The sequence below is a fragment of the Neomonachus schauinslandi genome, chromosome 9, assembly GCF_002201575.2.
Source record: "Neomonachus schauinslandi chromosome 9, ASM220157v2, whole genome shotgun sequence".
NCBI lineage: Eukaryota > Metazoa > Chordata > Mammalia > Carnivora > Phocidae > Neomonachus > Neomonachus schauinslandi.
Window position 1 is genome coordinate 9,664,051 of NC_058411.1, and position 114,925 is coordinate 9,778,975.

The 114,925-nt window shown below is 49.1% G+C and overlaps 5 protein-coding genes and 1 pseudogene across 8 annotated transcripts in view; 5 read left to right on the top strand and 1 right to left on the bottom strand.

Annotated features, from left to right (window-relative positions):
- The first annotated feature begins 7,395 nt into the window (after nt 1-7,395).
- SERPINA12 (serpin family A member 12) lies at nt 7,396-20,611 on the top strand. Of its 2 annotated transcripts, none has more exons than XM_021679669.1 (5): nt 7,396-7,603; nt 12,728-13,384; nt 15,042-15,312; nt 18,381-18,528; nt 20,094-20,611. In XM_021679669.1, exons 2-5 carry the CDS (start codon nt 12,745-12,747, stop codon nt 20,283-20,285), a joined length of 1,251 nt encoding a protein of 416 aa, XP_021535344.1. In that variant the 5' UTR covers nt 7,396-7,603; nt 12,728-12,744; the 3' UTR covers nt 20,286-20,611. The 2 variants fall into 2 exon arrangements, with proteins under 2 accessions (XP_021535344.1, XP_021535345.1); XM_021679670.1 differs by having other exon boundaries at nt 18,381-18,523; nt 20,094-20,218.
- Nucleotides 20,612-26,929: 6,318 nt separating this feature from the next.
- Nucleotides 26,930-43,765, top strand: SERPINA9 (serpin family A member 9). 3 transcript variants are annotated; one of them, XM_021679667.1, is made up of 5 exons: nt 26,930-27,003; nt 33,262-33,909; nt 39,422-39,695; nt 41,970-42,117; nt 43,487-43,765. In XM_021679667.1, exons 2-5 carry the CDS (start codon nt 33,279-33,281, stop codon nt 43,688-43,690), a joined length of 1,257 nt encoding a protein of 418 aa, XP_021535342.1. In that variant the 5' UTR covers nt 26,930-27,003; nt 33,262-33,278; the 3' UTR covers nt 43,691-43,765. The 3 variants fall into 3 exon arrangements, with proteins under 3 accessions (XP_021535342.1, XP_021535343.1, XP_021535341.1); XM_021679668.1 differs by lacking the exon at nt 26,930-27,003 and having other exon boundaries at nt 33,179-33,909; nt 39,422-39,519; nt 39,622-39,695; XM_021679666.1 differs by lacking the exon at nt 26,930-27,003 and having other exon boundaries at nt 33,179-33,909.
- A 6,934-nt stretch (nt 43,766-50,699) lies between these two features.
- Nucleotides 50,700-58,712, top strand: LOC110571537 (uteroferrin-associated basic protein 2-like). Its single transcript, XM_021679665.1, has 5 exons — nt 50,700-50,714; nt 52,896-53,563; nt 54,613-54,880; nt 56,458-56,605; nt 58,422-58,712. The coding sequence occupies exons 2-5, from the start codon at nt 52,918-52,920 to the stop codon at nt 58,629-58,631; spliced, it is 1,272 nt and encodes a 423-aa protein (XP_021535340.1). The 5' UTR covers nt 50,700-50,714; nt 52,896-52,917; the 3' UTR covers nt 58,632-58,712.
- A 1,608-nt stretch (nt 58,713-60,320) lies between these two features.
- LOC110571536 (serpin A11-like) lies at nt 60,321-74,120 on the top strand. Its single transcript, XM_021679664.1, has 5 exons — nt 60,321-60,505; nt 63,772-64,417; nt 68,259-68,532; nt 71,360-71,507; nt 73,751-74,120. Exons 2-5 carry the CDS (start codon nt 63,775-63,777, stop codon nt 73,952-73,954), a joined length of 1,269 nt encoding a protein of 422 aa, XP_021535339.1. The 5' UTR covers nt 60,321-60,505; nt 63,772-63,774; the 3' UTR covers nt 73,955-74,120.
- On the bottom strand, nt 67,502-67,975 carry LOC110571708 (annotated as a pseudogene).
- A 33,407-nt stretch (nt 74,121-107,527) lies between the features above and the next one.
- Nucleotides 107,528-114,925, top strand: part of LOC123325704 (alpha-1-antitrypsin-like) — a gene marked incomplete at its 3' end in the record, with an annotated part of 19,932 nt that continues 12,534 nt past the window's right edge. Inside the window, exons 1-3 of the mRNA XM_044918165.1 lie at nt 107,528-107,636; nt 108,054-108,245; nt 113,561-114,219. Coding sequence (XP_044774100.1) covers nt 108,241-108,245; nt 113,561-114,219 — 664 coding nt within the window. The remainder of the gene's footprint in view (nt 107,637-108,053; nt 108,246-113,560; nt 114,220-114,925) is intronic.

The following is a 114,925-nucleotide window of genomic DNA, read 5'->3' on the forward strand; positions in this document are numbered from 1 at the left end:
GTGTGTGCATGCAGGTGGGTGTGCATGCATGTGTGTGCATGTGTGTATGTGCTCGTGCATGCATGTGTGTGTGCATGCAGGTGGGTGTATGTGTGTGTGTGTGTGCGTGCTTATGTGTGTGTGTAAATGTGCATGCATGCTTGTATGTATGTGGGATAACTGAGGTGCCACCTATAGCTTCACCCTCCCTGTCCTTCTTATGGACACTACCCCTCCCCGGGTGGCGGCAGAAGCTGTCATTTTATCACCTGTCCCACCTCGACCCCTCACCCAGGCAGGGAGGAACTGGGCCCTGGGATTGGCGAGTGGGACCCAGGAGCGCTAAGGCAGCGTGTTTTGGTGGCAGAAGATAAGATGTGAAGTTTGGAAGATGTTGGGCATGAAAGTCCCAGCAGGTGTGTCCACTTAGCTAAGAGGGCACCCCGAGGTGACGAAGGAGCAGAGAACCACAGGACAGAGAGCACAGCAAGGACAGAAGCCCCTGGGCCAGAGTGAGAATGGAAGAAACAACTGTCTTTGTGGCGGGAGCAAGGCTACGGGGCGGCGTGCTGGTGGCCACAGCGGTCCTCAAGGTCCTGACTCACTGCTTCTTCTCTCTCACCTGACACCCAGCTTTACTCTTGTCTACCTGCTCAGCCCTTAAGCCCAGGGGCCCCCGAGGCCCTGACTCAAATGACCATGGCCTCAAAGCTCCACCACCTGCCTGTCTCCAGCCACCAGCTGCCATCACCTCAGAAGCCGCTCGGCCCTGCACTTCCCGAAGGCCCCCTAGATGCCTACGCTGGCCCAGATCGAGTCCCTGCAACCAGATCCACCGGCCCAGAGGACATCCGGACCCACCGGCACTCCCCCTGCCAGGTCACTCCCATGGACCCCATTAACCGACTGAGCCCCCCAGGTGCCCCGACACCTGTTTTTTTACCAGCCTGCTTTCTCTTATTCTGGGAGGGGTGCTAGAAACGTGAATGAATGAGGGGAACCTCCCCTTCCCTATTTCTGAGCTGCCTCGCACCTCCGTCCACCTGCAGGCTGAGCCCCGTGCGGACGGCTTCCAGAGATGCATCACTCCTCATTCCTGTACCAGTGCTTGCAGCTGGTCCTGGACGGGGATTTGGGGAATGGGATGGACCATTCCTGGAGAATGGGTGCATAGTCTTGAGTGTTTCTTCACCACTTCCCCACCCACATGGCTCAGCTCCCCCAGGCCTGTGGCTTGGGGTCCTAGGTAGACAGCCTTTCTATTTTCCCAAATCTCTAAACACCCAGAAATGAGTGCTTCTCATACTTACCTGCACTGTAGCACATAAAACATCTAGTAGTTACCCAAATAGAGACATCTTTCCCTGTCTTTACACTGGCAAATAGCTAATTTATTTACAGACCTCAGCCTTCCTTAAAATTCTACTCTCGCTTCTGATCTGTTATTTACAGCACATATTCCCTTGGGATGGGAAGAATTACCCGCCACTGGGCCTTAAGCACCCAGTAAGCACCCAACACTCTCTCTCTAGATGCCAGAGGATGGAAGCGAGGAGCACTGCGTGTCGTGGCTAAGCCGAATCAGGTGCTCTCCCACTCATTATTACTATTATTATTAATTATGTTGTTATTATTATTTATTATTCATTTACCGCCTTCACATTGACTATTGCATTTGAGAGCATTGCCAACAACTTGGTGAAGTGGGCAAAGCAGGTGGTTCTGTAAGCCCACCAAACAGGTGGAAACAGTGAGGCCCAGAAAGGTGAAGTGGGCTGGGTGAGGTGGCCCAGTTCCTGCGTGATTGATGCAGGACTAGAACCCAGGCCTCTCTGACTCCCAGCTACCTGTGCTTGATTCAGGAGGCCTTGACTCGCTTCAGTGTGCATCTCTAACGCAGTGAACCCACCCCACCCCAGCGTCCCAGGCTGTCCCGTCTGCCCTCCTCCCCTTCTCCTAGCCTGCTCACCCCGCCCTCTCTCCTCCTGCCGTCCCCAAGCCCAGCGTGACAAGAATGCAGGAGAGGGGTATAGCCAGGTCAGGTGAGATCACTCTGCTTCTCCCTCTTGCATACCAGCCCGGCCCCGCCGCCGGTAAACGAGTAAGCGTCTGGCACTTGGAAGACTCCGCCTTGCTCCTGGGCCCGGTTTCTAGGCAGGTGGGAAATGAACAAAGCATTTTGCAGACGAGCCCACTGAGGCTCGCTGAGGAGAAGTAGATAGAATTCAGCCACGTGCCTGGTGCGCATATGCTGAAATTCTACCTGGGCTTGCTCTGGGGGACCTGGGGGAGGGAGGACTTTCCGAGGCCAGCCTTCACCCGGGCGCGTTCCTCACTTCCCTGTGCCTTTGTTATGGCCACACTTCCTCCATTTGCCACCGTGCTGGGATTGCTGGAGCAAAGCCTCAGACCCGCCTTTAGAAAGACAGGCGTCACCGACTCCAGGAAGCCTTCCTTGCTCTCCCGGCTGACTAAGATGTATCTCTCCACTGGGAATGTGCAAGGGTTTGCTCAGGCCTCGGTCACAGCTCACAGAGCTCGCTCTGGTGGCCGTCCCCTTTCTGGTCTGTGAGCTCCCGAGAGAGCACGTGGGTTCCTTGACCCTGCACGGCGCCCAGCACCTTATAGACACTCGATCCGTGTTTCGACCGAAGCTCTGCCAGTCAGCCACGGGGAGGGGACAGGAAAGGCGGTAAGAGGCGAAGCCGAATGACTGGCTCAAAAGTGGAGAACGGATGGGCGCCTGGGTGGCTCAGATGGTTAAGCGTCTGCCTTCGGCTCAGGTCATGATCCCAGGGTCCTGGGATCGAGTCCCACATCGGGCTCCCGGCTCGGCGGGGAGCCTGCTTCTCCCTCTGACCCTTGCCCCTCTCATGCTGTTTCTCTCTCGCTTGCTCTCTAAAAAATAAAATCTTTTAAAAAAAAAAAGTGGAGAACGGGGGGCAGCAAGGTCTCCTGTGGCCGCCGGGCCACGTGGAAGCAGATGAGCCATCGGGGCAAATTCTGCAAACACTTAAGCAATGGCTTTACACGCAGCTACAGACCGTCCCCGTTTTTTGTCAGTCTCTCCCAAACTTGCTCCACTATGGTATCCACAGTAACTTTTTTTCTTCTATATTAAGATATTCTGATGACGTCGTCCATCTACTTAATAACCGTGTGATAGTCAACACATGCACTAGTCTAACCTCAGTTTTTAAATCTACATAGTGGGCATTCCAACAGTCTTTCCCTCATAGACTAGTAAGAATTAAGCGCGCGCGTGTGTGCGTGTGTGTGTGTGTGTGTATACATATGTGTGTGTACATGTGCTCACACTGCTGACATCTAATTGGTGGACTTACCCCAAAGTGTAGTGAAACATTGAAATAGGGACTTTTTTTTTTCTTTGTGATTTGCAATTGTCCTTCCATAAAGGTTTTTCTGAAACATTCTGCTTTTTTTTTAAAAAAAAGATTTTATTTATCCAACAGAGAGAGACACAGCAAGAGAGGGAACACAAACAGGGGGAGTGGGAGAGGGAGAAGCAGGCTTCCCGCCAAGCAGGGAGCCCGATGCGGGGCTCGATCCCAGGACCCTGGGATCATGACCTGAGCTGAAGGCAGACACCCAGCGACTGAGCCTCCCAGGCACCCCTGAAACATTCTGCTTCTATACCTTCTGTTGTTCTGCTGTTATACCAGACTCTAGTCCTGGCTAGAACATCATTTTTTTAAAGATTTTATTTATATATTTATTTATTTATATATTCATTTATTTATAGTGCATGTGAGTGGGGGAAGGGACAGAGGGAGAGGGAGGGAGAGAATCTCAAGCAGACTCCCCAGCTGAGCACAGAGCCCGATGCAGGGCTCGATCCTATGACCCTGACATCATGACCTGAGCTGAAACCAAGAGTTGGATGCCTAACCAACTGAGCCACTCAGGCGCCCCTAGAACATCATTAAACACAGACTTAAGGTCTGTTTAAATGCAACTGATTCATAGGATAACTGCCAAGAGATTGGCCTCCTCAGGCAACCAGAGATCCAGGTACCCCCTGCTCCCCCACTGAACAGGTGGGTAAACTGAGACCCAGGGCCTGGTATGGCTTCCTCAGTCACCTGGGCATTACAGATCAGCTATGTCCGGAGCCCAGAGCACAGGCCGAGGCCTGTGGGTTCTAGACTTCCCAGAGCTTCGGGGAGGGCAGGGGGGTGCAGTGCCCGTGCCCAGCCTCCATCTGGGAAGTGGGGCAGGGGTCATGTCCACGTGTGTGCTGGGCGCCTGGTGATCTACAGTTCTGCCTGGGCACCCTGGCCACTCCCCTCCCGCCCCAGGGAAGGAATCTGGGCTGGATGATTCTGTTCAGAGACGTTACAGACATCAGGGCCATGGAACCAGGGACTGGAATGGAGTGTGTCATCCTGATATCTGGGCAGCGTGCCCTCACCTTTCTCTGTGAGCTCACCCGCATGCCAAACACGCAGGTCCTAGCTAGCTAGGCCTCCATCGGTGGACCTACAGAGTTCCCACAATAGGCCTCGCAGAGTGCCGGGTGCTGTTTGGGATGGAGGCAGAAAAGCAGGCCTTGGCTTTTCTAGGCAGGGAGAAAGGGGACTCCCAGGCAGTTTGATCTCTTGATGTGGACCCGAGCAGGGCCTACTGGCCAAGCTGGGCCAGTGGGGGAAGGGAGGAGGTGACAGATGCAGGTATGGCAGGTCCTGAGCAGAAGCCCACCCAGGTTGCAGATGAGGCTGTGGGGCTGGGGCGTCTAGAGGATCCTACTTGAAAAATTGGGGGCTGTGGGACGAGGATATGAAGAGGGTCAGCAGTCTGGGAGAAGCAAGAAATGTGTGTGTATGTGTGTGCATGGGTGTGTGTACATTTGTGTGCGTGTGTGTGTGTGCGTGCGTGTGTGTGTGTGTGTGTGTGTGTGTCTTAGGGGAGAGAACCAAGGGCCGAGGTAACCGTTCAAATAGACAGACATTTTGTCCCCTTTCCTGTGCCTGGCTGCAGGGGCTGGAGCACCAGTCTGGACGGGGACCCCAGGGGTCAGGGCTGGTTGTACAAACACTGTGGCCACCGATCCCATTTATGTTCTTCCAGAGCTGTGGCTAGAACAAGGGATTAGGAAACAGAAGGTCCAAGTTTTTAGTCTTGAGTCTGCTCATAATCTGGCTAAATGAACCTCAGCTTTCTCACATGTGGAATGGGTCTAACATCACCTAACTTACAAAGTTCACATGAAAAATACATAATATCTATCAGTAAGTGTCTCTTGTAATAATGCATAATAATAAGGCTTCACCGAGCTTGGCTCTATCTCTGTGCCCTCCTGTGTTCCCAGCAGACCTGTGCTGTGGGACCTGGGGCCTGGCATGGTCACTGCTGTGTTCCTAGGTCTCTCACAGGCCTGGCATCTGGGACAGCCACAGAGCGAGGGGGCATCTGGACGCTCCCTGCTCTCCCCTCCCCCGGACACAAGGCCATGCCATAAAAACACACTGGGGCCATGCCCCAGCTGTGGGCCACTGCCCTCATCCATCAGCTCGTTGCAGGGTCCCCAGACTGGACAATCATCTTCACCCTCCTAGCCCTCGATGGATGCCAGGCCCAAATCCATGGGCCTCGAGTGTTCCCATCTACGTACGGGTGGTCAGACAGCCCCGAGTCTAGGCGGCGGCCCCTTGATGGGTGCTGGGAGGGGGCTGTGCTCTCCACCAGCACCCACCTCTGCAAGCCTATACTTTGGCTGATCAGGACCCCTGGCCGGCGTGGGCAGCTGGGCACTGAGATTCAGGGCCTGGCCTCCCTCAGTGGCTCCCCTCCACTGTGGCCGACTGGTCTGAACTCAGGCATCCCCGGTGCAGCCCCATATTGCTCAACAAGCATCCCCGCCTGCCCCCACCTGCTGTGCCTCCCTGGCCTTACCCGTGCGTCTCCTGTGGGAGTTCACCCCAGGGCAGAGTGTGTCTGTGGCAGCCAGTGGGTGTGGGCCGAAGACTCACACAGGTCTCACCCTGTCATTAACAAGCAGGGTTCTTCCCTCCCAAACCAGGGCAGAGATCTGGGTCAGCATCTGCCCAGCTGGTCTCAGCCCTCCCCACGATGGGACCACGGCCCTCGCCTCAGCCCCTCCTGCTGCCATGGCCGCATTCCCATCTGCACCCCTCAGTGAACAGAGCCTGACAGTGAGGCCTCTCGCCTCATCCAGTCACTCGGTGGATCTGGCCCAGATGCATTGCGACAGACAGGCCTGCCTCCCTGGCAGAGGGAAGGTGGTGGTTCATGGCCTCCCGCAGGGGCTCTTCCTGATTCTAGCAGCTCTGGAGCCCCACATCTCCACGGCCTGGTGGATCTGGTCTGTGAGTGGATCAGGATGTGGCTGACCCAGGCCTGTCAAAGAGCCAGTGGCCCCTCTTTTCTATAAGGTTTCGCTGGGCCATCTGCTCTGTACAGCTTTGAGGATGCGAGTCATGTCTTTGCTAAAAGTAGCATCCTGAAGGAAGAGAAACACTGTCCATTACTGTTGGTACTGTGGTCACATGGGACCTATTATGGAACGTCACTAAGTGGGGAAGGAATATTTGCATGATTTTTCTGCTCATTAGAATTAGAGAAAGCCAAATTGAAAACAGGTGTAGGGGCACCTCGGTGGCTCAGTCGGTTGAGCATCTGACTCTTGATTTTGGCTCAAGTCATGATCTCAGGGTTGTGGGATCGAGCCCCACGTTGGGCTCCCTGCTCAGCATGGAGTCTGCTTGAGATTCTCCCTCTCCCTCTGTCCTTGCTTGCACAGTCTCTCCCTCTTTCTCTCTCTCAAAAAAAATAAAATAAAATCTTAAAAAAAAATAAACAGGTGCATTGGGCTCATCGCTCTTGCATCCTGGGATCAGTGGGTTTGAGGGTAAGAATTTCATTTTATTTTAAATCTTTTAAAAATGAATTCTTAGGGAATACCCATCCCTTAAAGACAACTCGGAAAATGCAGAAACGTCAGGAGGGGGAAACCACCCATCATTTCATTGCCCTAGCGCAACAGGCAGGCGGAAAGCAATTTGTCATTTTCTTGAATGATCAAACACTTTGATGTGAGTCTTTGATTCCTACTAATCCCAACAGAAACTATGTATTTCATTGTTTCTCTTCCCCCAAAAGAACTCCATGCCAGCTAAGGTAATGGAACTGATCATTGTAGAGTGCTGGAGAAATAGCAAAAGAAAGAAATGGGGGATAACAGGAATGACCCTAAGAAACCCAGCTATCAACCTCTTCCCATCAATGACAGCAGTGATGTTTGGGTTGACTATTTAATAGTAATCTACCTGTAGAACACTCCAGGTTCCAGATCCACAGTGATTGGGAAATGCGCTAGTTGCAAAAGATATAAATGGACTTCGTTAGAAAAGCCACAGCCCAGCAGGTGTGGTCTAAATATTGCGAGGCTGCCTCCGGGGATGAGGAGAAACCCCTGAGGAAGTGGTGTGGTCATTGCTCCCAGAGTCTCCATCACCTGCCCACTCTGGCCGGCTATTTCTATTGGCCTTTGGTCTACTTTACCAAGAGGCTATGGAAGTAAAAATAATAAAGCAAGAAAAGTAGATCCCTTTGGCTGGCTCAGTGGATTTCTCCTGAATGTACTGTGAGTATCCAGTGTTGTTGGTTGGTTGCTTTTTGTCTACTCCGTGCAAAGTTGTGGGAGGATTCAGTGCAGTCCCAGGGTGGGTGTCTTGAAGGAAATTCTGGAGGATTTCCAAATTGGGAAACCCTTCTCTTGAGGAGTGTGTTGGGCATTTTGGCGAGCCCTGATTCGTTTTCATGGATGTCGATCCCCAGTGCTTTTCTAGAGGAAAATCCTTGGTGAGAATGGAATGGGGGTTGTCCCGGGAGATAAGGGGGTCCTTCCTCTTCAGGTCTGCCCCTGCGCTGTGGCTTAGGCTATGCCCAGCCTTGTCTGTGAGCTGTTTGTCTATCTTTATCTCTCCCTGAGGACAGAAGCTATATCTAACAACTCAAGATTTTGGGGAAGAAAGGGAGGCCAAGCAGCCAGGCCCACGTACTGTTGCAGAATTGCCTTAATGAGTTGGATTTCCACTCTGATCCATCAAAATGCATGGCGTGACCTCAGATAGCTCCCTTGTCTTCTGGGCCTCCCTTTCCCCTTTATGGCACGAGTGGCCCTGAACTTGATGGTGGCTCAGCCTTTCCAACCCATGCAATCCCTCATCCTGGAATGAAGTCACTGAAGGCAGGAGGAATGGGCCAGATAAAGAGCTGGAAAGTGCATGAGGATTTGGAGAAGTCTGTGGGGCTGGCGGGGGACATTGCCCCTCAGGAAAGAGAGCTCCACGTGTGGGCTCCAGGGAAGGCTGAGGGTGGGCACATAGTGAAGGCTCCAAATATTTCTTAAAAGGATGAAGACAGAAATCTCCATGGCAAATGTAGAGGTGAGACTGTTGACTCGTGTCCCACCCTCCTTGTTTCCCAGGAAGGAGGACAAAGTCTACTGCAATACTCATTGGATTTTGTTCCTGGGTCTTCTCTCACGTCCAGCAGGAGAGGGAGGATATGTCTTCCCACCACTTAGTTCTAAACCTGCTTCAAAAAATAATCCTAATATGTCTAGTGCAATCTCCCCTTAAAACATTATCAATCCTTTAAAATAGGTGGACCCCAGCCCATAGCTGGGACGTCCTCAAGCCCAGGGCTTTGGTGCTGGTCTTTTGGGGTGCCAAGGCATATCTTTAGGAAGGGGCCTCAAACCCTGTAGTCCAAGGGAGGGCATTGAGTTTATGCAAGGGCTGTGCCCTCCATGGAGAGCTCTGGAAAGGACTGGAGGGAAACTGGGGTCTCAGGAGTTCTGGGGTTCCTCAAGGCAGGACAGGACACCACTGTCCAGCCTTGCAGGAAGAGGCCCCTCCCTGAGCAGGGGGCACTGTGGCTGGCTGGCAGTCACTCATTAGGGCTCAAGCCGCTGAGGAGGGGAACCTGTCCAGAGCACCCTAAGCTTTTTAGTCTCACTGGTTTGAGGACCGAGACTGCATGAGCTTTTCCTCGCCCCAAACCACCATGTGCGGAGTGGTTCTGATTCCTTCCGGGGCTCTGTTTGCTGCTGTCTTGTTTTCCCAAACTACCAGTGAGAGTCAGAATGAATGGACTTCCAGGATTCTTGTTGAAAGTGCTAGCCTATCCCTCTCTCCCCTGCCTCAGTCTCTTCGATTGGCTGATTCCCATTACGAAGCTCATCAGGACAGTGTGGGAGGTGAAAGCAGAGCCCCTCCCCGGGGACTCCCTCCGCGTGCAGACCCAGGGTGCCCACGCCGCTCGTTCAGAGGGCTCCTCGCCCGGCTTGGATCTGTCTTCAGGAGGAATGACTCCTGAGTCAGGTCCATATTATTTCATCTATTCATAAGAGAAAGGGATCAATTCCCCAAATGAAAAGGGAATGTGGGAGCAGGAGAGTCAGAGACGAGTTGCAAGGCGGATGGTAGCTTTATCCACCCCATGTGGCCCCCACCAGGCTCAGGTCCTATCTTGCTCTTTTTCTTCCTGATTGTGTTTATTTATTTTATTAGGGTGACAACAACACACACACACACACATGCACACACTCCAAACTAAAAACCGACAAAGAATTGCTCAACGTGGGCAGTCTATCAATTTAGTGGGAAATAACCAGTTGCTCAGCTATTTTAATGAATGGAATAAAAGTTAGCCTCCTCAGGCATTTGGGACTGGTACGCATCTAACAAGTTTGAATCGAGTTCGGAGCCTGTGATGACGAATGGAGAGGCCCAGAAATGGGGCTAGTGTGGGCTCTTTGGGGGAAGAAAGGCCAGGCTATTGGGACTCTGTGGGACAGGGCAGGGGGCTGGTGGGGAACCCCGTGACACAAGCCCAAGGAGGCGGGCTGAGACCCGGCCAGGATGTGGTCCTTGTCTCCACCGCCAAGGCCAGCGAGGTGATTAGCAGCATCTAGTGGGGAGGAGGCCAAAGTATCACTCCCCTTGCCCATTTAGTAGATGAAGACACTGGGGCTCGAAAGGGTTGACAGACTTCTTCTGGGCCACCTCACAGACACACAAGCAGGAGAGGACCAATATCCAGACTTTTAATTCCATAATCAGTTCTTGTTCCAAAAACTTGGAGAAGTAGAAAACACTTTTAGGGGCCACTGACCGAGCAGTGTGTGTGTGTGTGTGTGTGTGTGTGTGTGTGTGTGTGGGTGGGTGGGTGGGTGTGCTGTCCATGCCAGAAGCTTCCAGCAGCTTCCCTCCTCTGCTGCAGGTTATGCGGGTTCTGGCCCTGTGCCTGGACCCACACTCTGCTCCCAGCAGGTTACCCAAAGGCTTTGCATCTCCGCTGGCTGGTGGTGAACCTACTGTTGAGATTGTTCTCTCCGTACCTTGACGGAGGCGGCTAGCTTCCCTACTCCCGGGTGTTGGGAATTAGCTCCCAGGCAGACACCGTCTACTCTGAATACAAGAAGCTTCTATTTTTATTTCTTTTATTTTTTCCCCCCCAAATTTTATTTAAATTCTAGCTAGTAATCATATAGCGTGAAATTGGTTTCAGGAGTAGGATTTCGTGATTCATCACTTCCGTACAACACCCAGGGCTCATCCCAACAAGTGAAGCTCCTATTTTCAAACCAGGCCGACTCTGTAAAGAGTCCAGCCCACTAAACTGAGAGATCGAATCCTTTCCATTTTTAATTTTCTTTCCTTTATCTGAAACATCCTCAGGGGCTTTACAAATCTTGCCTTCTAAAACTTATCTTCAGACAGTCCCTAGAGCCCTTGTCCATCACCAGCTACGTTTAATTTTTACTAAAATCTATGTCACTAGGAGTGGAAGGTGCTGAGAGATCACCTAAGCTCAGAGAGGGGGCGTCCTTTTTGAGTGTCACACAGCAGAGAGGCGTGTGAGAGCAGAGCCCAGAGTCCTCACTGCTTGGTAGTCCTGGGATTTTTTGAATACACACTTGTATTTGTTAGGATGCTTTTGGCCTCGTGTAGCTGACTATGTAACTCACACTAGCACTGCTGGAAGTCTAGAAGTAGGGTGGGTGGGCTCCGGGTTCACCTAATCTGTGGCCCCAGCTCCAGTTTCTCTGCAAAGCCCTGCATGCATTCACACCTTCCTGCCCCAGACATCCAGAGAAAGAGAGAGGGCAGCACCCCACTACACCAACAAAGAGCCCCGAAATTCACCTTCCTTGGATCCCTGAAGTCCTGTGCCCCTCCCTGAACAGCTCTCAGGGCTGAACCTCACTGTGACCTGGTTGGATTGGGTCCAGCTCCTGAACCACCCCCTTGGACCTGGGGAGGAGGCCCTGCCCCTGAGGCACGTGGGCAGTCTAAGGAGGGGGAAACACCTAGAAAAATAAAGTTTCATGAGGAAGATGGAAGCAACGGGTAAGATCCACTAGAATTTTCAAACCCTGGGTCAGAGCCTCTTTGAAGAACCTGACCTCTGTGCTGAGGGCTGTGTCCACAGGACCTGGCATAGAGGGTTTGAGGGCACAAAGAACTTGCGGATTTGGGGCACTCCCAGGCACAGGTCCCATGCAGGTGTTCATTCATCCTCTCATTCAGTCAACTGGAAAGAGCCTACTCCGTGCCGGGCACCAGGGATTTAGCTGCGTGGACCCTATTGGTGCCGGGCCCAGTTCCCCCAGGCTGGTGGTGATGTGTGGGTTAGTTGCTAACAGCTCACAGCTTCCCTCCCCAATCCAGAAAACTGCCTTCGGTGAGTAGGAGCTAACTGAACCCAGGAAGTTCTACCCCAGGCCCCAGGTCTCCTGGGGGCAGACCATAGCTACTGACCACTGTCCAAAAGGCCTGTATCCTCATCCCACAGGGTCGATGCTGCCCTGTGGTTGATGCTCCAGAGCCCTCTCCCGTGGATCAGGCCAAGTCTCCATATTACAAGGGGTCAGATCCTTGCTCAGTTCCTTCCCTTTCTGTCCTGCTTCCCTCACTTCCTGAGAAGTTTCTCCTATACGGGCAATGCCTGAATCCCCATTTCAAGCTCTGCTTCTCGGGAATCCAATCTAAGACAACCATGAACAGCTTTTACCATTGAGGATTACACTATTTCCCGTGGATGTAAACAGAGATGTAAATTACAGGAGAACCCATAGTAATAACAAAGGATCAAGTGAAAAAATCTGCTTTCATTTGACACATAAATTGGTGTAAAAATCATTGACAGTACCATGTCCAACTAGAGAAATCAACAGGCTTTTTAGAATATCATACTTTTGGCAGATCTCTATAGCCTTAGGACTAGAAATGAAGGGAAAACCGAAAATGAAAGTTATGTGCCCCCAAAACCCAGTCTTGTTGGGAGATTCTGAGCTGAGAAGTGGCGACAGGAGCAGAAGTCCTGGAACCAGCAGATTTGGCTTTTCGTCTCTATCACACTGCCTCTCTTCCTGGAAAAAGCATAGGGAAAGAGGTTTATGAGAGACCTGGGTTCTCCTGGGATGTGATTTGGACAAAGGGCTTTATTTCTGCAAATTAGTCAGGATTCTTTTGGTTGTAAGGGAAAAAAATCCAACTCAAGCCAGCCAACCCTAAAAGGGAAATGTATTGGCTCTTATAACTTGGAGAAACAGAAGTGTGTGAGCTTCAGGTAAAGCTTGATCCAGGGACTCCAAAGATGTTGCCACGTATATTTCCCCATTTTTCTCTTTCCATCATAGGGGCAGTGGGTTGTTTTGTTCCTTTTTTCTGCTAACCTCAAGTCTACTACTCAACAGGACAATCTCCAAGGAAAATGAACCCCTTGCTGGGCCTGGGCCTACTTTTGGCTGGCCTTCTCACTGTGGAAGGTCTTCTGAAGTCCGACTTCCCTCTGGGACCACAGTTTCGTGGACCTGTGAGCCAGATCCAGTCATGGAAGGGAAGGAGGGCAGCCCAGGAGCTCACAAAGCGAAACACAGACTTCAGCTGCAAACTTTATAGGAAGCTGGCCTCCAATAGTCCCAACAGGAACATCTTCTTCTCCCCCTTGAGCATCTCCACAGCCTTCTCCATGCTGTCTCTGGGTGCCCAGGACTCCACCCTGGATGAGATCAAGAGGGGCTTCAACTTCAAGAATATGCCAGAGAGAGACCTTCATGAGGGCTTTCATTACCTCATCTACAGGATGAACCAGGGGAGCCAGCACCTCGAGCTGGACCTTAAAAATGCCTTGTTCATCGACGAGAAGCTGCAGCCACAGAAGAAGTTTCTGACAGATGCCAAGAACCTGTACAATGCAGACACTGTCCCCACCAACTTCCAGAACTTGGAAGATACTCGGAAGCAGATCAATGACTATGTCAGTCAGAAAACCCAGGGGAAAATCAACAACCTGATCAAGAATATAACCCCTGGCACTTTGATGCTTCTTACAAATTGCATTTTCTTTCGAGGTAAGGCTTGGGGCATGTTGGTATGGAAAGGATAGGATTTCCAGTAGACTTGGATTAAAGACCTGGTTGGCCACGTGCTTGCTCTGCGACCTTGAATTCATATATAATTAATCTTTCAGAACCTCACTTGTCCTATGTAAAATGAGTGCCTTTATATGTAACTCATAGGGCAGTTGTTGGGACTCAAAGTAAAAATGCATGAGAAATGAATTTGAGGAAGTCTACATTATTCTCCATATGTGCATTTTCATTAGTACTGATTATCCTAACACAACTTTGGTTGTAGAGGTTGGAGTGACTTTCTTTTCCTCATTTCTTAAGATGAGGAAAGTGTAACATGGAGAGAGATTAATGGACTTAGAGTTACAAAGCCGGGACTAGAACTCACTTCTATTGACCCATTGGCTGTGCACTTTATGTTAGTCCAAGTAGACACCCAGGACGGTGATTGTGTTGGTGGTGATGATGATGATGTTCATTTTGGTGGATGCATTGGCCTCCTTGTCACATTCTATAGATTGCCCAAGTCTGAGGGTGAGAGACTAAAAAAAAGATGAAAAAATATTCCCAAATCCAAGCTTCAACCCTCCCCGCCTACCACACTCCCCCACTCACCTGCCCCATGCACACACAAAGGTTGGCCAGGGTGGGGGAGAATCAGAGGCCAACAGCCCTCAGGTCAGGCCAGATCTCTGCTGGGCTGTCAGGGACATGGTCCTGAATACGGAAGTTCAGTTCTCCCAAAATCCACAGTGAGACTGATGGCATAGAGGAAAAGAGCAGAGGGAGAGAAGAGAATCTGGAGTTTTCCAAAGTCCCCACATCACTTAGATTGCAAAAGCAATGGCAACAGTGAGGCTGATGATGACTAGCATCCACTCAACACTCACTGTACAAGGTCACTGAGCTGTCCTGCCTTTCCCACTCAGCCACACAGCAGCCTTATGAGGTACCCATCAAAATCTTCATTCTTCAGACAAGGACACTGAAGTCCAGAGAGGTTAAGACACTTGTCTAAGGTCATCCTTTCACAACAGTGAAGCCAGAGTTGAATTCAGGGACTTGGCCCTCAGGCCCCCTACTGGGGGCTCTGAGGTTGGCAGGTGCGAAAAGACCCAGGTCCAAGTTTATGCCCAATGGCATCAAAGAGTTCCTAGGGTGAAAAAGGAGGGGTCCAAACACCCAGCTTTGAGTGTTTGCTGCTCTTCAGCAGGTTCCCAAGAGCAGCCTGTTCCATTGGTTTTCTCATTCCTACATGAGAGCAGCTACTCCAGGCCTGACTTAGAATCGAGTATTTTTCACTCACACCAGACCCAAATAACTCCCACTAAGTATAACCCAGACCTCTCTGCTGGAACACAATCTGCGGGTTCTCTCAGCCTCAGGAGCACCTGGGCTTCAGGCAGTCCACGGTACCCTCTCAGCTCAGCAGCCCTGGTCGTGGCTACTTTGGGAACAATCAGACCCATGCCCATCTTACCAGGAGTTTCCAGGGCCTGGCACAAAGAGCAAGGATTCCTGGAGACCTGCCCTGGCAACCCAGAGCATCCAAATGCCCTCCTTGAATCCATGTGGACAGAGACCAGTGCTTACCTGGGTCCAGTCAACCCTTCCCTTTCGGGACACTCATGCCACTTTGTCTTTCTTCACTCCTAAGCCAGGTGGCAACATGAATTTGATCCAAAAGCAACTAAAGAGGAAGACTTCATTGTGGATGGAAACAAGCGAGTGAAGGTGCCCATGATGTTCCATGGGGGCATGTATGAAGCCGGCTATGATAAACAGCTCTCCTGCACTGTTCTGGAAATGCCCTACCAGGGCACCATCACTGCCACCTTCATCCTTCCTGACGAGGGCAAAATGAAGAATGTGGAGGTGGCCTTGAAGAGGGACACTCTTGACAGATGGAAGAAATTAGTCACACGAAGGTACGAGGGGGCCTGGCATATGCAGCTGCTTCCTTCTTCCTGCCTTCCCTTCCACTCTTTGCTTCTTCTAGCCCAGATTTATTGACCTCTGACCCCATGGCCAAGTCCTATTCTGCGCTCCATGATGAACTTGTGTTTTGGTAGGAAGTAGACCAGAAGACAAGTCACAGGAATATAGTGAAGCTCTTGCTTGTAGAGGGAGATGCTTATATCATGAGAGTAGAGTGGACAGAGCAAAACCATGGTCCCTGGTGGTGGTGGTGGCGGAGGGGGGCACCACGGAGCAGGGAGCATCGGAGCTAAGTCTTCAAGGCCCAACAGTGGCACGTGGGGACAGAAGAGGAGTCATGGAATCCCAGGCAGAAAGGAACCACGAGGACAACCACGGCTGTCAGAGGGAGCTGTTTATTGTACACGGAATCATGTTTTCAACTGTAATATCACAACAAAACCAGCGAAGTGTGCTCCAAATAAGTTATAATAGTTGAAGGACCAAAGTCCTTATTGACCAAATTGACCAAATTGACCAAAGTCAGTATTTTAAAAAAGAAACCATAAAATTAGAACAGATTTAAGATGAGCCAACAGAATTCTTCTCAGGCACTTGCTTACCAGTCGATTTTCTTGAGAAGGGTCAGGGCTGGGGCTTGCAGGGTTGACTTGGGTAGGAGTGGTGTCGGGATGGCCTCCTCCCTGCTCTGCATACTCTCTCTTCCGCCTTGCCCTCACCCCTGTTCTCCACCCAACAGGTCTTCACCAAGAGCTTCTGCCATGGCTGACACGCTGTTGGGAGCCAGGGAGGGTTCTAGGGGAGGTAGATAGGATGCTAGGACAGAGCTGGGCTGCCGTGGGTGCTCTACCACACAAAACACATCCTTGGGGGAACGGCAGAACACATCTTGGATATCTCAATTGAGCCGAAAACTCCATAAAAGAGAAATTCCGGTTCTGAATGCTTCAGATAAAGTCGCTGTACTTGGGGGGATGGGGAGAAGCAGCAGGCTACATGGCAGGTCATCCCAAGAGGGCTGCTAGGCTTGGGGTCTGCACAGCATCCCCCGATCCTCCCTGCTACAAACCCAGTCTGGCGGTAGTCTTGGCCCCGAGGGCTGCAGAGGGGCTTGGCACAGCAACATGGAGTACCACTTGCCGGCCCCAGAGCTGCACCCCATGGGAAATTGGCAGGAATAACTTGGAGATGAGGATGCTGAGTCCCCCTAATCCAACTGGAGGGTCTCAAGTCATCATAATTTGAATCCTAAAGGAAATGTGACCTTACAGAGCCCACATTGCATGAAGCCAGGACTTGTGGATAAAGTGGGGGTAGAGGGAGTGGACCCCCCTTTCCCTTCACCTCGCATAATACCCCTCATTCCCCAAGACACCTCTGTGAACTCGGAAACTGTAGGGCACAGGCGGGAAACCACCAGTCTCCTTGGCAGCTCATTTCACTCAGAAGAAATGACCCAGCTTGCCTGACGCCTTTGCCTCCTTCAGAGTTTCTCAAATCTTCCCTAACCTCAGCATTGCTGATACCCCCAAGCTGATCTGTATTTTTCTCCACTGCACGCACTGTCTTCTTATACACGGACTCCCAGTCTATGTATCGATGATTACGGGATGCTTTTCATCGTATGGATTTTCTTGTCTGTCTTCCCTGCTAGAGCATGCACCCAAGGGCACGGGTTATGCTTCTTCTGTTCACACATGCATCTAAGCATCCGATTTGTAGAGAGGAGGCACTTAATTTGTTGAGCAAATGAATGAGTGGAAAGGTAAGTCTGGGAATCATTGGGCCAATGGCCAGTATTTAAAGCCATGACACTGAATGAGGTTCCTCTGGAGGGAGGAAAGACAGAAGAGAAGACGACCGAGGGGGTGAGGCTTGGAGGATCACAGACAGTCCAGGTGGGCGATGAGATGGTTCTGGCAGAGGGTGAGCGAAGGAGTGGCCGGTGAAGGAGGGGAAGATGGACTTGGGTTGGAATGCTTCAAGGTGGAAAAAGGGGATCCACTCTGAGAGCTGTCTCTTGGGTCAAGCAAGCTGAGCTCAGCCGTGGCCCTGGAAAGTGGAAGGTGGAGGGCAAAGAACCAAGTGGAGTGGGCTGCGGCAGTTGTGGGAGGAAGTGGAGATCTCTGGCAGAGACAACTCCTTTCTGCTATGAAAGAAAGAAAAGGAATGGGCTGGAAGCTGGAGAAGTGACTTGGGGCCAGTGGAGATGTGTTTGATCTTGTTTTGTAGGATATCAATTATCGGAGAACATGGTCTCCTCCTGAGGGTGATCAGGCAGACACCATTCATGATGGATGGCGCAGAACAGAGAGGAATGCAGGCAGGGGCGAGGTCCTGGATAGGCAAGAAGAAACAGGGCTCAGGGCCAGGGAGACAGGAACCCAGGGTCCACAGGTTTCCCGGGACCACTGATCCCAGCCCCCACGGCGGGGAGGCCCATCGGGTCCCACCCACGGAGGATGTGAAGCTGCTAACTCAAGGGCAGAAGGAGGAACACCTGCTGGTCAGGGACTCCTGAGCGCCCACATGCATTTGCTTTACACTTTTACTGCCCCGTCTGCTGTGATTATCACCATCGTTTCGCCCAAGTGGCTTAGGGAGGGGAGATCATTTGCTCCACGTCACGGAGCTCATGAGAGTCAGAATGCGTTTGAGCTCAGTTCTACCTGGTTTCAGATCCCAGGCCCTTGCGGCCTCTGGCATCCAGCCTGCTGGGTCAGGACTGGCTCAGGGCTTGGCCGAGGCCAGGACTGTGAAGGGGACGACACCTCTGTGTCTGCAACCAAAGGGGCCCTGAAACAGTGGGGACTTGAGACCATTTCTATGGGTGAGGGCTCTGGGGAGGGTATGCTAGGAAGAACGGACACAGTTCAGAGATCATAGGTGTTTTGAAGCCAGGGTCCCGGGGTCAGAGTCCCTCCTCATTGTGGGGTCAAAGAGAGGGTCTGAGACCTCTGGGGCTGGGAAGACCAAGGTCCCATTCATCACCTCTCCTGCGGCCTGCCCAGGAAAGCAAGGAGACCCTGCCACTCACCTGTCACCCCCATCTCCCCAGGGTCGTAGACGTGTCCCTGCCCAGGTTCTCCATCACTGGTAACTATGACCTGAAGAAGATGCTCTCCTACCTGGGTATCACCAAAATCTTTGAGGAGCATGGTCATCTCACTCGGATCACCCCTCATCAAAGCCTGAAAGTGGGTAAGGTAAGCCTGCCCGGCCCGGATGCCACCCCACCCGCAGGGAGCCTTCTTGCAGCCCTGGGCCAGAGCCACTGTCCCAGCAGCTGAATGAGCCGGGTCTGGTCCTGCCAGTCAGGCTGGGCACCGGTCCAGCACTGTCCCTCACCAGCCTTGTCACTCTGGGACAATCACATCACTTCCCCAAGCCTCATGTTTCCAGTCTTTAAGCTCCTGGTCCCATTTTGGAGGTCGATTCTGTGCAACAAACAAGTGATCAAGGCCTGGCACATTTATTGGTCCTAGAACCAGTCTAGGTCTGACCCAGAGCCTCTCCCAAAGACCTCACGGGCTTGTTGGGAGTAAGTTGCAAACATGTGCATGACCAAGAGATGAACCAGCCATGGGCCCCAGGGTTTTCAGCAAGGCTGAGCACCTGCCGGCTGGGGGCAGAGAGGACCATATGGGGTAGGGTCCCCAGGTTGAGCAGATATAATACAGGACACCCAGTTAAATTCGCATTTCAGGCAAGTGACCAATAATTTCTTTAGTCCAAAATATTGCATGGAATAGACTTACACTAAAGATATTCATCGTTTATCTGAAATTCAAATTTAATGGTCCATCTCCTATTTCACCTGGCAACCCTACTTTTAGGTTAAAAGGGCACTGGGGGTGGGGAGACTGCAAGGAGCAGAGGTAGGTGTGGGGAGGATCTCCCAGTAGGGGGAGCAGCATGGCCAGAGGCTGGGATGGGGGAGAGCTTGGCATCATGGGCAGTGGGGATCGGCGCCTTCTAAGTGGGAAGTTCGAGCCAGTCTGGGAGAGATCCCAGTAGGCACTGATTCAGATTTATTTTCCAATTTGCAAGAGGAAGAAAAACAGTAGAATTTTCTCCCTTTTAACATAGACTTCCCATAAATAGTCAGTGCCAGCTACCCCTTTCCGGGGGCCTTTACTCAGTTCCACGGCTCATTTCTTTTCTGCAGTTAGGTGTGCCCATGGCTGTGATTGCCAATGGCTCCTGGCTGGCCTGCTAGTAAAATTGTTAGGATTTTGTAGAATGGAATGAAATGCATCAGTATGTGCAGAAACTTCCATGTCCTAGGGTGAATCACTGCGTCACAGATGTGGGTGCCCCGGGGTAGATCTGACATCTCAGTCATCTCTGATGCCCCCCCTCCCATTTGGTTCCTTTCTCACCATCCCCCAGGAAGCTAAGAGGAATGTGAGCAGGACTGGAGGCTTCCTGGTGGGGACGTCACCACGTCCCTTCCATCTAGCTAAGGCTCCGCAGACTCTTTCTGCCATTATGCTGCTCGGCACTTCCCTGTAATTCATGGAAGGATAGCGCACCCCACTCCATCCTCCCTGCTGCAGCTGAGGCTCCCCCAGCCGCATCGGTCCCTTCACGCTGAGTCTGCTTGTCCCGCATCCTTCCAGCAATGACAGCAGAAGGAGCCTGGGGCGCCTGGCACCAGCCGGGTTACTGCTGTGCTGGGCCACCCTGGCTGAGGCTTTTCCCTCTCTGGGCCTCTCACTGTCCTTGGCCCAGAGTGGCTTGGCGACACCCTCGATCCTGATTCCCGCAGGCGGTGCACGAGGCGGTGCTGAAGATGGATGAGAAGGGTACAGAAGGTGCGGCCGGCTCCGGAGCCCAGACGCTGCCCATGGAGATGCCGCTCTCCATCAAGCTGAACAAACCCTTTCTGGTGTTTATTAGGGATAGCGTCCTGCCCACCATCATCTTCTTGGGAAAGATTGCTAATCCTACTGGGGAATAAGGGGGCGTTCCAGCTCCTTGCGGGCCCCAGCGGCAGCCTGGGACTGAAAATGTTTCATCTGCCTCAAATTGGGATCCCAGGACCTTTTAATCTAATCCCACATCTTCATGAGCTCCCAAGACCACCATCCAAACAGGCAGCGCCGCTGGCTCTGGGAGCTCCTGTGCACCCCCACCCCGTCCCCATCCTCCCTCAGCCCCCTCCCTGCCCGGTCCAGCGTCACTGGGCTTAGATGCCCCACCCCCACCCACTTGGATGGCTGTGATCTTCTCTCCCCGGAGAGGCAGAGGGGCTTTGTGATTTAATAAACACCCCCAGTTCTGCTGGCTGTTGGTGGATAATTTGGGGAAGCTATGAGACAAGGCAAGTACCTGGGCTTTGGAGTGAGAGAGACCTGGGTTCAAATCTTAGGAACAAAGCGTCTTTGGGAGAGCCACATATCTCCTCGGAGCCTCTATTTCTGTATTCCTGAAACGAGGACAGGGATACTCCCCTCTGGGGCTCTGAAGAAACTAGCACGCTGCTTTAGAAAAGCTAGTTCCGCTTGGTGAGACCCTAGCCTTGGGTCTTTGGTATGTGAGCTACAAAGTCATGTCCCCCCAGGGTCCACATGGGAGTTCGCTGGGCTCAGCCAGGCATCCAATCAGATGGCAAAGCGGAGGTGGGGCTGGCCCGGCATTAGAGGGATGGAGCCTGGAGTAGAAGCGGCTAGGATCCATTGCCAGGTTTGCCTGATTCCAGAGCCCGCCAAGAAGAGTCTGGGGTTTGGACCTGTTAGCAAGCTCAGCTGAAGAGTGAATGGGGTCCCTGCGCCTGCCCTGGAAAACGTGGCCCTGCAGGGTCTGCCCATGACCACTAGGGGACGCCTGATCATGCCACAGGGAGCCCTCATTGCCTGCAGCTGATTCCTTTGCCTCCTGCCATGAATCCCCGCTGCCCGAAGTGTTTGAGAGGAGGGGCCCCCGACTGGCCTGGCACTACTAAGCCTGAGCCGGCATCAACTGTCACCTCCTGGGTGTGCCTAGCAATTCACAGCTCACTGTGCCTTTTGTGTTCTGGTCACAGCTCCCCTGTGGGCAGCCAGAACGGACATCCATGTGACAGATCCATATGCAGAGCAATGAAGTGACTTTCCTATGGCCACGTGGTTAGCCACGGCCAAAAACACTGGTCTTCTGGGTTAGGGCAGGAACGGGTTCCATGTGGACTTGGGGACCCCACTGGTCCTTCCTGAGCTCCTCTCCCAGGTACGAGAGCCCCCCCAGACCCCTTTGGCTTGTGAGTATTCAATAAGCAGCCCCTCCTCCATCCTGGGCACCCCCAGGGCCCTGGAGACCCAGCCCCCACACAGACTGGCAGAGAAGGCTGGTTTACAGTGTGGTAAGGGCTCAGATGGGAGAGCACCAGAGTAAGCACCCCTCTTTGAGAGGGAGGGAGACAGAGAAGGCTGAGACCCTGCACCAGCCTGAGGGGGCGGGGTGGGGGTGGGCAGACACCGGACACACACGGAAATGCTCAGTGGTCAGCTCAGGTCTGCAACATTAGCCACCGGGGACATGCGATAGTCAGGTCAGCCATTGAGTAGCTGGGTGGCTTGGACATGTCACTTAACTCCTCGGAGCCCCATTTATTAAAAGGGGGTAATAATACCTACCCCAGGGCGGTGAGGAGCTCTGAGGGTTACACGGCACTGCGTAGACGTCGAGCCTGGCACGTAGCAGGTGTTCGGCAGAGAGCCAGAGCTACGGTCTTCTGCTGCCCTCACTCATGTCCCGGAGGTGACCAGCTCTTTTCTAAAAAACGGTGCTCCAGGCACTTGCCTGTGCTGTCCCCTCTACTGGGAATGCTCTCATCCTGCCTGACGAGCTCCTGCTCATCCTTTAACGCCCAGTCCATTAGGACATCGTTATGAGATCTTCTCTACCTTTCTGGCAACTTCCAAGCAGCCCTTCAATAAAGCACTCACCTCCATGGCTCCTGGGTCTGAATTTCCCCTCCACCCCGATGTGGGCTGCAATCAATCCCACATTAAACAATGATTTATGGGGTGGCAATCCGTGCACTAGCTACTGATCCAAACAGACCTGGTTCCTGCCTTCATGTCATTAATATCCAGTGGGAGAAATAGTTGCAAGTCGCATCAGCACCCCTGTGCGTTTCTGATCACGAGCTCCAGTGAGCATGATGAGAGAAAGCCATGAGGGCCTTCAAGGGTATGGAACAGGGGTCTGACCCAGGCTGGGGGCTCCAACAAGGCTGAGAGAGCTCCGAATCCTGGGAGCTTATCTGTTCTTGAACTGCCACTATTAATTAAGCCCACATACAGGTATGTTTGTCCCGGTGTAGTTCACAATCTAGAAAATGCTGGCTGGTCTTCCATAAGCTCTAGTGCTTGACTGATCTTCCCTTTAACCGACTTTGTTCTAAGAACGACCACTGCACATCTTAAATATTTTTTATATGATTTCCTACCTTCACAGCCATATATTCATTGTGCACTACAGAAATAAACTCTATCATGGGGGAGAAAAAGAAGAGGGGAGGAACTTGGAGTGGTAGCAGAGGAAGACTACCAAGCACGGGGGGAGCAACATGTACAAAGGCCCTGGGGTGGGAAGTTGGCAGGGCCGAGAAACTGAAATGAGATTAATGTGGCCAGCACAACAAAATAAATCAGGAGGAGGTGCGCGGTGAGGCTGGAGATGTAGGCTGGGGCGTCGGGGGCCCCAGGGGGAATGCTGGGCTTTAACCGAAGAACTATGGTGAGCTGTCACTGGTGTTTCACTGGAGGATGACTCAGGCACACTCGGGTGTTGTAAGTGTCCCTCTGGCTGCAGACTGGGCATCCCCCGGCCCCAGTTCCCAGGCCAGGCCACAGAGAACACACTCAGTGTGTGTTTGCTGAGAAGACAGACTACCCTTGCTGTCACCCTTGCTCCAGACATGGCCAGCGCCCTCCCGAGCATGCGCTCTGCCTCACCACCTCCCTGCGCCTCCCTGCGCCTCCCTGCGCCTCCCTGCCCCTCCCCGCACTGACTGGCTCACGCGGCTCCAGCCTGCCCTGCCCGGCGCTCTCCTTGTTCCCCATTCTCTGCCATGCTCGCCAGCTCCTTTCAGAGTGGTACTCTTGCTTCCAGAAAAGACTGACTCCTACCTCTTCTAAGAAGCCCTCACGGGCCACCTGTTGTGGACTGACCGACCTCACGAATGAATAAATGAGTACATGGAGTTTGCCTTTGAAGTAAGCAACCCTTCCTACCTGCTTCCCATGGGACTGGCGCTGTGTAGGCTTTTCCACTGCCCGCCGACCCACCGACCCACCAACCCTTCAAGCTGGTGGGACCATTTCACTCTACTGATGAGAAAACCGAGGCTCAGGAGAGGCCACATAACTTGCCCACGTTCCCAGGGCTGGAGAGCCACAGATATGAGACTAAATGCAAGTCCTCTGAGTATTTCAGTTTTCATTTGTCCATCCACCCATCTAGCAAATATTTGCAGAGTATCCACTCTGTGCCACTGTGGGGTTGAAACACATCGGTGAACAAAACATACAAAGCTCCTTGCCCTTGCGGAGGTTCCCAGCTAGTAGATGGAGGCATGCAATACACCATAGGGTTAACAAATGCGTAAGAACATTACGTAAAGCAGGGAACGGTGGTTGGAGGTGCTGGTGTGCTGGCGGTGGTCAGATCGGCCTCACTGCGAAGGTGACACTCACTGCTGAGATAGGAGATTTGGCGATTCTGCTCTCCATGGCTTCTGTTGCACGATCAGCTTCTGGAGACTTCTGGAGCCGCAGAGATGCCCACCAGGAGCATACTTGATGATACGAGAAGGATTAGCTCCGGCCAAGAAGGGAAGTGTCCAGCGTCAGAACCCCACTGCAGAACCCCTTTGATGTGATCCAGCTTGACCTTCCACATAATGCAGAAAGCCTTTGTGTGGCTTCCGAGCAGGTGGCTTTCCAAATGCATGTGGGATGTCGGGAGGCTGGTTTCCTGTCTGCCCAGGCTGAGGTCATTCATGTGGGCACACACCAGAGGTGACAAGCTGGTGCACTGAAGAGGATAATGACAGGCAGGAAGCCCTAGTTCCCGGCCCTGCTTTGCCCAGACGCTGACTCTGTGACTTGGGCAAATACCTTCTCCTTCCAGGGCCTTTGTTTCTCACCTGCGCAGTGAAGGGATTGCCCTGGGTGATCTCCAAAAGCACTTCAATCTCGGACAACACTTTGACATTCGTCTTGGAAATGATAGAGTCTGCTCCAAATTTCATCTACCTATTCTTTTTCCATGCATTCATTTGGCCAACAGATCCTTATTAAGGATCTCCTGTGTGCCCGGGAGGGTGCCAGGTGTGGAGAAGCCAGGTGAGAGCTTAGAGACCCATGGCCGGCTTCCTCCCGTTCAGGCCCAGGTGGGTCAGGGCCGTGCATAGTCATGACAGTGGGAGTATGAGGCCGGGGCCCCCTTCTCGTTGGGACACATGCTCTCTATTTCCACTCAATTCCCCCAATTTCTTTCATTCCCAAAACACTGTTGATATTGTGGCTGAATCCCCAACTCTTTTGTGCTCTTACGCACTCAAGAGGGATCTTTAAATGAATCTATGTTTAAAAAAAAAAAAAGAAATTTGTTCAAACAGAAAAATTAACATCACAGCCATCTATAGAAAACCAGAAAACAGGCCACAGGTAGAAAATAACTAAAAATACATACAACACAAACAACTTGGCAATTCAACTCCACCCAGACCTGAGCCCAAAGCCTGTTCCGTTTGGTTAAAGAGGAAAGAAAACAGGGGCGCCTGGGTGGCTCAGTCGGTTAAGCGACTGCCTTCGGCTCAGGTCATGATCCTGGAGTCCCGGGATCGAGTCCCGCATCGGGCTCCCTGCTCGACGGGGAGCCTGCTTCTCCCTCTGACCCTCCCCCCTCTCATGCTCTCTGTCTCCCATTCTCTCTCTCAGATAAATAAATTAAAAAAAAAAAAAAAGAAAGAAAACAGACAAGACAGCGGCCACCAAGACACTCATCTGCTTGAGCTCAAGGCTCAAACTCAGGACGCCATGTTGTCTGGTGTGGTGGTCTTTCATTTCAGGGACTTGGTCGGGAGCCTCAAGTGTTGGGAGGCTGGCAGGAGGCCCTGGAGTCCCGACAGGCTGAAGTTCAAATCTGAGCTCTGCCATGTGTTTGGTTGTGACATGAGGCAAGGCACTTCGTTGTGCCCAATCCTGAGTTTTTCCTCTCTGTGAAGTGGGGACCATTCTGTTCATCTCATCGGCTACTCAGGGGGATTACACGACGTGATGCGTGTGAACCTACTTTGCACCTGCTAGGCACCCATCCACATCAGTGATGCCTGGTGTAAAGGCATCCAGAGTGGGGAGGAAGGCACCTGAGGGGGCTTATCTGAAGACTGCGTGTCCTCCTGGCACAGGCAGCCTTTTGTCTGTTGTTTCTCTTGGTGTGACGTGAACGAAGGAATCTCAGATTCCAAGACTGGGCTGGGAAAGAGTCCCTCCAGGTGAAGATCCATTCTGGAGCAGTAAGCCCACGTGTCCCGTAATGTTGAAATAGTGACCTCTTTGCCAAAACCACAGAAAACAAAGGAACGACTAGACAAAACACCTCAGGGCCGGAGGGTCTGTCTGGATCTACGCCCTTCCCCACCTCCACCCTCAGCTTGGCTCAGATCCTGAAAGTCACGTGGCCCCTGTGAGCGGGCTCAGGAATGAGCAATGTTGCAGCCAAACAGTGCAGGGAGCCCTGGGGAGCACTCCCCCATGAGACAGGTGCTCACGTCCACACTGGGTATTGTTGGGTCCCTCTTGGGGGGCTTCTGGCTAAGATGACGTGGAAAAATCCAACCATGAGGCATCCAGCGTCCTCTGCAGGTAGAGCAAGAATAGGTGAAATTGAAAAACATATATATATATATATATATATATATATAAACATAAAGAGAAAAGTATAAGGATGTAGCCAGATTTAAAGAGTGATGTGAAGATCTGTATAAACCAGAAATGGGGCAGAAGCATAAAGATGTGTGAGGTAGGCAGGAGAACTTCTAGCCAGGAAGAGAAGGGTCTAGAGCAGCCCAGCCATGGCAAGAGAAGCTCCGTGGAGGAGGATGGACTTGGGATAAGGCTCCATCTTGATGGGACCTTGGATGGACCCGTGGGATCTGCTCCTGATCTGTCGCTGCGGCGGCAGGATTGGTCTTAGGAATCTGGGGAGAAACAGGGCTTTGCTTTCCCCACGCCCTGAGGCGCTCAGAGCTGGGGATCATCTCGGATTGCTGGGCAGAAGCTGTGCAAGGAGGAAGCAGCCAGCTCCCCTCACTCCTTAGATGGCTCATCTTTCCCTGGGAAGTCTGACTCAGTGGCTCTAGGTGGGGCCTGGGAATGTGCATTTTAATGAGAACACAGGTTCTCCTGACAATTAACCACGCTTGGGAAACTCCACACTTCGGTAGGCCAACCTGTTTCACGAACTGGAGGCCTTTTTACAAAAGTCCCTGGGTGTGGGCCAGTGAGCAGAGCCTGGCCCTTGGGGTTCCTGACCTGCCTCCCACTGCCCTCCCACCCCCTCCCCCACCTTCATCTTCCCTTTATTGTTCTCCCTCTGTCCCCATCACTCACTGGGGATAGTCCCTGTCCCGGAGGAAACCACACAAGGTGCAGGCTGTGCATTCGGGGAGACGGACACATGAGGAGGTAGATTGCTGTGGTTTGCTCCAGGTGTTTGCGAAGGGAGGGCCCGACTTTCTGTGGGATCTGGAAGACTCCATGGCATGGGAGGTCTGGAGCTGGAGCTGGAGGATGGAAAGCAGTTGGTCAAGAGGGGAGGGAGGGGAGAGCCGTCTAGACAGACCGAGAATCAAGGGCTCAGGGTGTAGCTTGGGGGAAGAAATGGCAGGGCTGAATTCATTTTATTGTCTTGTAGTTCACATAGAGTGAGTTACGCAAATATTTCTGGCTATGATTTCTTCCAGACTTGGTCTCTCCCACCCACTCTGTGCCTAGGACTCCAGCTGCCCGTCTGTGAGACCACGTGCTTTCCATTCGCAGATCACTGGGGCTGTTTTTTCTCCCCTGTCTGTTCTCTTAAGTTTGGGCAGTTCCTACTGCTGTGTTTTCAAGCTTCCTGATCTAGCTTCTACCATTTAGATTTTCTCTTACAATAGTTCTGGCCTGGATTTTATTGTCCTCCCTTACTGTGGTGACACTGGTTTTAAAAGCCACTGAAAGTATTTGCAGAACTTTTTTCTTATCCTGTCAAGGATTTTTATCACCTTTTCCTGATAAAATGAATGTCCTATTTCAGATACAATGTTGCTAAGGTGTCTAGGGCAGCTTCAGGCTAGAGTTAGCGTAGCCCTAACGTCAAGATGTGCCGCTTGTAGGGTCTCTCCTGAATGCCTTAGATGTTCCTGGAGGTCCCCTAACTCGGCCTGGTCAGGGTCTCCCTCCCTCCCCAGCTACGTGAACTCTGGGACTTCTGCTTACATCACAGCAGTTTGGGCGTTTTGCTTCTGCACCGGGTCCGTCTTTGTGGAATGTCACTTTACGCGTGCAGAGCCGAACACTTCACTTTGCACTGAAGCTAACGCACGCTTTTGCTGCTTGCGCCTTCCCAAACTCTGGTCCCCGTCCCCTGCGCTCAGCCAGCCTGCCACTTCTGCTTGGGTTTCCCTCCCTGGAGCCAGAAAGTGTCTTTGGACAGAAAAGCAGGGCAATCACAGGGCTCCCCTAATTTGTCTGCCTTCTCTGCCTGTGGTCCAAGGCCTGCATTATTTCACATATTTTTCTCAGTGTCTCAATTGTTTCATGTATTTTGTCCAGTTTTCTGTTTACTACTGTTCGTAAGTCCAATGGCAGGTGCTTTGGCCACAATGGCCAAACGCTGAGTCAACTCAAGTGTTATGTATGCATAGCCTGTCTAACTAGCACCTGAAGGAAGACCTGAAAGGTCTTTCTTGCTCATTTCCCGTCAGTATCACGCGACCGAGGTAAATCGTCCATTTAATTTATTTCAATTCACTCCTTCATCAAACACTTAAGGGGAGCCCTTTGTACTGGCCAAACAGGGGTGTAGGGGGAGAACAGAGAGGCAAGTGCCCTGATTCGTTTCATTTTCCGTCAGGCAAATAAATGTGAAATTATGACCATGATAAGTATTTCACTAAGAGGTTAATGGTGCTATAAAGACATTTAAAGGGGGGAATTTTCCTGATCTGAGCGCTCAAAGAGAGCTTCCTTTAAGGGTGTCACATGACAGAGGACCTAAGCAGTGGAAAGGAATTAATTCAAGGGGAAAGTCTGGTGGGGGAGGGGAGTGGGGTACAACAAAGATCACCTGTGAGGAGCATAAAAATGGGCAAAACGGCTGGACACAGCAGCCCCAAGCAAGGGGCTTTGAGGTCTGTAATGAAGTTAGAGGGGCCGGTAGAGTCGAGCCAGTGCAGGTTGGATGAGAGGCTGGTGCCCGCTCTGGGAAATGGGAGGCTACTGGAACAGTTGAAAATAGGTAAGCGATGTGTTGGTGTGGGGAATGAAGAACAAGGAGATGCAAGTGTGAGTCCTGGGCTCGAATAACTAGGTGAGTGCTGTCCGCGGACGGAGATGTTGAAAAAGGTCTCAGCTGTGACTTCCATGGGAAGATGGCGTTTGGGAAAGAGTCTGAGTTCAGTCTGGGTCTTACTGAGCTTTAGGTTCATTTGTGACATCAGGAGGAAATATCAAGGAGGTGGTTAGAAATACGGAATTCCGAGGAAAGTTCTGGCCCGGGGATTAAAAATAGTAAGTGATGTGCATCTTGGTAATGAAGCCCTGGGCGTGATGAGATCAGCTGGAGGCAGAGGAGAGCACCAAGGAGAGGGCACCGAGGCTCGGGGGGCGCACCAGGATGGGGCGCAGGAGGGGAGGCCCAGAGGTGACTAAGGAGGAGGAATGGACGGAGATGGGGGGAGAGGAGAAAAGCAGGAGGTGATGGTGTCACAGAGCCTCAGGGAGGGACTGGAGAAGACAGTGTGGTCTCCAGTGTCAGCTGTTACTGGGGAGGCAGCTAGGGTGAACCTGGCCACGTTCGCAGGCTGGTCCCGTCTCTGTGGACCCAGAAGCCAGACTGGAGTGGGCCAAGGGTGAGTGGAAGTGAGACCGTGAGGACAGTGAACACACAGCTCGTGAGGATGTGAGTCGGGATGGGGAGGATGGAGACAGGGAGCGAAGGGGGGTTTTCATCGTGCCGTTGGTAGTGGTTTGTTTGTCCTAGCGGGCAAGCCTTGACCATGTTTAAAAGCCAACGGCAAGGATGTAGTTGGGAATATGGAAGAGAGAGGTGTGAGGGTCCTGGGATGGACATAACGGATGCTCTCCAAGTTCTGCAAGGAGTGCTGGGCAGAGGGGGATATGTTCCTTTTCCAAGGGTCTGTCTTTCATGGGAGGTGGGGGCCAAGGTGGTCTCATGTGTGTGTGTGCATGCACAGATGCCCTCACGGGAGGCTCAGGAGTCCGTCTTCAGGAAATGGAAGACCGAGGTATTCCCTGCAGTCAATGGGAGAGTGAGGTGCCTGTTGTCAGGCACATCAAGATCGGTGATTGGGAAGTCACTGCGGACCAGACTGCCTCAGTGAGCCACTTCCCTCCAGAGGCTGGCAAAGAAGGAACAGACAGGTGGCTTATTCCAGGTTTGGGGCTTTGCCAGAAGTGTGTCACCAGGAGTGTGGGGTTTTAGAATGGAATGAAGCCCTTTGGAACTTCAAGTAGACAAGGAGGCAAATGAAGACAGGGCAGGGTGGGTGGGCGGAGGGCCATACAACATTTCCAGCAACGTGGAACAGCTGTGTGCTTGAGGATGAAGCTCGGGAGGTAAGTGAGAGCCCAGCAGAGAAGGACCTTGAATGACAGGTGCGTGGCCGTTCCTCCCAAGGTCAGTGGGGAGCCACTGAGGAAGCTGAGTAGGTGAGTGACACATGAGCTTTGCATCTAGAAAGCTCCATCTGTCTGCAGTGTGGATGAGTGACCCAGCCAGGAGCCAAGTGGGGGATTGAGCAGGGGAGAGAGGATGAAAGGTGGGATAAAGGCAGTGGCCCCCCGGGCGAGAGGGGCCCAGGCAGGGTCAGGTGCAGGGGGGACAGTGTCCTTCTCTTCGAGACGGGCAGAGCCCATGGCAGGACTCACGCCCCGCTCCCAGCCACAGTCATGTCACAGCAGGGAGGCAGTGGGGGGCCTCCGTGGGAGACAGAAGGGGCAGCCATGAGAGGATAGGAGTTGGGCATGGGGAGAGGCCAAGTGCAGAAGGAGGTTGGATTTTAAGAGCTGAATGAGTAAGCTTTCGTCAGAGCTTTTCCTCAAGAGCGTGAGGATCTGCCCCTTGAGGCCCATCGCCATAGAGCCCTTGGAGGCCACCTCCCTGAGGCCTAGAGAGAAGCAGCGGCTCGCCTAAGGCCACATGAAGGCCAGGGCCACGAGGGGCCAGGACACTCACTAGCGGACTGCCTGAAGGGCTACTGGTCCAGGCCAGTCTCCCCTGCTCAGCCCAGGACTTGGGGCATGGAGTCAGACGCCCTCTGGCCAGGCCGTGCCTGCTGGTGGGGGTGTGGATCCTCTGGGAGGTACAGCCAGCATTAGCAGGTGCCCCGGGAGCCCCACTCCCACCCCCACCCACCCCGAGAGGGATACAGGCCCCCGATGTCCTGCGGCGCCTCCCTCCGGCGTGGCTGGCGTTCTCTGCCCTCAGCCCCGTCCCTTCCCACGGTCAGGAATACCCAAGGGCAGGCCTGCCCCTTCACCCTGCTTCCAAGTGAGGGACACAAAGCACAAACAGCCACGAGGGAGAAGCAGCTTTGACCTCAGGCCCTCTGCGGGCCCGACACCATGCTGGGTGGTACACAGACTGTGTTCCTTCTTCCTCGGGGCCACCCCCTTTCACAGACGGGGCGGGAGTCGGGGGCCGGTGAAGCCAGGCCCGGGAGGACAGGATGCAAAGGTGGGTGCGCAAGGCTGCCATTCTTTACCCAGATCGTGGTCGTGCAGGAGAGTGCTGGTCTTGCCGAGGCTCTGGCCCCTGGCTGACTGTCGAGCTCAAGCACTGCTCCTGGGAATGACAGGCCCACCAAGGAAAAGTTAAAGGTCTGATTGGCTTTATTAAATGACACATGACTCGGGCAGCAAACGGAGGGGCGCTCCGAGGAGGTGTACAAAATGGCAAGTTTTCATAGAAAGGGGGTTTGGCAAGGACATTATTGGCAAACGAAAGAGATTGTTCCAGGCCAGGCATTTTGCCCTAGAGGGAAAGGCAAGGGGTCTTCCCACACAGATGACCTCATCTCCCTTGGGGGGGATGGAGGGCCCACGTGGCCGACTCACTGGCCTGATGGAGAGATTCCTGACCGACTGGGTAGAGGCGGAACCTGCAGTTGGATGAGGTTTTCAGCCCTGCTGGGAACTCGGTGTAAGCGAGAGCATGTTGGGCCCGTGGTTTCCGCTTTGACACGACCCCACGCTAACCCAGCAGGCCCCTCCGCCCATCAGAGCTGTCCTTACAGACCCCACATTCTTGCACGGCGTTTTGAGCACCCTCCGCCTGTCACGGGGTTCATCAAATAGGAGAAACTCGGGCTTTTTGTCCCAAGTGCCTCTCTCCTTGAGTCCCTTCCACACTGGTGTAAACGCCCTTCCGCTCAGGACAGTGCACCAAGCTTCTCCTGCCGCTCCTACCCAGGGCACTGTGCCCGGGGCGAGGGGAGCAGTGACGGACACGCGTGGCTCCCAGAACAGTCCTTGGAAATTCCTTTGGAATGGAGGTGCTCCTCTGCATCCCCTCCGTGGATCCCACGGGCAGAATCAAGTCTGCACCTCCTGCCGGTGGCCCCGTCTCTGCAGCCCGCCTCACACTCCCCTGCCTACAAAACAAAAATCACCCAATTAGATAAATGGCAAAGGGGACAGATTTGCAGTTTCCCAAAAGAATTACTCATTTGGCAAAAAGATTCTTTGTATAGTTCCTTCTGATTTTAATCACATCTGGTGTGATCAAGTATTACTCAATTTACATAAATTGAGTTTCAACCAAGAGGTTGTTGGGAGCGTGGCTATGATCTTCGGACTGTCCTGACGGAGACCAGTGGCCTCATCACACTTGATCCTCTGAATAACTAGATAAGGTACAGACCATCCTCCCAGAGCAGAAAAAGAAAACCGAAGTCCAGAGAAGCTAAAACTTGCCCATCGTGAGCATCAGAGTCAGATGCAAGCCCAGCCCTGTCCCGCTCTAAAACGACTGGTATTTCCACCTGCCACCAGCTCACTTAATCCAAAATGCTCCTGGTGCTTCAATCTAGCCGGATGAGGCATGCAGGGGGCAGGTGGTGGAGGCTAGAGCCAGCAACCCACCAGCAACTAGGCACCTGTGCTCAAGGCCCCTGAGGACTGCGGTCCCAGGACAGCCTGTTGAGGGACATCGACATTGCCAGCAAATGCCTGTGGCTGGGGGTGGGCAGCCACGGCAAGGAAATGATCAGTTCAACACAAAAGGGACGAAGAATATCTGGAGGGATCTCTGAGGGGGAAGAGGACACCTGTGGCTGCTACGATTGGGAATTTGCAGTCTGGTTCCACTGTCTTCCTTTATGAATAAGAAGCCTACGAAACAGAAACAGCAAAGAGCGTGGGAGCTGAGATTCAGGATTTAAGACCTGACTTTGAATCCCAGACGGAACACAAACTAGCTGGGTGGCCTGAGGTCAATGACACAATGTCTCTGAGGCCTGTTTACTTGTTTGAAAGCTAAAGACAACAATAGTATCTGCATCTCCTTCAGGAGAGCCAATGAGATTACTTGAGTGAACTGCCCTGTTAACCATCCCTCATGTCCCCATTCTATCTCAAATGGGGTGGAGTGTTGCAAGATCTCCGATTCGGGGGCCAGACGCTCGGCTCACCCTCCCTTGATGGTTCTTTCCTCTCTTGCAGACTTACTTCGTTCCAAAATGGCATCTGCCTTTTATCGAGTGTTCCTCATTGTCAGCATCTGTGCTGCAATCCACTGTGTGCCCCCACCCAGGGACCCCAGCAAAGGATTCTCCTGCCTGTCCTCCCCAAGGAGTACCGCCGCCTCCGGGCTGTCTTCCAGCAACACCAACTTTGCCTTCCGCCTATACCGGAGGCTGGTTTTGAAGACTCCGGACCAGAACGTCTTCTTCTCCCCACTGAGTGTCTCCACTTCCCTGGCCATGCTCTCCCTCGGGGCCCGCTCAGCCACCAAGACCCAGATCCTCCAGAGCCTGGGGTTCAACCTCACACACGTGCCAGAGCCCGCCATCCACCAGGCTTTCCAGCACCTGCTCCAGTCGCTCAGAGCCCCCAGCAAAGACCTGGACCTGAGGATGGGGAGTGTCCTCTTCATCAAAAAGGAGCTGTGGCTGCAGACAGATTTCTTGGACAACATCAAGAGGCTGTATGAGTCGAAAGTCTTTTCTACAGATTTCTCAAGCACCTCCACTGCCCGGGAGCAGATCAACAGCTATGTGGAGAAGGAGACCGAAGGGAAGGTTGTAGACTTAATCCAAGGCCTTGAACCTTTGACGGTCATGGTTCTGGTGAACCACATTTTCTTTAAAGGTAAGGCTCTGAGAGGTTGATTTTGACTTTAATGTTGTTTCTTCCCCCCCCCCCCCCGTTGAATAAGCAAGCTAAACAAACCCTAGACAGCACAGTCAGGTAATGGGAAGTCTGAATTTGGACCAGGCGTGTTAACTGGCTGGCTGCATGACTGTGGCTACATCCTGTTTCCTCTCTTAGCTTCAGTCGATCGATTATGATGGAGGCTCGTTCAGCTCTGACTTTGGATAGCCTGGTTATGTGCCCTGAGGGACTGACTTTGGGCTCAGTGGGCAGCCCATGGGGAAAATCTTCTGGAAAGTAGCTTGTGAGTAAGGGCCTCATCTCTTGCTACCAGCAGCTGCCCTGGTTGCCTCCCGAAGGTTTCGAGGAGGGACACAGAGTTCTCTGACAACCCAGCTTCAGAAGCAAATCCGAAGGCCAGAGCACTTTTAGAGGTGTAGAAGTGCAGACAGGCCAGGATGACTGCCATTCACAACACCCGGGCATCCGTCTAGAGCTTTACAGTTTACAAAAACACTGTGCTGCAGCAGAATGGACATGGGCTTTGAAGTCAGACAGCGCTGGGTCTGAATTCTACCTCTGCCCCTTACTTGTTCCATGATCCTGGGCATGCTGCTTTAAAACATCCATCGTGTATTGAGTGCCTAATGTGTGTGAATCTCTGTGCTAACCGGCTGGATGATGATAGAGCCAACTTCAGCAGAATCGTCACTACTGTATCAACCCTCCATCCTTCCCCTCTCTCTCCTTCCCTTCCTTTCTCCCTCCTGCCATTCATCGCTCCCCCATTTATCTTTCCTTCTATCCGCCTGTTCACCTTCCCACCCATTTACCTATCCATTCTGCAAGGAGGGAGGGGAAGCGAAAAGAATTAATACGTTGTGAGCCCCTTCCAAGTCTCCTGAGCTCGATATGCATTGTTCCATTTAATTTAATCTTATTTTTTTATTGAAATATAATTCACCTACCACAAAATCCGCCAAGTTAAATTGCACAGTTCAGTGGGTTTGGATTTTGGTACATCCACAAGTTGTGCAAATACCTCCACTATGTAATTCCAGAACATTTTCATCACCTCAGAAAGAGACTCCCTATCCACGAACACTCACTTCATTTCTGCTCTTCCCCCAGAAATAAGTAATTAATCTACTTTCTGTCTCTATAGATTTGCCCATTCTGGACATTTTCTATAAATAGAATCATATAATACATGCAAGGATTTGTGTGGACATAGTTTCCAATTCCTCATACCAAGGAGCATGCGTGCAGGATTGTATGGCAAGAGTGTGTTTGGTTTGGAAAGAAACCACCAGACTGTCCTCCAAAGTAGCTGTACTATTTTGCATTCCCACCAGCAGTGTGTGAGTCCCTGTTGCTTCACGTCCTCGGCAGCATTTGATATTGTCAGTGTTCCAGATTCGGGCCGTTTGAATGGGTGTGTTGTGCTTATTTTAATTTGCATTTCCCTGATGACATATGATATGGAGCATCTTTTCATGTTTATCTGCCATCTGCATATCCTCTTTCATGATGCATCTGTCAAAGTTTTTGGCCCACTTTTTAAAATTAAGTTATTTGTTTTCTTATCTAAGTTTTAAGAGTTCTTTGTATATTTTGGATAACAGTCTTATCAGATGCATATTTTCTCCTAGTCGGTCGCTTGGCTTTTCATTCTCTTGACGTTGTCTTTCACGGAGCAGAATTTTAAATTTTAATGAAGTTCAGCTCATCGGTGATTTCTTTCATGGATCATGCCTTTGGTGTTACATCTAAAAATTATTGCCATGCCCAAGATCATCTAGTTTTTCTCCTCTATTATCTTCTAGATGTTTTATAGTTTTGTGTTTTACCTTTAGGTCTGTGATCCATTTTGAATTAATTTTAGTGAAAGATGTAAAGTATGTGTCTAGATTCTTTTTTTCTTTGCATATGAATGCCAGTTGTCCCAACACCATTTGTTGAAAAGATTATATTTGTTCCACTCCTTTGTGCTTTTACTCCTTTGTCAAATATCAGTTGACTATATTTACATGGGTCCATTTGTAAGCTTTCTCTTTGTTCCATTGATCTGTTTGTCTATTCTTCACCAATACCACACTGTCTTGAGTACTGTAGCTTTATAGTAAATCTTGAAGTTGGTTATTGTCGGTCCTCCAACTTTGTTCTTCTCCTTCAATACTGCGTTGCTTATTCTGGGTCTTTTGTTTTTTGATATAAACCTTAGTATTAGTTTGTTAATATTGATAATATAATTTGTTAGGATATTGATTGGATTGCATTGAATCTTTAGATCAAGTTGAGAAGAACTGACATCGTAATAATATTGAGTCTTTCTATTCATGAACATGGAATATCTTTCCATTCATTTAGTTCTTTGATTTCATTCATCAGACTTTTATAATTTTCTTCATATTGATCTTATACATATTTTGCTAGAGTTATACCTAGGTATTTTTTTGGATGCAAATGTAAATGGTATTGTGTTTTTTATTTCAAATTCCACTTGTTCATTGGTGGCATATGGAAAAGCATTTGACTTTTGCATATTAACCTTGTATCCTGCAACTTTGCTATAATCACTTATTAGTTCCAGGAGTCCTTTTGTTTGTTGACTCTTGGAATTTCTACATAGATGATCATGTCATCTGTGAACAAAGACAGTTTTATTTCTTCCTTTCCAATCTGTATACTTTTTATTTCTTTTTCTTGTCTTATTGCATTAGCTAGAACGTCCAGTAAAATACTGAAATGGAGTGGCTCTAGGGGGCATCCTTGTATTATACCTGACTTTAGTGGAAAAGCTTTGAGTTTCTCACCATTAAATATGATGTTAGCTATAGGCTTTTCTTAGATATTTTTAATCAAATTAAAGAAGTTCCCCTTTATTCCAAGTTTACTGAGAATTTTTATTATGAATGGGTGTTGGATTTTGTCAAATGCTTTTGCTTCATCTATTGATATGATTAATTTTTCTTGCTTAGCTTCTTGATGATGGATTATATTAATTTATTTTCAAATGTTGAACCAGCCTTACAAACCTGGGATAAACCCCATTTGGTTGTGGTATATAATTATTTTTATACATTATCAAATCTGATGGCTAATATTTTGTGGAGCATTTTTGCATCTATGTCCATGACAGATCTTTGTCTGTAGTTTTCCTTTCTTGCAATGCCTTTGTCTGATTTGGTATTAAAGTAATGCTGGCTTCATAGAACAAGTTAGGAAGTATTTTCTCTGCTTCTATCCTCTGAAAGGCATTGCAAAGAATTGGTATAATTTCTTCCTTAAATGTTTGGTAGAATTCACCAGTGAATCCATCTGGACCTGGTGTTTCCTGCTTTGGAAGGTTATTAATTATTGTCAATTTCTTTGATAGATATAGGCCTATTCATATTGTCTATTTCTTCTTATATAAGTTTTGGCAAATTGGAATATCTTACCTAGGTTATCAAATTTGTGGGCATAGTGTTGTTCATAGTATTCCTTTATTTTCCTTTTAATGTCCGTAAGATCTATGGCACTGTTCCTTCTTTTATTTTTGATATTAGTAGATTGTTTGGTCCATACTTCCTTCTTATGTCTCATACTTTTTTCTTTTGTAAAAGCTGGATTTTTAAGATTATGTAATGTGACAACTCTGAAAATCAGATTCTCCCCCTTCCAAGGACTGATTGTTTTTGCTTGTTGCAATAGTTGTTGTTTAGTGATTTTTCTGAATTAATTATTTAAAGTCTATGCTTTGGGGCACCTGGGTGCCTCAGTCAGTTAAGCATCTGCCCTCAGCTCAGGTCATGATCCCAAGGTCCTGGGATCGAGCCCCGCATTGGGCTCCCTTCTCAGTGGAGAGCCTGCTTCTCCCTCTCCCTCTGCCTGCCACTCTACCTATCTGTGCTCTCTCTCTATCTCTCTGTCAAATAAATAAATAAAATCTTAGAAAAATATAAAGTCTATACTTGTGATGTGTGGCCACCGAAGTGTCTTCTTGGTTAGTTAAGTGCTTAGCTATGATTGGGCAGAGATTTCGTATGTGTCTAGAATAAATAAATCTCCTAGTCTTTGCTGAGGGCTTTTGTGTGCATGGTGGAATGTGCCATCAACACTCAGCCAAGCAGTTTATAACTCTGACTCAGTCTTCACTTTCTGTCTATGCAGACCCTCAAGGTCAGCCATAAGTAGGAACTTACAGCCTTCTCATATTTTTTCTCAAATATGCATACAGCTATATACATGCACACAGCCTCTAAATGCCCAAGATATAGTGGCACTTTCCAAAGCTCCTATGGACATCTTATTCCTCAGCTTTTCCTTTCAGAATTTTTGATCACTCTGTGGTTTGTCCCATCTATTATCCTCATCCAGACAACCATGAAACAAAACACTTGCCTATAACTGTTTCTAACAGAAACTTCCAACCCCTTGGGAAGAAGGCTTTAAGCACTGAGTGAGCACCAATCAACCTTGTAAGTGGGGTCTTCCAGATAACTACCAGAGAGGTCAAGTAATAGTAATTGTTTGAAAATAAGTCTTTGAAAATTCTTCTCCTGATGATATTGGGAATACAGGCTGCTATTTTTCAAGGCTACTGCCTTGAAGAGCTGGAGAGTAGAGGGTGGGACTCTCACATGTTAAAATAACCATGAAGTTGACTGTTCTTACTGAGATTCAGCCATTTTTCTTGAATTAACTCCCCGGTTGCTGCAAGCCTTTGGTTAATTTCCAAAGTTCCAAAAAAAGTTGATTCTGAATATTTTTGCCAGTTTTTCTCATTGTCCTAATGGAAGGGGAAATATTCAGAGGTCCTTACTCTGTCAGATGCCACCCCTGCCCCCAGCCTGTCTTGTTAACTTTTTGATTAATCTGTTGTTTGCCCCAACTGTTATTTGCCCCCAGCCTCTCCTGTTAACCTTTTTGATTAATCTGTTGTTTGCCTCAACTGTTATCTACAGCCTCCAGCAGCTGCAAAATTTATCACCACCTGTGACTGTTTTTACTAATTTCCTCTGAGGAATGGGCTTTTTGCATTGGTTGAAACTCCAAATCAGATCAAATACAGACAATTTTTCGAGGGATGCCTTCCAGGGAAGCACAGGACGGGTCAAATAACAGTTCTTTGGGAATGAGTCTTTGAAAGTATTCCAGCCCTATTTTTTCCCCTTCAGTGGCTGCCAGCCTGCTGGCTTTCACTGCAAATGCAGGCTCTTATTTTTCAAGGCTATTATTGAAGAGCCAGGCCAAGAAAAATGGAACTAGGGCAAGTTAAAATACCACAAAGCTCACTTTCTTACCAAGATTTAGCTGCTTCCCTTTATTAAACTATTCCCTAATTTGCTGAGTTTGGTTAATTTCTAGAGTTCTAAGGAAGTTAATTCAGACCATTGTGGGTGGTTTTGTCTCATTGTTTTTATGGAGGAGCGAGTTTTCAGAGATCCTTACTTCATCATTTTTGCTGTCTTCACCTCACTGACTATACTTAGACCTAAAGACCTCTCTTTTCTCTTTGTGCTAGCCAAGTGGGAGAAGCCCTTTAACCCTGGATATACGAGGAAGAGCTCCCCATTCCTGGTGGGCAAGAGGACCACTGTGAAGGTCCCAATGATGCATCAGGTAGAACAGTTTGCTTTTGGAGTGGATTCAGAGCTGAACTGCTCTGTGCTGCAGATGGACTACGGTGGAGACATTGTGGCCTTCTTTGTTCTCCCTGGCCAGGGCAAGATGAGGCAGCTGGAACAGGCCTTGTCAGCCAGGATGCTGAGGAAATGGAGCCACGTACTCCAGAAGAGGTGGGAATCTGTGTCAGTCTCCTGGGGTCTGAGGCGGGTGATGGGATACCTCCAAGGATGGGGGGAAAGACCATGATAGCAGTTGTTGAATGCCAACTGAGCACCTGCTGGATAGGGAACTTCACAATCACCTGACAGGTGAAGAGTGCTATCACCCCCATCCACAGGTAAGGAAGTAGAGGCTCTAAAACGGGAGGTGAGTTGTCCAAGGCTAATATGTAGCTAATATGTTCCTGCAACACTATTATGTCATTGTAGCGATTCCCTGCTAGCAGAACTCACTCAAGCAGCCGATCGGATATTAAATTCCATGGAATGATTCCATAAAAATAAACAAGCAAAAAAAGCACTAATGCTCACCTAGAAAGTGAGGATAACACTATTACTCAACCCAGAAGTTGTTGAAAAGATAAAACAAGTTACTATTTATAAAGTGCTTAGAACAGTGCCAGGAAGAGCATATGCATTCGATAATGTTAGCTAATAGGTAAGATTATTATTCGTTCTGTAACGATTATGGAGACTATCAAAAGGATATTAACCATAAGATTAAAAAGAATGTCAAAGTCTTATGTATAATCTCTTAGCAATATTTTCTTGGCCTTGTCGGCACCATTCCAAGGTGCCCACAGCCAGGAGGAGACAAAAGACAGGATCAGGGATAACTGTAATTCAAGAAGACAAAGATCAGTGCCTCAGCAGAAGGCAGGCAGTGTGCTGAGGAGCTTCTGAGCAAAGAGAGTTCGCTTTCAGCTGGGATCCATGGAAGGCTTCACGGAGGTAGTGCATTTGAGTCAGGAGCATAGGTAGGACGTGAGGCTACAGCTAGGACATATAGGCTTGGAAAGGAAGCAGCACTGGCAAAGAGGCGTAGCTGGGAATCAAGGAACACTGCAGGATGCTTCATAGGTTTCCTCTCTGACTGCAGCCATGGTTGGACAGAAGAGGCAACACAGAGGCTGGGGCAGGGGGCAGTGTGTGAAGAGCTGCAGACAGAGCAGGGAGGAGATGGCCAGGCCAGCGCAGGGCACCGTAACAGGGAAGAGAGAGCTGTCCATTGTGCTAGATGCTCATTGATGAGGACGTCAGGGTCCATCCAGCACTTCTGTGCTTTCATTTCTGTGACTTACCAAGTACATGACCTCGGGTAAAGTACTAAAACTAACTCTTAACATCTTTAAAATGGAAATGAAGCTCATGAATGTGCCTGGGACGTGCCTGACACATAGTAAATGCTCAGTAAATGCGGGCTATTCATTCTTGGTTCAGGGAAACCATTGCAGAGGAAGAAAAAAAGTTATGCTGAACTCCAGGGTTGTGCTGTCCATCTACTAGCCCCATGTAGTTATTTAAATTTAAATGAATTAGGGCGCCTGGGTGGCTCAGTTGGTTAAGCGACTGCCTTCGGCTCAGGTCATGATCCTGGAGTCCCGGGATCAAGTCCCGCATCAGGCTCCCTGCTCGGCAGGGAGTCTGCTTCTCCCTCTGACCCTCCTCCCTCTCATGCTCTCTGTCTCTCATTCTCTGTCTCTCAAATAAATAAATAAAATCTTTAAAAAAAAATTTAAATGAATTAAAATTAGTGAAACTACATTTTTTTTTAAATTTATTTGAGTGAGAGAGAATGAGAGATAGCACAAGAGGTAAGAGGGTCAGAGGGAGAAGCAGACTCCCTGCCGAGCAGGGAGCCCGATGTGGGACTTGATCCCGGGACTCCAGGATCATGACCTGAGCCGAAGGCAGTCGCTTAACCAACTGAGCCACCCAGGCGCCCAGAAACTACATTTTTTTCCCTCATTGGCACGAGTCACGTTCAAAGTGCTCGATAACCACGAGCTCCTCGTGGCTAACCTACTGGTCAGCACAAACAGAATATTTCCAACCTTGGAGAAAGTTCTACTGGACTCTGCTGCTCTCAGCACTTAGCAGGGTTTGTCTCAGGAAGGGCTGGGGGAGATGGCAGACACGCTTCCATCACTGCCTGGTGTCCCCCATGGGTCACGGGCATGGGCTCCCTTGCTGGGCCCCCGTCTATGCTCTGTCCCTACTTTACTACAGGGCCCCGTTCCTTCTTATTCATCTATGGGGCTAGAGCTGCTCATCCAGGGGGCTTACCTCCAGAGCAAGCTGGGTTGGTTGTCTGGGATGTGTTGACTACTTTAGCAGCAACCAGGAATAGCTAGAAGAACAGAGTCTCCCAAAATGCCACCCAGAAGCAGAGATAGAGACCAAGGGGCTTGTGACCTCACCTTTTTCTTTTCCCCATCTCCACAGGTGGATAGAGGTGTTCATTCCAAAATTCTCCATTTCTGCCTCCTATGACCTGGAAACCATCCTCCCGAAGATGGGCATCCAGGATGCCTTTGATAAAAATGCTGATTTTTCTGGAATCACAAGGAGAGACTTCCTGCAGCTTTCCAAAGTGAGCTGGTCCATGAGAACATTTGCTCGAGCTGGAAGGGCCTATAGCGACTGGCTAATCGAGCCCTCACATCTCACTGATACGGAAACATAGACCCCCAAGAGGGAAAGTGACCTCTCTATGGCAGAAGTAGGGCTGAATTTCAAGGCTGCCAGGCCTGTGGCTTTATGGCCATCATCACTCTGATACACAGGCAACTTTTATCCCTCTTCCAACAAATGTTCCTAAGATCCAACTACCGTTCCTTGAAAATCAGACTTCTCCTGGGAGGGCAACACTTTTACCTCGAGGCCTATTACAGATGAGCAGGTGTCCAACCTGCCATTCGACCTCACCTCCCTGAAGCCTAGGGCCTCACACTGAGGCCTAATTGGCTGCCCATGGGCCATTCGTATCCTATAGATGTGCTGTGTTTGGCCTGCAGTGTTAAAAAGAAAAAGAGAGAGCCAATTTCTAATATGTAAGATATTGTACCTCAAAGTATAGATTTCTGACTGTCTTGAAAGAAATCACTGAGTCCAGTTCCCACATGGCAACCATGAGCCCAAACCCCTACATAGAATCCATCAGCTGGAGCTGAGCCGTGAGCACCCCTTTTAGTGAGAGGGAACCTTCCAGGTACCCTGTGTGCCCCCTGCTCTTACGAGAGGTCTGGTCCTTGTCTGCATGGCGGTTTCTGATCCCTGACGGAAAAATGTATCTTGGTAATAGATCAGAATGGTCAGAAGTGGTCCTGGGTCACTGAAGGGGGCCTTTGTCATGTGTTGGGGGAAAGAATACAGAGGTCACAGTGAAATCTGCTGAGCGTAATGGTCCTTTTCCCAGTATGTGTTTATGTGCACATATGAACAATAATGACTGTAATCGTCTGGAGTTCTCAGGTCCCCTGAAGCTTGGGAGGACAGGAGCCCCTGGTGAAGTCTCTTTGCTAGAAGACCCAGAGGGGATCCAGTATATAATAACACTGCCCTGCGTCTCCAGGGCTACGGTGCGGTCATACTATGGTTCCCGTACTTTGCATCTCCTTTAATTCACCCCATGACCTTGTGGGAAATACGCCATGACAATGACCCTTTCAGAGATTTGGAAAGTGAAGGCAGGAGCCCCTAAGTAACGTTCGCGACAATAAAATGGCAGAACTGGGACTCGACCCTAGGCTTCCCGGTGCGCATTTGTAACCACCCGACTCCACGTGTAGGGGCCCAGTTAACCAGTATCAGTGGCAGTTGCCCACCCCGTGCCTGGCACTGGGAGCAGTGAGCTGGAGGCCCCTGGAGGGGCGCATCACCGTCCCCAGGCAGAACCCCAAAGCTCAGTGAAGTAGAGGTGCCTCCATGGGGACCACTGACGTCCGTTTTTCCCTTGGCAGGCCGCCCACAAAGCTGTGCTGGACGTCAGTGAGGAGGGCACCGAAGCCGCAGCGGCCACGGCCACCAAGCTCACAGTCCGCTCCAAGGACGGCCCCTCTCACACCGTCGTGCGCTTCAATCGGTCCTTCCTGCTGCTGCTGGTCAGGAGAGCCACAGAGGCTGTCCTCTTCCTCGGGAAGGTTGAAAATCCCACGAAATTCTAGGCGGAAACCTCCTGCGACGGAGACCACGTTGAAAACACTCAGGAAATAAACCATGTTGTGATGATCCCGGTGTGACTTGAGGACGTGTCTCCCCGGCTCTGAGGGTCCGCCTGACCCCAGCAGAGCTGCATTTGCTGCTGGGATGTCCTTGTGGGGGCTCAGTCAGCAAAAGTCAGTAGAGATCCGGTCACAAACCCCCGGTCACAAAGCCTGTTCGCTCCCCCCACCCCCACCCCAGGCGCTGCTCTCTTCTACAAATCCTCCCCGGTAACTAGCTTCATGGACGTTTCTGGTGGGCATATTCCCATTCCTCGAAGCCCCGGGGGACGGTAACCTGCAGGGCAGTCACCTGTATTGCAGAGTTATAGGAAAAAAGTCAATAAACCCAAAATGAGGATTCGGCCAAGAACAATGCTCCCACACGCCTTCAGGGTCCAAATCTGATCATGGTTATGGGTTAACTCCCAGTGGCCAGGTTGTCATGATGTGACATTTCAGGGGTTGAATGAATTCATTCATCCATTTATTTTCTTTTCTAGATTGTATTTATTTATTTATTTATTTATTTATTTATTTGACAGAGAGAGAGAGAGAGAGAGAGCAAACAGGGGGTCAGCAAAGGGAGAGGGAGAAGCAGGGTCCCCCCTGAGCAAGAAATCCAATGTGGGGCTCGATCCTAGGACCCTGAGACATGACCTGAGCCAAGGCAGGCACTTAACCGACTGAGCCACCCAGGTGCTCCGCATTCATCCATTTCAGCAAAAACTCACTGAGCACCTCCTATATGCTGGGAGTGAGTCAGACAGATGAGGTCCCTGGCCCCCTGGGCCTAGACGGGGGTGACGGACCCCCACCATCACCACACAACCAGACCTCTAAGTAAATCAACAATGAAGGCTGTGAAGACATAGAATAAGGTGCTTGCAAGAGGGCAGTGGGACAGAGGAGGGGCTCCTGCGAGCACAAAGCCTGAGTTAACAATGACAGGCACACCACAACAGAAAGAGGTCCCTGGGGCTGGCATGGTAGAACTTAGGCCAGAGAAGTCCAAGGACGTCGGAATCGTTGGCGGGGTCAGTGAGGGCTCCTCGAAACCAGGTGAGTGTCTCAGGCAGGAAGACGAAGGGCTGGTGTCTGGGTCGTGACAACCTCTCTGAGTGGGTGCCATGGCTCTCCGGCTGGGCTTCGTCAGGGCTAGCTGGCACTCACGCCCTCTGGGTGCCCAGCCTCCTCCCTGCTGGCTCCTGGGGACCACAGCTCGGGTCCCTGACTCGGAATCCCGAAAGCCGCCACGTGGTCTGGGCACGGCAGGACTGGGCCAAGACAACCCCACCATCCCTCCCTGCTCTCTACCATACAGGCCGTTCTGGCTCCTTCTACTTCCCCTTTCATCGCTAAGGGCCCCTTCTGCAGCCTCTACTAGAGTCCCCCTGCCCATCAGATCTAGAGATTCCTTTTTTGGGGGGCACTGGTGCCCCCCACCATCTCAACATGTCAGGCCCCTCACGCTGGCTTTTCTGAGCCCTTTTACACAGGAAGAGACAAAAACAGAAGGCGCTTAGGCTGGATAGCTGGAGAGGAGCTTCAGGGGACCCCGACTCCCACGGCCCCACCTTCTTTTACAAACAGGAGAACAGAGAGCAGAAGCAACTAACCCAGGCCAAAGGGGCTCCCTGGGCAGAATCAGAACCGGGACCAAAGCCCAGATGCTGGGGGCTCCAACATGACTTTCACCACGATGCCATACGCACAATGCTCTGCTCGCGGGCGCGCCAGAAACTCACCGTGCAGAGCCAGCGATGGGTAGGACCTGGCTCCATGCACACGCAGCGTGCGCGCCCTACAATGGCACACAGACGTGGCAGGCGCGAGGGACTGGGGAAAGGCACTACTGTTGTGTGGGACTACTACTTCTGTGGCCATCAGGAGCCCCCACTAGTCAGGGGACGCTGAGGGCTGCCAGCCTTCCTCCCCCCAGCCTCGCCCCCAGGTGGCCCACGACAGTGAAAGTCAGGCTCCGCAGCTTTCCAGAGCCCGTTCAGACTTGTATTAGCAAGGAGACGCAAGAACGGTCCTAAAACAGATTTTGCCAGCTTGGTGAGTTCGAAGCTCTCTGTTTTTTGTGTGTTTTTTGTGTTTTGGGGGTTTTTTTTTTTAGATGCCTATCCCTTGCGTTTGTTTTGAAACATGTGCAAGAACTGTTTTAATCAAATATGGTCAGATGGAGACACAGAGACAACCGCCTTTAAAAGAACGGTGTGACCTCTGATTCCCAAGAGGGAGAAGGCATGTCCGCTGTACGGGGCCTCATGGGGCAGCACCAGGAGGCAGGAGCAGGGAGAAAGCATGGACGAGAGCCTTTCTTACTGTGGTGGGGGTGGGTTAGGTGGGACAACACCCCCTTGAGCCGGAGGCGGGACACAGATGTTGAGGTCACGGTTGGGAGGTTTGTGATAGGATTTTTGCGGGCCGGTAGAAACACAGCCATCCTGTAGATGGCAAAACTTCAGGCCTTAGTTTGACCCGTGATTTAAAGACACCAAATCATAAGCTTCAGAAGATTCAGGAATGATTTTTACAGAACTGCTTCAAGGTTTCCCTCAGGGCAGAAGTGACCATGTGCTATAGGGCAGATTCAGAGAACTTTCTCATCAGAGCCAGGTGATGCCTCAGAATCCTGAGTCCAGGAACCATTCACACAAGGACAGAGGCACCCATACAAGGTTTCTAGCCAACCCACACGTCTAATACACCGGTCACTTCATTGCTGGAAAATCACTCTTTAAAGACTCATCTGTTCGGCTTATTAGTGTTGACTCTCAATCTAGTGTTCTAGATCAACCTAGTGTTGATTCTTGTTAGCCAGAGATTGTAGGGGCCCCCTCTGGAGAATGGGTTTCTGATTAGAGTCTTTCAAATACTGAGTAACCCCCTCACCCCGTGTGTATTGCTGATAGGTCAGGTTAGGAACTGAATGCCAATAGAAGTAATCACCACTTCCTGTCTGTGCTGGAATTTTTTTTTTTTTTAAGATTTTTTTTTAAATTTATTGATTTGACAGAGAGAGAGCGAGAGCAGGAGTACAAGCAGGGGGAGTGGGAGAGGGAGAAGCAGGCTCCCCGCTGAGCAGGGAGCCCGATGCGGGGCTCGATCCCAGGACCCTGGGATCATGACCTGAGCTGAAGGCAGACGCTCAACGACTGAGTCACCCGGGCGCCCCTGTGCTGGAATATCTTAAAGTGCTTCAGAGACAATAAATACGCTGGCAGACCACCCAGCCACTCCCCGACAGGCATCTCGGTTTTCCAGTCAAGCATTGCTTCCCCACCTGCCCAGTCACCTGCCAGTGAATCCGTGTGCAGCCGTTCGGGTGAACTGAGCTGAGGCTGGGGCCACACATGCTACCCGCTTCGTGGCGATTACAATCCAGAGAGGAGGACGGGAAGATATTGTTAGTGTGACCCTTCAACACGACCCTGCACCAAATTTCAGAACTGGCAACCAAAGCTATTGATGTGGTCGAAAGCACTCCCCGGGTCTCCAGCACCGGGAAGGTCCCCCGAGGGCAGGGCGGTCACCCCAACTGGTGTCATTGCCCTCCGGGGGAATGGTGACGCCCCTGTGCCAAGGCAGGCAGAAGCTGCCTTCCTGGTCCGGAAGCCCAGCTCCACCATCGCATAACCGTGTGACCTTCAGTGCCTTAGGGAAACTCTTTGTGCTGCTCTCTCCTCCTCGGAAAAACTCACAGCTCCTGCGTCACGGATTGTCCTGGGAGTAAACACACAGAAAGTGCTTAGGACAATGCCCTGCAAACTGTTGGCCCCCTGTAAATGTTAACCATGATGCCATTGTGTTTCTTGTTATTCATATCGGAAACCTTTCCCAAAAAAGGTGTTCCTTTCTAGCTCATTTCCCAGCTAAGAGCGGGGAAGAAAACGCAGGCATTCAGGCAGAATGCTCCCCACCCCCCATGCTGCCCCCTGAAGCATCTCTCACGCTGCGCGGCCAACGTCCTCTGTCCCACTCAGATCTCAGAACCGTCTGCGAATGGAGGCCCCCTTTTTGTTCCCTGGGGTGTGTCTGATCTCTGGTACCAACACACCCCCTGCCCATCAGCCTGCTCAATCCCCTGCAAAATATGTTCAGAGGCCCAGCTTTAAAATCATACACCACAGTGCCTGTTTATTCATAATTGTCAAAAAGTAAAATCTTCCTGTGCCAGGGCACTTAAAACAGGATGCTGATGTTGCGATTCTTGATAACTAATACAATTACCATATAGCATAACACACTTGTAAAGTCAAGAGGCAGCATTTGAAGAAGTTTTAAAAGCCCCTACCTATAAAACTTTGTCCACTGCCCATTTAGTCCAGAGTCTATTACCAAAGAGAGATCTCTGGTCAGGGAGCTCTGGGTCAGGAGCACGGCTGTGGTGTCAGGTGGACGTGGGTCTGAGTCCCAGCTCTTGCTCCCCACTAACTGTGTGACTGTGGATAAGTTACTGAACCTCTCTGAGCCTGGATCCACACCTCTAAAATGGGGCCAGTAATAATAGTACCTGCCCAGCGCGATTGTTGTGAGAGGGTCAAGTGAGATACTGCAGATCAAGGGTGCAACACAGAGCCCAATGTATGGCGCTGTTACTGATGCTCACCTCCAGGTGCACGGGACCCCAGGCCCACCATCTTTCCAACAAAGCTTGCTGCCACTGCTCATCTTTTTTTTTTTTTTTAACAGCTTTATCGAGCTAATAATTTGCATGCTATAAAATCCACCCATTGTCCGTGTATAATTCCATGGTTTTTAGTAAATTCAGCCTCACTCCAACCCAGTTTTAGAACACTTCCAATACCAAAACCTGTCCTCAAGCCCATTTGCAGTCTGTCCTAGCACCTTCTCTCAGCCCCAGGCAACTGCTGATCTGCCTTCTCGCTCCCTTTTCTGGACCTCTCCCAGAAACAGAATCCAACAGTATGCAGTCTTGTGAGCGGCTTCCCTGTCTCACTATAACACTATCCATGCTATTGCACGTATCACTGTTCTGCTTTCCAACCCACGATGAATGAGGATTCCAGTTTCTCCGTGTCCTTGCCAACACTTGGTATTTTCTGTCTTATTATAACCTTTCTAACAGGTGTGTGATGTCAAGTCACTGTGGGTTTAATCTGCTTTTCCAGGTGTTTATTGGCCATTCATATTTGTCCTCTTTGGTGAAATGTTGGTTAGAGTCTTCTGCCCATTTTAAAATTGAGTTTCTTGTCTTATTATTATTATTGATTTGCTATGAAGTCTTTGGCTGCTGAAGTCAGTATCTGGGGATACTCAAAGGCTGTTTTTATTGACTTCTTTTCTCCTGAGTAGGGGTCATGCTTTCTGGTTTCTTTGCACATCTCACGATTTTTTTCTTGAGTGCTGGACATTTTAGAAAATATGTTATAGTAACTCTGGATTCTGAATCTTCCCTCCTGGGGGTTTTCGGGTTTGTGTGTTTATGTAGTAATTTGCCTAGACTGAATCTATAAAACATGTTTCTCCTGCAACTTCTGGCCACTGGTGCTTCTTGTTTTTCTTTTCCTTATTTAATGTATAAGCCTGCCTCCTAGAGGTCACCCTTGTGATTGTATTGCTTATTGTTCAGCCACATATTGATCAGAAACGGTGTTCAAACACATTGAGCCAATAAAGCTTCCACTTGCCTATGATCGATCTGTATGTGGGCTGATGAGCCCGTTCAAACCTCAGGCAATTCTCAAGTACCACCCAGATTTGTCTTTCCAGTCTTCTCTCTTGCCTCTCCATGGACCAGGGAGGTGTGTGGAGCTTGCCCCTGTTCCAGTCTCTGCTGTATACATGCAGAGCCTCCCCTCCACCTCGGATATGCAGAAGGCTCATCAGGCCCCCTGGAGCTGCCACACCTCTTGGGACTCCCTGTTTAATCTCCTGCTACTCCACTGGCTTATTTATTGCCCCAAACACAACCACAGACTAGCGGAACCACTGTCCCCCACCATCCCACCCCCTGCACACACATACTGCTGGCCACTGAGATCGTCACTTGAACAGACAACACTCCAAATCAGGTGAGTTGGCTCTGCTCTGGTTCGACCACCCACCAGCAGAGCCGGATTTGGAGGAAGCAGCCCCAGACAAAAATGTCACAGACTCTGTGCTTCCCCAAAGTTTAGTACTTCTCATGAACGAATGCTTCTCTGTTTGTCATAGGCCTTTGGTAGATTACTAGAGCACAGAAATGGTTGTTTTTGACAATGGTTGTTTGTGGCTAGCTTCTTAGTTGCTACTAAGGAAAGGATTTGTCAGTGATTTCTCTCCATCATGCCAGTAGTAAATTCCGTCTAGATTTGGAATAACCCTACATATATAGTCTTGACCCTTCTCACAAGTGCCAGGCATCTTCACCATCCCACCCCACCATCCAGAATTCCCTCTTCAGACTTCCGTGAGGATGTGTAGACTCCTGCCTATCTTTTTGAGACCTAGATGAAAGGTACCCACCCTCCCCTGATAGTCCCAGGTCATTCACTGGGTCCTTCTCTTCCCTTGCACAGCTCCTTCCTGGGAATGTGTACTCTTCCTGACTAGTCACATGGGCCCCACAATCTTTTTACATGTGTGTTTCTCCTTCTAAACCAAGAGTTCCTTGGGGCCAGGGGTTCTTTTCAAGTGGGAGCCAGGCCTTAAGCATCTTGTTAGTCCGGTACTAAGCCAGAGCATGGCTCTCAGGAGGGGTTAAGTGGATGTTTGCCAAACGCTGCCTGAGCAAATTCATGACCAGTAACACAAATGGCTCCATAGCCATTACTTTGCTCATTGTCTCACTGGGGACTGATGCGCAAAGAAAAATAACATAAATGATTCAGTTGTTGTTTGCTTTGGACAGTATATGAACATGATCTGTCGGTCGTTAATATTAACTCAGGTTTATCCACGTCGCTACCCCCGCGGCGTTATAAATAAGGCATGGGCAGATACAAAGAGCTCGTGGCAAGCCCAGCTCCTCTGGAAGGTAAGTCACCTTTCTCTCGGAGACAGAACTGGTTCCACGGAGTGTGTGTTTCATTGTTCCTTTTTGCCATGTTTCAGGTAGTATTTGCCTTAGGGAAGATGATGGAAAATCCAGTGTGATAAGCGTGTGTGTGTATTTTCTGGAATCTCTTCCATACGCTAATTTCCCCACCCCATGGCCCCCTCCCCCCCATGCCCCCCCTCAACCACAGTGCCCTACACCCCTTACTGCCCCTTCCCCCACTCAGACGAGGTGGATGGAGGGGGCAGGGAAGGAGGGGGGCTGCTGGGGGAATGTCAGGGGTGGGGCAGTGGGAGGCAGGGCCGTGGCTAGGGGTGCTGGAGGGGACAACGAGGGCATGGGGCAGGCTGCTCAGGGCCAGGAGTCTGGTTGACAGGAACCAGGGTCTTTAGAGCTTCTCTGTCACCTGAAGAATTTGTACTCCACCTCTTCGAAGCTCATGGGGAGCCAGGAAGAGGAAATGACGATTATGCTTTGGGGAACCCACGTTGGCTGCAGAGTGGCTGGAAGGGTCAGTGGGGGGCAAGACTGAGAGCTGAGAGATGCTATTTTAGTCAGCTTGGGCCGCCATAACAAAATCCCACAGACTGGGGGGCTTAGAAAACAGACATTTATTTTCTCACAGCTCTGGAAGCTGGAAGACTGAGGTCGGGTGCCAACACGGTTGGGTTCTGGTGAGAGCCCTCTCCCTGGTCTTCTGGCAATGTCCTCATGTGACCTCATCTTTGTGGGTACAGGCACAGGGTCAAGGACAGGGGAGAGCCAATGCTCTGGTGTCTCTTCCTACATGGGCACTAACCTATGACCATATATAAGGGACCCTCATGACCTTGTCTGACCCTAATTCCTTCCCATAGGCCCTCCCTTCAGACACCATTACATGTGGGAGTAGGGCTTCAACATAGGAATTTTGAGGGACATAAACCTTCATCCACAGCAGATGCTATTTCGGTAGCCATGACAAGAGATGCCATGGTGATGGATCACCAGACACATGCAGAGGAGCGGACCCTGTGCCCAGAGCTGTGTCAGGAACTGTAGGAAACCCAGGCAGGAAGACAGGGCCCTGCCCTAAAGAGGTTGAACTGAACACAAACTCAGGGCATAGTTCACATCTTTTCCCTTCCCATTGGGGGTGCCAGAAATCCCACCATTAGAGCACCTTTCAGATTGCAGGCCTGACATCTAGTCCCAGTCAATCGTGCGGGGCACATCCGGGGGAAGAGAGAGGTTTTTCCCCCAACAATGGGATGGGGCAGTAGCTGTGAGGACCGGGAGGGCCCACAGGAGGTGGCCAGGATCACCTGAGACAACTTTGCCAGGCCCTCCATTCAGCTCATGACCCAGTCACCTGAGCACTACCTGGGCTTCCTTTCAGAAATCATACCTGGCTGCCCTGAAGCCAGATCTGGTCTCCATCTGAGCTAGATAGTGTTAGCAAGTGCCTTTGACAAGATTGAATTTTTCATGCAAAAATCTAGGTTTCCAGCTTCTTCAGAAACATAAAAAAAAAAAAAAAATCGGGCACCACTGACCCAGCACTCCCACACGGTGAACATAGCTGGGCTGAGTAGCACCTGCCTGCCTCTGACCTGGGCATGCCTCTCCCTTTGCCACAGTCCCCAGTAGTCCTTATTACATGATGCTTGCTGGCCTTGTCTGTGTGTATTTCTGGCCAGATCTCTGTAACATTTCAATCTGCACTCCCTGCTTTATCCCTCTCCTTGCCTTCCCTTTCCACACTTTTCAGGACTTTGTTATGAGCCCTGTATTTAAAAAAAAAAAGAAAGAGCAGAAAAAAAGAAAAGACAGAGAGAGAGAGACAGAGACAGAGAAGTCCCAGTGCAGAGTGCTGTTCAAAATCATAGAATGTCATAGTGATAAGAGGTGCTAGGACCAGGCTGGAGAAGTGACTTGCATTAGGACCCACTTGTAGCACAGGCCAGAGGCAGAACTGGATCCCTTGTCATCAAGTCATTTATCTTTAATTTGCCTAAAGTTACATTCCAAAACACTTTAGCCTTTCCTCATTAGCCTTAGTTAGCATCCTCCAGTCAAGGACTAAGAGTAAACCCCCAGCTCCCAGGTAATAATGGGCCCTTTCTCAAGCCCCTTAGCATCGAGAACATGTTCCATGGAATGTTCCTTCCTTCCAATTAGAGCTCCCTGGATTGCTGCAGAAATGTCCCACAGGAAAATGCACCTGGCTCTCTCTCTGGTCCTCATCCTCTGTGGCCTTCTTAATAGCATCTGCTGTGAGATGAAACAAAGATCCAAATGGAATATTTACCCAGTCTCACCATGGAAAATTTCACCCATCCACCACAAGATAGAAGCTGGCAATAAGGATTTCGCCCACAAGTTGTTCAAAACCCTGTTAATGGAGCATCCCAGAAAGAATATCATCTTCTCCCCTCTGAGTATCTCTGCCTCCTTGGCCATGCTTTCCCTGGGGACCAGATCCACAACACTCACTAACCTCCTCGAGGGCCTTGGATTTGACCTCAAAGTCATGAGGGTGTGGGACGTGCACCGTGGCTTCCAGAGTGTCGTCCAGATGCTGAAGCAGCTGAGTAGGGAGGGGCACCTGAAGCACAGGGACATGCTCTTTATCGATAGCAACAGGAAGATCAACACCCCGTTTCTGTGGGACACAGAGGGGATATATGACGTGAAGGCCCAGATGATTGACTTTCGGGATGTAAAACACACCAAGAAGCAAATCAACCACTTTGTGGCTGAAAAAATGCACAAGGGAACCAAGAGATTCATCACCTCTCTGAACCCTCATACCTTCCTGTTTCTTATAAATTACGTTTTCTTCAAAGGTAAGGTTTATCAAGTGCATGAATTCCTGTTTGGGTAAACTTTGCCCTTGTGTTTCCTGAAAAATCTCAGTCAGAAAAAAAACTAGTTTTTGTGATTCTATCCCATGTCTCATAGGCCAGTAGATTCAAAATTTTTAATTTGCTTTTATTTCATTGTGCTATCTAACATTTTTTTTGAAGATTTTATTTATTTATTTCACAGAGAAAGAGACAGACAGTAGCAGAGGGAGAGAGAGAAGCAGACTCCAGACTGAGCAGGGAGCCCGATGTGGGGCTCAATCCCAGGACCCTGGGATCATGACCTGAGCTGAAGGCAGACGCTTAATGACTAAGCCACCCAGGTGCCCCAATTATCTAGCATTTTTAAGTGTTTCTGTTCCCAACCCTTTCGGTCATATCGTTGGCCAAACTTAAGATATTTTGGAGTAAAATGGAGTAACTCTTGATGGCAGAAGAGGATTCTGCGCAGGAGTGAGTGTGCACCCATGTGCACGCAAGTGTATGTTCTTCTGATGAAAATTCTCCCTCCTTGAATACGTTAAACAATTTTAAGCAGATTTCTTTGTCATAAGACTTCTCAGAACTCTTTTTTAAATTATCTTATCTTACTTAAATTCAATTAATTTACACATAGTTTCAGTTGTAGAGCTCAGTTATTCATCAGTTGCCTATCGGAACTCTTAATCCACTAAAATGCGGTGGGAATTTTCAAAGAAGGGGTGTTGTGGTCATTGTTTCCCAAATTATTTGACAACAGAATCCTTTCTTGGTGTTATAGTTCCAGAGGCAGGCAGTATTTTAGGAAATATCTTTTGAAGAATATAGATTTAAAGAAATCCTATGGTGAATATTTTCAAAACTCGTGTGTTTGCCTTTTTTTCCTCTGCATCCATCTGGGATTTTACATTATTCTGTTCACTGAGGTCCAGGTATCACTGGAAGGAGGCTGCTCCCTTCTCAAGCCCCTCACCTCTGGGGTCCCCAGACATGTGGGCGCTGATGCCTTCTCCAACAGGTCTCTTTGAGTTTCTCCTTTCTGATTCTCCTAGGCATTTGGAAAATGGCTTTTCATACCAACCTCATGCACAAGGAGGACTTCTTTGTGGATGAGCACACCACAGTGCAGGTGGACATGATGTGGAAGAAGGAACACATGATTTATAGCCGATCGGAGAAGCTGTTTGCTACAATGGTTAAAATTCCTTTCATTGGAAACATGTCCATAGTCCTTGTGGTCCCAGATGAAGGACAGCCCGACTGTACTGTAAAAGAGATGGTTGTTCAAAGAGCTACACTTCTGAAATCCAGTGGCATGAGGTATGCTACTCTGGAGGGACATTCTAGATTCACATCGAAATTTTGCTCAGATCTCACTTCCTCTGTACAAAAGTCTTATTTCAGGGAAATTGGGTATTTGCTTATTTCCTAGTGTATTTGTGGAAAATGAAAGAAGCCAAGCAGGAAAAATGAGAGCCTGGCTTCCATTATCAGCCGGATGCCCCTTCAACTGTCTAAATGATGGTTCTTTTTGTAACATGTATCAAAAACCCACTCCATACAAGCTCAAGGGGGTAAAGAAAGGTATGTATCAGAAAGATGCACCTAAGAGGATAAATGCAGCCTGGTGTCACAAGGGATTGGACAGGAGACCGCAACATCATTGGGAACTCCATCTCCCTGATGTCATTTGTCCTTGCTCCTCACCTCTCTGGCTCAGCAAACCAGCTGGTTTACTCACCCGACACATATATCCTGAGCATCGATTCCATGCCAGACACTGCTCAGTGCTGGGAATACAAAGGCTAGCCAACACGTCTCTGTCACTGTGAGATTTCCAGTCCGGTGGGAGAGGCAGTAAGTCAACTAATAAACGTATAAATTCAAATTGCAGTAAAACTATGGTAAAAAATGAGTAGGTGATAGAATAGAGGATTCAGAAGTAGAGTATTAATTGGGGATCTTAATTAGGTATGATGCTCAGAGAAGGATCCTAAGAGGTAAATTCCCAGCTGAGTCCATCGTGGACAGACTTGGCTCTCTTCCACTCAAGCAAATGCTCCACTTGATACTGAACCTAATATGTTTCTGTTCCAATGACATATTCCTGGAAGGGAGTATTGGATTGATCCAGCTTAGTTATGGTATCCACCATGGTCCAATCAAATATGGGCAAATTACATAATGAAAGCATGATTTCCAATGGCTCACTGATCTTGGCGAGGGCAGGAGCAGTCTTTAGGCAGTAAACGTGTAGACTGGGGAAAAAATCTCCAAATAGTGTTCACCCCATGCCATGTAGGAGCACCAGCTACTGCCCATGTAGCATATCCGTGGTTGAGGACCACAGCGGAGCGTGTCTGCCATCATCTGCCACAGCTGTACTTCACACAGTGGCATGGTTGGGACAGGGGGTACCCCAAGAGAAGAACCCAACTGGATGGGTTATGACCCATTCAGAAGCTTAATATCACACAAACACAGGTGAAAATATACTGGGTCGTGAACAACACGACATGCTGGGTAGGGGGAGGGCACTAGGCACTGACCTCCTGCACCATATTTTGGATCACCACTCAATCAAATGCCTGCCTATAGCTGGAGGGTTGGAGGGACTCAGGGCTGGATCCCCTGCCCTGACCCTCATCTTCTCTTGGTTGGGGAGACTATGAGGGGCATAGCTTGAATCGTAACGTGTATTTTAGGCAAGTGCGTGGCCTGGAAATGCACAGTTGCCGCTTATGCTCCATCACCATCAACCTCTCCCCACATAAGCACCCATGCCTCATCCATTCTTAACTCTCCCTTGGAAGAGGCCTAAAAGCAAAAACGAGGTGCTTCCCCTGGACCTGGGAGAGAGACATGTTCAGCTTCCTTGCGGTTTTCACTCCTAACAGATGGGTGCACTTAATTATGCCCAAGTTCAAGATCTCCTCCAAGATAGACTTAAAAAAAATGCTTCCCAAAATGGGCATCAGCAATGTGTTTACTACAGCAGCAGACTTCTCAGGCATCACAGAGGAGGATTTCCCAGCTATTTTTGAGGTGAGTAGAGCAATTTCTAGAGTTTCTGTTTTATCCACAACAGTTCTGAATGAAAAACAATGAAAAAAATAGTTATAAATATTATCTGCCCTGGTCCATTGGCTTTTGAAATTCTTTGGTCATTCAGGCATTCATAAGCAATTGCATCAGGCACTTTTGGAGGCTCTGGGGATCAAGTCGTAAACGAGCCAAAGTCCTGCCATCATAGATGTTCCATTCTCCTGATAGGGTCAGACAGGGGACATACCAACGAATAGCTATGTCCCATGTCAGCCAGTGATACGTTCTGTGAAGGCAGGAAAGGCAGAAACCGAACAGCATGCTGGGGTGCAGTGGGCTGGCTTGCAGGGGGGCTGTCCAGGAAAGTTGTCAGGCTGGGTTTTCCTTCATGCAGAGGCCTGAAGAAGGAAAGAAAAGAGCAAGGGAGCACATCGAGAGGACGCATGTTCAAGTGCATCCTGAGGCGGATGTGGGCTTGACATCCTCGAAGAACCCTGAGGAGGCCCACACAGTTAGCATGGTGATTGAGAGTGAGACAGGTGGCCGGTGAGGTCAGAAAAGAGGCAGCGTGGGCCACATGGGTCTGCAGGTCCTGCACAGGCCCGGGGGCTGTTCTGACGGACATGGGAGACCACCGAGGCTGACACGAACTGACGTGTGTTCTATGAAAGCGATGCTCTGCGGTGTGCAGGAAGCATGGCCCATAACCCAGATGAGGCATAAACGCGGTTTGACGGGGTGTTGGTGGGAGCGTTAGCGGTGGTGAGGAGACCCTGTGTGACTTTTGAAGACAGAGCTGGGGTGCAGGGAAGGAAGTGTCAGAGAGGGCAGCTCTGTAGTTGGAGCCTGGCCCACGCTGGAGCCAGCCCCAGATAGGAAAGACGGAGGGGCTGCGGGGGGTGTGGATGAGCAAGCAGGGACTGCTCTGCCAACTGGAGATGCCTGCAAGACATCCAGACGCCTGCCATGGAGCATTCGTGGGCACAAGGGGCTGCCTCTAATTACTCCACCAAGGTCACAGACCGGCTGGCTGCTTGGTGGCCACCCCGTAACACACTGCCCAGGACGAGCCTAGTGATCATAATCCCTCATCACGGTGCAGCACTTGATAGATTACAAAGCAATTTTTCAGGCTTCTCTCACCTAATTCTCCCAAAGACCTTGGGGAGGGGACAGTGTCTGTTCTCTAACTGAGGGAGGAGCGAGCTGTCACTCACGGAGGACACCGGATGGAGTTCCCAGGGCCGGGCCCCGGCTGGGATGCAGTTTTTCTGGGGTCACAGGTTTCCCTACTCACAGAATCCCCTGGATGAGCACACACTGGGTGCGGGAGGGCCGGGCTGGGGCTCAGGGATGCCGTGCCCCTCACAGCACAAGAGCCCGGTCCCCAGGGGCCTGGCAGAGCCTCCTGCAGATCAGAGGGGGGACAAGCTCTTCCATACGGAAGGAAAAATTTCTGTGCTGGGATGGAGACAGGAAAAACCAGCCCCTTCCCTCCCTCCCTTTCTCTCTACCACCACATCCTTCTTGAAAGCATTTGAGAGGCCCACCCTCAGTGATTCTATAGGATCTTTTCCTAAGCCTTCAGACCACCCAGGTTTGCTCTGAGTTCTAGTCCCCTTTCCTCTCATTTAAACACCTAAACTCCTCGAACTTTCTGCCTGCACTGGGGGAGATGGAGCTCGGCAGTTAGTGTGGACCCTGTCCTGAGGCGTCTGGGTCCGACAGCTGAGAGTCTCGGGTGATTCTCCAGGAATGGGAGCAAGCGTTCCCCGCCACCATGCCCAGAGCTGAGACAAGACCTGTTTCTCCCCAGGCGATACACGAAGCCACAATGGAGGTGAGTGAGGAAGGCAAGATGGACACCCCCGAGGACATGGACTCGAGCAACGCCGTCCCCTGGCATACACATGCAGCTGCCCCCCTGGTCGTGAAATTCAACAGACCCTTCTTCCTGTTTGTGGAGGATTGGATGACTCAACGAGCAATCCTCATGGGCAAAGTCTTCAACCCCATAGCTGAGTAGAGATGGGGCCGGGCTCTGCGGAGCTGGAACTCAGCAGCTCCTGAATAAAGTGAATAAAATTCACTGCTATTGAATCAACAGAAGCTGAGTCTGAGACATGTGGGCTGAGAATGGAGCTGGGGTGGGTCATTGCTGGTCTTCTGTCCTGGGAACAGGGCAGGATAAGGAGAGGTGGGGGGCCTGCTGGGGACACTTGGCAGGTGTACCTTCTGTCCTGAAAAAGGATGGATATATGCAGGGAAGCGATTCTGAGAGACGCAAGCAGGGTGTGAGGGTCTCTTCGGGGGGGGCTGTCTTATTGGCCTTGCTTCCTGCCCAGCTGGTAGTCAGAGCCTGTCGGCTCATCTACACAACAAGTGTAAGTCCGCCAGGCAGCCCCGGGCAGGAAGCTGGGTGGGCAGAGGCAGGGTCCCACCACAGAGAGGAGCACCCACAAACACCTCAGTGGGCCTCTGCGTGTCCACCCAGCTCCAAGGGGAAATAGGAGGGTACCTACAAAGGCAGAGACCCCCAAATATTTTGGCAGCACCTTCTCTGTCCAGACCCCTTATGAGAAAGTTATTATTGCCCCCATGGGATAAGAGGGAACATGGACGAGGTTTGAAGAGCCAGGAGGATGGTCATGCACAGAATGGAAGGTGTGTGTGTGTGTGTAGGAAAGGCTGGGACTCCACCTTGAAATCACACCAGCTCATTGCCAGAGTCAGGATAAAGCCTATCCTGGCCTCCCCCACTAAGGCACCACACGCTGGGGCACTGAGGTTTAGGGTCGCACAGCTCCTTGGGACACTGGGGCAGCCGGGCTTTGCTCAGCCTACAGCACTTTCGTGGATCACTGCTCACTCTCCTTTAGCATGTGGGACACCAGGCTCCCACCATCCTCCATGCTCACCCTTCAACATTCTGGGCATTAGGACTGAACAGTATCCATGAGCGCCCTTCAGCATGAGGGACGCTACGCTCTGGCTGTCCTCCATTGGACACCATCTACTCCATGGGACACGAGGCCCTCAGCGCACCCTCTCTGCTTTTGCCGTGGATCTGCTTGGACGTGAAACACGCACAAGTGGGGATCTCCAGGCCTTCCTCCATCTGCTTATGCGGTGGACGCCACTTCCTCCGCATTTTCTAGAACAAACTACCTTGTTGCTCATCTCTCAGGGGAGCGTCTTGTGCCAGGGTCTAGCATAGAATCCAAAATGTGAGACTCCCAGAGTTGGTTCTAATTTCCTTCAGTCATTTTCTTTTTCTGTACGTGTATTTAAAGTATCAGTAAAATATGGGAATGACAAGAATCAGTAAAACATTGGAGCCTCGCCACCCACTTCGCGAGCAGGTAATTTAACCTCACAGAGCCTCAGAGTCCCGTCTGTAGGTGTGGCTGACTGTGCCTCCTCACATTCTTTCTCTGTCCCATTTTACTGAGAAATAATCGACACACGTCACCGTGTGCATTCCAGGTGAACAGCAAGGCAGTTCAGTCCACGTGTGTTATGAAATGACGATCACGACGGGTGGGGTCAGCATCTCCTGGTCTTGTCACTAGGGTGATCTGTCCAGATCACAGGAAACATCACTGACAGGTCAGCAGCAGCCACATTGCGACTTCTGTCATTGTCACCAGTAACGGAACATCCTCAAATGGAGTGGGGCCCAGAATCACCATCTGCTCTGATTGTAGGACGGGCAGGCAGCACAGATCCTTCCAAATAAAAAAGGTCCCTTCCCGGTGGCTGCACGTTGCTTTAGTCCAGTTCCAGGAATTGACCTGGCAAATATTGACTGGGCCGCCCTGATCTTCAAACACCATTTCCTGTGGGGTAGGAGGCCATGCAGTGCTGAAGACCCGGGGCCCCCAGCCCAGGGAGCTTGCTGTGAGTACCGTGCTCATGCCGAAGTGCAGGCGTGCGGGTGTGCGGGGTGCTCCTCTCTCTCTCTCTCTCCCTCCTTCTCTCTCTCTTTTTTCCCTCCTTCTCGCTCTCTTTTTTCCCTCCTTCTCTCTCTCTTTTTTCCCTCCTCCTCTCTCTCTTTCTCCCTCTTCCTCTCTCTTTCTCCCTCCTTCTCTCTCTTCCTCCCTCTCTCTCTCTCTCTTTCTCCCTCCCTCTCTCTCTCTCTCTGGCTTTGGCAGCAAGGATGGGAGAACTGAGTCCCCCAAAGGAAAAATGCCACGATATACTGCTTCTAAGGCTTTAAGTGGGAACTTCAGGTTTTAAACAACCTTTTATGGAAAACTTGGCCATCAAAAATGCTGAGAGAGGAACTCCCAGGACTCCTGGTGGTTAGACAAGAAAACGGGATAATACAACCCAAAGCAAATGACAACATTGCCGTAGCAAATTTACTTGAGACACGGCTGTAGCAAAAGGCTCACACTTCAAGAGCCCTTGTCTAGAATCTGAATCATGCTCCTGCCACTTAACAGGTGCTCATCTTGATCCTGAGTCCAGTTTCTCTGTCGGCACAGCAAGGGTACTAATCCCTGTGTGTTAGGTTCTCATAGGGATTCCATTAAGTGACATGAATCAACTATCTCTCGACAAAGGCACGCCTGGCATTTGTACAAGACCATTCTTCACTGCATGTGACTGCTCTGGCATTTCCAGAGCTGTCTGTCTCCCACCAAACTCCAGGAGCAGCCCCTGCTCCAGTCTCTGAGCTGATCCCAAATTCCATCCCCTTGCATTTGAGAACACATCTGGCTGGGAGCCTGTGATACAACAGATCTAATATCGCCGAACAAAATAAACAATATATGGGAATATTATCATTAATTAATGGAGTTCTTAATTTTCATCTGGCATCTTTCTAGAAAAGAAAGAAAGAAAGAAATTGGGTGTAATTACACCCAACCTCTATAGAAAGGGGTGGAAATTCACATTGCGTGCTTCCTACGTGTCAGGTGCTTTCCACACCGTATGCCTTATAATCCTTAAGTGCCCCCCACCCCGGAGGGTGGGCATTATCCTTTGCATTTTGCAAATGGGGACACTGCGGGTCAGAGAGTTGCCTTTGCGCAGACCCCACAGTGAGATACTGTGAAGTCTAATTCAAACCCAAGCCCTCTGACTTTCCATCCTCTTTGGGAAATAAGCCTTCTGCAAGTCTGGGAATCGTTAGGGTGCAGAAGGGCAAACATGGTGAGGTCAATGGGATAAAAAGAATAAACCAGAACCAGTTTTCTTACAGCTGTATTTCCGAATTTCCCCAGGAGCAGGCCGATTTTTAAATTGTTCTGCTTCCCAACGTGAATGGAACCTGTCGTGAGGGGAGCCCACCAGAGCTCTGGGGGAGGGAAGGAGGAAGGACGCGGCCTTGGGAAATGGCCTGCAGTACTTTGCTCAGCAAACTGTTTCCACATAACTGATAAGCAGGCTGTATTCGGTCCCTCCCAACAACTGGCCTGTGGGGCTTTTAGGGCCCCGGGTGCTGTAAACCATCTACAAAATGTGATCTCTCCCACACCACCATGGCGTCTGTAATTGACCCAGAGGTCAATGCTTTGGGCAAAGTGTGGCAATTAAGACACAAACGTTATCAAGACAGACAAACGGCAAGGATCGGGTGCTCAGCGGTGGAAGGGTCAGCTCTGAAGGGGACAAGGGACGGCACTCTCCTTACTGGGGACATCAAGGTGTGGGGGAGTCCGGGTGGCCATGTGATAGTGCATGCTCTATGAGGACATGCGGAGGCGTGTGTGTGGAGACCCTGAAAGGGACAGGGGCACTGGACCGGGGGCAGAGGGAGCAGAGATAAGCCACGTCTACACTGCAGTTTCACCTCGAGCTGGAGCTGCCTTCCCTGCCCTGAGGAAGGAGTCCCCTGCTCCTGCACCATTTTGACTCCCTAGAGGTAGAAGGCTTCCCCGGCACATTTTGTGACCTAAAGTACTAGAGAGATAAGATTCATTTCCTAGCGCTGCCCCAACAAAGCACCACAACCTGGGTGGCTTCAAAGACAGAAATGGATTGTCCCACAGTCATGGGGGCCGGAAGTCGGAGATCCAGGTGCTGGTGGCAGGGCTGATTCCTTCTGAGGCTGGGAGGGAGAACCCGCTCTAGACCTCTCCCCGAGCTGCCGGGGGGTTGCTGGCGATCTCTGGCCTCCTTGGCTCTAGAAGCATCACCTCGATCTCTGCCTTTGTCTTCACAGTGCATTCTCCCTGTGTGCCTGTCTGTGCCCAAATGTCCCCTTTTTAGAAGGACACCGGTCTTACTAGGTTAGGTCCCATCTAATGACTTTGTCTTAACCAATTATACCTAACCGCCCCATTTCCAAACAAACTTTCAGAGATACTGGGGGTTCGAGCTTCAACATATGAATTTGGGGGGTGCACAGTTGAACCCTTGACAGATGTCTTCCCTGAACCTCTGCATCAATTAAGATACAGGTTTCAGCGGCTGCCTGTGACAAGGGGTGCCCGAGATGACAAGTTTGATGGAAACAGAGCTGATCCGTCCTCCCAGGCTCCATCCACCCCTCATGGGTGGCCCCCATCCACCAGGCCCCATGACTCATCATCACCTCAACACTCCACCTAATGAAAAATCAGAAGAGGAGAGGGCACTCCCCTTTCTTGGAGGATCTGACCCAGGAGCTGCACACACCATCCTCTGCCCTCCAATTGGCAAGAGTGACGTGAATGGCCACACCTGGGTGCTAGCAAGGCCCAGCCTCACTCACTGTCACCGTGTCCTGAGCATCTGCTCCGTAGTCACCCCCAGTCCCTGAAAGTTAATGAATGATTCAAATAATGCCTGGAAAGAAGAAAGAAAAAAGAAAAAGGAGGGAAGGAAGGAAGGAAGGAAGGAAGGAAGGAAGGAAGGAAGGAAGGAAGGAAGGAAGGAAGGAAAGAAGGAAGGGAGGGAAGGAGGGAAGGGAGGGGAGAGGGAGGAAGGGAGAATAAACAATGGAAGTTTGTTTTTAGAGCCCAGAGTCCTTTTCTAAACAAAACCTCATAGACAGATGATCAATATGTCAAGCAGATTTAGGGCTATGGCTTAGTCTGTAGCCTCATCCTCTGCAAAGCCCCTCATGACCCCTGTGTGGGGTACAGTTCAGATTTGAGGCTCACCGTGTGAGCAATGGGGAGTGCTGAAGTTACTTATGAAGTAGGATGACATGTTCAACATCTTGTTTTCAGGGGATGGGTCCAGCCTGGCTGTGGCTGCTGGGAGCAGGGATCCTGCCCTCTGTCCGCTGTCAGCCCTTTCGTGCCCACAGAGATAAGAGTCTGGGGGTCCCTCAAGCCCCCCGTGATCAGGTCTCCGCGCCAGCCCCCGCCTACCACAAAATCACACCCACCGTCACCAACTTTGCCTTGCGTTTGTACAAGCAGCTGGCCACGGATACCTCAGGAAACATCTTCTTTTCCCCCGTGAGCATCTCTACCTGCCTGGCCCTGCTCTCTCTTGGGGCCCAGGCTGACACCCCAACTCAGATCCTGGAGGGCCTCGGCTTCAACCTCACAGAGACCCCAGAAGCTGACATCCACCGGGGTTTCCAGAGCCTCATCCACACCCTTGACCTGCCCAGCCCCAAACTTGAACTGAAAGTGGGCAACTCCTTGTTCCTGGACAAGCAACTAAAACCTCAGCAGCATTTTTTGGACACTGTCAGGGAGCTGTATGGAGCTTTTGCTTTTTCTGCCAACTTCTCGGATTCTGCCATGACCAGGAGGCAGATTAATGAGTACGTGAGAAAGCAGACGTACGGGCAGGTGACGGACTGCCTCCGGGAGTTCACGCAAGACACGCTCATGGTTCTCTTGAATTACATCTTCTTCAAAGGTGAGGACTGGCTCGGGCAAAAATACTGCCGCCTCCACCATCTGCAGTCCTGCCCCTGAAAGCCACCTGTCTTCAAGTCTTGCAGCTGTCCCTTTGGGTAGTTACCTCCATATATTTACATAACCTTCCTGTAGGACTACTCCATGTATCAATATTTGTTTTCTCTTGCCATGTTTCTTCCGTTCGGTTTTTATTCTGATTTTTTTTTCTGTTAGGCATTCAATCATACTCTTTTAGGTATAACCCCCTTTTTAGAAAACTCTTGCTTTTTATATTAGCATCTATTTTGAACAAAGAAAAATATACAGAGAGTGATATAAAACCACCATATTCTCCCCAACCAGGAACGAACAAATATTAACATTTTACCCTTTGCTTCAGATTTTTATTTTTTTAAAGAACACTATATTGCAGGGAGAGGTCAGTTCCTTTTTTAAGCCTTCCCTGGTCCCATTTCCCTCCTTCTATCCCTCTCCAGAGGCAACCACTATCCTAGGAGTGGTGTGAATCCCCTTGCCTGTGTGCTCCCTCCATGAGCATATTAAGTATCCATAATCCCATCTGATACAGTGTATGTGTTCTAAATTTTATGAGAATGGTATGGTACTGGACAGATGATCTTGTACTTATGTGTTAGTATCCTCACCAGATCCTTTTTTTTCTTAAAGATTTATTTCTTTGAGAGAGAGAGAGAGAGTGGAGGGGGAGGTGCAGGGGGGAAGAGGGAGAGAATCTCAAGCAGGCTCCCCCCTGAGTGCAGAGCCTGACGCAGGGCTCAGTCTCACAACCCTGAGACCATGACCTGAGCTGAAACCAAGACTCGGACACTTAACCAACTGAGCCACCCAGGCGCCCCATATCTTAATTTGTATAAACAACTTATTAGCTTATTTTGACCGTGGCATTGAACATGTCATACTTGCGGGGCTCATATCTTCTACTCGTGTTATTTCCTGATTTAGTAGCTTATATCTCTATCATGATACTAGGAAAATGAATTCTTCCATTTTTTTAAAGGTTTTATTTATTTATTAGAGAGAGAGCACATGAGAGGGGGGAGGGTCAGAGGGAGAAGCAGACCCCCCGCTGAGCAGGGAGCCCAATGCGGGACTTGAGCCAGGGACTCCAGGATCATGACCTGAGCCGAAGGCAGTCGCTTAACCAGCTGAGCCACCCAGGCGCCCGAATTCTTCCATTTTTTAAAACTCAGGTCCATTCAGATGTCCTTTGTTTTTACCTAGTGTTTTTGTCTATTCCAGGATCCACATTACATTTAGTCACCGTGTCAGTGTGGGCTCCTCTGGGCTGTGACAGCTTCTCAGACTTTCATTGCTCTCAATGACCTTGCTGATTTTGAAGAGTATCGGCTAGATACTCTGTAGCATGTCTCTCAGTTGAGATTGATTTGCCTGTTTGTTTCTCATGATTAAGACTGGGGTGATGGGCCATGCGGAGGAGGGCCACAGAGAGGAAGTGCCATTCTTTCTTATCACATCAAGTCAAGGATGCATACTATCAGCGTGACTTATCACCATTGATGTTGACTTTGACCATCTGGCTGAGGGCATGCTTGTCAGATTTCTCTGTTGCAAAGTTACCCTTTCCCCATTGAAGGAGGTCACTAGGTACATCCCACACTCAGGGAGTGGGGTGTTATGCTTCATCTCCATGAGAAAGGAGGGTCTACCTAAATTATTTGGAATTCTTCTGCATGGGAGATTTTTCTTTTCTCTTGCATTTATTTATTCAATCACTGACTTACATCATTATAGACTCAAGGATATTTATTTTATATTTGAGGTTGAATCCACTGCTACTTAGCTTTGTGGCTTAAAATTTTCCAACATTGATCATGAGAAGATCCTTCCATTGGTTCCTGGGTCCCTTGACATGCCCCCATCATTGCTGATTTTTTTTTTTCTTTTTAGAGCACTTCCTTACTTTCTGGCACTGCAAGAAGCTCCAGGCTCATCTTTCATATCTCCTGCCCCCTGGAAAACATCTCTTTGTCTCTCTGTGCTGCCATCTGGCTGATTTCTTCAGCTCAAACTTCCCTTTTACTAATTCTTTCAAAAGAATTAGTATCTAGTGTTTCGCCCATCCACTGAGTTTTCAATTTCACTGACTATATTTTCACTTTGACATCCTATTTTTCTCAAACCTACCTATCATTTTGTCATAATGACCCATTCTTATGAATTTTATTCCTTCCTTTTTTTTTAACACACTAAAAAAAAATGTTTTTCAGATTATTCTACTATCTGGAGATCTTGAACTTTGAATTCTTGGTTTTGCTGCCCCAACTGATTCTCTTTCAATAGAGGATTGAAATTCTTATCTTTGGGCTCATTTTCAGGGGAAATTATCTTTTCATGAGTTTCTGATGGCCTGTTGTGGAAGGGCCTCTAGGAGACAATTTCACATTTGCCTCTGGTATGTCCTATTGGTTTCACAAGTTCCATTTTAATTTCTAGGTTGAGGAGTCCCTGCACTGAATGATTAATGAGAACATAGACTTAGGTTGGGGAGTTCCTACACTGAATGAGTAATAAAAACAAAGAACCCAGAGCAAGTGACTCTCCCTCTCCACCCCCACCTGGAAATGTAGTGACCTATCCTAACTCATCCCTGAGCTGCTGGGCAGAGTTTTTTAATCCAGGCTTCCTAGACGGGGAAGGGATTGCTTTTCATAGCTTTTGACTATTTGCAGAGAGATCAGTTCCAAGTGTGGGCCTGGGTTTCATTTATTTCCCCTGAGAAGACATTAAACACCACCCCTGGGGCTGTATCTGATTCTGATAACGAGCCAGATGACTTTGGTTCTAAATCAGAGATATGCATTCCTGCTTAGTATCTGTAAGCTTTGATTCTTGTTTTTGAACTTAGCTATTTATTTATTTATCCATTATTTTGTCCAACTTATCTGGGTGTTTATGCAGAAAAAAAACAGGTTTTTCTGCTTTAACTAAGTCTATGATACTGATCAGAAGTCTCATGGACCTAAGTCTTAATCATTTTTAATTCTCCAGAGTCTGGCACAGTGTCAAGTATGTTTTATTTGTTTATTTTATTTTATTTTTCCAATCAATGAAAGGGAAACTTATATTGAGGCCCCAGGGCCTTGGGGCTTAGGCAGGAGGCCGCCCTGTGGACAAAGGAAGAGCTGGTGGAGTGGCCTTCTCTGACTTTCTTCTTGGGGCACAGGTTGTTGGTGTGGCCATAATTCTTCTTGGGACAGTTGACAGCGTGGGTGTGCAGGAGAGCATAACACTTGTGGCAGATCATCTAGCTGCAATTGTACTTCTGGGCAAGCTGGCAGAGGGAAGGTTCCTTGAGACCACCCCGCAGGTGAAATACCAAGTGCAGGCTGGACTCTTCCTGGATATTGTAGTCTGAGAGAGTGAGGCCATCCTCCAGCAAAAATTAGACACTGCTGGTGAGGCAGGATGTCCTCCTTGTCTTGGATTTTGGCTTTGACTTTCTCAGTGGTGTCCATGGGCTTGACTCGAGGGTGATGGTCTTGCCCATCAGGGTCTTCACAAAGATCTGCATCTCTGCATCTGCCACAAGGCCACCACCACCAAACCACTCGGACACCTTGTTGAAGAGAAAGAGGGGTCAAGTATGTTTTGAATGTTTGCTGCATGAATGAAGTTTCAAGTTAAACTTAGGTCTCATGTTTGAGATGTATAGGAACAGTATTCATTAATTTATTCAAAAACATACATCAAGACTGACTACATATTAGGGACTTTGCTAGCATCTTGGGAAAATCTATGAATAAGATAGTTTTCTTACCTTGAGTATGTTCTCACAGTTTTATGGATTTTTGTGTCCTAAGCCAAGTGGAAGCATCCTTTCAATCGCTACCAGACCCTGAAGCAAGAGAGCTTCTTTGTGGATGAGAGGACCTCCCTCTGCATCCCCATGATGCACCAAAAGGAAATGCACAGGTTCTTCTATGACCAGGAAATGGCTTGCACTGTCCTCCGAATAGAATACAGCGGAAATGCACAGGCTCTGCTGATCCTACCTGACCCAGGGAAAATGGAGCAGGTAGAGGCAGCTCTGCAGCCAGAGACCCTGAAAAAATGGGATCAGTGGCTTCAGCCCAGGTAAGTGTCAGAGCAGAAGGACTCCAGCAGATGTGGTTCAAGAACCCAGGCGAGGCTTTGATCAATGCCAAGTGCAAAAGCCCAACCCCTGGGTTTGGCTCATCATTCTGCCCTTTAACTAACTATGTAGGTAAAATGAGGCCATAATCACTGCCACATTGGGTTAGCTGGAGGATTGATCAGGTTGGCACATAGAAGTTTTGAGATTGGTCATGGTAAGTGCTCACCAGGGGTTAATCATTCTTATCCTTTCCTGAGTGTTTTTCTGGTCAACCTTTTTTCCTCTTATTTCTCCCTTTTCCCAGAATAATTTACTACCAGAAGGTAGTGAAGTATAACCAAAAAAAAAAAAATCAGATTAAGGACAATTATTAAGAATAATTATGACTCCCACATATTTCTTAAAAGAGCCCCTCTTTTTTTTTTTTTTAGTTTATGTAAAAATTTGTTTGACCAAAATGTAGAAGAAGTAATACTATACCACATACGTTACAGTTGCAAGAATCTAAACAAAAAGTGTACATTTTATTCAGTTGCACAATTTGCTAGTGTACCTCCTGGATTGTATGATGCTTAATAAATAAAAGTGAGAGGCAAAGGATTTGGATAAACTGGAAGCAGGGTGATTTTTGTCAGAACTGTAAACTTGAGTTGGCCCCCACAGTGCTAGGGAATGTGGACTCTCAGATGTTGACAAGGAAAGCAGAAATACAACAAAGCCAAAATGTGTAGCCTTGTTGACAAAATAGTCCATATCCAATTTAATTAGGAGTTTCTTGGTCTTTTATTAACTTGGCCCTGAAGAAGGACTTAAAGCCCTAGATAGGCAAATCTTCAATTTGCCATTCCCTGAAGTAGAAGAGAGACAAACCTAGGCCAATTACTTTATCTCCGCCTTGCTGTCAGAGAGCGCCCCCCTGCCCCACCCAATATTTGGTTAATATTGCACAATTATTGATGGCTAGCAGTCTTTTTGATAGGGCTTCTTTGAAGAAAGTGCCCTATTTTAATTAAAACATTTCTTAAGGAAATTAAATACCGAGAAAAGTACTGTAAAAATCAAAGTGCTAGTTTTATGGGATCTCAACTTTTACCCCTTTTGATCTCACTTTTCAGTTTGTGGTTTTTCTTACAATGGTTTCAGCCTTTTCTGGTATGCCTAGACCCCATTTTTTAGCTAACTCCCTCATGGGATCTATCTTGTTTCATGAGAGTTCTGATATGAAATCTGGCCCTGAGTTCTAATTACCTCTTGCTGCATAATAAACCACCCCAAAATGGAATGGCTTGAAAAAAAATATCTATTATCTCTCTCCATCCAGTGGGTAGACTGGGCTCAGCCCTGTGGTTCTCCCATGGGGCTTTCCTGCATTTGAGTCAGATGCTGACTGGGCCTGGAGCATGGAGGTCTCCTCTACTGGATATCTGGTGCCTGGGCTAGCCAGGTGCTCAGATAAGGGCTGAGCAGGCGTCTCGCTCTCTCGGCAGCATCTCCGTGACACTAGCTTGAGCTCCTGAACTCAGCATAGTTGATATTGTTATATGGCAGCTCAGGGCTCCAGGAAGGAGTGTTCCAAAACGCAGGAAGTGAAAGTTCCTGCTCTTTTAAGACTGAGCTCCAAAGTGTCTCTTCCACCATATGCTTTTGGTGAGAGCAGTCACAGAACCCACTCCGATTTGGAGGGAGGGGTATAGACCAAACCTCTTGATGGTCATCTTTCATCTTGAACCCACCAGCAGTTGGTAGACACCAGTCGCCCTCATGCCCACAGGATCCTTCCCTCAGCTCCCCAACCACAGTGAGGGATAGGAAAAGGTATTTGTGCTTGGGCAGAGATTCAAGTACCAAATAAAAGAGATATAAGTCAAGGACAGAGGTCAGGATGGACACTATTCCTGTTGTCTATGAACCTACATGGCTGTGGTCAGTTTCGGATTCCAACGCCATATTCTCAAGCTCCTTTGGGGTGAGCCTGTCCCTTCCCCTTCCCTTAGCACAGGAGGAAGTACCATAGAATCTTCTAGACCAATAGATTTTCCCTCAAGAAGGTCTGGGGTTTTTTGTTTTTTGGTTTTTGTGTTTTGTTTTGTTTTTTAGTAGGCTCCATGCCCGGTGTAGAGCCCAATGCAGGGCTTGAACTCAGGACCCTGAGATCAAGACCTGAGCTGAGATGAAGAGTTGGACAGACACTTAACCAACTGAGCCACCCAGATGCCCCGGGAAGGTCTATTTTGACCTCTCACTTTGACCTTCAAAAAGCAAAACCAACCCAAGTTAGTTTTCGAAATCTCAGAAGTCTCCTGTTACTGTTTCTCATGCCAGAGAGTTATAATATCACAGCAGCATGTTAATGGGCTTTCAGACATGAAAAACTTCAGACTGCCAGGCCTCCCTCTGTTGAGCTGTGAGGAAGGTTCACTTGCCCAGGGGAGTCGTGCTCCCCGGTAACTGTTCATTCTTCATGACGTGGGTTGAACACCTGCCGTGTGCTAGATTTTACGCCTCGTAAAATCCCTTGCCCGATGTCTGGCATGGAGGAAGTCCTCCATAAATGTGTGGGAGATGAAGACACATGGCCAGGCCAAGAGTCTTCTCAGATCCAGACAGAGGAGGGCTTAAGAGGTCACAAGAGGTCTGTAAGGTCTAAAGAGAAGGGGGTTCCAGGGTTCTGGAATGTTCCGGTACAGCAGGGAGTGTTGTGGTAGGACTGGTTCCCTTCCCTCTGGGAAACGCTTCTCCTTCCCAAAGCTCGGGCTGCCCACAGACGGGGTGGGAGCAGCCCATTTAACCAGATAGCACCACCTCTCTGGCTGATTGTCTCTGCAGCCTGTTGGATTTACATCTGCCAAGGTTTTCCATTTCTGGGACATATAACCTTGAAGAAATACTTCCCCACATGGGTCTCACCAACATCTTCAACTTAGAAGCTGACTTATCGGGAATCACTGAGCAGCTCAACAAAACCATCTCCCGGGTAAGGTGGTGAAAGTGGATGGAGGGGAGGGTCTTTTCTCCTTTGAAGTGTGCATTTGAAAGTCAAGTTTCCCCTTCTTTTTCCCATTCTGGGTCTTGATCACAATCTATTAGGCTTCTTTTCATGGGCAGCTCCCTTCCCACCTCTCCTCTGTATTCCTCAGAGCAGGGACACTGAGTCCTGAATAAAATAGACATGCATTTGGGGTCATCCATGGAGCCAAAATTTCTGCAGTATGGGATTAGCTTTGTCATCATTCCTTATATTTCCCCCAGGGCAGGCAGTGAAACTCTGTCTTTGTTATAGAGAGTAGTGGGTCATGGACAAAAAAATGTATCCATCAGCCTTGCTACAGAGACAAGCATCCCCTGAATCTCAGAGCCTGAACAGGCTTATTTCCTGTTTATGTTACATGTCAGAAGTGTGTCACGACCACGGGGCTACTGATCTACCTCACATTGCTTCTCCCTTCCAGGATGCAGGTGAAAGGAGAAGCCCCTATTTAGGACATGTCATTCACATAGCAGTGGGAAAAAAAGCAAGAGAAACTGTGTGATGGCTCTTCACATTTCTCTTCACTGTGGCCTATGCCAAGGCCACTCATGTGCCCCTGGCTAAAGCCCATAGTCAAGATGGCCATCTGTGTTCTCCTCCTGTAGGAGGCATTGCCAGTCACAGGGCATGGGTGGGGATCCATGACTCTCTACTAGGAAAAGAGAGTTAATAGCTGGGAATAACAATGTAATTTTATATTAGAGTCATTGATTATTGTTTGGAGCTTTGTTATGAATTTCTTTTTTTTTTAAAGATTGATTGATTTTAGGGGCGCCTGGGTGGCTCAGTCGTTAAGCGTCTGCCTTCGGCTCAGGTCATGGTCCCAGGGTCCTGGGATTGAGCCCCGCATCGGGTTCCCAGCTCAGCAGGAAGCCTGCTTCTCCCTCTCCCACTCCCCCTGCTTGTGTTCCCTCTCTTGCTGTGTCTCTCTCTGTCAAACAATAAAATCTTTAAAAAAAAAAAAAGATTGATTTTAGAGAGACAAGAGAGAGAGCACAGGGGGAAGGGGCAGGGCAGAGAGAGATGGAGAGAGAATCCCAAGCCGACTGGGGATCGAGCCCCCCGTAGGGCTCCGCAGGGCTTGATCTCATGACCCTGAGATCACAACCTGAGCCGAAACCAAGAGTCGGTTGCGCAACCTACCGCGCCACCCAGGCGCCCCTTTGCTAAGAATTACGTAAGGAAAGTTTTCTATCTTTTGCTTGGGAAAGGCCAGCTGACATTAGGAATGTGAACCAAGGGAAATAGGGATGTGGTCCTGTGTGTGAACGTGAGTGCGTGTGTGCACGCACGCCCATGGTGGAGAGGGTGAACAAGAAGGAAAAGAAATAACTTAGCCTTTTAAAGAATTCCTTTTGCAGTGACCTTAAATGCTAGGTGTACATCTTCATAGAACTTTTTAGAAAGGAAAAGGATTGTCAAGGCTAAAAATGTTTCAACTCTTTTTTAAAGCCTCAGAATCCTTTCTTCCTAAAAAGGTGTGTGAAGATGAGAGTTTAAAAAAAGGAATTCTGGAAGGGGGTGGGGGGCTGGGGTAACTGGGTGAAGGGCATTAAGGAGGGCACGTGATGGAATGAGCCCTGGTGTTGCATGCAACGGATGAATCACTGAACTCTACCGCTGGAACTAATAATACACTCTGTTAATTAATTGAATTTAAATTAAACAATTAAATTTAAAATAAAAAAAGGAATTCTCACAGAAACTGGTAGAGGGTTTGGCACATCAGACAACCCAGTTCCCTGAACTCATGTTAAAAACCATTGATTTAGGCTGAGCAGGTCATTTCAAGAAGAGGCCAGCAAGGCTTAGAAATGTACGTGCAGCTCGGAACAGAGACTGGTGCTCAGTCTGCGGTCCCAGGGCCCAGGTGTTTCAGGTGCCCTCCTAAAACTTGCCGTTGGGAGTTTGCAGCCTGGTTCCTGCACAGCCCTGCTCAGGCTCATCTGTGTTCCGCCTCGGAGCAAACGGCACTGTCAAGGCCATCCTCCAGATGCGGTGGGGAGGGGGAGGAAACGCAGGGAAGAAGCAGAAGCGATGAAGGCTGGGGGGTTGCCTCCTGGGAAGACAGGACCCGTGAGGCCTGAGGGGGTGACTCTGTGTGCAGCTCCCTAGAACCACACAGGTGGGATCTGTCCCCTGAGAGCGCCCTGAGCTGACGCTGTCGCTGTCCCCGTCTCCTCTTCTAGGTGTCACACAAGGCAGCCGTGGACATGAATGTGTGGGGAACCAGGGCAGGGGTTGCCTCTGGCCTCCTCTCCCAGCCCCGGGCTCTGAACACAACGTCGGCCCCACAGGCCCATTTCAACAGGCCTTTCCTGGTGCTCCTGTGGGAGGTGACCACTCAGAGCTTGCTCTTCCTGGGCAAAGTCGTCAACCCAGCTGCAGGGTGACTGTGGTGGGAGGCCAGGTGACGGCTTATCTCCCCATCCCCCAGAACAATCAGGAAGGCCAGCACCAGCCTGCAGCAGTCCGCACCAGCCTGCATCACGGGCTGCTGTGAGGACCAGTTAATCAGTGTGCAAAGATCCTAATAAAGTTGACCTTGGGTTGTGTGAACATTGAGGCGCAGTGTTTACAAGGGAAGGTCAACGCACAGAGCAACTTTGAGTCCTCGGCTCTACAATCTCATTGAACCCAGGATCAACTGTGATTAAAAAGTCAAAAACAGAAACAGCCTCATGTTGTGGCCTCCCAGGAGATGTCCACCACTGCGGATCTTTCCTGAGGGTCCCAGAAAAAGGCACAAGGGACATCGGGAGGAATAAGCAGCTTTCTCCCTTCATCCTGACTAACCTCAGCAGTAGAGTGAAGTGAGGCCATCCCGAAATGTCATGGCCCAGATATCAGGGACTAGATCACCTTCAGAGGAGATTGGGACCAGGGCGGGGGCTCCAAATCATGCTCTAGGAAAAGAAGGGGGTGTGATAATGGGCCAGGGTAGCATGGGAGGTCAAATGGCCAAGGGCAACCCCAAGATCAAAGAAAGTGGGAGGGTCCACATGGCCAAGTGGGCACAAACTTGGTCAGTGGGATGAATTTGGGGGCAATATTCAGTTGCAATAGGGCATCTTTAGAGTTGGAGTCTCTACCCCTACAAGCGTGCCCCACCAGTCTCAAGGAGGCATCCATCTGTCCAAATCTAATGGGGAAACACAATAGGATGCCAACTTCTCTGCATGTATGTATCATGCATGTGGAAATACCCATCCCCACAATGAAGTTAGTGCCAAGACCTAGAGGGTGGCTGTGGGTGGTGTGTGTCTAGGAAGGAGTCATCCCAAAAGGTGCCCTTGGAAGAAATACTCATACACACCCTAAGGAGGTCATACTGAGTTGGATCCTAAAAACCAGGTAGGTCTTAAATAAAAGATAAAAGAGTAAGATGGTCTCGGGGAGAGTGGAGGAGACCCTCTGTGGGCAAGGGCCAGTGAGGAAAGAAAGGAAAAGGTATGTTGTGATAAAAAAGAGAGAGAAAAACCCAGTTTTGCAGTAATAGAAGGTTCACATAGGATCACAGTGGAAGGTAATGCTGGAGAGGTATTTGGAGGTAAAAGGTTGGAGGCTTTGGATGCTAGATAAGTGGTGTGGACGTTGCCCTGTAGACGGGGCGGAGTAGCTGTATGCAGCGAGCAGATGTGGATGTGGACCAAGTGTGACTGGGAAAATCATCGGATGGCTGAGCGTAGATAAGACCCAGTGTGGTGAGGCCAGGGTGAGGGGCCAGCCAGGAAGGTGCCACACTGTAAGGCCCACCCCACCACATGCCCTGTCCTGGCCCGTCCCATATCCCTTCTCTGTCAGACCACCTGCACCCACAATCCTCTGTCCCAGCCCACCCCCTGTGGCCCTCGGCACCTCCCCATCCCATCCTCCCTGCCTATTGGTCCTGTGGACACCACTTCTCATGTTTGAAAGGAAGGAACCCCAGAAAGCCCACCCCATGCTCTGGGCAACCTGACACATGCAATTCCTTTCTGTTGCTTTGGACTAGATATTGAGTAATAGCTAGGTTCAAACACTTGAAGAGCTGCCAAAACTCTCTCCAACTGTGGATTTGGCTCCTGCAGAAATAAGTGACTGATTTTCCTGGGGGCATGCATGTCAGAGATATTAAAGGAAGAGGTTCCTGCATTGAACATTTTTTATTGGGTCAGGCATTCTGGAAGATTCTGAGTGAGGTAGGGAACCCGACAATATGGGTCCCATGCCATGGGGCTCACACAACTGTAGACTTGTAGGGCAGATGGACACTGAACAAGAACTTATATTAAAGAGTGTGGACAGCCATTGCTCTTGGATGCTTGCATTCACTGCTTCAACCCAGATTTACCGAACACCTACTGTGTGCCAGGCACTGGTAGTTAGGCAGTGGGAATAGAGCAGCGAAAAAAGCGAACAGTAAGCCCAGCTCACAGGGCTTACATTCTAGTGGGGGAAAACAGGGAAATGTTTGCCCCAATGCCTCATGTCAAATGTGACGGAGGATCCATCCTGCTCTGGCTGTCCACATAAGAAAGAAAGCCCTCCCCCCAAGTTAGAGGAAGGGATGCTCAAAGCCTGCTTGAACGGCTCCACCCTGGACCTCCTTACCATTGGATCTATACAGAGGTGTTAGAAAGTAGGTGTGATAGCCCAGCCTTCTCCTTGTGGACAGAGAGCCAAAGATGAGAGCACATCCTTTAACTGACGTTTTAACCCATGGGGTCTGCATGCATGGGCAAAGTTCCCAGTCCAAGTCCCGAATTCAGCTTGTGGGCCACCAGTTTGAAATATTATAAAACATTCAAGCTACTAACTATTTAAATAATACCAGGATAGCCTGGGCTGAGAAGTCCATTGACCTCAGTCCCAAACAGAGTAAGATGAGCAGGGCAACATGGACTCTTTTATGCATCCCTGCCCGATACCTTCATCAGCACCATGTTTGAGAGGGGCGCTCCAATGTTTCTCAAATTAATTGGGATCCCTCAAATAATGGTTACCTTCAGCCTACATTTTATGACCCACTATTCACATGGAAAGAGGCAATGAGAGAAAAAGATGCTGATCCCACACCCACTGCCCCATCACCAAAGGCTGGCCCCACACCCTACTGGTTACAGAGGGTCCTTGGTGCACCCTAGAAGCAGGTCAGTGCCCCCTCTTCTCCCTTGAGGCTGGACTCAGGAGTTATGGGAGGGGAGAGGTGCCAGATAAAATACAGGATGTCCAGCTAAACTTGAATTTTAACAAATAATCTTTTAGTATAAGTATATCTCAGGCTATATTTGGGATATACTTATACTAAAAAGATATGTTGTTGTGTATGTAATATTCAAATTACTTGAACGGGTTGTCCTATATTTTTACCTGTGAAATCTGGCAAGTCAGGGAGGGGTGTCTATGCTCAACACTCGTGAGAGGGTCAGAAGGAAAGAAAATTCATTAAGCTGAAGGCAGGCTAGCCTGGGCATCAGGGTAGAAAGAGCAATGAGTTTGGTTAAAAGAGGATTCAGAGGAGAGAGAGCTGTGAGGTGGAGCCGGCTCAGCACGCCATGTCTGCTGTGTGAGCAAATCCAGACTAGTCGGCTGACGGATGGGAGACGCCTGGCTCAGGGCCGCCCGCACCATGGCTGATATCCAGCCTACGGCAAAACTGTGAGGGAGGCCAACCTAGACCAGCAGCGCAGCTGACTGCAGATGCTGAGCCGTGCCAAGGTCAGCCCAGCTTGGCCCAGGCCAGAACTGCTCAGCTGAGCTGCAGGTTCATGAGCTAACTTCTGGTGGCTTGTAATACAGCTTAGGTAACCAATGCAAAGGGGAGAGTGTGTGTGGGGATGGGACCTGGGAATTCCAGATGGAGAAGACTATATGATAGAACACCCAAATTTTCTGAGTCCTCCCCAGCCCTCTCTTCCAAGACTGACGCAGAAAGTACCTGCTCATGTCCCCCACCTCAGGGATCTGCCAGCCCTCAAGGGCCAGCTGAGCTTGGGATAGAACTTGATTCAAGGGCAATGCTCCATTGGCTGACCGCCCATGAGTTGCACGGCCTGGACCAATCACGTCCTTTCTGGCAATTTGTCAGAGCGCTGTGGGGTTAGAGCTGAAAAGTCATGGGTCAGTGACGGAAGGCCACATAAGAAATGGAGAAGCAGAGGATATTTAGAAGTACACATGCTCAGAGAGACTCAGAGTGGCCCGAGAGAGAAGGTCCCTTCTCATGCTTGGCCCTGGCACCAGGAATTTGCTGGTGATCTCTGGGTCTAAAGAGCCGCAGACCCTGACGTCAGTATCTTCTCTCCTGCATGGGCTCTGTCTCAATGCCTGAAATCCTTCCAGTTGTTTTCCCTGCATTGACCGACTTACCTCCTCTGCAGTAACTCCATTACCATGGGGATACCTACCTGACCAAGACTAGGTCCCTGCCTCCAAAATTCTGCTTCATAAAGAATTCAGGGTTATGGATTGAATATAGTTGACGAGAGGCCCCATCAAATCCTTAATAACAGAATCGCATGTTTGGAAGGACATCAGTGAAATCAATTAAACTCAACTTAAAAATATGTTTTGAGTTCCTAGTGTGCGTAAACAGTGTTCATTCATTCATTGATGCCAGGTGGTGCTCAAGGAGAGAACAAAATAGGGCCACTGTTGTCATCTTCCTGAAAACGATCATGTGACACACAAGTCCCTCAAGGGGCTCCATGAAAAGCTTCCATTTTCAGTGCATAATCATGTCAAAGGCACGGGAAAGTCCTGCAGGAAGAAACATGCTTTGCTTTGTTTAATCTAGTGTTTATCAAGTTCTTATAAAACTTCTTAGCACCCCATAGATTCGGTGCTCTGTGTGACCCACTCTAAGGAACAGCGCTCCGTGCTCTGCATTATGTCTGCATCTAGAACACTTTCTTCCTTCTTCCCCCACCCCTTTTATTAAAGAAGCACCTGAGGCCAAAAGACAAAGTTGTCCTGCCCAAGGTGACCCAGTCCCTGGATGAAGACTAGTGCCCCACCAGCATCCAGTACTAGGCAGCATTAGAAACACTGAGCCTGTGTATACGAAAACTAGTAAAGCAACCCCCGGTGCCCAGCATGAAGTCAAAGGCACTGGTTTGAGATATTACGGGGGTTGAGAGGCAGGCGAGAGAAACCTCCGGGTTGAAGAAGAAGTGACACCAAAGAGGGACAGAGACTTCCTCGGGAGGTTCAGCTCTGCACCTGGCCAGACCCCTGTGCGCGCACTCCAGGAGGCTCTGCACCCGGGGACACAGAGGCAGGGCCCCAGGGGCAGGGGGCACCCTAGAGCCAGAGGACTGGGACAGAAGCACAAGGCCACGGTCACAGGTCCACTGTCGCTGAGGGATGGAGTGAGCGCCCCATCGCGGCCACCATCACTGAGCCTCGCTGTCGGTGCCTGCAGCCTCCACGTGCCTCAGGAGACACCATCTTTGGCTCAGATGCCTCCACCCACTGCAGGGCCCCCTCTCTGGGGTCAACCCTCCAGGATGGGGCCTGAGTCTCCGAGGCTGGGAATGCTCAGAAAAGCTCCCTCCAGGCCTAATGCGTGAAAGAAACCAGAGAGACCCCGATGCACGGGTCAGTGTCTCCACTGGGAGGACCCCCACCCCCGGGTCTCCACTAGTTCTAGGGGCTGAGCCTGGACCTGCGGCACTGGGCCTCTTACAAGGCGGACTGGCTCTGAAGGTCACTGTTTCCTGGTCATCTTGGCCTCCTTGGAAAGGCGTTCCAAATCTAAGCTTCTTCCAAAAAGATCTGAGGCTGTTTACAAAATGAAATGATATGAAAGAATGTATCTCAAGATTAAAAATAATTACAAGAAAGGCCATTTTAAAGAGTATGAAAAAAATGCAGAAATCAATGTTGCCAATCATTTCTATTGTCCACACTGTGCACTGAATTCAGTTATAAGATCTTGGCTTTTGAAGCAAAGGGAAATCTGTAACCTCCATAGCTTTTAGTGACAGCATGGATGTTTGTGGGCATAAAATAATTTCATTGTCTCTTCCTGGAATCCGGTTCCAGTTGGGCTTCATATTAGCACAATTCTTTCTGCTCTGATTTTAAAAGACATTGAAGTATTGTTCAAATGAGTGGCTCCTACAATGGCTCTAAAAAGGCCAAGGTTACGCCATAGATGTCTGACTTAGCTGAACGAGATAAGACCGTCTGAACAATTGGGCTTTGAATTTGAAGTTCAGGTTTCAAGAAAGCGAGACAAATAGGAAGCTAAATTGGGGTGCAGATTTTTCACTAGTCCACTAAGACACTTCTCCCGGAGAGAGCTCTTCCTCGGGACAAATGTGCTCCATGGCTAGATGAATAAGACACTTGATGTCATCAATGGTAGGGTTTAGCAAAGGAGACAGGACTATTCTACCAATGAGGGTTTTTCAATCCCCTTTACAAAAGCTGCCTTTATTAATGTTTAGTTACAGGAGTCATACATGATCATTATACACACTTCATAAAAGCCATAAAAGCAATACGAAAAATAAAATGAAGTCACGCAAAAACCCACCACCCAGAGTGAGTCCTATTAGCCTTTTATTATATATTTTTCTTATATAAATACATTCATGCTAAAATAGATGCATGTGTGCACACAAGTGTGCACACACAAATAGACACCGAAATGCAATCCTTCTCGACACACTGCTTTTTAAACATTTTTTGGGCATAATAATGTATTGTTTTAATGACTGTATCGTATTCCGTATTTGAGGTGTGCCATAGTTTTTAAAGTTCTCTTTGAATGGGCTTCTCAATTGTTTTCAAATTTTAAAAATACTAAGATGCATAGCCTTTAACTCTAGAAGTGGAATTCAAATTGCTCACTCAAAGGATAAGCAAATGATAGGATATTGAAGCATTTTCTTGCAGATTATCTCCCCTGAATGTTGTATCAGGTCAACTGGATAGCCATAGTTCATTTGAACTGTGATCTTTTGTAAATTGAATTCTCATATACACATGGATCTGTTTCTCGATTCTCTTGGCTAGAGCGAAGTGTCTTTGTTTTTGTGCCCCGGTACCTTACATGTTAATACTGTGGTTTGACTTTATGGAAGAAGTGTCCCGTGTGATTCTTTTTTTTTGAAAAGATTTTTCTAGAATTTTTAAAAAATAAAACAAGGCTGGGGCACCTGGGTGGCTCAGTCGTTAAGCGTCTGCCTTCGGCTCAGGTCATGATCCCAGGGTCCTGGGATCGAGCCCCGCATCCGGCTCTCTGCTCAGCGGGAAGCCTGCTTCTTCCTCTCCCACTCCCCGGCTTGTGTTCCCTCTCTCGCTGTGTCTCTCTCTGTCAAATAAATAAATAAAATCTTAAAAAAATAAAAATAAAAAAATAAAACAAGGCTTTTAGATGAATTTTAATTTTTTTTGAGATTTTATTTATTTATTTGTCAGAAAGGGGAAGAGAGAGAGAGCACAAGCAGGTGGAACAGCAGGCAGAGGGAGAAGCAGGCTCCCTGTTGAGCAAGGAGCCCGACATGAGGCTCGATCCCAGAACCCTGGGATCATGACCTGTCCTGAAGGAAGACTCTTAACCGACTGAGACCCCAGGCATCCCTCTAGATGAATTTTAGAATCCTTTTGTTAGAGCCCAAGAAAAGTTCTGCTGGAATGTTGATAGGAATTATCCTGAATGCATAAATCAATTGCAAGGAAATTTAGAGCCTATAACATGGAGAGTCTTCCCATCTAAGTACGAGAGGAATCTCTTCTTACCCTCATCTTTATGTGACCCTCACCAGGTTTTCTTTTTTTCCTAAAGCTCTTGCACATTTCTTGTTAATATCATTCAGGGGCATATTGTATATTTTGTTGCTCTTTTGCATAAAATCTTTTCTTCTTTGGCTGGCTGCCTTTTACACCACATACAGGAAGACTACAGGCTCACATCTTAACTGACCACCTTAATGAACATTTTGAATATAATGATTGTGTCAAACAACTTCTCAGGTTTTCTTGGCTTTTCCATTGCTATCATGCAGGGCATCTGCATATTAATGATTATTTTGTTGTTCGGATGATTTATTCCACTCAGGGCCAGAGATGGAAGGAAGAATCTTGAAATTTGGATTTGTAAGCAGGGCGGGGCTTAGAGTTGAGCAGTTATCTCAGCAAAAGGTAGCCTTGGCTGGAAAGTTCTAAAATTGGATTTTTACTCTCCTGGCCCAGAGCCTCCAATTCCCTAGCTATAGAGGCCATGATTCATCTGCACCTATAGACCCCTGTGATTTTTGTGCACAAAACAGCTCCTGATTAAAAGTTCTTTTTTACTCTCCCATCACATGAACTCTGGTAGCCTCTGAGCCCCCTTGCCTCGGTCTGAGAGAACCACCCTCTCTTCCAGGTAGAGGATACCCATCTGTGCTCCACTGAGCTGCCCAGGCTCTCCTGTCCCTAGGGCGCGTCTCTGGACAGTTAATTGTGTCTCCAACATGTGTTCCATCAGTGTGAAGCTTTGCTTTCTTTAAGAGGTCTGTGGGATCTCTGACAGCTCAGAGAGAGATAAAAGACCAGGAGGCTTTCACTGATTTTCTCTTGGATCTTACTTTACCCCAAACCACTGGTGAGATTTCAGGCCACGGTAGGGGTCTTGGGAGAATAGCACTCAAGAGGGGTAGATGTTGAGAGCTGGCATGATTGATGTTTTAAATACTGTCTCCTCATCTGCTTCTTTCTGTTGATTCCCAACTCTAATAGCAAGGGTTTCTTACTCATTTTGCTTTTCATTTTATGTTCCTTCTATTCTCAACCAGCGGTGCTCAGGAGAATCCTTTACAAAAAGAAGTATTATTTCCATTACCCTGGAGTGGAGAAAGAAAAAGAAAAAACTGCATGCGGATTGTGCAAATTGTCTAGAGAACACGAATTCTAATGGCCTTTCCGCACAGTTCTAGGAATTTGGCAATTAGTTAAAAATAACTCTGAAAACCATCAAAATTTCTGAGATGTACATGGCTTCGACTTTTCAATTTCTGCAATATGAATGGTAGTCCCAAACAATACTTTGCTTTCATTCCCATGCTTTATCATCCTTTTAGTTCAGTCCCTTTATCACGGATCTATTGTACACCTGGGCCTTCTTTCCACCTCTTTGAAGCTGATTGTCACACTTTCCCATAAGCCTCAAGAGACAAACTTCTCTCTGCCCTTGAAAACTTCCCCCACAAACTGTTTATTCTAGTCAAACTTCTACATAAACTTCTATGTTGGCTCCAAAGAACAACAGGCAACATAAAGTAGTAGCAGGAAAAAAAAAAACAGGGGTGCCTGGGTGGCTCAGTTGGTTAAGCATCCAACTCTTGGTTTCAGCTCAGGTCATGATCTCAGGGTCATGGGATTGAGCCCTGAGTCGGGTTCCACATTCAGCGCAGAGTCTGCTTGAGATTCTCTCTCTCTCTCTCTCCCTCTGCCGCTCGTGCTCTCTCTCTCTGAAATAAATAACTAGATAAAATCTTTTTTAAAAAAGTAAAAAAACCCACATACGCATATATATGTATATTCATATACATGTATATATACATATATGAATATTCACACACACATATATAACCATAAACATTTATATATATGCATTTACATATATATAACTGCCACACACATACATAACACTTAAATGCCAGCTCCACTCTTGACTATGTGACTTTGGGCAGTTACTTGAACGTTCTGACCCTCAGGTTCCTCATGTGTAAAATGGAGATAATAATGTCTCCATTTTATTAATAATCTTAATAACAAACTCCTTTGAGTGTTAGGTGTGTCAGGCTCTCTCCCACGCACTTTGCATGTTTTATCTCATTTAATCCCCGCAATAATTTCTGACATAGTTGCAATGATCATCTCTGCTTTACAGGTAAAAAATAGAAGCTCAGGGCAGTTCATAACTTATGCTTGCAGTTTGGCGTCCTAACAAACACTCTGAGACTCAACTCAGAGATTTGCATGCAGGAAGTTTATTGGGGAATGCTTTCGGGAACAATCCCCATGAAGGAGAAAGTGGGTACCAAAGAGCAACTCATGTCCTTGTGACAGGAGGAAGGCATTTTTCTCTGGATATTTGGAGGTTGTGTGATATTTCACAAGCAAATTTTCTGTGAAAGAACCAGTTTTAGAATATGAGGAATATGTCCTATGATGTGGCACCTAAGCACAAATTCATCTAATTCATCCTAAGTCCTCCCACAAAAGTGTTCTTGTAAAAGCAGCTCATCCTCTGTTCTTCAGCCAGTTGCTGGAGAGGGTTATTTAAAGAAAGTTTCATTGTTATATTTTGATGCTTTTCACTTGCAATTTAAGAGGTGATATGTCATACCCTTTTTTACTTGTGTTCAGTCTTGGGGGATGATACTAAAATAATTTTACAGCACTGAAAAAAAGAGAGGAAATTAAGTGAACTGAAAAATAGGTCAGAAGAAATTCCCCTAGGTGCAGGATGGAGAGATAAGGATAAAAATACAAAGAGGTGTCAATGGACATAAACAGTGTCATGAGGAAAACTAAGATACACATAACTGAAGTCAGAAAGCCAGAAAAGAGAGAATGGACAGGAGCACTTTCTAATAATGGCTAAGAATTTTCCAGAACTGATGAAAGAGATCTCTTGTGAAATTTAAGATATTTAATAAATCCCAAGGAGAATCAAATTTTTTAAAAAAGGAAATATCTAAACACAAGCACACATCTTTTAGAACTGCAGACAATAAAAAACAAAGTTAATTTTTCAAGCAGCCCAGGTGGTGTGGTTACATTGTTTTCAAAGGGGGAGGACACCGACCCCTAACATTTCAAGGACAAGGATGAAAACCAAAGGGCAATGGGAACAGATAAAAGATGAAAGGAAAATAAGTTCTGATGGAGAAAGTAGAATTCTATCAACCAGCAAAACTATCCTTCTGGGATGAGGGTGAAATCAAATGTTTTCAGAGGAGGAGAAGCAGAGAGAATTTGCAACAGCAAACTCACTAAGAGAAAGAATAAGTAAGAGGGAAGGTCAAGGAAGGTCAAATGCAGGAAGAAGTGGAGAACCCAAACCAGCAAACATGTGGGCTTACCTAAGTAAGTACGGATGCATACAACAATAATAACATAATTGCATAATTTATATGGAATTGAAAATGCACAACAACCACAACTTGTATGTTAGAACGGAGGTGTGTGAAATTAAGGCGTTCTAAGTTCCTTGTATTGTTCAGGAGGAGGGTCAAAGTACTAATTAGTATTGTACCTTGATAAATCAAAGGACTCATGCTGCAGGTTTTAGGACAAGCACTGACAGAGTAGTCAAGTGTTTATCTTCCAATTTAGCAAGGAAAAATGAAATAATAAAAATATCAGTCCTAAAGAGGACAAGAAAGGAGAGTGAAAGGACCATTAAATAGAAAAATTAGAAAGCACATAAAAATGTAGATGTAAACCCTAATATAGCAGGCATTCATTAAATGTAAATAGAATAATTTGAGCTGGGTTTTGACACATCTGGGATCTGAGACCTAAGCCCAGGCAGTGATAGAGAAATGACAATGTTTTTACCAGATCTTTTAAAGTCACTGCCAGGAGCAGGTTGGTTTCACATTTGTAGCTGGTGCAGGCTGAGGTGAGCAAGGAGAAAGAATCCATGGACGCCTGAAACAGGTGCTAGGACCTGGCCGGAGCTTGGTCACAGGTAGTGGCCAGAACCCTTGGTCCAAGATCCCCTAGTCCCAGTGTCCAGTGAGTGGCACAGAACCCAGGGTGATGAAGAAAGAATAAGTGTGGGATTAGCGCAAGTGGCTCCTGGAAACAACACATCAGACAGGTAAAAAAAGACATGACCAGGGAAGGAGACAGAAAGACAGAAACCAGAGTCCACAGAACCAGCCTGAAAATTGGCAGCAGGTAGAAGGAAATTGTCAGACTTGGGAATCAGACTTGAAAAACAGTGAGCACTTCAAATGAGAGAGGAGATGCTGTGAATGCCAATTAATAGACATCAGATTGGGGTAATCACCAAACAAGAGTGATGGCTGTGAGTACATGGAACCTCCCTTAGAAGGCTTAGCACTGGCTGACAGTGATGGTCATTGTGATTACAATGACGAGGACAAAGAGAATAAAATCTGATATCCAAATAACACCATGCCCTCTATATTGGACATTTATTTTGACAAACCCACCAGGTGCATAACAATAACATCCACTGTGTGAAAAGCTCTATGTTACCCTGAAACACTGTCAGTTTCTCTATCATTATCTGGCTTGATCTCACAGAGCATATTCTCCCCTCAATTACAGAAGAGGAGACAGACAGAGGCTCAGAGTGGGGGAAGTGACATACTCAAGGCCACTGGAAAACCCATACTCAGACTTTGTCTTTTCATGTCATTCTATTTCTTTTTTTCTCAGAAGGAATTACATATATCAGAAGACTCAATATTGTTAAGATATCAATTCTCCCAAATAGATTTAAGATCCAATGCAATTGGAATAAATATCCCACTATGCTTTAATGAATAAATTGAAAGGCTGATTCTAAAATCCACATGGAAATGCATGGGACCTTGAATAGATAAAATGACTTGGAAAGAAAAGAACAAAGTTGGAGGATTTACACTACCTGATTTCAAGACTTATAAAGCTACAGTGTGAAGCTAGAACACATAGTTATAGTAGCAATATGGAGTGAGCATAAATACACATAAATAGATCAAAAGAACAGAACAGAAAGCATAGAAATAAACCCACATATATGTTCAATTGATTTTTGACAAAGTTGCACCAGCAATTCAATGGACCAAAGGATATTCTTTTCAACTAATGGTGCTGAAACAACTTGATAGCAAGAACAAATAAACAAAACAAAACCCTTTGATCTGTATCTTAGAGTTTATACAAATATTAACTCAAAGTCTATTTGCAGAAGTAAACCTAAAACTTTAACCACCAACTTCAACGAGAAAACAAATAAAAAAATCTTTGTAACCTTGGATTAGGCAAAAATTTCTTAGCTATGACACTGAAAGCACAATCCACAAAAGAATAAATCAATCCAATCAAAGTTCATCAAAATTAAGAACTTTCTCTCTTCAAAAGATACAGACTAAAAAGACAAGACAATGTTTGGAAGAAATTATTTGCAAATCCCATATCTGATTCCTGAACATATAACAACACTCAACACCGAAAAATGAGAAGAAAAAAAAAATCCCAATTTAAAAAAACAAGCAAAAAATATTTCAAGACATTTCACCAAAGCAGATACACAGATGCTAAGTGAAAGAAATCAGACCAAAAAAAAAAAAAAAAAAGTACACTATGTACAATGTCATTTATAAAAATCCTAGAAGGCACAAAGTGATCCATAGTGACAAACAGCAGTGATCAGTGAGAGAGAATGCAAAATATAACCACATGGCAATTTTAGTACTGAAAAACTGCACACAAATAAAAATAAAAATTCACCAGATGAACTTAAAGCAGATTAGAATGACAGAGAAACAAGCCAGTGAACTTGAACATATATCAGTAGAAAGTATCCAATCTGATGAAGAGAAATAAAAGAGATTAAAAAATGATCAGAATTCAGATTGTTATAGCAGAACGTTTAAGATATCAGCAATTGGAGTACCAAAAGCAGGAGAGAGAGAGAGAGAGAAAAGCAAAAAACATATAATGGTCAAAACTTGCAAAATTTTGTCAAAGACATGAATTTACAGATTCAAGAAGCTCAATGAACTTCAAATGGGATAAATAAGAATAAAAAATCATGTCTAAGCACATGACAGTCAAACTGCTGAAAACCAAAATTTGGAGAGAAAATCTATTTTTTTTTGAGAGGAAATCTTGAAAATGCTCAGAAACAAAGTGATACATCGCAATTCCCACAAACATCTCATCAGAACCACTAACACTGCTGAAAGAAAATTTTCAACCCAGAATTACAGAGTTAAAGAAAATATCCTTCGAGAACACAGAGGTCTTCACTGGGGAGACGGGGAGGATGAATGTAGTGACACTAGAAGAATCCAGGTGGGAAAACGAGATCGATCCTGTCCCATCTACACAAATCTGTCAGGGGAGGGGCAGGGGACATTGACTGCCAAGCGCTGTCCACCCAAGCAAACATGGAAGAAGGGATTCTCCTGGCAGAACTAAATTGCTCTCGGCACAGCCTCCATGGTTCATCTTCTGCTGGATGAGGCAGGTGTCAAGCTAGCATTTCTGTTTCTTTCTTTTAGAGCTAGAACAATTCATAGCAACCTTATATCGTTAATCCTTGGTGGGCCCTCAACGATCTGTTCTTGCCAAAGACCTCACTACCTTGAAGCATCAAGTTATAGATACCAAATCTGACCAGGCCTGCAGGCACATAATTTCTGGCCATTCCACATTCCTGGTGAGGAATAAAGACCTTTTAAACATTTATTTAAAATGTGCTACTCAAGAGAAGTCATCACCAGAGTCAAGATGACCAACATGGTGGAGACAGTTGGCTTACAATGAGAGACACAATTTCCTCTTTCTCTCCACCTTTCTCATGCTATATGGGGTCTTTTTCTTTTAGTCTGCCTTTGTTTGTGGTCATCTTCATTATTCTGTGGTGTCTCTCCCTCTCATAAGCCAGTGGAGCCATCCCGTTGCGTCATCTGCCATGTAATGGCGAGCTGAGCCAAGACTTGAGTTTCCCCTGGGGACCCATGGCTGGCCATCATGCAGCAGTCACCCTCTTAGACTCACTCCACACGCTGTAATTATGTGGGCCCAGTTGTCCTGCATACCCCTTCCAGTTCCTGGCACAATTTCTATTCTTTTCTCCAGAACTTTCCAATCTTCTGCTGCCAATTATAAATCTGTTCTTCCATGCAACCTAGATTAGAAGAGACGGGCATAGAATTTGTAAGCGAACACATTCTTAGAAGAACGGGCAGAACAGATGGCCTCCAAAAGGAAGAGCTTAAAAGCCTGCAGAGCTGCTTCAAAGGAGACCAAGGGCAGTTTCCAAAAATACACAGAAAAAAGCCGACAGCTGCACCAGGAGGGGGTATGTGGTGGTCTCAATACCAAGCCTCCCCTTTAGCCAAACCACTCACCGAGACAGAGGGGACCTCAGCATCCTCCTTGAGAAAATGAGATTTTTTACTGGCCACTTCTAGCTGCTTCACAGGGGAGCTATGAACAAACACTACCATTAAGTGGTCAGTTCATGGTTCTCTTTATAACAAAGACACACAGCCAGAACAGAGCAACGGGAATTCAATCATTTAGTTTAAACTCAGCTCAGGGTGTCTTCTTTGCTCTCTGATACGGATCGTTCTCTGCCTTGCACCCCGCTTAAGAATAGGTCAGGAAGAATCCAAATAGATTCGTTTGAAAGCTCCTTTCTCCTGAGCCACTCGTGAGCTCAGGAGGTCTGAATGATGCCCAGGGTGGGGACCAGGGGCTAGGGTGACTCTCCCTCGGCAGTGTCAGCACATCCCAGGTAACCCGTGTGGCTCCAACAGTGGAAGGGCAGTAGGGTCAGAAGCATCTCTGGGCGGTGGGCAGTGGCCAAGTTGTGCAGAACGGAGGTGATTTGGGGTGAAGGTGAGCTCCCTGCTCCTGTGTGCAGGCCTGGCCTTCCTTGGGTGGGGGTGACTCAGGAGGCTCTTGCAAGAGGCCAGAGATGCCTCTGAATATTCTTTCAGCTCAGAAGCTTGCCAATCTGCAGCAGAAAAGTGATCCGTAGCCCCAACGAGGTGGACGGAGTGGGACATTTGGGGCACCCCACCAACTATAACAGCAATGATTCCAGTCTCTCTATTCCCTCCCCCCTTCCCAGCCCCTCGGCCGTGAGGGAGATGCCCCAGGGGTAGAGTCGCCTCACTGCTGGGGACCCAGGAGGGCACTGACGTGAGCATGCTTTATAAACTGTGCAGGGCTGCCTGAGATAATTGCAAAAAAGCAGACGTTCTGAAATCAAATGTCCAAAGGGTCCTGGAAAGAAATGTAAATGAAGGCAAGAGTCAGATGGGGGACAATAGTTCAAAAGGGCCAGGGAGGCTGTACCCAGGTGTGGCAGGGAACACGGGACTGTTTGCCCTGTACCCCTCCTCACCCACAGCCCACCCGGGTGACCATGGGCATTCTCCCTAACCCGTCAGTGCCTCTGGCCCCTCTTCTGTAAAACAGTCATGACACTAGGAATCACCTGAAGACTTCTAATGAGGTGAAATGCGTTAATATATACAAATCACTCGGAAGAGTACTTGGTGCATAATAAGTGCTCAATAAATGTTTGCTATAGTTACAGCTATCCTTACAATTATTATTTTTTTTTAAGATTTTATTTATTTATTTGACAGAGAGAGACACAGCGAGAGAGGGAACACAAGCAGGGGGAGTGGGAGAGGGAGAAGCAGGCTCCCCGCAGAGCAGGGAGCCCGATGTGGGGCTCGATCCCAGGACCCCGGGATCATGACCTGAGCCGAAGGCAGTCGCTCAACCGACTGAGCCACCCAGGCGCCCTATCCTTACAATTATTAATTTGGCTCAGCCAGTCGTTGTCAGATGGGATACACCCATGTTGCCAGTTCTCCTAATTTTCCAAACAGAAATGAAAAATCTCTTGATTTTTAAATATTGGTAGCTAGTTCTTGTTTTTTAAACCTGTGGACAGTTAAATAAAGACTGGGATTGAGTTAATAGTGATATAACAATACAGGTTTCTCAGCTTGGCAAATATACCACGCCCCTGTAAGAATTTAGCAATAGGAGAAGCTGGGTATAGAGGAACTCCACCTTTGTAATTTTTCTGTAAGTCTAAAACTACTCAAAAATAAAAAGTTTATTTAAAACCTACATGGAGGGCGCCTGGGTGGCTCAGTTGGTTAGGCGACTGCCTTCGGCTCAGGTCATGATCCTGGAGTCCCGGGATCGAGTCCCGCATCGGGCTCCTTGCTCAGCAGGGGGTCTGCTTCTCCCTCTGACCCTCCCCCTTCTCATGTGCTCTCTCTCATTCTCTCTCTCAAATAAATAAATAAAATCTTTAAAAAAAAAAAATAAACCTACATGGAGTAACACACACACATACACATTGATGGGCCCAGCTTTGCTTCAGGACGAGCAGAGAGCAAGCTTTGATAGAAGGGCCTTTCTCTGGGTTACACTGATGGGACTGAGAAATACAAGAGCGAGCAACCTGCTTCCGCACGGCTGGTAACTGAGGGGAAACGCACTCAGTGGGGACAGACAACTATAGCATAAATGTCTCTTGCTAGGTAGTGGTCAGCTTGTCTATGTGAATCCACCCTGCTGTTAATAACAGCTAGAAAACCTGGTCTTGAACAAAATTCTCAAAAGCATCAAATAGATGATAAATTAATTCCTAGGACAAAAAGATAAGAAACCAAGGGCCCAGAGGAATAAGCAAACCTAAAAGCTGTTTTTTATTCTGAGGATGGGTGCTAATCTCACAAAATTCAAACCTTCATTTTGACAGCTGTCCCCAGCCTTCAAGGGACAGAGACACCCGAGCTGGCATCTGGATTAGTCCTGGGCACTTACGTACACGTCTTTCTCTGGACAGAGGGCCAGATATTGTCCATTAGATGTTCTTTAGGGTCCTTGACCTCCCCACCCATCCCATACACAAATGGTTAAGTAAATGAATGCAAAGGAACCAGTCAACCTTTTTTTTTCTTTTTTTTTTTTTTTTGGTGGGAATTACGAAGATTTGGTTTGGGAAGACACCTACTACTCAAAACCTTCCTCCTGTCTTGTCACTAATGCCTGACATTCACCCACCAGGGACGCAGGACCAGGCACAGTGGGGTCTTCAGCCTTTGCAGCTTTTCTACTGTGTGGCGCATGGTCAGATCTTCTGCAGGAACAGCCCATGACATGAGAAGGCGGAGAGTCCTAGAGGTGTGCAGGGGATTGGAGGCGGGGGGGGGGGGGGGGGGGGGGGGGAAAGGGTGACTCTGGAAAGGAAGACCCTCCTGGTAAAGAACAGAATTCAGGAAACAGTGACCAGGGATGCGTGCAGGCACTTTTTCTGTCTTATTAAAATCCAGATATCTTGGTCCTTGCGCAGCCAGGCTCCTGCAAGATTTACTTTCTGTTTCCCTCATCCTTCCAGCAGGGGACACTGTTCCATGTTGGCAAAGTTGGAGGTAACCACTGAAGCCACAGCCAATTCTACCCTGAGGTCCAGTGTGGGGAAGCATCCTGCTTATGGATCCCCACGGGACTAGTGTCAGAGCTGAACTGGGACCCTTGCTTTCTGACTCCAGACCCAGTGCCTCACCTGCCTGGCCTGTGCAAAAAGTCAAATAGATGTTGGACCATGACTGGACCATTGTAAACATAATCACACTGGTCCACAGCCTTGATGACATTATGCTCATTGCATCCGATGAGCAGGAAATAGCATGACTCTCAGCCACCTTAGTAGTACCCATGCATACCAGAGGCATTCCCAGGCCTGCCACCCCAGTGAGCTTCTGGGGATTTGGTGGTCTGGGCCATTTTGAGATGTCCTCTCCAGAGGAGACAAGTTGCTGAACCCTGAACCACCTGCCACAAAAAAGATGGTCCAATGCTTGGTTCGGCTTGGCAGGTGAGTTTAAAGAAATCACATTGGAATTTGAAGTTCACAATGCGTACTGTATCCTCTGCTTTTCCTCTTTCTAACAAATATCTCCCACCATATTCCCACTCGCTGTTATGTTCCAGCCACACACATTGCCCCGTAGCTCCTGGAATAAGCTCCGTCCTGCCCCAGGGCCTTTATACTTTCTGTTGTTTCCTTTGCCTGGCATGTTTTCAGCCTCAGTCTTTATCCTGTAAGTATCCACTGGACTTGATCTTCATAGATGATTTCCCTGACCACTCCACCTGAAGTGGGTTCCCATAAACACCCTGATTGTCTGTCTTAGACCCTTATTAGTTTCCTTCATAACATTACACTTATCTAATTTGTTTGTTCATCTCTCTTGAAGATTTTTAGCTACTAGTTCATTGTCCCTCTCTCCAATGTGCCTCCTTTCTTAATTCTTAGAAATTTCAGTATCTGCACAAACAGAACTTTATGATGTATCTTTCTACCCTGTTTAAGGTCACACGGTCACACCCCGGATATTGTACCAATGACAGTGTGATCTGTCGTTACAATCACTCCACTAATATATTCTGTTCTCCCTTTGCCCTATTGCAAAACCAAGCCCTGATTAAATCCCACACTTCATTTACTCCATGTGCAGCCATACAGCTGAAGGCGATGGAGAAAATGCATGACCACAGTGACTGGTCATACTTGAACCTTACAATCACTGTCATCTGTCATCAAGGGGCCTTTAATGCCACTCAGACATCACACCATACTTTCCTAACCCATTCCTTCCCATTACCCATGACAATTCCATACCTTCTTCCCTCTCCTAAGACTTCCAAAATCGTCTCCCCATTCTTATTGTCAGCTGATGACTTTGCTTCTTGTTGCACAAAGAAAGTTGAAACAATCAAAAGAGAACTTCTAGAAGATTCCAGCTCAACAGTTTTCCACTTTCCTGCATGTATGCCCTTAAACTCTTCCTTCCCTTTGTACTATGGATGAAGCATCATGCCTGCAACAACAACAACAAGAAAAGGCCAACACCTCTCCTGTGTACTAGACCCATCTCCTTTACCAACTCAAAGACAATGTCCTGGTGATTCTCCTCTCCCTCTTTTGCCACCAGTGATTGTCTCTCTACTTGAGCATTCCCCTCTGTTAACAAACACAACATATTCCCGCCAAACCCGGCATCAGGGGCCCTGGGCTACACAAAGATGAATAAGCAGGTTTCAGAGTTTGCCTTTTCCCCATATGTACTGGTAATGTATTTTATGATATGAGACCAAGGAGATCCCTGTTCTCTCCGTGGGATGATGGGCGGGGTGGTTGGGAGCTCAGTGCAGAGGTACCCACTGGAACACAGACAACATGGCTGAAAAGTTGGAGCAGTTTCAATCTCTGGCCTCTCCTGACCATTGTTCCCTCTGTAACTGGAGGCCTGTCATACGGAAAGTGAGCCTGCTCAGATAAATAGGGAACCAATCTTGGGAAGAAGGGTGGGCATCAAGGGACGCTGAGGGCAAACCTACCAAGACCCCAGACACTGGAAGAGGTGGGACTGCTGTTGGTAATCTGCCAGGGGGTTGGTACCACATCTTGTCCCTGAACCCAGGTTACACATAAACAGCATGGAATGAGATGCTCTGGGATTTCAGAGACTGGTGTGATCACTTCTAGATGAGGAAACATGGAGGAGTTAACATCTGACCCGGGCGCGAGAGGACATCAAAGAGGCATTGCTATGGATTAAAGCAAAGAAGAAAGGCATGAAGTCTCGCCGGGGGGTAATGGCTACCGGGAACAATGTGCTAAGCACCTAGAGCACCCTGTTGAGAGAGAAGGTCAGCACTGAGTTGGGATACGTGGAGTTCCAGCCATTTCTCAAGGCAGGGCTTGGAGTCAACCACTGTTTACATTTACTTCCATGGCACTTGCTACCCAGAGTCATTGATTAGGGTCCCTGGTTGCTGGAATCCAAACACTGCAGCCTCACTTGGGTCTGAGACACAGATTTTGCTGACTGGTGTTGAGAAACCCATCTTGGTTATTTTTTGATGAGTGCAACTCAGTTCCAGGCATGATGTGTTTTTCTCTGCACGTCTAAGAACTGAGTTATGTTCCCCCCGCAGTTCAAACTACAACTGGGTGGCTGGTACCTATAGACAGATTTGGCCAAAGGCCATCACTTCTGAAGGGCCAACTTGTAAGCTGATGTCCAGTTGTGGATGTTGGTTTGCAGTCCCCGACCTGATACTTTTAAATAATTGAGAAAACTGATGGAGAATATCAACTATCTCTTTTACAGGGTTATTTAATCAAGTTGGACCATGGTTAACATGTAACGACATGCTCCTAAGAACTGTGTAGGGGTGAGCTGATGCATATCACTAGCATTGTTCACAGAAATAGGGAAGACAGGGAGGGAGAACAGTTGTCAGGGAGGGAGGTGTAAGGTCGAAAGACTGCAGTACAAATCAGGAGTCAACAATTGGGCATTGGAGCCAGCCCTCACTTAACTGGCCAGTCATATTGCCCATATTAGTTATTCTTAAACATTTGCTTCTGGTCCAGGTGCATGGCCACCAGGCTCAGTTGGAGAGTTGTTAAAATAGATCCTACGTGACTTTTACAGAAGTCACCTAATCCCAAGTCTGATGTACCTGAGATATTTTAAGAAAAAAAAATTAATAAGCCAACACACAGGAGAGTTGAAATAGCTCAATTTCAGATACAATAATGTTGAATTTTATCTAAAAATATAAAATCTGGGGTGCCTGGGTGGTTCAGTCGGTTAAGTGTCTGCCCCAAATCCAGCAAATTTCAACTATACAATACAGTATCATTAACTATAGCCACCATGTGGTACATTACAGCCCAGAACTTAGCCATCTTGTAACTGGAAGTTGATACTCTTTGACTGACTTCTCCCCATTTCCTGCACCCCCAGACCCTGGTAGCAATCTATGCGTTTGACCTTTTATGATTCCACATATAAGTGAGATCATACAGTATTTGTCTTCCCCCATCTGGCTTGTTTCACTTAGCATAATGTGATTGCTAAGCATCTCGACATGAAACCCAGATGTAAGGAAATTAGGAGGAGAACACTATGTCACTGTTCTCTTTCTTCCATCACATACTTCCCTACCATCCCTACTGGGAAGCAGGCCCATTTTCCCTGGTTACAAAGGCAGAGTAGCTGTGATTTCCAAGGCATTCAGAATGTCAGGTGCTAAACTCACTTGTGTGTATGGGTGGATATATGTGTGCGCTCGCACACTAAGTATATGAAACCTTCTCTAATGTCTCACAGACTATTAAAGGACAGGATAACCCATAAAATTAAGGGTAAGTGGATATTTCAAATGGTCACGTATGCACAACTGAGGTAACAAAACCCATCAGTACACTTTAAGAGGGTAAAATAATTTTCGAAAAGTTCATGCAAATCACATGACCAAGGTGGTGCTCCTGGCCTCCAAGGGAAAATCCATCAGGAAAGAGATGCTGAGAGGTCTACTAATCAGCCTTACTGCACAGCGTGGGAGACAAATGGTCAAGAATATAAACTGGCTTCCTGCAAGGACCCTTACTAATCCCAATTTTAAGCAAGAGAGGAAAGAAATTGGGGCAAAACATAGAAATTTTAGTTTGTGGATAAGGCATTCATTCAGCAACTTCTTCAGATCAAAGACCTCATAATCCCAGGACTGGGAAACCCAGTCTGTTAGAGTCTTAGGGATTAACTGACAGGTAGTTCCTTCAGGATGTGATGGTTTTTAATATGCTACACTTGAAGTTGCAGGGGAAAAATACCAAGAGCACTTTTTTTTGATTCATTCCTATGTTCAGGCATGCAGGGACTTATAATTAGTCTGGAATCATGACTTAGAAAATCATACGAGGAGACTTGTTTCCAAATTGCCCTGCACTCAGGAGAATTGGAAGTCCTTAAGAATTACCAAATCCCTATGTTTACTAAGGCATTATCTACAGTTAATCAAGACATTGAAACAACCTAAGTGTCCATCAATAGACGAATGGATAAGGAAAATGTTGTATGTATACGCACTGGAATATTATGCAGCCATAAAGAGAATGAGATCTTGCCATTTACAACAACATGGAGCGACCTAGAGGATATTATGCTAAGTGGGATAAGTCAGACTGATAAAGACAAATACCATATGATTCCACTCATAAATGGAATCTTAAAAAATGAATAAACAAACAAAAAGCAAATCAGACCTATAAATACAGAGAACAAACTGATGGTTGCCAGAGGGAAGGGGGGTGGGGGGATAGGCAAACTGGGTGAAGGGGAGAGGGAGACACAGGCTTCCAGTTATGGAATGAATAAGTCACGGGAATAAAAGGTACAGCATAAGGTATGTAGTCAATGATACCGTAACAGCAAGGTGGTAGCCACATTTGTGATGAACATACCCTAACGTACAGACTTGTCAAATTACTAAGTTGTACACCTGAAACTAATGTAACGTTATGCATCCACTGTCCTCAAATAAAAAAGAATAACCTACAATATAAAAAATATATAAAACTACTTGGTAGAAAACAAGTCATAATTTCAGAAGAGTTTATGCATGAAATTTAGAGATTTTAATATGTTCATCAAATAAATATTCAACGGCTGTTATATATAGACGTGTATGCCAGGCACTGTACTAGAGGCTGGGTGTGGCTGTGAGGATGAGCACGCACAAGAACCTACATGCTCCCCTTCATCTCCCAGCTTCCCTTGCAATTAGGTGAGGCTCACATATGGGATGGCGGCCAACGGACAGTGAGCAGAGTGAAATGTGTGGCTTCCAAGCCAGTGCCATTAAGAACCAGTGTGTCCTCTCCAATTCTCTTTTCCTGACCCTTGGAAGCCATGTGTTCCAGAAGCCATAGCTACAAGATGGAGAAGGACCCCCTAATGCTGTTGTGCTAAGCCCCTGCGATTTAGAGGTTGTTGCAACAGCTGCTGATCTTGGCTGAGGACTCAGCATAGAACAACCAGACATGGTCCTTGCTCTCATGGAGACTACACTTTGGCAAGAAAGCTGCTCTAAGTGTTTGCGACTGTCTTCAGAGTTCAGATCTTAGATTTTGCCAAAATTATTAAACTCTGTTTTAAGGGGAGAGGATGGTACTGAAAACAAATTATGCATGATTCCATTCCACTCATATGATCATGCAATAAATATTTTTTGAGCTCCTACTGTATACCAGTTACTGTTCCAGAACCTGGGGGTAGGATGGGCAAAACAATGTTTGGGCCCACATAGTCTAGTGGGAGAGACAGACATAAATAAATTAGCAAATAGATAAATGGTAATATATAATGTAAATATAGACATACAACATAGTATCGGGTAGTGACAAGTGTCATGAGGAAAAACAAAGGTCAAGGACATTGTGTCATGGTGTATAGGAGGCCAGATATTTCAGATGAGGTGACCAAAAGAGCGTTCTCTGTGAAGGCCCATTTGAGGCATGAGCTGAATGCCATGCAGGACCATCCATGAGAATACCCCAAGGGGGGAGAATGTTCCAGGCAAAAGGGCCAATAAGGGAAAGTACCAGAGCTGTTCTGGTAGGTTGGGCTCTGTGCCCAAACTGAGAAATGGCTAGATCCACCAATAGCAAGGGAAGCTTGTGGTCAGGCTGAGGTGGGTCCTGACCAACTCAAGTTTCTGGGAAAAAAGTTAGGCTCTCAAATCTATATTACCATTGATTTGTCCACCCATACACTCTGGCTTTAAGCTGTGTCCATGCATTGTTGAGCAAAGAGTTTATTAAACTCACATTTTATATCATTCATGTTAACATCCATATGGATTTCCAGCGATGCCATAGACTTCTGCAAACTTACATGGCTTCCCTGACTAATCCAGGGGTACCCGGATGGATCCAATGGGTCTATTAGAGTACAGGAGAAAATACTGTAAAATTCATTAATTTTTGTCTCCTTTTAAAAATGTTTATTTTTCTTTGTTTTATTAAGGCAAAAAAAATGCATCAGGACAGTTGCACATGCATATAGTTTATAAATAACATATTTGGAGCTACTATTTTTTAAAGTTTTCTAATAGAGATGCATCAGCCCATTAGGATGATTAGTTACACAAGTAGTTGTGAGTTATGGCTGCGCCCGGTTCAGGAGAACAGCTCCAACCTGCTCTAGTTGACCAGATGACCAACCCACAATTAAGTATTAGGACAAAAGATCTGAACATGCATCTTGGTGGGTGACGGTTTTGCATCTGGAAAATGTTCTTTAGATACCAAAACAGTTGGATTTTCCAGAGTTTTTCCTTGTTAATGAGGCTAACAGGAAAATCTTGAAACCCAGCCATGGAGAGTCCTATCCCCCTATCCTCCAATGTCCAATTAGAGAGTACACACATAGCACAAACCGAACGAGGACAAGTATGTGACAAACACAGACCTCAAGACCTGTCCAAGCACCAGAGTCAAAGCCCAAATATGACACGGCCATAATGTACGTAATGTTCATGTTGTAATATACAAGGAAGAAGATACAGGAATAAACACTGCTGGTTTTCCAGGGCCAAACTGGGCAAGTCACTTAAATTCTCTGAGTTTCGGTTTCTCATCTACAGACAAGGTGACAGCAGGCAGTGACTCTTGCCCAGGCTTGCCGTGGGGTTGCCAGAGGCCATCTCCATGAAGACAGTGACCTAACGCATTGCTCGGGAGGAAAACCACCATTCCATTCCTTAAGAAGCTTCTATATGCTTGGACCATAGACAGTCCTATCATTCAGCCTTCCCCCAAACACCGTAAGGTAGATACGATCTCGATTTTATTGCTGGGCTCACAGAGAGATTAAGCCATCTTCACAAGGTCCCACAGCTAGTAAACAACAAAGATCTGAGTCCTGCGCTGACTTCACCATGAAATCTTTTCCACTTCATCAGCTAATGTCCGGGGGTGAGGGCATTTGGAGGAAAGCCCAAGAGGGAAAGAGAAATCCAGGGGAAGTTACTTTAAAAAAAAAAAAAAAAAAAGACCCTCCCAGAAACTGTCATATATATAAATACAGCATCTTTCTGTGTGGTCGTTAAGCTAAAAGGAATTAAAGATGTTCTTTTCCATAAACGCAACCCACTCTTGTTTTGAAAACATAAGCACACAGGAAGATACAGAAGGAAGGAAAAGTCACTCCAGCTGGGAAGGATGTGTTCCAGAATAATCACTGGTTTGTGTCTTTCCAGAAGCTTCTATGCATATACCTTAGTTTCTACATATGTAATCTCTTACTGGATACAGGATACTCTGAATGACACTGTTCTCTTACTTCTTTGTGATAAAAACAAACCAAAGGACCTAGACAGAAGAGGGAAAGAAGAGAAAGAGGAATCAACATATATTGAATGTTCACTGTATGCCGATCTTTTATAGAAAAATTGACTCACTTGACCCTAATAACCACCCTAAGACCTTGGAACCAGAATCTCCACTTACAGATAAGGTCAGAGAGGCCATGAGGGTTTAAGTAACTTGTCCACAGTAAATCAAGGCTGGTTCTGACTGTCCCGGAGTCCCATCGGACTTTCCTACCAAAGTCCACACCATCCCAGACCCTATCAGGACCATTATCTTTCCCAGGGGACTGCATACAAGAAAGGGGAGCCCCAGAGTCTCCTGGGGTGGTGGTAATGTGTGTGTCTGTGTGTGCATGCAAAAACACTTGCTTTCAACCCCCTGAGTGAGCCCACCCTCCAGCCACGGGAGGAGGGCACGTCTCCCTTAATCCCCTCCAAACGCCCTCCAGCAGCTGAGTGAAGTCACCTTGCAGAGCCTTCCCTACCTGCTTCCCTTTTAGCCCCACAAAGGCCAGAGGTAGAGGGAAGCAGGCAGAAGGAGGCCCAGAAAACACACAGCCCCCATTGTTTGCTCTGCACAGACCTTCTTCACAGAAGGCAGTGTTGACCGAGCTTTGTTTATCTTAATTGCTCAACGCTCTGCAAAGTGGAAAGTTGAATACGAGGCCCTGAGAACCTGTTTCAGTGGAATGGAACGCATTGATTTCTATCTACATTTCTGGAGCAAGTTTGTTTTTTGTTCCCGGCCATTTCATTGAATTACTTCATTTCTACTGGCCCACCATGAAAACAAGCCTCGCACCACCACGAGCCAAGTGATATTTATGGATCCTGGGCTTCCATGATCGGTGTCTCCTGAAATCCTCGCTGGAACCCTGAGAGGTCAAGGTGATCACCCCCATTCCATGCAGTGGGTGAAGCGAGCGGCCCCAGGTTCTCAGCAAGGGAGGCAGAGCTGGGTCTGAGCTGCTTCCCTACTGTAGTTCTGGAAGCCCTCCCAGGACATTGGGCCTGGAAGGTGGAGAGGAAGAAGCCGTTCCTTATAAAGCTGAGCATAGGGGTGCCTGGGTGGCTCAGTTGGTTAAGCGACTGCCTTTGGCTCAGGTCATGATCCTGGAGTCCCTGGATGGAGTCCCGCATTGGGCTCCCTGCTCGGCAGGGAGTCTGCTTCGCCCTCTGACCCTATCCCCTCTCATGTGTTCTTTCTCTCTCATTCTCTCTCTCTCAAGTAAATAAATAAAATCTTAAAAAAAAATAAAAATAAAAAAAATAAAGCTGAGCATATACTACCCTGTAACTAGTTAGTCCACCCAAGAGAAATGAAAACATGTTCACACAAAGCCTTGTGCATGAGTGCTTATAGACGCTTTATTCATCATAGCCAAAGCTGCAGACACCCAGACATCTGTCAACAGAAACTAATTGTGGTACACCCCTACGGTGGAACTGTACTCAGCCAGAGACAGGAGGAACTTCGCAAACATGTTGTGGAACGAAGAAGCCAGACGCCAAAAAAGCACACAGTGTCCGCTCCCACTCTCTCCATGTCCTTCTAGAAGAGGCGAAACTGACCATGGAGACAGAAGTCTGAGGAGAAGTGACCTTCAATGGGAGATTGGAGGACGGACAGAGTGGGGAGCTTCCCGGGTTGATGGATTTGTTCTCTGTATCTTGATCGAGCGGCAGTTACACAGATGTATGCAAATATAAACATGTATCGAGCCATGCATTTAGGATTTATGGTTTTACTGCATGTAAATAACACCTCAGTAAAAGTAAATACATAAAAAGGAGAATAGGGAGGCAGTGATTGTACGTGTCTGGTGATTGCAGGTGGAGAGGGGGAGGGAAGGGAGGGTTCAGGACAGGTTTCGTGGAGTCATCCCTATTTATTCTCTCTGAGCCTCACCTGCAGAGTGGATATAATAAAAAGCTCTTTGCAGAGCTACTGGAAAGAGAACAGTTTGTGTACACAGGGCTTGGCCCCCGGGAGCCAGGATTCAGCTGTGGGCATTTGGGGATGGGAGGTGGCGGGGTCAGCTCCTGGGCGGCGGGACCAACGAGCTGCCCCTGCACCTGCCAGGCCAAGTCAGCCACGGGAGCAGGGAAGGAGACACAGCGCACACGACGCAATCCCCCTCCATTGGTGCTATTTCACCATCAAACGGCTCGGCCCTCGCTCTGTTGTCTTCCTGTGAGCCCTTCCCCTTTCCTCGTGGGGCAGACGGAGGCAGCAGATGGGAGTGGCAGCTTGGGCGGGGGGAGGGGCAGGCTTGGGCAGCAGGACAGCGTCACTCTAGGTCCTGGCTGTGAGCCCGCTGCCCCGGTCCCCTCCGCCTCCCCATAGTGGGGGCCTCCCTTCCCCACAGGATGGCTTCCGACTCAAATAGACAAACAACTGGTTTTCAGTCTAGGAAGCTGCATGCCCCATGCCTATTTATAGCATTCTTTTTAATTTAAATTCAATTTAAGGAACATATAGCATATTATTAGTTTGAGGTAGAGTTCGGTGATTCATCAGTTGCGCTCAACACCCAGTGCTCATTGCATCACATGCCTTCCTTAATGCCTGTCACCCAGTTACCCCATTCCCCCCTCCCCGCTCCCCTCCAGCAACCATCAGTTTGTTTCCTAGAGTTAAGAACCATTCTATGGGTTTTCATACTCTCGCCCTGGCAAGACGCCTTAACCATCTGATAGAAGAAACACTCCGTTTCTTTTCTTTTTTTTTTTTTTTAAGATTTTATTTATTTATTTGAGAGAGAGAGAATGAGCAATGGGGAAGGGCAGAGGGAAAGAGAGAGAGAGAAGCAGACTCCCTACTGAGCAGGAATCCCGACCCAGGACTCGATCCCAGGACCCTGGGATCATGACCTGAGCCAAAGGCAGACAATTAACCAACTGAGCCACCCAGGAGCCCCAAAACACTCCATTCCTGCTTCTTCGTTCGTTTTCCCTCAGTTCATCCAGCAACCTTGAGCTCCTGCTTTGCGCTCAGCAGAGTCAGAGTCGGAAAACAGGCTGCCCCGCCCTCGGGTAACCACACTCCAATGTCTGAGCTGAGCCCTTGTCCTGCAGTCACATAGCCTGGTTCCAATCTCCCCTCCGCCACTCGCCAGCTCCAGGACCTAGGACTCACCAGCTTGACTTCTATGAGCCTCGGTTTTCTCGTCTGTAAAATGGGGATAACAAAAGTACCTGTGTCTGACATGCTCAATAATTGTCAGCTCTCACGATACATGTCACCAAGTGTGCTCTGGAAGCAGCAAGGAATGAGATGTCCCCCAGCACAGCCAGTTTGTGGGGGCGGGGGTGGGGGCACGAAGTCTCCTCAGTGACTCCATCCTGGCCCAGGATGTGGAGAGACACACTGAGTTGGCCACACTTCCCTCCCAGGACAGAGCAGCCTGTACAAAAGCCAGCAGCCTCAGAGGCACGGCCGCGAGGGACCAGTGGAGCTGGTATGGTCTGTGGTCTCGGGCAGGGATCAGCAAATTTGTTTTGGAAAAACCAGATAGTATGTAGGCCTAATTTTAGGCTTTGTGGGCCACGCACTTTCTGTCACCACGATTCGATTCTGCCACCGCCGCAGGAAAGTAGCCGTGGAGGGTGAACCAACAGCGTGATTGTGTTCTGATAAACTATTAAACATGGACAGGGAAATCTGAATTTCAGGGAATTTTCCTGCATTACAAACCCCTTCCTCACGCCACCCCGACCTCTCCTTCTGCTGTCACATCCCCTTCTCTGACTCTGACCCACCTGCCCCTCTTTTATAAGGACCCTCATAATTACACTGGCCCCTTGCCTGGAAAATCCAGGATAATGTCCCTTCTCGAGATCATGACCTTCATCATATCGGCAACATTGCTTTCACAGTGACACACTCACAGGTCCTGGGGGTTAGGACGTGGGCATCTCTGGAGACGTTATTCTATCTACTGCAGAGGTATTAACAAGAGAGCAGCTGACGCAATGCCCCATGAGGTTTAAGCTGGTCACACCTCACCATCTCCACGTATCTACACCCACAGGCCCATGAGGGCCGAGGACAGGTGAGCAGGGTGAAGCAAGAGGGGAGCTGGAGACAAAGAGTTGACACAGAAGCCTCAGACCCAACAGCAAGGTCCAAGGGATGGCCATGGGTCCTATGAGGGTCGGGAGGGGTGAAAGAGAAGGTCGCCGGAGGTAAGATGGACAGGAAGCAAGCGGCTGGGGGCTTGGAAGGCCATCCACAGCCATGTCGAGTGATGCAGAACGGACCAGGCCAACCCCTGTTGCCCATCTCCCGTGGTGTAGGATGTGGTACACGAGCCTGCGGATGTCAGGGATGAGGCCGGGAGAAGGTGGGCCTGTCCAGGGAGGCAACTACCTGATTGCAGGAGGAGGAGAGGTTTGGACACAGCTGTGGGCCAGGAGAATTGGACTTCCTCATGGCTCCAAGGTCAGGGATGCTGGAGCATAAACAGCCCCCACAGAAGAGGACTTCAGGAGAAGCCAGGTCTCTGGGGACGCTGGGTATCAGCCGCCTGACTGGTACCCGGGCAGGGGAGGGGCTGCCGGGGCAGGTGATGGGGAGTTGAGCCCCAGGGCTGAAGTGGGGCAGAGGGAGAGGCAGGTACGAAAGCTGCCATCAAGCGCCGTGTCCCAGGGTCCCGCCTGCTGGCTGTGGACCTGCCCTGGGAGTCTTTGGTCCTTCCTGTCACTGGGGGATGGGGAGACTACATCTAGGGAGGTGATGCAGTTGCCAGAAAGAGAACTGAAGAGAAAATCAGGAGGTATGGATCCCAGCGCAGCTGCGGGAGGCCCTGGGGGCAGCCCGGCGCCTTCCTGGCGCTTACCCCCAATGTCAACCCTCGTCTGTGGCTCCTGCTTTCTGCTTATCTCCTGAACCCAGCCCTCCTCTCTATCCCTCTGCCTTATCTGAAAGGGGCTCTGTGGTCCCCAGGCTCAGCCCCCACCAGGGTGCAAGTTTCTGGACAGTGGGGAGCACACCTTCCACCTTTGCAAACTCTGAGCCAGGAGGCGGTCAATACAGGACGTTTAGTGAGTGAATGAGCAGATGATAGATCCATTAATAGATGGGGAGAATTAAGGAAGATGACCCCATATGATGACTACAGATAGAGGAAGGAAGGGAGGGATGGGCCTGGGAGAAGGAGGTGGACTGGCCACACTGTCAGCATCCAGGTGATTCTCTGTGCCTCAGTTTCCTTATCTGTACTAAGGGGATATTAATGCTACCCACTGCACGGGATTCAAACAGAGCCCAGCAGATAGGAAGCACTTGAGAAGCATCGGCCACAATGCACGTGGTGACAGGCCCCACGCTGGAGTCAGTTTGGGGGTTTGTATCACCAAAGGAGAGCTGCAAAAGACTTGTTAAGATCGAGCAAACAGAAATGCTGAAAGTCAACAGGAAAGAAGACAACAAGGTGAATCGAACCATTTCAACCCAAGGTCGGAGTTGGGCAAGTTCAAAGATCCCTAATGCCCTCCTTATCTGAGCCACCCACTCAGGGCTCGTATTTCTGAAAAACAAGTCCCAAAGTCCTTCGGGGTCTCCCTCGGCCCCGTGCAGGGGTAAGTCCTGCACAGCCGCTGCTCACTGGGGTTCCTGGGAGGACCCTTGCCACGCCAGCTCCCTTCCTCTCCCAGGGAGGGTTTTGCTGGCACCGTGTCTAGAGGCAAGAGAAGATGAGGATGGAGCTGGAACAGGGGCTCATTGCTCGAATACAAGTGCATGCTTTCTGAAGGCTGGCAAAGCATCGCTAAAAGGAGAAAAGAGAACTTCGAGAGGCTCCCATTGGCCAAAATGCAGTCACTGGACCATCCTAAAGGAAATACCACCGTATTTAAATAGGACAAGCTGAGTCTCTAAAAGCTGAAAGGCCATAATGAACATAATGGCCTATAAATTAAGTGTAGAAAAGGTTAGTGATAATACAAATAATGGTTTTATTAATTTTAACACGTAGGGGATAAAGCTATAGGTTGCGTGCCTGATTCCTTCTATTAACTCCATTGTCACTTACAACGCATAGATCTGCCTTCTTTTCCTCTGAGTAAGGATGAAAAGTGAAAACAAGAAACCATAAGCCAAACATTTCCAGAAAAAGTAAGACCTGAACCACACACAGGAAGCAGGCCCAGAGGTCACGTACAGGAAGGAAGAGGGTCCGGTTGGCTGTTGCAGGATGGATGGTTTGCAAGATGCCAACAGGAGGCAAATTCACGGTGCAAACTTAATTCACATCCTGGGAGGGCAGCCCGGGAGCATCCGACTAACCCTCCTAACGTGAACAGGCTATGACAAGGCAGACACGGAGCAGGCCTGGGGTAGAACACCCCACAAGCATCCACTCGTTGGAGCCTCACAACAGCTATAATGAGAAAGACTCTTATTATCCCCATTTCACAGATGAGGAAACCAAGGCTCTGAGATCAGCCACCAAGTTGACGGGGCTACAAACCACCCCACACCCAACTTGGTCCTCTGTTCCTAACCCTGTGCCTCCAGGAAGCAAAATGAGAGCAGAGCCCAGCAGAGGGGAGTGAGGCTTTTTGGGATCAGCAGAAGCTTGAACGCAAAGAGGTGTGCCCGGACAAAGAGCACCATCCCCCCCATCTTTCTCCCGCTCAGACCCCGGGAAAGCATCTGAACGGGCTCCCGGGCCCAAGACACATCCCCAAATATCCCATGGTAATCGGCATCGACTTAGGGCCCACCTGGGCCGAGGCTGCCTCGAGTCTTACATGAAATCATCTCATGCGCTCTTCCCAATCCTGGTACAAGCGATATATCTTGTCCTGCATATTACGGATGAGGGAACTGAGGCACTGGGAGGGTCAGTGGTGAAGCTCTCACAAAGGACAGGGGTGGAGTTCAGGCTTGAACCAGATGTTTGGCTCCTGAGCCCATGCCTTAACCACGGCCCTACAATGAAGAAGGGAGCCAGTGCCTATGGGGGGGGGGACCCCAGAGTGAGCACGGGGGGACCCGAGTGGGAGTGTGCCCTGAGAGCCTGGTGCACCTGTGTGTTGCATGGGGCAGTGCAAACAGGCTGGTCCCCACGCTCTGTGGCTGTGGGGCCTCTGAAGTGTATCTTCGCCCTCCTGACCAGCCTGATCTGCTTGGCCCAGGGCCCCAGGAGGGGTAGGGTGTCCCCAGAAGCTTCTTATCTAAACCAGCCCACAGCATCTTCCTAGGACGCATTCGCTCCCAGGGAATCAGCCCAGAGGCTACTATCGACAATTCCAGAAGTAACTGAGTGGACAAGACGTTCTCCACCATGGCTCCTGGTTCTAGGAACACTGTCACCGAGAATGGTCCCTGGGTGCCCTCCCCCGCCAACCAGGATTCTGTCCTTGCTCGGTTTCCCAGATCATCCCACCCCTTCTTCCTAAGATATGTGTCCAGAGGAGCTCTCCACAACAGGAAATCCCAGGGGAGTAGGGGCCACGGAGCATGAGGATCGGGAGATAAGGAAGGGCTGAGCATGGAACATTGGCTCAGATGGGATAGGGCCCTGGAGCCCCTCACGTGCTCCCCTCCAAATGTCCCAGTCCCTGCTGGGATGTCTTGCATCCCTTTTGTACCCAGCCAAAGTCTGTGACACACACCTCTCCCATACCCACAGACCCTTCCCAGCTTCCGTGGGGCTCCAACTGGGCATTTCTCAGGTGGCTCAGTCTTTCCCTCTATGGCGGGCCCTGGAAAGCTGCCAAAATGCCAGTGCCAAGCCCTAGGCCAAGAGGGTGACACCTGCTATCTCCACGAACGCCCTGAGCCCAGCGCGACCCTCCCTTTTACAGAAGCTCAGAGGGACTGGGTGACTCGTCGGGGTCACACAGGCTGGACACAGCTAGAACAGCAGATGACAAGCAGGACTGCCTGGGCCAGGGAGGGCCGGCTGCACCCGCCTGGCTACCCACAGCTTTGTGCAAGGCGACTTCCTGTCCCAGTTCCCCGCCCCTCCCGGACCTGCTGCCTCTGACACCCAGAGCCTCCCTCCTCCCAGGCTGGCAGAGACCGTGCACTGCCCAGGTGCATACAGAGTCCCAGAGCAGAGGAGAAGGAGAAGGGAAAGGCAGGCTGCCGCAGGAGGTGTGGAAGCCACCGCAGCTTAAGGATTGGAGGTAGAGGGGGCGTAGGGCAGTGCCTTCCCACCAGCCCCGAGGCCACCGGCTGAGGGAGCCAAGCTTGGCAACAGCATGGAAGGTGGGGCACTTGGCATTGCCCATCCACTGCAGGGAGGTGGGAGGGGCAGCTGGGTTTGGAGGGAGGCCATTGTACAGATGGAGAAACTGAGGCATGGGGCGAGGAAGAGATGCCCAGGAGGTATGGAGGTCAGGCCTCACCTCAGTCAACACTCACCTCTCTGAGCTGTGAGGGGATGGAGAGCCCCGGTGGGGAGAAGCCCATCCAGGCAGCTGAGGGGAAAGGGCCTGAAGCCAGATGGTGGAACTGGGGGATCGGGATGGGAGTGGGGAATCCTCCCCTCTCTGAGCTCGTTCCTGCTCCTGGCTGGAGGGTGGTATGAACTCCCCTTCCAGGGTCACTGAGAGCACTGAAGGAGAGAAGCCTGGGGGGCATTCTGGAAGCTTCCCCCCCCCACCGCAGTGACACCAGGGAGACCCATTGGTACAGGTGGGGCCTCATCATAAAGGGCTCGCTGTGCACACCCAGCACCGCACTCTGGACTGACCCAGAACTGCCGCACTGAATCCACACAGCAGCCCAATGAGGTGGGTACTGTTGTGATCCTCATTTTACAGGTGGGGAAACTGAGGCACGGGGAGGTGAAACAGCTTGTCTGAGATCTCACAGTCACTGAATAGGGGAGCTGGGTTCTCAGGTCTGAACCTATGTGTAGCAGAGGAATCTGCGGGCCGTTCACCTGGCACAGTCCCACATTTGGGACCAGGGGAATGAGAGAAGGGACAAAAATGCACTCTGCCCCTCCATCAAATAGCCATAGAGAGCCTGCCGTGTGCCAGGCGGCCGTCAGAGCGCACAGAGAGGGACGTGGTCTGCGTTTGGTTTTTAAAGAGATCACAGTCGGGGGAGGCCCAAGCAACCTCAACCCTGTACCACCACCTCCCCCACCGCCAGTGCCCCGGGGATCTGCAGTAGCTCCAGAACAGGGCCACATTCCCAGGACAATTCAAGCATATGTGGATCATATTCCTCTGCTGGGAGCCACACCCAGTGGAAACAGTAGCAGGCTGAGGCTGGCCAAGAATTCAGCCTCATCCTGCCCAGAAAGCCCGGAGAGCCAGGCTGAGCAGACCCAGATAAAGAGCCCACTGTGTGCCAGGCACTTTACAGAAGTTATTGTGCACAACCGTGCTAGGGGGCGGGACTTCCAAACCCCTCTGATGCAGACAAAACCACCCCCTGGTTCAGAGAGGTGAAGCAGCTTGCCTGAGGGAGCGCAACCCGGCTTTATAGATTTACCATCTGACCCCTGGTCTGTGCCCCGGGCCACCCGTGCCAGCCCAAAGTGGCTGTGTCAGCATCGGGCATGGCCCATATTCCTCCTCGGGAAAATCGACAGAGTTCGTATCTGGGGCTAGCTTGGTGACTATGAATGAGCAGCCTCTCCACCCTGGACCTCTGCTTCCTCCTCTGCCAAAGGCGCTTTTCGCTTCCCCGCCTCCTCCCAAGGCAGCAGCGCATCTCTGGCGGGAGACATCTCGAGGGGCCTGGGTAAATGGTAGCTCTTGCTGGGCCAGCCAGTGAGAATTCCCCAGTGGGAGGGCAGGCCCCCAAAGGAATGCTGTCCCCAAGAGTGCCTGAGTCATGCCACCTCTCCGTGGATGCAGGACGCCACGGTTTATGAGCTGGGTACAATGACTGCCTTTGGTAGACGGGACAGAGGGCCGTGGGCTGCCTGGGCAGGGCACACACGGGTGGCGCGGGTAGACAGCTCAGCGGTGGCCTCTGGACTTAGTCCCTGTTTGCTCCTCCGATAACTGGGGTGACCTTAGTTAATATTCACCAGCAACCTCCCCCGTCATCCCTGTGGGTCCACGGCTTAAATAAGCACTAGAGACAAGGCCCTGTCTCCTCAGCCTTGGTCACCGGCCCCGGCCTGGGACAGTAACTGTAAGTATGCCGTCCGCTGGGGAGATTCTCCGGAGGTCCCCATGCTGCCGAGCAGGCCCCGGGGATGCAGGGAGGATGGAACAGGCTGGGGCTGGAGCCCCTGTCGTCATGGCAACAGCAGCCCCGGAGGTCCCTCTCTGCTCCCAAGCCTGCCCCGGGGATACACTGGCCCTTGGGGAGCCATGGGGAAGGGGAGACCCCAGGAAGGAGCACACCTCTGTGGGCACAGCTCCTGTGTCCCTCCTGTTTGTTGTCCCTGCCGGCCTCACCACCTTCCCCGGGCTTCCCCTTCTGCGGGTGAGAAAGGTAAGGCCCAGAGAGGGACCGTGGGGAGCCCAGGCTCCCATAGAGACCTTGTGGGGAAGCCAGGCGGGACCAGAGCGCAGAGTTCCAGCCACTCATGGGCTCTCCATCCTCTGCAGAAACGCCCAGAACAGAACCATGCTGGACCCCCTGTGCACGGTGGGTCTCTGTGCGCCCTCATGCACAGAGATGGAAGATGGGAAACCGTGGAGGGGGCCCCGGCTCGGGCTTTCAGCTGTGCTCCTGAGCCCTCGCTCTAGCCAGCGGGCTGCTGAGCTCCTTGCATGCGGTCGGCCATTTGAGCCTTAGGACAACCTTCTGAGGTGGTTACTGAGATGATTCCCATTTTACAGATAAGGAAATCAGGAATAGGGAAGCTCATAACTTGCCCCAAATTACACACTATCCAGGATTCCAACTGGGCCCACCTAGCTCCAGAACTCACCCTCCCAAACCTCTTCTTCCCACCAACATAATTTTCTTGGGTCTTAGGACCCAGCTGGGGAATGGGAGAAACCCAGGTGGCCTTGAGGCCTCTTTGATGCGGGGTGACCCTGGGCCACTGCTCAACCTCTCTGTCCTCTTGGACAAACTATAGACAACCTTTGCCCTCTTTCCTCTCACCCCACCCTGGCCCCCCAGCCTTGATCTCTGGAGCATGGGAAGGATATAATTTTTCTGTCATCAGTTCTTGGAGATGGGGGCTACAAAGATGACCAAGGCCAAGGCCACCAGACTCCTATGCAGCGCTCCGAAAGATCCGTAACTATATCGATAACAGCTAAGCCTCCCTGACAGCTGACTTTGTGTCAAGCATTTCTTGGCACTTTGTACATATTTAATTGGCACAACAGTTCTGTGAGGAAGTGCACCCTTGTCATCTCCAGGAAACGGAGTTTCAGAGAGGTTAATTAACCTGTCCAAGGTCACACAGCTGCTATGGAATTGAACTCAGGCATCGTGGCCTCAGAGCCACTGGCCAGAGCCACACGCAATGCCCTCTTCATTTAGCCCGACCACATCCAAGCATTTTCTGTTGCAAGGTCTCTGGCTTTAGCTTTGTAAACAGAGAAGGATTGAATGTCAAGTCCTAGAATCAAAATGCCCAGCATTAAATCCCAGATTCATAAGCAACCAGGTCTGTGGTTTTCAGTAAGTTGCTCAACCTCTGGAGGCCTCAATTTCTCCACCTATAAAATGGGGCTAATAATCATTCCCGCTCCACAGGGTAAGCGTTGAGGGGACATTAGATGAGACAGTGCGCATAAAACACCTGCTGCTTACTGGGTGTGACCACCGGGATGGTGATGCTGGTGCTGGTGTTCGTTCGGCACGGGCTTTGGCAGCTAGGAGGCAATACATAAATACTCGGAGAATTGAATTTAAAATTCTCCAAACTCAGAGGTAGTTCCCGGCCTAGCAGGGGCCACGTCTCTGGTCCTGGGCAATGTGGCAATTGGCCAGGAAGAAATCTGCCGGTTTTTACACGTGCACCCTACCTGCGCGCAGGTATGGGGAGAGCTTCCACACCTGGCAGGTGCCCGCCCGCCCACCCACCGCCTTGTTCGTCCCTCACATCTGCCTGGTGAGGGATTCTTTTCCCCACAGACAGGAAGCCATGGCTCAAAAGAGTGAGGTCACCTCCCCGGGGCTACTTGCCCAAACTTGGCAGGGCTGGGTCACACGTGGGCTTATTCAGTGTCAGGGTTTAGCAGGTCGTTGATGCCCCAGTGGCTTTCCTGGACCTCCCTGGGTCACCCCTGATCATTCCTTTTGTGCTCATGGGTGGAAATAGAATCCAACCAGGTAAAGAGAGGGCTCACTTCCTGTGCCCCCACCTGCACACTGCTCCCACCAGCCCTGGACGCCGGGAATGTCACCGTGACGTCTTCATTCTTTTGGTTTAAAGCTTGGTCTGTCTATACACCTCTGGGTGCTTCACTATCTACCTTACCCACTCCCGTTGCCTTCCCCAGCATTAGGTTTGGGGGGATGCAGGGTGCGGCCTTTGATAGAAGGGCATGGAGAACGCAGAAGTCTGGGGTCCCTGAAGTTGGAAAGATTACTTGAGAGACAAAAGGAAGCCGACAGGAGGCCCAAGCCCAGTGTGAGGGTCCCTCGGGGCTACGTATCACGTAGCGTGCGGTCCATCAGGTTTGGATTACTTAGAGGCACGAAGGCCAGAGAAAGGGTGGCGAAGAGAGACCAGTGCTGTGCTTCATTTTGTTGTTTGATTCAAAAGAAACTTTTATAAAAAGTCTGCGACGATAGCCTTCCTCATTTCCAGCTTCTTCCCCCCAGGTTTTCAAATTCCAAATTCAAGGATTCCTTTGTCTTTGTGTTTTACTAAAATGATGAGTTTAGTTGCATGAGAAATAGCTAGCCGTGCAGCTGCAGGTACACTCTCCTCTGCTTGGACCTCAGTTTCCCCATCTGTTAGGGGAGCAGGTTGTACTCAGGTGGTGCAGACTGGTGGCCCTGAGGCGGGGGCACATCTGGGAGCCACGGAACACATGTCCCTCCCCTGCCTGCCCTCCGAAGGCTTCTGATTTGCAACCCCTAGCAGCTCCTAGAACCTGTCAGTGTGAGGTCTGATGCATGGACTCATTTCACAAAATTCTCCCAACACCCTCACTCTCTATATGAGGTAGAATGAGAACCAGGGAGACCAAGTGGCCTGTCCTGGGTCAGATGGCTGGCAGTGACAGAGCTCACATTAGAACTCAGGGCTGTCTAAAAAAGAGATGTTTTTTTAACTCCTACACCCCACCCCACACACAAGTACACAACCCCCAACTTACTGGAGAAATCAGTATCTCTACAGCCCGCATCTCTGCCAGGCCCAGAGCCAGGGCAGAGGTGGTGATGAGGATGGGCAGGTAACCTGACCGCAGGGACCGCAGCCCATTCGTGTGGCTGAGGCCACAGATGCATGTGGGGCTGCCCTTCGGCTCAAGCAGAGCGGCTGGGGGCTGAGGTTCACCATGACTGGTGAGTGGGAACAGCCCTACAGCTCCATGCATTCTGGCTGTGTGTCACTGGGCAGAATCTTACCCTCTCTGGGCAGCAGCTTCATGTCCATTAAATAAAAGGAGCTAGTGGAAATGTTCCCATTCCACATCCAGTCGTAGCTGAGCCTGATCTGGCCCGATTCCTGGGTAGTCGTGCACCCATACATTATGCTTCCTGTGCCTCAGTTGCCCCTTATGGGAGACAGGGGCTAACACCTACGCCCAGGGCCACTGCAGGGGGTAGGGCAGCCGTCAAGAGCAGGGACTCCCACCCAGACGGCCCAGGTCTGTGATTCTGCTCCTGCTACTTTCCTGCTCTGTGGCCTTGGGCAGGTGGCTTCAACCCCTCTGGCCTTCGGTCTCCTCCTCTGTGAATGGGCAATGGCCCTGTGCCCTAGGTCACTGGTCATCAAAGAGGACAATGAGCTGAGACAGCCAAGTGCCTAGAATGGGGCTCGGCACGCAGTGAGCCCTATAAAGTCTTTGCTACTGTCCTGTCCTTGCGTGATGAGGACGTAGGAGAGTGCTTGGCCCAGCACCGGCACAACTCTGGATGCTCCACCTGGGGTCAGTCAGTGGCCGGGGGACTCACTGTGTGGCCTGACTCGGGCGTGGTGCCCCTCCTCTCTCTCTTGCAGGACAATGCCATCCTCCATCACCTGGGGCCTCCTCCTGCTGGCAGGTCTGTGCTGCCTGGCCCCCCGCTCCCTGGCTCAGGGTCTCCAGGGAGACGCTGTCCAGGACACAGATGCATCCCAGCACGATCACGAGCACCACCAGGAGCCAGCCTGCCACAAGATCGCCCTGAACCTGGCTGACTTCGCCTTCAGCATGTACCGCCAGGTGGCTCACGAGTCCAACACCACCAACATCTTCTTCTCCCCCGTGGGCATCACTACAGCCTTTGCGATGCTCTCTCTGGGGGCCAAGGGTGACACTCATGGCCAGATCATGGAGGGCCTCGGTTTCAACCTCACTGAGAGAGCAGAGGGTGAGGTCCACCAAGCCTTCCAGGAACTCCTCCGCACCCTCAACCACCCAGACAACCAGCTGCAGCTGACCACTGGCAATGGTCTCTTCATTACTGAGGACATGAAGCTACTGAATAAGTTTTTGGAGGATGTCAAGAACCTGTACCACTCAGAAGCCTTCTCTATCAACTTCGGGGACACTGAAGCGGCCAAGAAACAGATCAATGATTATGTAGAGAAGGGAACCCAAGGGAAAATTGTGAATTTGGTCCAAGATCTTGACAAAGACACAGTTTTTGCTCTGGTGAATTACATTTTCTTTAAAGGTAAGGTTGCAACACCAGCCTGAGCTGTTTCCCACAAACACATCCAAAAATATTCTCAAACACACAGTTGTTAAACTTTCCATAGCAGTGCAGAATAAGTGGGCAGTGAGTCTCCACATGTGTTATTTGGTTTCCCACACACTACCATTGTCATACTTTCCGCGATCAACTAAGGTCAGGCAATGATGGGTGGGACAGTCATCTTCTCTGCAGGACTTTTCAGAGCCTTTAATGTCCTAGTGTGCCTTGTCGATCCCTACCAGGGAGGGAGGTAAAATAGACAGTTTTAGCAGAGTGTATGAAGGGACTGGGGTTTCTTGGAACACAATTTCTGATAACTCCAGTGCAGTGGGAGCAGGGACACCTTTGGAGTCAGAAGCACCAGGGTTGGAATCCTTCCCTTACCGATTATTAGCTGTTTGACTGTGGGCAGGTCATCGTTCCACTTTGAGGTTTCCCCTCTGTAACGGGAACATAGTAATACCCTTGTTGTCAGGTTTCTGTGAGGACTGAACAAGTTACAAAGAACACGGAACCACAGGCTCATGTGACAGGTGCTCAACTGAACTTGAATCTCAACCTGGCCTCCTCCCTGAGGGATGGCAATGTGGGGGGCCTGTGGGCCACAGAGGGCACTCTAAGGTAGTGGAATAGCCCAGGGAGATGGCCTGGTGGGGGAGGTAAGAGTGAGGCCAGGGTGGCCTCC

What these genes read in the sequence shown, in the direction of transcription:
- SERPINA9 (XM_021679666.1), top strand. Translation starts at nt 33,240, where the DNA reads ATGGTTCTTTCCTCTCTTGCAGACTTACTTCGTTCCAAAATGGCATCT. An exon ending in AGCCACGTACTCCAGAAGAG is followed by an intron (nt 39,696 to 41,969) that starts GTGGGAATCTGT and finishes CCATCTCCACAG; the next exon opens with GTGGATAGAGGTGTTCATTC. An exon ending in ACTTCCTGCAGCTTTCCAAA is followed by an intron (nt 42,118 to 43,486) that starts GTGAGCTGGTCC and finishes TTCCCTTGGCAG; the next exon opens with GCCGCCCACAAAGCTGTGCT.
- LOC110571537 (XM_021679665.1), top strand. Translation starts at nt 52,918, where the DNA reads ATGTCCCACAGGAAAATGCACCTGGCTCTCTCTCTGGTCCTCATCCTC. An exon ending in CTGAAATCCAGTGGCATGAG is followed by an intron (nt 54,881 to 56,457) that starts GTATGCTACTCT and finishes CACTCCTAACAG; the next exon opens with ATGGGTGCACTTAATTATGC. An exon ending in ATTTCCCAGCTATTTTTGAG is followed by an intron (nt 56,606 to 58,421) that starts GTGAGTAGAGCA and finishes GTTTCTCCCCAG; the next exon opens with GCGATACACGAAGCCACAAT.
- LOC110571536 (XM_021679664.1), top strand. Translation starts at nt 63,775, where the DNA reads ATGGGTCCAGCCTGGCTGTGGCTGCTGGGAGCAGGGATCCTGCCCTCT. An exon ending in GAATTACATCTTCTTCAAAG is followed by an intron (nt 64,418 to 68,258) that starts GTGAGGACTGGC and finishes TTGTGTCCTAAG; the next exon opens with CCAAGTGGAAGCATCCTTTC. An exon ending in TCAACAAAACCATCTCCCGG is followed by an intron (nt 71,508 to 73,750) that starts GTAAGGTGGTGA and finishes CTCCTCTTCTAG; the next exon opens with GTGTCACACAAGGCAGCCGT.
- SERPINA12 (XM_021679669.1), top strand. Translation starts at nt 12,745, where the DNA reads ATGAACCCCTTGCTGGGCCTGGGCCTACTTTTGGCTGGCCTTCTCACT. An exon ending in AAGAAATTAGTCACACGAAG is followed by an intron (nt 15,313 to 18,380) that starts GTACGAGGGGGC and finishes CCATCTCCCCAG; the next exon opens with GGTCGTAGACGTGTCCCTGC. An exon ending in AAAGCCTGAAAGTGGGTAAG is followed by an intron (nt 18,529 to 20,093) that starts GTAAGCCTGCCC and finishes TGATTCCCGCAG; the next exon opens with GCGGTGCACGAGGCGGTGCT.